This window comes from Podarcis melisellensis (genome assembly GCF_964234715.1).
Source record: "Podarcis melisellensis genome assembly, chromosome: 6".
Taxonomy (NCBI): domain Eukaryota; kingdom Metazoa; phylum Chordata; class Lepidosauria; order Squamata; family Lacertidae; genus Podarcis; species Podarcis melisellensis.
Genome location: NC_138538.1, coordinates 93,299,914 through 93,426,077, shown reverse-complemented (window position 1 = coordinate 93,426,077; position 126,164 = coordinate 93,299,914). Strand labels below are relative to the sequence as shown.

The window sequence follows — 126,164 nt, the reverse complement described above, 5'->3', positions numbered from 1 at the left end:
CAGCAGGTATAGATTTTTCCTCCAGGTGTACTCCCGAAGCCTTTCTCATGGATGAGTACAGTGGTACCTTGGGTTACAGACTCCACTAACCCAGAAATAGTACTTCAGGTTAAGAACTTTGTTTCAGGATGAGAACAGAAATCGCGCGGCGGCAGCGCAGCAGCAGCGGGAGGCCCCATTAGCTAAAGTGGTGCTTCAGGTTAAGAACAGTTTCAGGTTAAGAACGGACCTCCGGAACGAATCAAGTTCTTAACCCGAGGTACCACTGTACAGCTGCAAGGTAGTGGAAGCGTAGGATCAGAGTTTTCCTTCTCCTACACCACTGATGAAATAGTCAACTGACCACCCCAGGCAATTAAGCAGTAATTGCCTAACATATGTTGTTGTTTAGTCGTGTCCGACTCTTCGTGACCCCCTGGACCAGAGCACGCCAGGCACTCCTGTCTTCCACTGCCTCCCGCAGTTTGGTCAAACTCATGTTTGTAGCTTCAAGAACACTGTCCAACCATCTCGTCCTCCGTCATCCCCTTCTCCTTGCGCCCTCCATCTTTCCCAACATCAGGGTCTTTTCCAGGGAGTCTTTTCTTCTCATGAGATGGCCAAAGTCTTGGAGCCTCAGCTTCAGGATCTGTCCTTCCAGTGAGCACTCAAGGCTGATTTCCTTCAGAATGGAGAGGTTTGATCTTCTTGCAGTCCATGGGACTCTCAAGAGTCTCTTCCAGCACCATAATTCAAAAGCATCAATTCTTCAGTGATCAGCCTTCTTTATGGTCCAGCTTTCACTTCCATACATTGCTACTGGGAAAACCATAGCTTTAACTATATGGACCTTTGTCGGCAAGGTGATGTCATTGCCTGACATAGGAATTGTTAATCAGCCACCATAACAATATCCTTATTATGTTTAGTAAGAGTGGATGTTGTTTAGTGCAGCCTTACTGAGAAGTTCTTAAGGGCAACTAACTGTAAGGACACCTGTAGCTTCAAAAAACTGCAGCTCCTTTGGCAGGAGAAGAAAAGGTAAAGGTAAAGGGCCATTAGTTCCCGTTGTGGCCGATTCTGGGGTTGCGGCACTCATCTCGCTTTATTGGCCAAGGGAGCCGGCGTAAAGCTTCTGAGACATGTGGCCAGCATGACTAAGCCGCTTCTGGCAAATCAGACCAGTGCATGGAAATGCCGTTTACCTTCCTACCGGAGCAGTACGTATTTATCTACTTGCACTTCGTGCTTTCGAACTGCTAGGTTGACAGGAGCAGGGACCGCGCAACGGGAGCTCACCCCGTCGCGGGGATTCAAACTGCCGACCTTCTGATCGGCAAGTCCTAGGCTCAGTGGTTTAACCCACAGTGCCACCCATAAACACAATAGTAAAAAAGATAGATAAGATATAATAGTAAAAAAGGTATATAATTTTGTCTGCACATACAGCATGTAGACTGAGTCTCCAAGAACAATTAATTATAAATTCAAAGTGACAATGATCCAGCTCTACCCACCCACCCACAAAGAACATTAATATTCCCCCCCCCCCAAGCTTCTCAAGGGAAAACTTTTTCATCCCAGTCCTCAGGTCCATAACCTCTTGAGTGAAGAGCTTCCATCTGCAGCATCTCAAGGACTCTCAGTGCTGGGGAAATAATGAGAAACACAATGTTTTGTCTAGCCTTGAGAGGAGTAGAATGTTACCGGGGTCGATTGCTCAGTTGGTAGAGGATGAGGCTCTTAATCTCTGGGTTGTGGGTTAGAGCACTACGTTGGGCAAAAGATTCCTGTATTGCAGGGGGTTAAACTAGATTGCCCTCTGGGTCCCTTTCAACTCTATGATTCTGTGATCTATGATTAAGAAATCTGTTGCAGAATTAATAATAATAACTTACTTATACCCTGCCCATCTGGCTGGGTTTCCCTAGCCACTCTGGGCGGCTTCCAACAAGAGATTGAAAATACATTAAAACACCAGTCATTAAAAACTTTCCTAAACAGGGCTGCCTTCAGATGTCTTCTAAACATCAGATAGTTGTTTATTTCTTTGACATCTCATGGGAGGGCATTCCACAGGGCGGGTGCCACTACCGAGAAGGCCCTCTGCCTGGTTCCCTGTAACTTTGCTTCTCGCAGTGAAGGAATCGTCAGAAGGCCCTCGGAGCTGGACCTCAGTGTCTGGGCTGAACGATGGGGGTGGAGACGCTCCTTCAGGTATACTGGACCAAGGCGGTTTAGGGCTTTAAAGGTCAGCACCAACACTTTGAGTTGTCCTCGGAAATGTACTGGGAGCCAGTGTAGGTCTTTCAAGATGTTATATGGTCTCAGCGGCCCCTCCCAGTCACCAGTCTAGCTGCCGCATTCTGGATTAATTGCAGTTTCCAGGTCACCTTCAAAGGTAGCCCCACAGAGAGCGCATTGCAGTAGTCCAATCAAGAGATAACTAGAGCATGCATCACTCTGGCGAGACAGTCTGTGGGCAGGTAGGGTCTCAGCCTGTGTACCAGATGGAGCTGGTAGACAGCTGCCCTGGACACAAAATGTTAGCTTCTGTGCAGATATCCGCACTACATTTCTTGCAAAAGGGGTTCATGGGCCTCTGTTGTTTCCCTGTTTCATAGGAAGTATGCAGGAAGCTGCCTTCTATTGGATCAGGCCACAGGTGCATCTAGCTCAGTACTGAGTACCCTGACGGGCAGTGGACTGGCACTGCCAGTCCCAGCCCGCCCCAAAGATGCTGTGGGTGGAGGCTGACTCCTTCTGCCTGCAAAGCAGATGCTCGGTTGCTGAATCATGGCCCTTCCCTCAAACTTCAAGGGGTCCTTCCATCCAGCACCAGTGGCTGAGAATCTATCCCAGACTTCCTTCTCTAGCTGGCCTCCAGATGTTCTTCAGCTCCAGCTCCCATCGCTTGCAGCTGGACTCCAAAACATCGGGAGGGAACCAGCCTGGGGAAGCCTGAATTCTATCCCGTATTCTGCTGTTGGAAAAACCTGCAGCACTGGGTACAGCAAATGGCACAGGGTGTTGGATTGTGTGACCTGCTCAGAAAGGAATAGGATAGGGTTGCCGTATTTCAAAAAGTGAAGATCTAGACACCAAAGTTGTAAGTTGTCATGCTTTTTCTGGCATAGTTGTTGGGCTTTTTCGCAAAGTCTCCAAAAGAAATGCCTTAGGGCTGAGAGGTAAGATATAAAGTTTGAAATAAATATATCAATAATCCTTAATAATAAAAAAAGTGGGAACATGCCTGGGCCATGCCATCATGCCCTTCTTGGTGTGTGTGTGTGTGTGTGTACACATATATGGTACGTGTGTGTGTGTGTGTGTGTGTGTGTGTAATATGGAGTTTCTTTGTATCCCTCTCTTCCTCCATAGATGTCAGGACTAACAATCACAGGCTAATTTCCATTTTATCCTTGTAAGAATCTTCTGAGGTAGGTTAGGCTGAGCGATAGTAACTTGAAACTTAGCAGTTCCAGTTGTTCATTTCACTGCAGTTACTGAGCTGAAGAGCTGGGTCCTAACAGGGGGAACAGCCACATTAAGTCAAAGACTACAGCGGTACCTCGGGTTAAGTACTTAATTCGTTCCGGAGGTCCATTCTTAACCTGAAACTGTTCTTAACCCGAAGCACCACTTTAGCTAATGGGGACTTCCGCTGCCGCCACACAGCCGGAGCACGATTTCTGTTCTCATCCTGAAGCAAAGTTCTTAAGCTGAGGTACTATTTCTGGGTTAGCAGAGTCTGTAACCTGAAGTGTCTGTAACCCAAGGTACCACTGTAATCCATGTCTCTTCTTTTCCCGAAATCCATTTATCGCCTATTTAGAGCTAAACAAATGCATGATCCTCCACACTTTCAGAATTTCCCATTCTGAATATAGCGCTAAAACAAAAGGGAAGCCAAGGGAGAAGCAGGTCTAGAGGGATTTAGAATAGGATGACAATGATTGACACAAACCCTTTACCATAATTTTGACTCTAATCTGTTAACCAAACCTCTTTTCTTCTAGGCATTTTCCAGAACGCTTCGAAATTGCAAACAGTAGGCCTTCTGCAGAGAAGGAGAAGTGTTTCCCCTTCTCTCTTTTTCCCCTCCTGTGCATTTAAGAGGAAATCTAATCAAGTCACCCCCAGCCCCAACTGCAGATGGGAAAATCATTATTGGATTAGATGGCTGACCTGCAGAGGTTGATGGGTTCGGCATGTGTGGTCCAGGAAATAATCCATAATGCAAAACAAAACTTGGATGGCAAGGCATTGTGTCCTTTAAAGGGCACCTACATCAGTTTGATTAATGGCACTTGCCTGCAATGCCCTTCGTAGCTCCCTTTGTTCTTTGGCTTACTATTGGCAGCTGCTAAGGTACATTATCCTCAAAAAACAAGGGAGCTACAGAAGGGGGAACTACATTGGTTGGTTTTGCCTCCCCCTAGTATTCCCTAAGGGACGCAGGTGGTGCTGTGGGTTAAACCACAGAGCCTAGGACTTGCCGATCAGAAGGTCGGCGGTTCGAATCCCCGCAACGGGGTGAGCTCCCGTTGCTCGGTCCCTGCTCCTGCCAACCTAGCAGTTCGAAAGCACGTCAAAGTGCAAGTAGATAAATAGGTACCACTCCAGCGGGAAGATAAATGGCCTTTCCGTGCACTGCTCTGGTTTTCCCAGAAGTGGCTTAGTCATGCTGGCCACATGACCCGGAAGCTGACTGTGGACAAATGCCAGCTCCCTTGGCCTATAGAGCGAGATGAGCGCACAACCCCAGAGTCGTCTGCGACTGGACCTAATGGTCAGGGGTCCCTTAACCTTTACCTTTTAGACAGATTCATGGATATGGGCAAACTCAGGGACTGTTGTAGTTCAATGGAGAACTCATTCTCAGAGGCAGCTGTTGGCATCTGTCTGTCTCAAAAGACAATGGAGTGCACCTCTGAGGGTGAAGTCAAACCATTGGGCTAGCAGCACTGAAGTGACCACCCTTGGGCGCAAACCTGGGCAGTGTTTGGATTTGATATCCCGCTTTATCACTACCCGAAGGAGACTCAAAGCGGCTAACATTCTCCTTTCCCTTCCTCCCCCACAACAAACACTCTGTGAGGTGAGTGGGGCTGAGAGACTTGTGTGACTAGCCCATGGTCACCCAGCAGCTGCATGTGGAGGAGTGGGGAATCGAACCCGGTTCACCAGATTACGAGTCTACCACTCTTAACCACTACACCATACACAGTGTGTATGGAGATCCTGGGCTGCCGAGATGACAAGACTTGGCCTGGCTGATGTGGTCCAAAGGAAAGCAGAGCAAGACGTTTGGCACCAGCTTGGCTGCAGGAGTTGCAGGAAGGAGGCGTTCAAGGCGCCATCCAACCGACTTAGGCAGCTGCATAGCATGGGTTGGTGGTGCCCGGGGCGTAAATGTGAACAGTGGGACAAGGATGGTGGCCGCACCAGCCCAAAACCTCACCCCACCATCCAAGCTGGAGTGGTCTGACGGGAGATGGAGGAGACCAAGTGGCGTGCATGAACTCAGGTGGAACAAGGGGAGGGACAAAGAGGCTCAAAGCTGCCCCACAAGGACGGCAGACCTAAGGGCTGTGGCGCTCTGTTGGCAAAGGAGGCGGTTGCCAGAGCCTCTCCTTGGTGGGCAATAGTGGTGGCATCCCCTCCCTCCCTCCCTCTCAGTTGGGGGGGGGGAACACATGGGTTGTGCTGGTCACAAAGAGAAGGAGGGGCTACCTCTTCACTAGCCCTGAAGGCTTCCTTGCAGAACTTATCATATCTGGTATTGAGGATTGAAGATAATGTTGGTTTATAGAAGTTGGGTTTCTTGGGTGTTATCTTGAAGTAGACGTGTTGAATAATTTTCTTTTCTTTTTTAAAAAAAGTTTTTATTATTAAAATAATTCAGCATTGAAGGGAACACAGGTGGCGCTGTGGGTTAAAGCCTCAGCGCCTAGGACTTGCTGATCGAAAGGTCGGCGGTTCGAATCCCTGCTGCGGGGTGCGCTCCCGCTGCTCGGTCCCAGCGCCTGCCAACCTAGCAGTTCGAAAGCACCTCCGGGTGCAAGTAGATAAATAGGGACCGCTTACCAGCGGGAAGGTAAACGGCGTTTCCGTGTGCAGCTCTGGCTCGCCAGAGCAGCGATGTCACACTGGCCATGTGACCCGGAAGTGTCTCCGGACAGCGCTGGCCCCTGGCCTCTTAAGTGAGATGGGCGCACAACCCCAGAGTCTGTCAAGACTGGCCCGTACGGGCAGGGGTACCTTTACCTTTACCTTTTTAATTCAGCATTAATACACACATATTGCGAATATACAAGCATACAAACATACATTTCATACAATCCTTAAAAATGTTCAAACACACCTACATTCAGTCCCACAGATAATTCCTTTTCCCATCACCACCCACCACCCCTCACCCCACCTTTGTGTTAGACTTCCAATCTACTCAGCTGCAATTTCTTTCCACTTCTATTACTTTCTTTCACACACCTTTAACCTAATTTCATGCTCCTTTTTCTATTACACATTGTTATCCATCTTATCTAGTATTTCAGTATTTAAAACGGAACTTGTTTATTCTAATAGGAGTTCTGATTTTCCGATATGGTTTTGCAAGTATCCTTTAAACACCTTCCAGTCCCTGTCTATCTTCTCTTTTGAGATCCTTCCAATTTCTCCCATTGTTTTGAATATATTGTAATACTCCAATAATTTGGCAAGCCACTCTGTTTTTGTCGGTATAATACCACTTATTTGGTATTATACTGAATAATTTTCTATAGATAGCTGACAGATGAAGAATCGGAAGTTCTCTTTCTCTTTCTTGTTGATTTCTTTTTCTTTCCCTCTTTCTCCCCTTTTTCCTCTTCTTCTTCTCCTCCTCCTCTCTATTTCTGCTGTGTTTTTATTTAGCTTTTTAGTTTTGATAAAAAGATATCTGATATTTCCCCCCCAAAAAATGTCAATTTATATATATTTTTTAGAGACAGACAGATGCCAACCAATGTATATGAACTTTATTGTCTTTTGTAGGCTTACCTTGGGAGGGTTTTGCCCTGAAAGGTGCTACTGCCATACAGTAAATAAATGCAGACTTGCAAAACATGTAGAGTTGCAATCCCAGTCATAAATTACAGGGCGTGGGGTGGAAGCTCCACTGAAGGCAGTGGGATGTTGAGTAGACATGCGTGCTGTTGGAGGAGTTCGAGGGTTTAAAGGGGGGGCAGGAATAGCATGATTTATCTTTGTGTTAAAATAAAATATTTTCCTAATTAGCTATGGGAGCCTTTCAGAGCCAAACATGCTAGCATGCAAACAGTGGCGTAGCATGGGTTGTCAGCACCCGGGGCAAGGCAAGTAATTTGCACCCCCTAACCCGTGGATTTGCGCCCCCTAACCCTAACCCCCAGATGTTGCGCCCGGTGCGGCCTGCCCTCCCTGCACCCCCCACGCTACGCCACTGCATGCAAATGCCATAGCAATACAGTGGTCCCGCAGGTTAAGTACTTAATTCGTTCCAGAGGTCCGTACTTAACCTGAAACTGTTCTTAACCTGAAGCACCACTTTAGCTAATGGGGCCTCCTGCTGCCGCTGCACCGCCGGAGCACGATTTTTGTTCTCATCCTGAAGCAAAGTTCTTGACCTGAAGCACTATTTCTGGGTTAGCGGAGTCTGTAACCTGAAGCGTATGTAACCTGAAGTGTATGTAACTTGAGGTACCACTGTACTACTACTACTACCACCACCACTGTACTACTACTACTACTGTAGCTTTTCCCCTTTGTGGTCCAAGCCAAACCCCTTGGAGGTTGGGACCTGGTAAATTGTGCACACACCCCACACAGACTCCCTATTCCTGGGCTTTGCTTGCCACAGACTGGGTGTGGGGTAGGTGTCAATCATGGGCTCTGAGGATCACATGCTCAGAAAGGGTACCTGTTGTACATACTTGAAAGGAGACCGCAGCCCACAGCATTATTTTTGCAACATTCAGTTGTTTCCCCCAATGGGCAAGACGCTATCAGCCTCAGCCCCTTATGTTCCCTTCCCCACTTCTATGATCTGCAATGCATGGATAATGCTTCTGGCCTACTTTACAATACTGTTGTAGCATCATGAAGGCAAAGCCCTTTCAGCACCCTATACAGTGGTACCTCTGGTTATGTACTTAATTCATTCCGGAGGTCCGTTCTTAACCTGAAACTGTTCCTAACCTGAGGTACCACTTTAGCTAATGGGGCCTCCAGCTGCCGCCGTACAATTTCTGTTCTCATCCTGAGGTAAAGCTCTTAACCCAAGGTACTATTTCTGGGTTAGCGGAGTCTGTAACCTGAAGCGTATGTAACCTGAGGCGTATGTAACCCGAGGTACCACTGTAGACCAGAGTTTCTCTACTTCCCGATGCTCTCATTTGTTCATTCAGAAATACGCGCTTTTGTTTTGCTCTCAAGCAGAGGAGCAGGGCGCCCTCTTGTGGGCAGACCTGCACAGCCCATGTTGATGGATGGTGGCCTGACCTCCACAGGAATTTCCGTTGTGTTGCACGGCTCTGCCACCTGTGCCTCTTCGATCTGTTATATCTTTAACAGTTCAAGCTGCTTGGTACAGGTCCAAATCAAAGGACAAAAATAGGAATGGAGTCAAGTGGCTGGAGCAGAGTACAGGGAGCCTGCAAGGAAGCATGCAATCCCTGCTTTGCAGCAGAGTGCTTTTCAGCTCGCTTGATGGGTTGATCTCTGCAGAAGCTGTGTTTTGATCTCATTTTTAATACGCATTTTCACTCATTTTAAAAGCATAGGGAAGCATACAACAGTGTAGGGGGGGACTCCATTACAACGAGCAAGCTACATGTAGAGCAGTATTATGGTTACATTACGAGAATGTAGGGACGCGGGTGGCGCTGTGGCCTACACCATTGAGCCTTGGGCTTGCTGATCGGAAAGTCGGCGGTTTGAATCCCTGCAACAGGGTGAGCTCCCGTTGCTCGGTGTCTGCTCCTGCCAACCTAGCAGTTCGAAAGCACCTCAAAGTGCAAGTAGATAAATAGGTACCACTCCAGCGGGAAGGTAAATGGCATTTCCGTGCACTGCTCTGGTTTCTCCAGAAGCGGCTTAGTCATGCTGGCCACTTGACCTGGAAAAACTGTCTGCAGACAGGTTTAACTATGGAGATTTGGTCGCCCTGTCGAGAAGGAATAAAATCAACTCTAGGTGGGAGTTTCCCCGAGATCTACTCTTCAGCCTCAAAGGAAGGAAAATAAAAATAAGATCAGTAGAAGACAAAGTAAAGTGCATGTATAATTACGAAGAAGACTTGCAGAAGGGACTTGGAAAAGAGATCACCAGGTTGATGGACTATATGGAATTAGCAGAAATGACTGGCAGATTCCAAGACCAGGGAGAAGAGACGGTGGAAGAAGATTGGAAAAAGTTTAAAGACTATTTATAGAAATATTGTAAATTAATGAGTGTTAGAAAAATGTTGGAATGAAGTTATATGGCTTTAGTAGAAATGTTATAAGGAATTAAGTACAAATAGATTATTAGAGTATTAAAGGGGGAAAAAGTTAAAATATGTTAAGACAATTATATGACAGAAAATAGAGGAAGATGGAAAGGAATTGCTGAAACAATTAATAGAAATGGAAGACAAAAAGGGAGGTGTGAGGAGGTCCTTGAAACAAGTGAATGAAAGTTAAGATATTGAAATGATATGATGTGAGTTTTAAATTGTTTTTGTTAGGTTTGGTTTAGTTTATTGTGTTGTGTTGTGTTGTGTAATGTTTATATATTGTATTGTATTGTTTTTTCTTTTTCTCTTTTTTCTCTTTCCTTTTTTTGTGTTTAAAAGTAATAAATATTATTATTTTTTTAAAAAACTGTCTGCAGACAAACGTCAGCTCCCTCAGCCAGTAAAGCAAGATGAGCGCTGCAACCCCAGAGTCATTTGTGACTGGACTTAACTGTCAGGGGTCCTTTACCTTTACTAGAATGTAAAAGTTGTGTGTGTCAGCCTTTCGCAAAGTACTGGAAGTCTGGCTGTTGCTGAGAGGGTGATCCAGGCTAAGAGGTTCCCTTTACTCTTTTGTAAGTGGCAACTGTTTGTGATGATTGTAAAATAACCACTGTTGAAGTAAGTCCCCCGTGAACTCAGTGGGGAGACTGCCATTCTTAGACTGCAGTCTTAGCAGTATTTGCTGTTTCCTCTCTAAGAGGCATGCTATTTGGCAAGGGCTTTCCTCCCCATTGCAGCACTTGACTAGGAGGAGAGAACGCACATTAATCAGGTTCTCCTATCCCTTTTCCCCTGAACCTGGGAGGTTAGCAGTACCTCAAACTCCCCAGGACAAAAAGATTGCTAATTTCAAGCAGGTTGAGCCTATACAGTCATACCTCGGGTTACAGACACTTCAGGTTACGCGTTTTTGGGTTACGGATGTGCCGAAACCTGGAAGTACCGGGATGTGTTACTTCCGGGTTTTGGCGCTCACGCATGCACAGAAGCACTAAATCGCGCTTTGCGCATGTGCAGAAGCGCCAAATCACAACCTGCGCGTGCGCAGACGCGGGGTTGCAGGTTGTGAACGGGCCTCCCGCACAGACCACGTTTGCAACTCGGGGCGTCCACTGTAGTAGGGCATCACTTTGATAAGAAAATGGGAAATTAAATTTTTTTGACTTTTTGTTCATATTGTTGTATATTTATAAAATAGGACAGAAAGGTAAAAGTAAGTAAGGATGGATTAATGTCAACAGTCCATCGTCATTCATTTCCATTCCCAGCATTCTAATCTTAAGGCAGGCAGGTCTATCAATCTTCTCCTTTCTCCTTTGTTCTCCACCAGCCTCCATGGAGACCTTGGGGTTCACAGGTGGATTTAGGGGAGTGCAACTGGTTCGGAGCCTCAGGGGCACCACAGCTACGATGTAGAATGGGAGACGAGAGGCTGCTGGTGCTGAACTTTGGTGTTGCACATGATGCCGCTGAAATTTGAGACTCCAAGGTCACTGAATCTTTGCTGGGAACTCATACATGTCAACAAGGCCAAGCAAAGTTGGTTGCAATTCCAACACAGGCTCCGAGATAAAATTGTTGTCTCTCAAAACATATCCTTGGGGAAAGAGCACAAGTTTACAACTGGTTACAAAACGGCTTTCCTCTGGCTTTCTTTGGAGGCTTCAGTCCTCTGTTAAATGCAAAATACGAGGTGACATCTGCTACACATCTCCTGTGCTTTGGCTCACTCGCTGGATCATCACCTTGTTGTGGTGAATGGGCTTGCATGTTCCTGTGACCCTTGTGAGCGAAGCCATCAGGAGTCTCTTACTCCCAGAAGGGTCACCCAAGGCAGTAAGGTCAAAGGAGAGGAGCTAGACAAAGAATGATCCAATAAGTCCTCAACGAACTTTCTTCAATATCAACTTTGTTGGACAGGTCATGTTGCGTGGATGCCTGATTATCGTCCTCCAAAGCAACTACTCTATTCCAAACTTAAAAATGGAAAGCGTAATGCTGGTGGTCAACAAAAGAGGTTCAAAGACTCTCTCAAGGCAAATCTAAAAAAATGTAGTATAGACACCGACAATTGGGAAACACTGTCCTGCGAGGGCTCCAATTGGAGAACAGCCTTTACCAAAGGTGTCATGGGCTTTGAAGACACTTGAACTCAGGATGAAAGGGAGAAACGTGCTAAGAGGAAGGCACGCTTGGCAAATCCACACCGTGATCAACTCCTACCCAGAAACCTATGTTCCCACTGTGGAAGGATGTGTGGATTCAGAATTGACCTCCACAGTCACCTACAGACTCACTGTTAAGACCGTGTTTATGGAAGACAATCTTAATCGGCTACGAGTGATCGAAGAAGAAGAAGATACCTACAGGCTGATGCACTCAACTCACAGATACACATGGTCCACTCATACCATATAGGCAGGCAGGTACACGTATGCTCAAAGAGGTCAGAAAAGCACACACAGCAGAGGTTGTGAGTTCCTCTCCATTGTAATAATAATAATAATAATAATAATAATAATAATAATAATAATAATAATAATGTGTTCCTCTCTTCATGGCCCAGCATTGTGGTCTTCTCTGCTGGGTGTGTCTGCTTTTATACCCCCCCCCGCCCGCCCGCTAAAAGTGTCTTCCTGTCCATCTGTCCATCCATCTCTGTGTGCGATTTCCATGTGTCCTGTATGTATATGTGTCCTGTATGTACGGTAAACTGTGGACAATACCCAAGTGTCACTAGTAATATGTGATAACTTCCACTTTGACTTTTATTTCACACAAAGATCAAAAATATTTTTAATGCACTTCATTCATATCCTTTATTAGCTCATATTTATTTGACTAGATTTTCAGTGTTACTTAAAATGACAAATTAATTGCACTTCTTTATTTGCTGTCCAGTAGTGTTGCTAACCGATCAAAACGTAGCTGCTTTTGTGCCTTTAGCAGCAACTTGATTTGCAGAAATCAGAAGGCAAAGATTTTTATAAGATGGATGTGCTCATTGCTACAATTCAAACTTCTGTTAGGTTGGCAATGCTATTCGCAAGTGTGGCTCCTTCAGACTGCAATTCCATGTTCGACTTCAAATCAAAAATAATCTAGGTGAGTTGTTCTTGGCTTGGCAGCCAAGAACCTGAACTTGCCTTCTGAACAGAGAGACACAAAACTTGCCTTCTGATCGGAGACACAAAACAGCTGGATTCAAGCTATATGAACCTTTAAAGAAAGCAGCATGCACAGTCTTAATGATTTGTGATGGTTTTCTTTTCTACTGCAAGCGAGGAGACAAGAGTCGGGTTGTATCCAACCAAGTTACACTCACTGAAATTAATGAACTTAAGTTAGCCGTGTTCAGAAATTCCCATGGGTTACTCTGGGTATGCCTAATACTGCCCTTTGTTTCCCAGGAGACAAAGCAGGTAACAGAAGGAAAGAAAGTTTTCTATCTTATGCGTCCTTTCCTGGAAATAAGCTCCACTGAATATACTGGGACTTGCTTCTGAGTAGACATACGTAAGGTGGCACTGCAAGTGCAAACGGTGCAGATGTGAAACAATTAACGTAGCAGTTAATACAGGGATGGCATATGATTGAAATATGATTGAATGGTGGGTGCTGATGGAACTCAAGCTACGGAACCAACTGACACCTGCCATGTAACTATAGCAGGTGGTATTCAATGAACTAGTTCCATCAGCACAAGGGCTTTGGGCTGTTTGACAGAGCTTCTCTTCCCTCTCCTCATGCACCCCCTGAATCTGTTCAGGGGTCTCCCACCCACCCTCCAGAGCAGATTTTGGGAGGGGGCAGGGCACACGCAGGGAGAGAGTGGGAGAGTTCCACTGTGCAAACAGGAATTCTTGAGCTCGTGGAACAAGCGTATTGGATACTGCCCCAGGATTCTACCAAATCACCAGCAAATATCCATTAGGATTTTTAAGAAAGGAGACACTTCTTTTGGCATGAAGTTTGTTCTCTGTTACTTTGGAACAGACAGATTTGCCTTCCTGAGAGATTCTCCTACACAAAGACATAGTCCTTTAAAAAAAAAAATTCTTCCTTCTCCCGTTTGTGACTCCACTTACCATTTCTGCTTCCAGCATTTACCTCTTTCATCCAGACTAGCTTTGTCTCTAAAAAAATGTATTATTCAATGGAAATGCTATGCAGTTTCACATGGGAAAATGACAACTGCATTTATCTGCCACCTGTGGTTTCTGTGTAGCCTTGCTATACTGTCTGGGGATATGATCACCGCTAGGTTATCAAGTTAAATTGAAAAAACAACAACAACATTTCCCTCCCTAGCTACCCATGCTCTCCGCTTCTTACATACATGACTTGCTTTTCCACTCATCTCACTACCTAAGAAAGAAATTTGTGCAACTGGCTAAGGCACACCCAAGTGTAAGGTTGCATCATTCTTCAGGAGTTTCCCGATTTATTGCATTCAACTGTGTGAACCCCCGTTCCCTGAGTTTAACCTGTAATGGTCTCCCCCCATCAGTACAACAGACGTGAACCATATTGAGGCCACACCGTTTGCTTCATCTATGTATTTATAGTATTCTTTCTATGCTTTTGATTTAGTGTCAACACCAAATAAGACACACAGAATGATCCTGTGCTGATATATATTGCAGGGAACGACAGCCTTCCCTGTTTTACGGCTGGTCACAGATGTAGTATTCATTGTTTTTCCTTTGCTTGTGAAGAGTTAATAGAAGCTGCTAAACCAGGGCCTTCCAAATTTCAGGTACATGTTACAGGGTATATTCCCCACCCCTGCACATGAGGATTTAATCAATATAACGGAAAACTTAGGCACACTGCTGTATCAAAACTAACTTTTAACAAGGGCAGAGTTTGCTAAGGGCAATTTCCTGGGTCTCTGCATTCATTCTGTTTTCCTCCAGTGGCAAAAAACATTCTGGATGTGCAACGTGCAAGAGATAAATACCACCCCCCTGTCCATTAGTATTTTTTAAAAATGTCCTTTGATTGCATCACAAATGCTGAAATGGCTACAGAGGTAGCACAGTTAATATACTTCTCATTTTGTCAATCAATACCAACATCAAAATGCATTATTGATATAAAATCAGCCAGCTCCTCATTAATGCTTCTAGACCCTTGTTTGGTTCACACAGTTATGTAGGGGAAAAACAAGTTTCCTTGATTGGTGCAAATCCTTCAGAGCTTTTTGGCTTTCCTCTGAAACCCGCCTTGTTCAGCCCTGGGCTCTGGCTTGCAAAGGGCAACCAGCATCGTCTATGGCTTGTACCGGGTAGACTGGGAGGACCAGGTGAGATATGCGGCTCCACAACCCACTCAGTTTGTCCGTGTCCATGTGGTTGTAGGATGTGGAAGCCATGTCTGAGTTCGTGAACTTGGCCCAGAGGAAGTCCCGCACGTTTTCCTCCATAGTCTGCGAGCCAAGATTAGGCTCCAGGTTCTCATCCTCCAGCAAGACTGTCAAAATCAGCGCCACGTCTCTGAAAGCTGCGCTCTCGTGGTCGCAGTACTTGTAAAAGATCAAGGTGGAAGCCGCAGGCAGAGACTCAAAATGATGCACCACGGCCGCCCTCGCCCCTCTGTGGAAGCCAGAGGTGAGCTCCTCGTCGACAGCCAGCTTGGCCCTGTCGCTGCTGAGAGTGGATTTCGAGGCTCCATCCACCTGGACCATGCTGCCGCCGAGGGATGAGGAGTAGATATCTGCAATCTGGGAGCTCAGACACTTCAAGGTTGCTTTGCCTTCCTGCGCAGAGGCAAGGAGTAAGATAGCTGGCTCCGTGTGGCGGGAAGAATTGAGGTGTTTCTGTAGGACTTTCCGGACCCGGACCCACAGGTAAGGTCTCTGACCCGGGAAGCTCTCCTTCAGAGGTTCAAATCTTGACAGGAAGGCCTCCACAACTGGGTTTTTGGGCACATTCAGGGGGGGAGAAGTGAGATAGCCAGAGGCGCTGATAAAAACAGCAGCCAAAAGCACCGCAGCTCCCAGAGCAAACCCATGGGACACCAAACCTGAAGACCATGAAAGACAGAAAAAGGTGATTCAGAAAGGAGCCTGATATACCACAAAATGCCTTATCATCACTGATATTTGTAAGCCACTCAAGGAAGTCTCCCTCCCCTCTCCCCACTCCCCAGCTGAAGAGCAGGATAAAAAAAATGCTATCAATCAAATTGTTGTCTGTTGCATTGTGAAAATCAATAAAAAGCTTTATTTTAAAATCAATAAAAGTCCATCAATCCACACAGCAATAGACTCAGGGAAACACATGGTGGACGGCATAGACTAGCTTCACCTTGTACTGAAAATATTTCATACTCCAAAGGGGGGCTGCCACCTCCTGACACACACACACCAGGCTCCGTTGGCAGCAAAGTTGCCGTCAAACATCAGCTCTGCCCCATGGCCAGCTTCCCAGGGGCCACATGCAAGTGGTGTCCAGGGCCAGAGAGAAAACTGGGGAGCGGAGTCAGCAATAACATGAGCAGGGCAATCTCTGTGGCTCTTATTTTTCTAGCCCGGGGTCAGCAAACTTTTCCAGCAGTCCACTGACCCTCAGACCTTGTGGGGCGCTGGACTAACAACCCAGAGATGCATTTTAAATAAAAGGACACATTCTACTCATGTAAAAACATGCTGATTCCCAGACCATCCACAGGCTGGATTTAGAAGGTGATTGGGCTGGATCCGGCCCCCGGGCCTTAGTTTGCCTACCCATGTTCTAGCCGCATGAAAGCTCACCTGACCTCTGACCTCGGTCATGTTGCTGCTGCTTATCAGGAGGTAGAGGGAAGGAGAGAGGAGAGGTCTTGGTGAGGTGGGAATGTTGCAAACGAAACAGCCAAGCCAATCCAGGGTTTCTGTGGCCGAGTTTGCACTTTGCCAGCCTCACCTCCATCCTCCTCTCTCTCCCTCCTGGTAAGTAGCAAAGCAACTGACCAAAGGTTAGGTGAGCATGGCAGACCTACCACAGTGGCGTAGCATGGTGGGTGCAGGGGGGGCCGGTCGCACCGGTTGCAACATCTGGAGGTTAGGGTTAGGGGGCGCAAATCCACGGGTTAGGGGGCGCAAATTACTTGCCTTGCCCTGGGTGCTGACAACCCACGCTACGCCACTGACCCACCATGCCATCACTGCTGCCGCCTGGGCAGAAACACTGGGGAGGGTATAGGGCAGGGGTGATGATAATGATGATATTTATACCCCACCCATCTGGCTGGGTTTCCCCAGCCATTCTGGGCAGCTTCCAACAAAGGATTAAAATACATTAAAACATCAGTCACTAAAAACTTCCCTAAGCACGTGGCCTGGGGTCCCAAGGGCTAGAGGGAGAGAAGGGATGGGTCTGGACGATCACATTCGGCCAGTGGGACAGAGAAGCCCTACCCCTTTCTTACACAAGAAACCCTGGCTGAAAAGGAATAGACAGTTTTGGATACTAAGAACTGGAGTAACATTCCCAATACAAGCCCTTTTAATTTAATTTAATTTCCTTTTTTGTCATTTCTTAATTAAAATCCATTTGATCAGCTTTGTTGCTATGCAGATGTCAGGGAACTGCCATCGGAGCTAGAGGCGGAGGGAAGGCTCCAGAGGGATGCCGGAGAGGGTCCCAGTAGGGAGAGAGGCAGCCCATCTGCTGGGGAAGGAAATCAGCGTAACACCAGTGGAGAAGGGGGGCAGATGGGGGAATCGGAGAGGAGGCTCCAGGACTCCTCGCCGGAGACCAGCGGGGAGAGCACGGGTCCTCCGCTGCCCACAGCCTCCCTGCGCAGAAGACTTCCGCGCAGGGAGAGTAGGAGGAGACTTGGCGTCAAAGAACTTATTTGCTGGAAGAGGTTCAAGAAACGCCCACTGACGGATTCTGCCAGCGACTGAAACAGCCACGAAGTGAAGGGTTGTCCAGACAGAAAGGGTTCAACCAGGTAACCTAGCCAGGAGTGACGGCAACTTACGCACGAGCAACCCCTAGAACCATTACAGCAGAGGACAAAGGTTTTCTCACCATTACCTGGCTGCTCCATCGGCCGTTCTCTTGCGCTCTGATGGCTTGCCTCTTCTGCGCAGGGCTCAGCCTCTGCTTTGCATTCCGTGCACCCTGAAAAACACATCAGCGTTACCAGAAATAGCAGCAAGGAAGAAGGCCAGCCGGCCCAAAAGCAAGACCAGAAGAAAAAGAAATCATGTAGTGTACCAGCTAAAACGTGAAGGCGCTTGCCCCGAAAGCTCCCTTCTTATAAATGTGGTGCTGAGTCAGCTCAAATTCTTGCTCTCTGGTATTTTGGAAAATGAGACTTATGTAGGGCATAAGTTTCGTTTCCAATGTGGCAATGCTTTTCACTACACTCTCGTAGCACACCTCCCCCCCCCCTTCCCATCTTGCACTTAAATGTCATTTCTGCACCAGGTAAAGTAATTTTTAGCCCCCACAATCCCGTCCTGACCTGTTCCGTATTTTTGCCCAACCCGCCTTTTATTTTGCCCGACCAAAGGTGGCAATATGGACATGCATAACTTTCATTCGTATTTCAAAAGAGCAAGGGTTACAGTCAACATGGCACAAGCCGTATTCCACTCTCACAACAGAATTCCAGCAGAATCTGTACCAGCTGTTAAACGCTTGCTGAAAAATTTTCTATTTTGCCAGGCCTATGCAGACAATCAAGAATACAATCCCCATACAATGGGTTACTGATCTCTGTTTTTAACCTGATTGTTTTTAACTCTATGTGCTTTTATTGTATGGTTTTACCTTAATTGCTACAAACCACTTTTGATACATTTTTGTCCTATAGTTGTATATAAATATTTTTTATAAATAAGTAAGTGAGCAAGCAGAAATCTGTTCTGCAAGTGGGGTGGTCATGTTGGATATACGGTAACTCATGGATATTTTGGCCTCATGGTTGCAGACAAAAGCCTGAAGCAGGATGAATAAAAAGCAATGCTTTAAAAAAAAATGGATTTTTTTTTTCAATCAAATTTTTGTTATTTAAATTGGATTTTTAGAATAAAATGCTTTTGGAGGAAAAAAATTTCTAAAGATACTTTTCTATTTAAGTTTAAGTCCAAAAGCTATTCATCAGGAAGTATTAAGTTTTTCATGTGTGCTAAAATTCAGTCTAAGTTTTTTTATATAAAAAAATCATTTAACCACATCGGTTAACAGACATGGATACACATGCTATAATGTTATTGTTTCAGTTAAATAAATTGTTTAAATTGTTATTAAGGAAATAATTATTTTTCTCCTGCCAATAAATCACAGCAGAAAAGTTGTCCAAATATAAACAGTTAACTTATTAAACCTCACAATAATTTCATAATTATCTGTCAATTTATTTCTAATAGTATAAACAAATCAGTAATTTTTGATATAACTGTAAAAACTACTCTGAAAATTTATTATTCCAAAAATGAAACCTTCATCTGGTTGTAAATATTAAGATTATACCAGCAAGAATGAGTCTTTCTGTAAAAAAAAGAAAAAGATTTAAATCAAGTCTTACTGACTATTTAAATCAATTTGATTTAAATCAAATCCACAAAACAAGATTACCAAAAGTCAGGTTAGGAGTGGTATGTATTTCCTTCTAGTCTATTCTTCTGACTTCTAATTCTAACAGCTAACTGCCTGTTTAAAATATATGAGCTTTATCCTCTTCCACTTTAATAACAAACAAACAAACAAACAAACAAACAACACCACACCCTTCCATGCTGGAGCAACTTTTTAAAAAATAATCATGGAACAAGAATCAGTTTTATACTTTTATGTCCTTTATTCCAGGTGCTTAATTCAAACCCGCTGGTCCTGATCTGTTTCTTTAGTGCAGAATTTTAGACTGGTCTCTTTCATATGTGTATGCAGTCAAGGTTAGTTACCATGGAATAGTTCCTACAGTCTTACCTTCAGTCAAAGATCTTTCCAACCCAGGGCTTTCAGGCTTTTCAACAACTGTTTCTCTTTCCTTGTCCAACAGATTCTCTTTTGAATCATGAGGGTCCTCCAAGGAGTGCTCCCTTTGCTGGCTCTGTGAACTCACTTTTTCCTGAGGGATGGTTTCGGGCAAACTGTTCTTCTCTTCCATTGGAGAATCTTGTAGGCCAACTTGGGTTGAGCATTCAGCCCTTTCATCTGAGGAACCTACCGCATCTTCGGGTGCAAAACTGTCTGATAAACTATCTATGCCTGAGGAAGGCAATATATTACATACTGGAGGACCACCTGTCTCTATTTTCAGGAGATTTCCATCAGAATTTAAGTCCTCTGTTCTTCCCTCAGGTTGTTCCAAGGAGTGAAGGCTCTGCTGGTCCTCTGAGCTCTTTTTTTGTTCTAGAGCAGTGTTGAGCAAACTCACTTTGCTCACTTTTTCCTGAGGGATGGTTTCGGGCGAACTGTTCTTCTCTTCCATTGGAGAATCTTGTAGGCCAACTTGGATTGAACATTCAGCCCTTTCATCTGAGGAACCTACCGCATCTTCGGGTGCAAAACTGTCTGATAAACTATCTATGCCTGAGGAAGGCAATATATTACATACTGGAGGACCACCTGTCTCTATTTTCAGGAGATTTCCATCAGAATCTAAGTCCTCTGTTTTTCCCTCAGGTTGTTCCAAGGAGTGAAGGCTCTGCTGGTCCTCTGAGCTCATTTTTTGTTCTAGAGTAGTGTTGAGGAAACTCACTTTGCTCACTTTTTCCTGAGGGATGGTTTCGGGTGAACTGTTCTTCTCTTCCATTGGAGAATCTTGTAGGCCAACTTGGGTTGAACATTCAGCCCTTTCATCTGAGGAACCTACCGCATCTTCGGGTGCAAAACTGTCTGATAAACTATCTATGCCTGAGGAAGGCAATATATTACATACTGGAGGACCACCTGTCTCTATTTTCAGGAGATTTCCATCAGAATCTAAGTCCTCTGTTCTTCCCTCAGGTTGTTCCAAGGAGTGAAGGCTCTGCTGGTCTTCTGAGCTCATTTTTTGTTCTAGAGTAGTGTTGAGCAAATTGTTTTCCTCTTCTGTGAGAGAATATTGCCGGGTAACTTGGGCTACACACCCAGTCCTTTCACCTAATGGGTTTACCACATCTTTATCTTCAGAACTGCTAGATATGCTAAATGAACCTGGGGAAAGCCTTGTGTTGCATCCCGAAGGGCCACTGGGCTCCATTTTCAGCAGAACTCTTTCAGACTCCAAGGGCTTTTCCAACAAGGAATCCTCTATGGTTTCTTCCGTTTCATTTTGTAGAGCATTGGGTGAGATATCGTCCGTATTTGGGGGCTGAAGAGTCATCTTCCAGTGTGTTATCAGCTTCTCTTTTCCAGGGAAGCCTGTATGGGCCACAGAGAAAAATGACTGGCTGTTGTGCAATTATCAGGTGATTTTGAGTTACAACTTACTTAAAGCCTCACAGTGTTGTTGTGAGGACAAAACAGGGCAAAAGAGAACCATATACACCACCTTGAGCTCCCTAAAGGAAAGGTGGGACATAAATGTGATAGATAATAAAAAATAAAATAAAACCAGAGTCCCTATATATTCAAGAAGCTTTTACAGTTCCATGCAGAGGAGGTATCACACTGCACATCCAGTAGATTGCTACAAACCACAGCTTCAAACAGATTAATATTTATTGTTGTTTTATTTCTCTTGTTTTGTTATTTTTGTATGGTATGTTGGGCAGCCTTTGGCTGAAAGGTGGGCTGAAAATATCTTAAATAAACCCAACAAAATAGTAGCCAGTGGCAAAGCCAGCCCTATTGTTCACAATTTTATCCTGTCCTTCCCTCAAGGAGCTTTATTCCGTTTCACTTTCTGACTTCCCAGGATTACTCACTTCTCAGAAATGAGGTTACAGGGAACCAGGCAGAGGACCTTCTCGGTAGTGGCACCCACCCTGTGGAACACCCTCATATGTCAAGGAAATAAGCAACTATCCGACTTTTAGAAGACATCTGAAGCCAACCCTGTATCAGGAATTTTTTATTTTGATTTACCATTTTTTATGAGCTGTAAGCCGCCCAGAGTGGCTGGGGAAAAGCAGGGTATAAATAATAAAATTATTACAGTGGTACCTCGGGTTACATACGCTTCAGGTTGCATACGCTTCAGGTTACAGACTCCGCTAACACAGAAATAGTACCTCGGGTTAAGAACTTTGCTTCAGGATGAGAACAGAAATCGTGCTCCAGTGGCATGGTGGCAGCAGGAGGCCCCATTAGCTAAAGTGGTGCTTCAGGTTAAGAACAGTTTCAAGTTAAGAACGGACCTCCGGAATGAATTAAGTACTTAACCCGAGGTACCACTGTATTATGATTACCCTGTTACATTTCATGGTTTATTCCAGGTGGAATATTCCACTCACTGCAGCACATTGGCTCTGAGGGCATGGTCTTCCAGGGCGCACACTTGGTCCTTCAGGTTGAGGGGGAAGACTAGCTTGGGATGGCAAAGACCCAGGTTATGAGGAGTTGCTGATGTACCCACCCCACATTTAGTGTCTGTCCACACCCACAACTGAGTTAGAGGGCACTGCGGAGAGTACCATGAATTTGCCTGAAGCCTAGGTTCCTACTTGGGCACTTGCTATTTCCCAAACTAGGAAAAGCCCCAGTGCCTTTTAGGGCATCGCCATATGGAAGACCAACCAAGGTCGATGGACTCGATGGAATGGACTGTAAGGACTGACATACCCGAGACCAGGAAGAAGAGACGCTGGAGGAAGATTGGAAGAAAATTATTAAAAATTTATTTTGGGAATTAGTGTAAAATTCATAAGTATTAGGGAAAATGTTGGAATGAAAATATTTGGCTTTAGTAGAAATGATATAAGGAATTATGTACAAACAAATATTAAGTTTAAGCTTTAAGGTATTTTATGATAAGATAAGGTAAACTGAATGACAGAATATAGTGAAAGATGGAATGGATTTGCTGAGTTAATTAATAGGTTAGACTGTTAAGACAAACTACTCAATAAAAATTGAGAAAGATGGAAAGAATTTGCTGAAATAAATAACTAAACTAGAATTCAAAAAGGGAGGTGTGAGGAGGTCGATGAAACAAGTAAATGAAAGATAAAAATATGGAATATTGGATGTGTGTTTTTATTGTTATTGTTGTATTGGTTTTTATGTTTTTTTCTCTTTTATATGTATTGTTATGTATGCTTAGTTAATTTTTTTTCTTCTTTTTTCTTTCTCTGTAATTTTTGAAATTTCTAATAAATATCATTTTTTTAAAAAAAGGAAGACCAACCAAGGTAGGCCATTTTCCTTTCCTCGACCTGTTAAGTAGCCATTGTCCAACTCTTATTAATTACAAAATAAATAAATAAACTGAGCTCAAATCACTTTTCCTGTATATTTATTTATTTGTATAGGCCACCCAATAGCAATGCTCTCTGGGCAACTTACTAGCGACAGAACAGGGTTTGCCAAACTTGGGTCTCCAGCTGTTTTTGGACTACAACTCCCATCACCCCTGACCACTGGTCCTGGTAGCTAGGGATGATGGGAATTGTAGTCCAAAAACAGCTGGAGACCCAAGTTTGGGAAACCCTGCAATAGAAGATTAAAATATAATAAAACAATAAAAACAGCATACAAATTTGTCTGTGACCAAAGAGAATTATAATATTATTGCACTGTAACATTCCTACATTTTAGGTGGTATGTAACTAATGTTTTAATATATATTTTAAACCATAAAGTGACACCCACTGAAAACGTTATAGGGAATTTGGGTTGAGCTGCGACGGACTCACCTGCCTGAGAATTCATTGTCCCTGTCAAAACAAAACCCTACTATTCAATTCTTCAGGGCAGGTAGGGAGGGAGAAGTTGGACTTTGATTTGAGAAGAGAAGGAAGAACTGCAAAGCAAATATAGGATGCCCTTGATTGAATGACAGCTTTAAGTGGATGGTATGTAAAAAGTGAGGGAACAAGGCGGAAGCAACCACAGTGAGTTAACCAGTTAATGGCTGACAACACACGAGATATGGGATATTAGATGTTAGATGTAGGGAGGGGAGAAAATGGAAGGAAGGAGAGAGGGCAAATTGGCCTTTGCCAAGTTCTGCCAGTTTACAGTAGGCATCCTTGGGGTAGGGTGTAGGGTTGTATCCAGGAGACGTACACCCTGGATACACTAAACACTATATTTCAGGGAGAAAGAAAGGAGAAAGAACACCTTCTTCTCATCCCTACTCTCCAGAATTGCTACCCCTTCTTTTCTGCATTACAGTAGTAGTAATAATAATAATAATAATAATAATAATAAATATTATTTATACCCTGCCCATCTGGCTGGGCCTCCCCAGCCACTCTGGGCGGCTTCCATAGAAACCAAAAATACACTAAATTATCACACGTTAAAAACGTCCCTGAACAGGGCTGCCTTAAGATGTCTTCTGAATGTCAGGTAGTTGTTTATCGCTTTGACATCTGCTGGAAGGGCGTTCCACAGGGCGGGCGCCACTACCGAGAAGGCCCTCTGCCTGGTTCCCTGTAGCTTTGCTTCTCGCAATGAGGGAACCGCCAGAAGGCCCTCGGCGCTGGACCTCAGCGTCCGGGCAGAACGATGGGGGTGGAGACGCTCCTTCAGGTATACTGGAGCAAAATGCCTAGATTTGGGGCTCACAGCTTCTAACACTGTTTAGAACAATACGGAAAGTCCTACAAGTGTATGTGTACACCTGTTATTCCTCTTCCTAAATTTTTCTTGCACTTGTACCATGAAATAGTGGAGCTGACTAGGTCAGTCACCAGGGGAAGCATGTATATGTCTCTGTCTGTATCATAATGTTTGTTGTATAGCTAACTTACTGGATTTTGAAAAAAACAAGATAATTCTTGAACCAGAACAATCTGAAGGCATGATGTTAAATTTCAGAATGAAGCATTTGATGAATAACACTCTCGCAGAGCCCCAGCCCTGTCTCAATGGCAAATTATATTCCAGAATCAATGCCGGCCCAATACATTTTGGCACCTGAAGCAAAGCCCAAAATGGAGTGCCCCCCTCCCTGCCAGGAAAAAACAGGTGAGTGAAGATTGACATCAGGAACAGGAGGGGGGTGTGGAAGAAAGATTGGCAGCAGGAACTCATGCATCAGACAGAGCTTTAGCTATGGGGGTTGGGGGGCTAGCCAGGTTTTTTGCCCCGGGTCATGCCTCCAGAAGAGTGCCATTGAGACTCCCAGACTGTGCATGTGTGTACACAAATGCACGTGAGGTGGGTGCCAAACTGGGTCTTTGACCAGGGTGAAGTAAAGTTTATTTTCGCCCATGCCCTGGGTACCCTGTTGCCTGAGGTGATCACCTCATCTGACCTTATGGATGGGCCAGCCCTGTCTACAGTGTATGTAGATGGGAGGAAGTTTCCCTCCATAAAGAGTTCCTGTATTTTCCCAACAAAGTGCGCTTCATAGCGAGGCATTCCTGATCGAACCAGGGTTTAGATTTGTTGGAGTATAATGGTTGTCACGGGACGCGGGTGGCGCTGTGGGTTAAACCACAGAGTCTAGGACTTGCCGGACAGAAGTCAGCGGTTCGAATCCCCGCAAGGGGGAGCGCTCCCGTTGCTTGGTCCCTGCTCCTGCCAACCTAGCAGTTTGAAAGCATGTCAAAGTGCAAGTAGATAAGTAGGTATTGCTCTGGCGGGAAGGGAAACGGCGTTTCCATGCGCTGCTCTGGTTCGCCAGAAGCGGCTTAGTCCTGCTGGCCACATGACCCGGAAGCTGTACTCCGGCTCCCTTGGCCAATAAAGTGAGATGAGCACCGCAACCCCAGAGTTGGCCATGACTGGACCTAATGGTCAGGCATCTCTTTACATTTAATGGTTGTCGCATTGCCTTTTTTGGGGTCAAACAGGGTTGAAGAAGTGAAATCAATCCTGGAACAAGTTTATTCTAGTTTCAGGGCATGAGGAGTTTAAGAGGTTGTCTCTCCTAATGAGGAATGTATCTGAGCGTAGGCAGTGGAAGACAGGAGTGCCTGGCGTGCTCTGGTCCATGGGGTCACGAAGAGTCGGACACGACTAAATGACTAAACAACAACATCTGAGCGTAACCTCCCAGAAAAAGAGAAATATTGTTATATAAGGCAAAGGAAGATGAATTTTCCTTAAAGCGGGGAAACCAGCTTTCCTGGTTTCAACCCACGTCTATTTCCTATATCTTACGGTGGTCTCGAAACTATTGATTACTCTCCAGTCCATCCGAACACATTTCTAGCCAAGGCCAGGGGTGGAGGAACGGGGGCCGCCCAAATGCTGGACTCCAGCTCCCATCAGATCCTACCAGCTTGGTCAGACATGATGGAAACTGTAGTCCGATAACATTGGGGGGATCACAAGTTGCTCACCCGTTCAGGGCACTCGCAGAACACCCAGACCTGGGTGCTCACGCTGAGAGCCAACGTTGGCAGGCCTTTCTGCTCGCTCTGCCCGTCCGTGGAGAGGGTTCCCACCCGTTCCTTGCCTGCTTCGCGTTTTGTTATTTTCAGCGCGACAGGCTAACCAAGAGCTGCAGGGAAACTCCAAGAGCCGCAACTGCAAGAGCCGCTCCCGGCCATGCATCTGGGAGAGCCAGGGAGTGGGGAAGAAAAACGGGGCGCTCGCCTGGCGCGCCCCTATCTCCCTGAACCCAGCGAAAGGCGCGACCGAAACCCACCTTTCCAAGCGTTGGCTAATTCTTCTCTCTTTTGCGCTCCTCCTCCTCCTCCAGTCTCTGACCAGGAAGTAAAGATGAAAACAGACTTTCCTTGTAGAAAGTGACTTCAGGCAGGCCTTCCCTTTGTGTGTGTGTGTGTGTGTGTGTGTTGCTTGCAAGAAGGTGTTTTGTTTTGTTTTTGCGCAGAGAGATTACGACCCCCAGAGCCTCCCCAAACTTCCTAGCAATTCCTACTGGAAGCCCAGCAGCGCAGCGCACTCACACGCCCAGGACTTTCCATTTCTACCAACGTCAACACCATTCATCCCTAATGGCACTAGGTTCCCCCCACCCGAGGGATGCTGGGACATGTAGTTTTCTCAACCCTCCGCGTCCTATTTAGGAGAAAAAGAAACCAGGTTGACGTTTCGCGGTCGAGGAAGGAGCTGCAAGAGGACCCGGGCGATGTTCCTTCCAGCTTGGAAAAGTCCCTTTTGTTTGCGCTCTCCGACTCCTGCTGCGCTTTTGTGCTTTATCTCTTGAGAAAGAAGGAAGGGGAGGCCGTAAAACCCTGGCCGCTTTGGTTGGAAGGGCAAAGTACTCCTTTTTAACAAGAATAGAAGAAACGAGGCTCCCTCTCTCCTGTTAAAAACTCGCGCGGTGTGTGGCGCAGCAAGGCTGGAAAACAACCCGAGCGTAATAAACGGGGAGGGGAGAGATTGAATAAATTTGTGAGGTTCCCCCCCCCCCCGTGATGGCAGGCAGTGTTTGATGGGGATGGCAAAAGAGCACGACTGTCTTTTACTTTTTGTTATTACGTTGTTTACTGTTCCGAGGTTGCAAAAAAAGGGCTATAAAATTTTGAAATAAACAAAAGGACGCAATGCAATTCTAATTAAGCACCCAGTGGTTTCAATGGGAATTGTCTGGACACGGGCATAATCGTTCCAGTGAAACCTATGAACCTTTAATGAATGCATGGACAGTTCTGTGAGTGCTTACATATTATCTATACATGTACTTGCCTAAAAGAAAGCCATGAATCAGATAAACTTCACCAATACACTAATGGGTATGATCTTGCAGTGACTGACCAGGAAAGCGATCTTGGGACTGTGTTGGGTGGCTTAATTAAAGCATCACCCGAGTGTGTGGCAGGTGCGAAAAAGGCATATTCCCTGCCAGGGATCATTAGGCAAGGAATTAAAAACAGCCAGTACAGTGGTACCTTGGTTTACAACCATAACAGAACATCTGTTCTGGAGGTCCGATGGAAAACCAAAACAGGTTGTAACTCAAGGTGTGCTTTTGCCAATGGGGCCTCCAAAAAAAATTTGTTCGTAATCCCAAAAAAATGGGTTGTCATCCAAAAAAAGGTTGCAAACCGGGACACACACTTCTGGGTTTTATGTGTTTGTAATCCAAAACATATGCAAACCAAGACGTATGCAAACCAAGGTACCACTGTATAGTGATGCATTTGTACAATCTATAATGCAACTGTGCTTGGCTTGAAATACAATGTTTCCATTGCTGCTTCTTAAAAAGGATATTGTGGTTGTGGAAAAGGGTATCCAAAATGGTTGAGGGGGCTGGAACAATTCCCTTATCAGATGGTTACAATGGTTACAATGGCTTTTTTTGTTGGGGGGCAGCAAATAAGTGGGGGCATCTGGTTTGCCACCGGAGGAAAGGGGCTGCTGGGCTAGAGAGACCTTTGGTTCTGATCCAGCAGGGATATTGTTGTTATACGCCACCCCCAATCTCCATGGCAGTGCAAGACTCCAGGAGCTTTACCCAGGAAAATGGGAGACAGCAGGGACTGTGGTGTCTTTATGTTGTATGGTTTACTGACACATATATACATCTGAGCTTGCCCTGGAACGGTTCACAGCATCAGCAATGCGTGGCGAGTTCCCGCCCCCACCAGGATAAATAAAGACACCAGACACTGTACGTAAGGTTAATTGGGCGAATTAGGCCACAACTTTATTGAATTCAGGAATGAGAGGCATTGGCATAGGCATTGGTCCTAACGGCTATCCGGCTCCAGCCCATTTGCTGGAGACACGGGGAAGGGTTAACCTTATATCAGGGGAGACTCCCGCGAGGCACGTCGGCTAGGAGCTCCCCCGGGTCACCGCTCTGGGGCGTGCCTTTGGCCCACACCTCCATAGGCTTCGGACAGGGCCACGCCCCCCGGGGTCCTTTAACGGACCACCCTTCGCTCGCTGGGGGGAGGTGATGGCGTTCCTCCCCCCCCACATCGTCTTAACCCCATCTTACCAATGCCTACCGCCAATGCCGAGAAGTTGTGACGAGTTGCTACGAGGTAGGCGAAAAACCAAAAGGCCCGAAATTGCCAATTGGGAAAAATTCCTACCATGCCCCATGCGGCGACAGACTGAAGTCCATAGCAATGTCAAATGAGCGCCTAAGCCTAAACCTACTTAAAGGGAGGGAGGGTGGGAAAAGCGTGGGGGCGAGCCGGCGAAAAGAGGGCAAGCCTCCTCCGCGCCGGCTATACATAGGGCAAGCCACGCTCCCCCCCGCCGGCCAGCTGATTGGCCGGCTGGGGGGGGGGGCGGGCCAGACGGGGATTCCCCTGCTCTTGCGGGGGCTGGAGCCAGCCCCCGCTCGCGTGGGTGGGCGTGAAGCCCGCAACCCCACCTCCTGGGGCAGGCCCGGAAGTGGCTCTGCAAGAGAGTCCTGCTTTCCCATAGGCACAGCAGCATCCTTGTTCTGTTGCCCTGCTTTCCAAGTCAAATCCCAGCCTACTCTCCTCGCTATTCTAAACTCAACCTCACCTAAAACACTGCACTGGCATTGTCTTTTTTAAATAAGCTCCCAGTTGAGGCAGGGAGGAAATCCACCCATTTGCAAATACGATTTGTCCTTTCATCCTTTGTCTTGCTAACACCTCATTACCCCAGGCTCACACCTCACTGCAAGCAGGAGGCTAGTCTTGACTTAATTGGCTTTTGACACTTGCTTAATTAAAGGATTAGCAAAGTCTGGCACAAATACACACATGGAGCTAGCTAGCACCTCACACTGGAGACTAGCCTGTCTCAATAAGCTTCTAACACCCCAAGACTTAACTAAATTCTAACACTAATCATAAATGATACGCTGGATTTCTCTAGCCACTTTGGGTGACTCCCAACAGAATACTAAAAACACGATAAAACATCAAACATTTAAAACTTCCCTAAACAGGGCTGCCTTCAGATGTCTTATAAAAGTCAAAGAGTAGCTTATTTCTTTTGACATCTGATGGGAGGGCGTTCCACAGGGCGGGTGCCACTACCGATAAGGCCCTCTGCCTGGTTCTTAACAGCAACTTATCACCTTTCCTTCTGTCTGAAAGTTATCTTATGGACTTAGGACTTCTTGCTCAGCTGTGCTCACTAGATTTAAACAGGAAAAATGACATCAGGATTGCACTTTCAGCAGTTTTGATACTTCCTGAGTAGTTTATCTGTCTTTAAAAGCACTATGGTTCTATGCACTCTTACAACCTGCTGGCAATGAACTCATGACAATGTACTGGGTGTTCCTCCCTATTTCACCTTAGCAATAGTCCCCTGTGATAGGCTAATGTTACTAGGTTTACAAGGCCACCTAGTAATAAGCTTTTTTTTGCTAAGTGGGGACTTCAGCCCGGGTTTCTCCATTCCAAGTCCAGAACGACAGCCACCATACCTCACTGGCTGCTAACATGTAAGTAATTTGCTTGCTTTCAAATTTCATTAAACATTTTAGCATTTTTATTAAACATTTTAACTTGGCACGCTGCTTTGAGGGCTTTTGACCAAAGAAGAAGATGATCAACAGAGTTTACAGTGTTTGTTTGTCTGTACAACCTGGGCTCCTTTGGGAGAAGGGCCTGGATATAACTTTTGGCAAGAAAAATAAACAGGGCTTTTTTTTCAGCCGAATTCGCCTGGACTCAGTTCTGGCACCTCTCAGGTGGGCACTGTGATGGAAAAGTTTGTTTTTGCTGGGCAGGTTGGGTCAACAAGTGTTTTCTTTTTCTTTTTCCCTGCCGGCAAACGGTTAACGAACGGCAGCTTCTGATTGGCCAGGGTTCCAGGAGAGAGGTTTGAAAAGGAGAGGATTTGGAGAGACAGTTCTTTAGGTTGGGAGTCAGGTTGGGAGAGGCGAGAGAGTTGGTTCTGGGTAGAAACATCCCCTCTGAGGAATATATCACAAGCTGGAGAAAGGAGTCTCTGAGCTTAGTGTGAAGGACAGTGTGTGGTGTCCTGTGAGAGTAATAGGCCAGGAATTAACCGGGAGGCTGAGCCAGGAGAAGTAGAAACTGAGAGAATACAGTCTATTTAGGTCTCATTCCAGTCAGGAGGGGAGAGATTCTGCTCCAAAAAGAGAATAATAATAATAATAATAATAATAATAATAATAATAATAATAATTTATTTATACCCCGCCCATCTGGCTGGGTTTCCCCAGCCACTCTGGGCGGCTTCCAACAAAACACTAAAATACAATAAGAAGACTCCCAATCCAGTTAAGAGGGGTGTGGAGACGCCTTGAGTCTGTTACTTGGAGTACCTCAGGAGCAGGGTTGTCCAAGGGGTGTGTAGCTGACAGAAAATGCCACCTTGTTTAAGAACCAAAGTATTAAGCGGCAAGCAACAACCGAGACACAACTGAAGTGAAATTAACATTATAATCCGAAGTACTCTATGTTTTACCCACTTGTGTCATAAACTTCCTTTGTTTAATAAAATCTTTCTTGTTTATTTGATCAAATCCTGCCTGAGACTCCAGATTATTAAGTTTTCCCTCACACAAGTCCCCCACAAGATAATCTGGGGTAGTTTGTAGGAATTCGTGGAATTGGTCTTCTGTGAGGGGGGTACACTATATTTAAGTTAGGGCAGACCCAACGGCGCCGGGGGGGAAAGTGATCTGCCATCGCAGGTGTTAATGGTGAATTCTGGCACCTATTTTTTCTAGAAAAATAGCACTGATAATAAAAATGATGGTCTTTTTAAAATTTCTGTTTATGATTTTAAATTTTATACATTTCCATAATTTTACAATCATTTTAACATATGGAAACTCGACTTTCTTCCCCCTCTTTCTGTGGTTCCTTAAATTTATTTTTTATATTTTCTGCATATTCCAAATTAACTTTATTCATCTACTTTAAATGTGTATAAAACCGCAGGATATGCCCCTCTCAGATGACTAGCTAGGGCTGAGCTTTGCGCTTTGGCAGGTGCTTGTGAGCTGAACCATCATCAGCAAAAATGCTGCCGGTTAGAATTTGAAGAACTTAATTCCAAAAGGGGCTTAAGTCCATTTTGACAAACAAACAAACAAATTCCAATTTTCGAATTCGAGACCAAGGTGAAGAGTTGGTGGAAGAAGATTGGAGAAAATTTAAAGTTTATTTACAGAAAACATTGTAAAATTCAGGAATGTTAGAAGGATGTTGGAATGAAGTAATGCGGTATTAGCAGAAATGATATAAAAGATTAGGTAAAAATTGATTCTTTAATTGTTGAAAGACGAGAATGTAAAATTATACTACATTAGGATAAACTATTAGGATAAAAACCAAGTTGGAAAGGATTTGCTGGAATATTTAATTGAACTAGAATACAAAAAAGGGAGGTGTGAGGAGGTCAGGGAAATAAGGAAATGAAAGATAAGACATGGAAAGAGGGAAATGTTTTCAATTGCTTTTACTTTTTTGTATTTTTTGCTTTTTTCTTCTCTTTTCTTCTCATTTTTTCTTTCTCATTTTTGTGACTTTTTTGAAACTTTAATAAATATTATTATTTTAAAAATTCCAATTTTGGCCTGTAGATGTTGCCTTGAGTCCTACCCATAAAGGGGGGGACGAAGAAAATCATGTATAAATGTTGAGCCCAAGTCTTGAAAAGTCGCGTTTGCGTTTATAAAAGGGGAAAAGTCGTAGTCAGAAATAAGTTTCCTTCCAAAGGAAATGCCGGCCAAAACGGACTTTAAACGGAATTAAGCTTTTCATCTGCGAAGGGCAGCAGAAATTGGGGCAGCGGCTCCCCTCGGCAGGTGTGTGTGTGGGGGGGGAAAGGCGCCCTGTTGCTGCCAAGGAATGAACCTGCGGGGATGTCGGCCTATTCACACCGACACGTAACTTGGCTCCCGGCGTCGCCCTGCAACCCGATCCTCAGCTTCTCCCATTGTTTTATATTTACACGGCGCCGCTTTAAAAGCCTCCGCTCCCCTCCTGCCCGACCTATTTGCTCTCCCAGGCGGCGGCTGCAGCTGGGCCGGGCCTCCATCCCGCTCCCTTCATTCGCCAAGACTAAAGCGCCGTCCCTTCGCCTCGCCCGAGAGGGCAACCCTCATCTCGGCAAGGGAAACCGCTGCGAAGGAGCCGGGAGAGCGCTTGAGGCGGCGGGGCGGCCTCCTCTCTTGGGAAGCCGCTCCTTTCGCTCCGAGGCCGGAGAGGCGCCAAGGAAGAATATCCTGAGGAGGAAAGTTGTGCTCGTGTGAATGCGCGAGTTCCGGGGAGGGAAGGAGGGAGACTGGGCAAGGGACTGAGGCGGCCAAGCAGTCCACGGAGGCGAGCGTGAGGAAGGGGAGTTTGATTTATTTACTGTATTTGCACTGCGCAGCTTCTCCCCCAGTGGCTGGCTGCGTATTAGCCGGGGGTTTGAAGCCGGCCAGGCCCATATATCGTCTCGGGCTGCCCGCCAAGGGCGGCCTGCAGCGCCCGGGAGGCGATGCTAGGAGAGAGCCCGGCTGTTTCCTCAGGATCCGGCGGCGGCGGCGGCGGGGCCTTCTGTCACGTGACGCCCAGGCCGCCCCTGAGGAGAACCGCCTCTCAAGATGGCGGCGGCGGCGGCAGCATCGCCTCCACTCCCCTCAGCAGTTCCACTCCTTATTCCCGCCCGGCCGGGAGGAAGCCGCTGCTGCGGCGGGGAGTGACTTTCTCCGAGGAGGTGCTGGAGCACCCGGCCACGCCGGCGAGGAGGCTGCGGAGGAGGAGGAGGATGAGGGGAGCGGAGGAGGACGACGAGCAGGAGCAGGAGGACGACGAAGGGGAGCCGAGCGAGGAAGCGACCCTCGCCGCGCCCTACGGCCTCCGCTCGGGCGGGAGGCGCCACCCGCCGACGCCGTTCAGGAGGCCCGAGAGGGCGGAGGACAGGCAGGCCCCGCGAGAAGCCTCGGCCGCCTCCTCGGAAGGTGAGTGGGCAGGCCTGTCTGGCTCGCTTCGGTTTGGTCGAATTATTATTATTATTATTATTATTATTATTATTATTATTATTATTATTATTATTATATTTATACCCCGCTCATGGTCGAATTATTATTATTATTATTATTATTATTAATTAATTAATTTATTTATTTATTTCTACCCCGCCCATCTGGCTGAGTCTCCCCAGCCACTCTGGGCGGCTCCCAATCAAGTGTTAAAAACAGTAAAGCATTAAATATTAAAAGCTTCCCTAAACAGGGCTGCCTTCAGATGTCTTTTAAAGATAGGATAGCTGCTTATTTCCTTCACATCTGATGAGAGGGCGTTCCACAGGGCGGGCGCCACTACCGAGAAGACCCTCTGCCTGGTTCCCTGTAACTTGGCTTCTTGCAGGGAACCGCCAGAAGGCCCTCGGCGCTGGATCTCAGTGTCCGGGCTGAACGATGGGGGTGGAGACGCTCCTTCAGGTATACAGGACCGAAGCAACCCTTCCTCCCCCAGCCGACGTTGGTGGGACTACAGCGCCCATCATCCGTGACCTGTTGGTTAGGGATGATGGGCTTTGTAGTCCGGGAACCTCTCTAGGGGCGGGATGCCCAAGGTTGAGGAAGGCTGGATTTGGGGCGGTGCAGGTGGTTTGCCTACACACATGGGCAAAACCAAGGGGGCACAACATTGGGAAGATTCACAACGGGACTTTGCCCTTGCTCAGGGTGCCATATTACAAAAGGTTACCTGAAGTCTGCCTCTGCTGGATTGGAAGTCCAGTGGTTGGTGGCATCTCACGGCAGCCCCCTGATGGGGGATGATGATAATAATAATAATAATAATAAATTTATTATTTATACCCCGCCCACCTGGCTGGGTTTCCCCAGCCACTCTGGGCGGCTTCCAACAAAACACTAAAATACAATAATCTATTAAACATTAAAAGCTTTCCTAAACAGGTCTGCCTTTAGATGTCTTCTAAAAGTTTGGTAGTTATTTTTCTCTTTGACATCTGGTGGGGGGGGGGGGTTCCACAGGGTGGGCGCCACTACCGAGAAGGCCCTCTGCCTGGTTCCCTGTAACTTGGCTTCTCGCAGCGAGGGAACCGCCAGAAGGCCCTCGGCGCTGGATGAGAGACAGCGGGGATCTTTGGCCACCAGGGCGGCCCTTATGTGGCTGCCATTTTGGGGGGACAGCTGCTTTAAGATGCGAGTATTTCGGAACCTCTCGCTAAAGAAGAGATGAGGAGGACCTGCGGCTCTGCAGATGCTCTCAAAATTCCCGGCCGTGCTGGCCTTGGGACTCAAGGGCAGGGCTGGCCCAGCCTTGTTGCAAGGTGAGGCAACGGTCTCAAGCAGCAGGAACCCCTGGGGCAGCAGATCCCGAGGACAGAGATATTTATCCCCACCCTGCTTGTTCCTGAAGGATCTCTTCTCCTTTTTCCTTGGGAGTGGTGGGGCACCATTTTGTGCCTTTCCAAAATGGCTTGGGCTGGCCCAGTGAGAAATGTGGAGCTGAAGCGGCCTTGGAGTAAGCAAGCAAGTGGCCGGGGGAGCCCAGCCACTCAGTCCATCAGCCATTGCTGTTGGAAGTGGACGGACAAGGCAGGCAGGCAAGCACCATGTTGGCCTTTCTTGTGCTTGCTGTGTGCAATGCCTGCCTGGGAGCTGAGTGCCCGATGCCAAAGGGCAGCCTTTCCGCCATGCAGGCTTGGCAGGGTCTACTGCTGCCTCCCAAGGTGAGCAAGGAGCTGGCCTCACTTTCACTTTTGGCCAGCCTCTGCTGGGTTGCTAAGGCTGGGGGCATCCTCTTCCCACATTCCTGTGGGGCAGTATGAGGAGGCAACTCTCTTTGGGGCAGTTAGGGCAGCTCAGAGACCATGGGTGGGGTCTGCTGCCCGGAGGACTCCCAAGGAGAGGGGAGAGGAGACTAAGGGAGCAAGGCAGGGTGTTTGAAAAGTGGTGAGGGGCTGCCATCGCTGCAGATAAAGGGGTGATGTAACTGGGCTTCTGATGCTCAGAGCATGTTTCCCCGCAGCAGAGCCATGGAAAGAATGTCCTTAGTCAAGGCAGCCGTGGACTCAAAAAGGTTGAAAACCTCTCCTTTAAGCTATTGGATCTCTTTAATGTTTTTAGGGGTGTGTTGATCTGTAGAACTATTAACAATATTAAAAGTTGGAAAAAGGGGTGCTAGAACCAAAATAGGTTTTAAGATTTAAGATTCATTCTTCCTAAAATGATGAATCTTTCATTTCCCCTCTTTAAGTTATTTGGTCTCTCGCAAGCACTCTTTCCAGTATATTGGGAGGGATTGACTTTTGCAGTGGTTTTTGTGTATGTTTAATCACAGCTCTACTGTGTTCACTGGAGCTCCCCCCCCCCCGCCCCGGAGAATTGCCAATCAAATTATATCACTGGGCTGCAAACTCTGTATATGCTTATTTATTGAACTTGGTTGGGCTTACTGTTGAGAAGGCACAGTCAATTTTCACAAGCTGCAACAATTCTTAAGTTAGGTTTCTGTTTCCTCTTCCTCATTTTCATCTATTTTGAATGCACAGAAGGAAAGAATTGCGTAAACAATAAGTGACTAAGAAAAATGGTATGTGAGGGATGTCATGGTATGTTAATGGTTACTTTTTTCCTTTAGCTTATACAGTCATACCTTGGCTTACAGACACTTCAGGTTGTGTTTTTTTGGGTTACAGACGCGCTGAAACATGGAAGTATCGGAACGGGTTACTTCCGGGTTCTGGCAGTCGTGCATGTGCAGAAGCACTAAATTGCGCAGAAGCACCAAATTGCAACCTGCGCATGCGCTGACGTGCCGCTGCAGGTTGCAAACGTGCATCCCGCATGGATCACATTCGCATCCCGATAATCCACTGTATATTGTTAGTTTCTAGCAATATCTACATGTCTTCTTAAGGTAAGTCATAGGCCCAGTTGCATATCATTGTAAAACAATACAGTGGTACCTCTGGATGCAAACGGGATCCGTTCCGGAGCCCCGTTCACATCCAGAAGCGAACGCAACTCGTGCCTGCGTGGGTTGTGATTCGCCGCTTTTGCGCATGTGTGTGACGTCATTTTGACCGTCTGCGCATGCGTGAGTGGCGAAACCCAGAAGTAACAGAGCATGTTACTTCCTAGTCGCCGCAGCGCACAACCCGAAAATACTTATCCTGAAGCTACTTCAACCCGAGGTATGACTGTAGTTAAGTGTTGTCAGACAATGTTGCTTAATTGACATAATTATTGAAACTATTTTAATCAGATTCTGTCAATTCTTCCATGCCCCAAACATGGGGACTTTACTTGTCACATAGTCATTATTATATCTCCTTTGAAAAATGTGCTTAGCAAATAATGTTTTAATGATTCTGTGGTCATTTGGCAGGGAAAAAAATTGGCTAACCAGTAGTAGATATTTGGAGCATTTCTTCATTACATCTTCAAAAATCTGCCTTGCCTACCTATATTTTATGTTATGTCTTAGTGACAGGTGTATAAAACCTGTGAAGGCCAAATATTCAGTCTCTATTTCGGAGTCCTTAGGGTTGCATGTTCTACTTATGCTCTTAAATTGATGCCTTTTCTCCGTAATTAAGGGATATGAGTGGCTTCAGTAGCTATTTGATTATTGAATTCTTTGCATTTCTACTTTGCTTCCTTTGGTAGGGAGTAAAAACATCTTGGGAATTGCAGATGACTCTGAGCTTGTTCGACCAGCTCTTAGAAGAAGTCCAAGAAGTCCAAGGACAGGTAAAATGTCTACAGCAGTCTCGAGCAAAGTTGTGTTGCTCTATAATACTTGGATGTAATATGTTCAGTGCTTATATGTACATATTCATGGAAATTCAGAAAACTGACTGGATTCAACTGATTCTGACTCTGGCTGTTCAGATTCATGTTTTATACAGCCTGTTTGCTGCTGTGTTTGCATGAGTCTGAAAACAAGCGTGGTTCCTTGTTGCATCTGAACTGAGAAGCTATGGTTAGGATATGCTTCCAAGCAAGCCAGGATTTGGAAGTCATCGGTAAACAAATTGCTTCATATTTTTGAATGTCTGGAAATTGTTGGCTCCTTATTCAGATGCAGTGGGAAGCTATGGTCAACTGCAACTTGTTGCCCCGTTTCCACAAAGAGTGGGATAATGTGGTGTCAAAGAGGCTGTGTGCAGGTAAACAAGGCTCATGTATATCCTGGTTTATTATACCAGGATTTGATCGTCCAAACACATCCTCTGTAACAGATACCCAGCTCCTAATTTTTGTTCCTTTATTTATACCAATAAAATAAAGGAACAAAATATAACTTTGCATTTCCAAGAATTGTGGAAGCTAGAGCTGAAGTAAATGCATTTTGCCTTGTAGCATTATTTGAAATCTCACTTCAGAAATTGACGAGCTTTTTTTTTTACCTTTTATTATATTGATTACTAATGAATAATTTCTTGTCTTAACAGGGCTTCCTTATGACCAAGCCAGAGACTCTACAAGAAATAAATCAGGTTGGATCACTTTCCTTTTGAATTTCATAAAGGCAGCCATTATAATCTGGGACTTATGGCACCCTAAAGCATATTGTGGCATATGCTTTTGTGCGCCAGAACCCAAATTAATAGATGCATGAAGTGCTATCCCCACAGGGAGGTACATTCATGTCTACACATACAAATGGGTATGAAGGTATAATCTAACTGGTGGGACCCAGAGATTTGTGAAATGCAGTAGTCTGTGGTGTTGCCTACACAGAACTCAAATTTATTTATACCTCACCCTTTAGTTATAAAACATTTCCAGGTATATTGCAAAAAGGTAGTAACTAAAGAAAATAGCAATTATTCAACAGATTTCTAATGCTACCATTTTATCAAAGATTAAAATTGCACGCAAATTAAAAGGTCATTGCCTAGATCCATGATGACAATAAATTAGGAACTATAAGAACTTCTCTTAATTGAGGAGCCACCTGTTTCGTTTGAGATGGTGACAGCATTATTGATGATATTTTTATCAGCATGTTCATGTTGGAGGAGGGCCTTCTTACAGGGGGATTTAATTATTTATTAGTCATTACTGTTGGAAGTAATCAGAAGTAAATGTTCTGGCTTGCGAATGTTTTTCAAAAGCATAGAGTCCGACATGGCTTCCACAGCTTTTGATTGAGTGCAGGAAGCTCCTGCAGCCAATCAGAAGCCGCACCTTGGTTTTTGAACCGTTTCGGGAGTCAAACGGACTCCCAGAATGGATTACATTTGAGAACCAAGGTACCACTGTAAACCTATTCCTATGGTCTTCTGGAATCTAATTTCTGCATGTTCTTGGAGCTCCAGGTGGTCCTTTCAATACTTTGGTCACTTTGTGAAACGTGGAAATGACCAGAACAATTGACAATTGAACAATTGTTCCTGAGCATCCACTCCTGTGCTGTTGAGCTGGCTAGACTGCTAATATGGACCACCTATATTGAAGCAACTCTGCTCACTTCTAAGAAGTGTCTGAACTCAATTCAGTGTGGTGCTCTTTATGTGCGTATTTCTTAAAATTAAGTTCATTCTTGAAATATGCATTTAGTCCAAAGTAACTACTCATCTTAATGAATTAGTTGAAGCACATGGCTGACCAAACCTAAATCTAAAGGTGGGGTTGTAAGTAAATATGGGATTAAATAGTTTTATTCCTTTAGGCTCTGATTCAACATTTGTATCTTTTCAGAACATGAAGCAAATGAAGTGGAGAGTGAAAACAGACCTGAAATCTGGCATGATAATTTTCAGTCAGCTAGCAGATTCATAGAAGGTAGTAGCAGTTGCCTGTTTTCCTATTCCTGGCAGGGTGTCAGTTTGTTATGTGGTGCAGGATCTTTTTGTATTTTATCCACTGCAGTTTTCTGGAAATTTAGGCAGCTCATAATATAGAGCTATAATCTGTGAGGAATTCATTGCGGCACCCATAGATTGAAGTGTGCATATCCAAAAGCGGTTGTGTGCATTGCCTGAAACTCTGGTTGGATCAGAGCCTGTTCATGCAGGTAGCAGTTTGACAAGCAATATAGTGATAAAATGTAAGATGACTCTTGATGCCAAACGCCGGTATTGTCCTCATTCTGTTCTCACGGTGGCACCAACCAAATACCAACAAGAAACCTGCAGGCAGAACAGATCACAATAGCACTTCCCAGCTCATATCCCCCAGCATTTGGAGGCCATGTTGCTTCTGATCCTGGAAGTTGTATACAGCCATCAGGACCAGTTGCTATTTAGTCTAGTTCTCCATGAATTTACCTAATATTTCTAAAGCTGTACAGATTGGTAACCATCCCACAGTTTTAACTATGTGCTCTGTGAAGTAATTCCTTTTGTCTGTCTAGTATCATGAGAGAGAAAAGCTTATCTCTATTCATTTTTTCCACACCATGCCTAGCTTTATCATATCATATCATATATTCTCCTCTTGCTTTTTTTTTCTAAACTAAAAATACCTAAACATTATAACCTTTTCTCAAAAAACCTTGATCATTTTGGTGGCCCTTTTCTGGATTCCCCCCCCCCCAAAGCTCTACAATTTTTTGAGGTGCACTTACCATAACTGTTCACAGTATTCCAAGCACACCAAATCAACATTTTCACTGTGTGACCATAAGGTCTCTTTCCTGGTTTGTCCCAGCAAGTGGAGACCAAATCTGTGGCTTGGGATTTTTTGCCCCACTGTGCATCACTTTACACGTGCTTACATTGATGCTTTGCGTTGCCATTTTAATTCCCATTTCCCCAAGTTTACTTCCTTTTGAAACTCCTTGCTATCATTTTTTTGTTCTTATTCTGAACAATTTGGTGAAATCAGAAAACTTTGTAAGCTGCTAACCCTTAACCCACAGAGATTCTTACCTCACCTGTCTTCTTAACTTTATGATTGAACTATCGTCGGGGGCTCCCTGCGCCCCTAGAGCTGGGCTTCCTTGCAAGCTTGTCTTACTCTTATATCCTTAGCTAGCTTTCTCCATCTAGGGCTCCTTTTGCAGTCTTAGGATTGTGTTGGTTCCTTATATCACTAATGTGATGACGTATTTTTTTCTTGCATCCTCTTTTTTTAGATGCACATTATTTTGTTCAGAAACCACAAGGGCTTAATCAAAAGACAAAGTTAAGAGCGAGAACGCAAGGTTTGTATGGAACTTCAGTTTTTGTGTGTGGGTATTTTGCCTGCTTTTATTTTAAAACTTTCATGTTTACAGCTGTAGGTTAAATGTGTGTTCATTCCATGTTACATGATTATAGAACACTGACAGGATGATATGGTAGATCTAGTTCTGGGTTGGAAAGTAAAAGAGGAGAGATTTAAGACATTGGTTTGGCAGTGGTATATAATGAAATAAATAAAGACAGACAGACAAGAGTTCCTGTTGCTCGGTCCCTGCTCCTGCCAATCTAGCAGTTCAAAAGCACAAACCAGAAGTAGATAAATAGGTACCGCTCCGGCGGGAAGGTAAATGGCTGCTCTGGTTCGCCAGAAGCAGCTTAGTCATGCTGGCCACATGACCCAGAAGCTGTACACCAGCTCCCTCGGCGAGTAAAACGAGATGAGCACTGCAACCCCAGAGTTGTCCGCGACTGGACTTAACAGTCATGGGTCCCTTTACCTTTACCTTTACTTTAACAATGAGTCATGAAGCTGGCTTGCTTAAACTAGTCTTAGTTAGTGTTAACTAAACTTTCAGATTGGACAGCACAGGGAACTGAACTTAACAAAAAGTGGAAACAAAGTTCCTGAAACCCTCTCTACCTAAATGCATAGCTAGCCTTAGGCATTCCTGACATAAGAGCCATGACATACTGTTATGTCCAAACATGGCTATTGTATTGGGTAATTACTAATACTGCTTGGCTAAATACTTCTGAAGACTTGCAAACAGTTTGAAGAGGGATAATTGTTTGTAGTATGTACCACCTTGCCACTGTTTCCTCAAAGTGATGCAGGGTGTGTTTTTTTGTTTCATCTTTTTGGATAATGTTGACTGGAATGGAGTCTGTTTTCTTTACCTAAATAATAATAATTGCTTTTATTTATTGTAATGCTTCCTGTTTTTCCAACTGGCAAAAATATATACATTTAGTACAGTATTTTAATGATGGAACAAAGAAAGCTGTTGCATTTGTAACAATTTGAACAAAATGTAGGTACTTAAATTGTGCTATACACTATAAACTAAGGCATTTATACTCTGCTACATTTATTATGTAATAAGTTATTCAGAATATGTTTTATAGCCTTAAAACAGCAAAGCAAGTTTACAACTGAGAAAAATGCATGTTTGGGTTTTCCAGAAATTACTTGGATTCAAATATGAATTCCTGTTGTGCTGTTCTCCCGTTGCCTTATGAATATGATGAGAATATTCCTCTTTTTGTAGGAAGACAATTTGGATCATGAAGTTTATGGAATTTAATTATTTATTGAATTTTATTTGAAAATAATTGGATTGGTTTGCACTTAAATCTCTTATCTTTGGTTTGTATTCTAGCCCATGTGCCAAAGAAACAACCACATGCTGCTCCAAAAAGTAAGGTATTTTCTTCTTTCAGACTATGTGTAGTTGTTGTGGTGTCTGTTTGTACCACTGATATAATCTAGTGGTTTTTTTTACTGAAATGTGTTTGACAACCTTGCACCTCTGTAATTATGTATGCCGACTTGCTTGTCTAGAATCTAGGCTTTTAATCGGGTGGGGAACCATTTTGCCTCAATGGGCTAGATCTTTCTCCACTCCACAGGCCAAATTTCATTGAGTGGGAAAAGATTGACATGTTGGGATGTTCTGTCCATGTGTCAAAATTCTGTTGTTTAGCGCTTGGGTACGACAGCTCAAGGGGCTTTTCTAGTCTTATGCTGGACATAAGGTTGGCAAAATTGCTTTCTGCAGGGATTGGTTGCGCAGTTAGATTTCTCATAGGGAACCTGGTTGCGCAACCAATCCAGCATGCTTGAACACTCTTTCCATCAAAGGAAGAGCAGTTACTTCAACTCTGCTTCCTGCAGAGTTGTTCGAGCAGGAAAAAACGTACGATAGACATTTTCCTTTTGAATGAGGGAATAGCTTTAAAATATCTTAAAACATACCTTGTTCCTTGTAGTGTAAAAACACTACCAGGTGAGCATTATTTCTGGTGATCTATTTCTGTTGTGATGGAATAGGGAAGGGCTATAGCTCAGTGGTAAAGTACACATGCAAAAGGCCCCACGTTCAGTCCACAACAATTCCAGATAGGACTAGGAAAGATCCCTGTCTGAGACACTGGAGAGATTCTGGCAGGTGGGGATAAACTACACATTACATTGAATGTGAATTTGTGCAGTTGCACCTTTTTGTAAAAAAAGAAAAAAAAAATGCAGACATGGGTTCTCACTACAGGTGGCGTCAATTGTTACTGGGCTGCACCTGTTAAGAGGATATGTTACCCCTTTCCCTCCCTAAGTCATATTTAGGAGGAAATCTCCCCCCACCCCTGCAACTATGAGGCAGATCCCACTTGGCTATGAACAGGAGGTTGTTTCCTTCCAGCAATCTTATCTGCAGATGGTCACAATCCACAAGTTGGTTGGGGAGAATACTTATTTCACTCACCTTAGCAGACAAATCTATTGGTTGAGACTGGAGAATTTTGACATAAAGATGTATTTTTTTCCAGCAGAAACAAGCTTGCAATGAACAATAATGGAGAAGCCATAAATACTGCCAAATACTGACTTTAAGAATGCCCGCTTGTGCCATGTGTGAGATTTTCAGTCCCAATATTTCATTTATGAACATTTTTCAAAAAGCAAGCTTGAATTTGAACTTGTTAAAGTTAACACTTTAGGGACATTTGCTTTTTGCTGTTTTTCTGGGGGAGTCCAATTCTTTTGAATTGTCAATAGTGTGCCTTCCAATCTGCCTGAAATGGTGATGAAATTAGCCAGAATAATAAAAGCAACTTCTAAAATGAAACTCAGATGTATGTATTTTTTCTCATCCTTTGTTTTGTGTATATGTGTGCACTAGGTTCTAAACAGTCTAATCGGGGACACGCATTTGCATGGATTCTGCCACTTATAGTAGTAGTAGTAGTAGTTTGCCTTGCTGGTGGTGGATGGTATGTGCTTCAGTATTCATCGTATCATAGTTTGGAAAATAACCTGCGAACTGAAGCCCTGAAAGCATTTCAGAAACAAATGAGAGATCTCATGAGCAGCTACCCAAGTCAAGACAAAAAGTTGTGGAAGGGAATCCAAGTCATCTTGGAGAAACGCCTCAACTCTTCTCAACCGTTTTTGCAACCAGCTGTTTTATTGTTCGCTGCTGCAAAAGAAGCGGAAGATGCCCTGAAATGTTTAAGCAACCAGCTTGCTGATGCTTTCTCATCCTCGCAGCACGCTTCTACAATAAAAATTGATGGGGCCAGCAAAGCCACTCTAGACAGTGATGATGTCAAACTCCTTGTGGACGAAGAGTTGAGTTCTGGGTTCAAGGGAGGCAGGAAGGTGGCAGTAGTGCATCGATTTGAGTCGCTGCCTGCTGGTTCCACCCTGATATTTTACAAGTACTGTGACCATGAGAATGCAGCTTTTAAGGATGTTGCCCTACTTTTAACTGTTCTTCTGGATGAGGAAACTCTAAGAAAGGACCTTAGCCCACTGCAAGTTGAGGAGAAAGTGAGGGACTTCCTCTGGGCTAAATTTACCAACTCAGACATGCCAGGTTCCTATAAGCACATGGACACAGACAAACTGAGTGGGCTGTGGAGCCGCATATCGCACCTGGTCTTACCTGTGTGGCCTGAAAATGTCCTTCCTCAGGAAAACTGTTTGCAGGTGAAATAATATTTTTGTAAGAGAGAATGAAAATAATACAGCATGTGTACATCTATTAATGGCTGGATAGGGTATGTATTTCCAGCTTGGTAATCAGAACTGACTCTTAGGTGTGTGCTTCAAAATTTTAAATCTGATTTATTCCTTTCCAAATAAGCTGGAAATTCACATATTAAGAACTTGTAGAGCATAACATAGTTCTGTTTATGTGACACTCCTGTAATTCTTAGAGTTCAGGACCTTGCATCTCAAAAGAATATGGATTGCTAGAACTCCTTAACAATTTGAAGTCCTTTCAGAGAATACTGCAAATGGGAGCAACAAGTTAATGAATAGTAATAAGCACATGGTTCTGTCTTCTTTGTACTTGAAGTGTATTAGAATAAAATGCAAACTCAAAGGTGTCACTAATACTTCGTATATCCAGTAACAACTCTTGTCATCCATTTACCAAAATCTCGGATGGACTAACTCTCCTATAATTGCAGGCTCTTGGAGTTTGCTTTAGCCACATCCTGTTGTTGGGTTTGATTGACATAATGATGCAATTCGAATTTCTAGTCAGGAGTGGCAGGCCTTTACATACAAACACAAATGCCCTGTCCAGATTCTAACTTTGGGATTGTCTTCACAATGCCAGTATTTTTAATCCAGAACTACAAGGCTTGTCAGACTCTGTTGATCCACTGCCAGACTGACCATTATGAATTTCCTTTTGCATATGGGAGTCCCAGGTGGACAAGATGCAGCCTTTGTAAACACACATTTTTGCACTTGTCCCAAAAGGAGTGAAGGAATCACTGATATAGATTAACCCATAGTTCAATCAAGATTTTTAAAAGTGTTGTACTGGTGTGCTTCAAGGTCCTTCCTTTCTCAAAATAATTCACTCTTCTGAAACTTATGAATATTAAATATGAAATATTATTTTAGATAAGCAGAGGTTTAAATGGTGCCTTTGCGCTGGGCAGAACTTATTTATTGCAGAAATGAAGACTAAAGTCCCCCCCCCCCCCAGGTTTGGATTCCTGCCCCACAGGAAGATGGAACTTTCCATGTAAAATTTGAATCTGACAACTGGTAAAGTGTGACAGCCCACATATTTTGAATGCTTCATTCCAGACAGCCTTCAGTTTATGTCAGGCTATACATCTTAATTGTATATGAATGTATGTACTTGAATGTAAATGGTAATGTGCAAACCTCAGGACTTTGATACTTACTGATTCTTATATAATTGAGCCACTTGGATTTTACTGTGTTTGAGAAACTTGCAAAACCTGCATTTTCGAAATATGTTCTCAGCACAATTGTCGCCCTTGCTTTTTGAAGATTCACCAGAGTGCCATTTTTTGTCCCCAAGTGTATCTACAGTAAGTGGATTTTAACCGCGGAAACTATGGCCGCCTCTGGAAGTGCTAGAAAAGCCCCTGGCCATGTTCGGTAGAATGTTTTTTTCTTCATTTGGGAGCTTTTGCACATGATGCAGCTACACATTCCTTCCTGACTCAAGGTCAGAAATGCTTTAGCGGCTTAAATTAAAACTGGCTGTCATACCTTGAAGTGAAGATCCCTGGGGTCTAACACTGAATACACCATTTTTTTTTGAGTGTGGAACACAAGCAGCAGCCCAGGGTCTGGAAGTTTTCTAGGCCAGGAACTCATAACTTGTAGAGCTCAGGTCACCTGCGCCTCCCAAAGTGCCATGTGGTGTGGGAGGTATGCCCTTCTGAGCAATGGTGTTGGGAAGCTGCTACTGGAACAGGGATTTGCTCAAAACTGGGTAGAGGTTCACCTTTGTACCATTCCCCCAAGAGTGTCTCACCCCCCTCTCCATCCCATATTATTCAGAAGGGCCCAGTCCTTCAGAAAGGGGAAATCTCCCTTCCATTTACTTGTTAACCTGGGATCTAGTTGCACTGTATATAGTTATGTTTAAATAATTTTAAAACATGTAAATTCCTATTTGTTGGCCACTCAGCTGTTTCTTAGTGCTACTATAATTATATAAGAGATTTCATACATCCTGCCAGCACAATTATTAAATGAATGAGTGGACAGAAAATCTTTGAGGAGTGGCTATAACAGTTGTCTTCTCTATTAAGTGTACGCCGAACATTTCGTGTAGGACTTTTTGGTAGTGGCTCCTGGAGCATCAATACTACTTTGCACTGTTCATGAACTGAGCTTCCTAACAATCAGCAAATCAACTCAGTGTGGATCGGATGCTTTTGAAATACAATAGCTTTAAATTCCTGGAGATCAACCAATAGGACAGATAAATATAATATAAACTTACTGTCAGCTTTTCAATACTATAGTATTTATTTTCAATACCCTTTTGAAAAAAGATTGTTTCTCTGTTGTGTTTTTTAAGAATTAATTGTACACACGATCAACATATAGAAACAGACATTAATTTGATAGCTTTTGGCTGTGTTACAGAAGGGCAGTATCAATAAAAGTAGTGATTCCAAATCTGGGATGGAGTTCTATTAATGCTCTGCTTTATTAAGATTCATTTACAGCACCACAGCTCAAAGAAGTAGTATTAAAACTATAGAGCTGGAGACAGCTAAGAGGAATAGAAAGTTTGCCTTGTAAAAGGAAGAATGTACACGCATTATTTTTGGCACCAGTTTTCATTTCGCAGCTTCCTCCAGTTCTATCCAATTTCAAACCACGATAGTAGAATATGGATTTTTCTGAGTGTGGCCAATTCTCATCCTGGCCTCAACAGGTGGAGGGCAGCCCTTCCCAAAATACCAGCAGGCTTCCTTTAACGCCGTTCATGGATCATCTTTGGTTTCAGTTGCAGCACCCAGCTGCCACTTTCTATTTTTAGGAGGGGTGTGCAAGAGCACTGTGGAGTGGAAAACTTTCCATCGCCCCTGTTTTACAGTCACAATAATCTGACTGATGTAAAATGATAGCAGGCTTCTTTACATACAGCCCTCCTCTCTTTCCCTGCCAGCATTTAGATTGCCCAGCTACGATTTACTTACTTTGTGAACTTGGTAGCAGTTCACACGAAAGAGCTTTAAAATGCAAGTTCTCTTGGTTCTTCCCTTACTTGCCATCTGTGCTGCTTTCCAGCAGGTAAAAGCTTTGTTGCGTTTCTTAAAATGCTAATTATTTTCTCAAAAAGGGTCACGTTAATTTATGGAATTATGGTGATTCCCTGCCAAAGGTACATTTCTGAAAATTACTTATAGAAACTGGCTTCCAGTTTAACAGCATAACTAATAAACAAACCATGCAATGTTCAAAACTGTAATGGTGCCCTATTAATCTTATTTAAAGTAGCCTTTTGCAGCAATCGGAATGGGAGTAATCAGCCTTTGCCAGGGATTTTGTATTGGGGTGTAAGCTAACAAGTGCCCTTTTTGCATGTGTCCACCACTTTTATCTCATTTTTAAAAAAAACATATATATTCTGTACTAAGATATAGGATGTAGACTGCAGGGGAAACCGTGTGTACTTTGGCTGCATTTATACCCTTGGCTGCTTTTGTCAACTTCTATGGAACTCAATGGGATGGATTTATGCTTGTGTAGATCAATATTACTAGTAGATAGCATACTGACTAAACCATGGCTTAGTTTTCATGATAGTGCCTCTGTCTTCTTGTTGGATACTCTCCTCCATTTATTTGTTTGGGAAATGAGTTTGTGGTTATGTTTGAATCAGGAATATAATGGCCTACTACTAACCGTCATTTAGAATTCTAACTATAGTTTGAAGTGCACTTCCAGTCCGGCATTGGAGGGAAGGTATGGTTTATGCTTACTGTAGCCTGTGTACTTTGACTTTCATAGCAAACTATGGTTTGCTTAACCTCCAAAGGGAGGCAGTTGGAACGTGCAAGGGGAAGAGGCATGGTTGGGGTAGTCAAAGAATGGTCCGATCAAGTATGGGCTGGCTCTGCCATTACCAGGCAGAGTAAAGCGGCAGCTTTAGGCGTTTGATTTCAGGCAGGGTAGCAAATTCTTTATATTTTCTAATTTGTTGCATTTTTACTACCAAGGAAGGGGAGAAATGCCTCCTGCAATTTTTGCCTTAGCTGCAAAAATGACTGCCGCACTGTTCCCTTTGCCGTACTGTACTTGGTCCAGTTACAGCCATGCTTACATGTATGCAAGTCTGACGAATGTCACTGGATCTCAAGGTGCTGCTTAGAAGTGCAGATATTTTGCAGTCACAATAATCTGACTGATATAGCAGGCTTCTTTACATACAGCCCTCCTCTCTTTCCCTGCCAGCATTTAGATTGCACAGCTATGATTTACTTGCTCTGTGAACTTGGTAGCAGTTCACACGAAAGAGCTTTAAAATGCAAGTTCTCTTGGTTCTTCCCTTACTTGCCATCTGTGCTGCTTTCCAGCAGGTAAAAGCTTTGTTGCGTTTCTTAAAATGCTAATTATTTTCTCAAAAAGGGTCACGTTAAAAATGGAAAATGACTTTCCCACAAAGGACCAGGGTTGTCTTGTGTCTTCTGCTGCTGCAGACCTGTAGGTTTTAACGGGGAAACACTGAATGAAGCAAAATCTGTGGCAAGTGGAGTGTCTATTTCTTTTGGTTTCACTCACTAGTAAAGCAAAAGCAAATCTTGAGTGGGTTTTAAAAACTATTTAGAAGGGGGAAGTAGAAATCACTGTGAGTAGGGAATTATGGTGATTCCCCCCCCCCCAAGGTACATTTCTGAAAATTACTTATAGAAACTGGCTTCTAGTTTATCAGAATAAGTAATAAATTAAACAAGCCATACAATGTTCAAAACTGTAATGGTGCCCTATTAATCTTATTTAAAGTAGCCTTTTGCAGCAATTGGAATCGGAGTAATCAGCCTTTGCCAGGGATTTTGTATTGGGGTGTATGCTTACAAGTGCCCTTTTTGCATGTGTCCACCACTTTTATCTCCTTTAAAAAAATATATATATTCTGTACTAAGATATAGGATGTAGACTGCAGGGGAAATCGTGTGTACTTTGGCTGCAAGTAAACCCTTGGCTGCTTTTGTGAACTGTGGAACTCAATGGGATGGATTTATGCTTGTGTAGATCAATATTACTAGTAAATAGCAGATTGATTAAACGTGCCTCTGTCTTGTTGGACCTCCCCCCCCCCCCATTTATTTGCTTGGGAAATGAGTTTGTGGTTGTTTGAATCAGGACTTTAACGGCCTACTGCTAACAGTCATTTAGAATTCTAACTACAGTTTGAAGATCACTTCCAGTCCGGCATCGGAGGGGAAGGTATGGTTAATGCTTACTGTAACCTGTGTACTGTGACTTTCATAGCAAATCGGTTTCCTTAACCTTCAAGTGGAGGAATTTGGAACATGTAAGGGGAAGAGGCATAGTTGGGGAAGTCAATGAATGGTCCGATCAAAGCAAGTATGATTACTGTACTAGGCAGAGTGAAGCGGCAGCTTTAGGGATTTGATTTCAGGCAGGGTAGCAAATTCTTCTTTATATTTTCTAATTTGTTGCATTTTTACTACCAAGGAAGGGGAGAAGTGCCTCCTGCAATTTCTGCCTTGGCTGCAAAAATGGCTTGGCTTTGTATGCTGCGCACCTTGATACGTGTTTATGTGAGGGGTTGTCATTTGAGGGTTTACTGCTTTTAAGAGCCAGCTGACAGCACCGCAAGTGCTTCCTTGTTTAGTTCTTTGCCACCTTGATAAATACGTCAGTTACATGGAGAAGGCAAACAGTCATTTCGTCCCCTCAAGGAACCAAGTCAGTGGTCTCACTGTGAGGTTCTTGATGCCTACATTTTACTATCGCAGCTTGCCAGCATTGATACACTAATGTTTGAATTAGTCCTAAGGTAATGACCCTTGAACTCTTAAAAAAAGTTCCGTCCCTGAGTAAGACCAGTTACAACCATGCTGACAGTGTATGCATGTCTGGCAAATGTCACTGGATCTTTAGTAATCTCAAGGTGCTGCTTAGAAGTGCAAATACTTTTAGTTATTTCAGGCAGGTACCTTTTAGCAGCACTGGGACCAGGTGCTATTATTGAACAGGCACGTCCAACTCCCGAGAGACTGCGATCTACTATAAAAAAATGCAGTTTTTTCATTGGACGGAGGAGGACCGAGGGTGGGTGGGAGGGGAGGATTGCACAGAGTTGTTGAGTTGGGGGGGGGGGGAGTAATGACCAGAATTGTTTAGCTTTGAACGTGCCTGCTATAGACTACCAGCCTCTTCCGGCTCTTCCCAACCGCCTCGCGAAGTGGGCGGGGCCAGCCGCTCAACGTCCGGAGAAGGGCGTGGCGTGGCGGGCCGGAACCGCCGCCATGTTTAGAAGGTCTCTGCCACTTCCCTCCCTCTCCTCCCCCCCCCCGCTTTCTGACATCTCGCGAGGCTTCCGGAGGTCGGCTCCCGCCCTGCCGCGCGCCTTCGCCGCCGCCGCCGCCGCCGCCGCCTCTCCTCCTCCCCCCTCCCTGTGTGTCAGTTGCTGGCCGGTAATGGCGCCGGGCTGGCGGCGGCGTTGCCGCTGAAGCCGCCACTGGGCCCGCCGCCGCCGCCGCCCCTCAGCGCCGCCCCGTTCCCGGAGGCTGACGAGATGAACCGGCTACCTCACCCGCCCCGCCGGGAAGCGGGTGGGAAGAACCGAGACGGCGGCAGAGCAGGTGAGGGGAGGAGGAGGCCTCCCGAGGGCTGACCGGCCCACCGGCCTCCACCCTGGGACCGGCCCGGAGGCCGGAGCCCCAAGCGGGGCGCTGGGCTTTATGAAGGGAGGGCGAGCGGGGCGGGGGTCCCTTCCTCGGCCGGCTGTGGTGGCCCCCCTGTGGGGTCGGTGGGGGTTTTCTAGTAGCGGGGGGTTCCGCGGGCGAACCTCCCGTGCCTCGCTTCCCCTCTCCTCGCCGCCCTGTTTCTCTCTCTGAGCTTCGGCCAGGGCTGTCATTGCTGCTTCCTGGTTTAAAGGGACAAGTTCTGCCTTCGGGTTTCCTGTTGGCTGGCCCTGTTTTCACAAGCGCTGCCCTTTAATTTCAGGGAGCCCGTCGTAGATTGTTTTTGTTACTACTACTACTGTTGTTGTTGTTTGTTAGTTACGTGTCTCGGCCGTTGTGGGGAATTCAGTTGTGGGGAAACTCAGCCAGACGGGCGGGGTATAAATAACAAATTATTATTATTATTATTATTATTATTATTATTATTATTATTATTATTTATTCAAAGTGCCTGTTGACGAACGTGAAATGTTGGAGTTACAGATAGGTAGCCGTGTTGGTCTGCCATAGTCAAAACAAAACTAAATCCTTCCAGTAGCACCTTAAAGACCAACTAAGTTAGTTCTTGGTATGAGCTTTCGTGTGCATGCACACTTCTTGAGTGTATCTGAAGAAGTGTGCATGCACACGAAAGCTCATACCAAGAACTAACTTAGTTGGTCTTTAAGGTGCTACTGGAAGGATTATTTTTTGTTGTGAAATGTTGGGACTGGGAAGGAGAAGAAATACATGTGGGCTCAGAAGTTTGTGCAGACCTGATGCCGTTTCTAACTTTGGGATTCGGATTGCAAATTGCCATTTAAGCCACAGGGAGGATGCATAAGGCTGTGTTTGTGCGCGGGCAGGTACCCCAGGCACGCATGTTTGCCTGTGCGCTTTTAAAAAGTAAGATGAGAGAGAAAGAAATGGCAGGTCTCTGCCACCAAGAAATGTAAAGTCTAAGGGCTCGATATAAGCCATTCACTTCTAAGGCTGCAGTTGCATGTACACATCAGGCCCATTGGTCTAAAATACTTCTGAGTAAACACGGATTTGGATCCGTTTGTGTCTCCGTTCATCTCTCTTGTAAGAAGTGTTCTGCTGCATCAGATTAAAAAAAATCCAGTCCAGCACCCATGTCACCCATTTCTCACCATGTTCAACCAGATGCCCCAATAACCCAACAGAGTTTGAAGGCAACAAACTTTCTCTTGCTGTCTAGCAAATGGTAGTCAGCAGTAGCATATTGCTTTCTGAATGCAGAGGTTCTATTTAGCTGTCATGCCAAAACACCTATATACCTTATGCATTCGTCTAATCTTTTAAAGCTGCCTAAGCCAGTGGCCATCACTGTATACTGTGGCAGTGAATTCCATAGACCATGTATTGTGCAAAGTAGTGCTTTCTCTTATCTGCCCTCAGCTGTCAGTTTCATTGGGTGACTTGAGTTTTAATATTCTAGGAAGTGGAGAAAAAGTTATGTCTCCACACCATTCATAATTTTATAAGCCTCTATCATGCCTCTTAATGGACGGTTATCTGAAACAAAAAAAATTGCAAACACTTTTCATAATTTTAGCTGTCCTTTTCTGGACCTTTTCTAATTCTACAGTGTCCTTTTTGAGGTTGAGCATCCAGGACTGCACATAATATTCCAGATGTGGCTGTGTCTTGAATTCATCCACACTATTACACTGCCAGACTTAAGAAATTGATTGAATGTGACTGCTAGCATTGAATTCATGGTTTTATTTTATGCTGCACGCTGACTTTTTTGAGCTTTGCCTCAAGATTGATTTCCTAGTTAGTCACTTTTGGTTCTGACCCCATCATGAATGTCAGCAGTGGGGAAGCTTTTTCAGCCTTAGGACTACATTCTCTGGTGAGTAACCTTCCGGGCAGTGGATAGGGCCAGAGCCAAAAGTGGGCAAGACCAAAGCCACATCTATCTACCCATATCCCATTCACACACATCTGTACACACACACACACACACACCCTGATTTGGACAATTCTATTTAGAGAAGAAGATTCCCTTTCTCAGTGCTCTGCATAGGGACACAGAGAGTTGCTGATGTGGAAAGAGATTGTGCTCTTTCTCCATTGGCTGTTTGCTGCATTTCTGTGATGGGTGCTGAGAAGCAGGCTTCGCTTTTTCAGCATGCAGCACAGAAACACAGTCAGCTGCCAATGGAGGAAGAGAGCGATCTTTTTCCATAAGCAGCAGGATTCTACAGCCACACACCCCTTCCCTGCTTCTCAGCTGCCAAACCTCACCTCCACCCCCCACTCCAAATCTCCCACAACCACAGCAGCTACTCAGCAGCCACAGCTGAGCTGAAGAGGAGAGAAGGAAGCCTGGGAAGAGGGCTAACATATCAGATGGGGAGGCCCTGTGGGTCTCATCTAGCTCATAGGCAGGCTTGGCACCCCTGATGCATGTGAAGTTTGGATTTCTTTGCCCCATTTTGCATCACTTTTTCATTGTTGATCTTTTTAGTGTCTTTTTAGTGGGTTTTAGTGTCTGTTCACCCAGTTTGGATAAATTCTTTTGATACTTGGGATTTCACCATCTGACTAACCTGGTGTCATTTATATAACTGGCTTCCTCACTTCTCATCCCTGACCCCAGATCATTTATGAAAAAAAGTTAGTTAATACTGTATCAAAAAACAGATACATGTTTTTGTAGTGTAGCAACACTGGAAAGCACCAAAACCATGATATTTTTGGTTCCATCAATGGAGGCAGGTGATATGTGGTGTGATGGGGTTGCGGGGAGGTAGTTTGAAAAAATATATAATTTATGCAAGTTTGACTGGAAGTGACTTTGTCTTTGAAACTCCATTTTACTGATTCGTATGACACTCTACTTTCTCACCTATGGTCACTCCAATTTCCACCTCCCAATCTTTCAGATGAATCCCTCCCCCCCCCCTTTCCTTCTGGCCCCTCACTGTTGCTCTGCTTTCTGTTCAGCTGCTCAGGTGCCATGTGAGCCCTGGGAAGTGCATGATGCTAAAAGAGGAACAGAGTGTCACTCTTGAAACTTCCTTCATCAAGTCTATATGCTTATTTCAAAGGGAGAGTGGGAAGATAACCATCCTCACCACTTCATGACAAAGGGGGCCGTGAATGGCAGTGTGTGTGTGTGGGTGTTTCAGAGGCTTCACAAGCAGAAGGGAAAATCCTCAAGAGTACCATTGTGCCCATGGGGTGCACATAGGCAACTCCTGGTTTAATGATTATGTATGCTTAATCATTCTGTCTTTATGATTCCATAATCTACCAGGAACTGATGGTGACCTGTAAATTCTTGAATCTCCCCACATCCCTATTTATAAAATTGATGTCATGTTGACTGCTTTGTCCCCCTTATTAGAGGTTTGGATTTTAGTAACAAGTTGCCTTTCCCTAGTCAATCAGGAGTTTCGTATCTGAATTCCTTAGGACCTCTAAAGGTATATTCTCCTCAAACCCTGTCACTTGTTAAAAGTTAGCGTCAATTAAAAATTGTTTCCCAGGAGGCATACCCAATATCTACAATGATGTTCTTTTGGTGACACATGAATACCTTTATCCAAGAATTGTTATTGGAATTGATACTGTTATTCTTGTCTGCTGTTCTATGCGTTGTTGTGGCTTTATTGTTTTTATTATGTTGTTGTATTTTCGATTTTTGTTCTAAGCTGCATTGGAAAAAATTATTGAAGGATGGTTTAGGAACCCACTCAATAAGAGGGCTCCTCTTTAAGGTGCCCTCCCCCAGACTATTTCTGTGGATTTTGCTGCTTCACTTTCATATTGGTCTTTGTTTTAACTTCCTTCATTGGCTTCATTAAAATCAGTGGAACTTAGTGCTATCCTGTGTATGTTTATTAAAGATAATTCCTGCTGAGTGTCTTGAAGCTTATCCCTTGTGTAGAATTTCAGCTGAGCAGCATAATCATATTTACTTAGAAATAACTTCTACTAAGTTATTTTAAAAATTCAGTAAAATACTACAGATGCAACAAAAATCTCACTTTAAGTTTAGGACGGAAACACGTACTCTGAACTACAGAAAGTGAACATGGTGTTATCCTTATGTTTCATAGACAGGTGATGTGAGTTTGAGAGAATAGTTGCTTGCTATGGACAAAGTGAGAGTTCAGCTAGGGGTGAGGTCCTGGCTCGCAGCTCACATTCTTATTCATGTGACAACCCTATATTGGTTGTCAGCAGTGCAAATGAACAAATACCTATGGCTCTGATAGGAAATAGCTTAGTATCTGTAAAGCTTCCCTACAGTTAAACTGGTATAACAAATATTAATCTGGACACTGTATGTTTGTTTGTTTTAAAGTATTTATTTGCTGCTTTTCATCAGCAAAGATCACAGGATGGCTTATCCATTTTGGAAGGAGTCATAACTATTTTTCCCAACAATATTCCTGTTACTGTATAAAACTTGAGGCGTATGCCTTCAATTGTATCTCATTTTGCTTCCTCTTGCCTTATAAATGGACACAAAGCTTCACAGTTACACTTTCCAGCTGACAGAGTTACTCTGTGCCAAACTAAAAGAAGGCACCAAATAGAGCTCTGATTCGGTTCTATGCTCTGCATGGCAGTGGCATCCTAAGGGCACAGAAGTGAAGCGTATGCCTGATTCAGTGTGTTCTCTTCTGCCTTCTATCCCAATATTGTTGTGGGTATATTCATAGTATTTATGAATACAAGGGAGTGGGTAGCGCTGTGGTCTAAACCACTGAGCCTCTTGGGCTTGCTGGTCAGCTGTTCAAATCCACATGGTGAAGTGAGCTCCTGTTGCCCTGTCCCAGCTTCTGCCAACCTAGCAGTTCGAAAGCACGCCAAAAAGTGCAACTAGATTAATAGGTACCGCAGCGGTGGGAAGGTAAACAGTGCTTCTGTGCGCTCTGGCACTTGTCATGGTGCTCCGTTGTGGTATGATGGCTACATGACCTGGAAAGCTGTCTGTGTGCAAACGCCAGCTCCCTCAGCCTGAAAGCAAGATGAGCGCTGCAATTCCGTAGTCACCTTTGAATGGACAAAGCTACGCAGGGGTCCCTTACCCCCCCCGCCCCATTATTTAGACAACTGGTGGAGTCACTTTGGCTGGTAGCCAAGTAGGTCGTACTCAGCATAGACCCACTGCAAAATGTTTTGAGGGTTTTTTCTTATAATTAAGCAGTATGTGTATACAGTGGTACCTCGGTTTACAAATTTAATCTCTTTCGGAAGTCCATTCTTAAACCGAAACTGTACTTAAACTGAGGCACACTTTCCCTAATGGGGACTCCCACCGCCAGTGCCCTTCCACCATTCGGATTCCATTCTTAGACCGAGGTAAACCTGGACACTACTTTCGGTTTTGCTGAGTTCATAAACCGAATCGTTCGTAAACAGGACTGTTCTTAAACCGAGGTACCACTGTATATGAAATAAGTTATTCATAGCTTACTTAAGATATTGATTTAATTGGGTCTACTCTGAGTATGACTCAGTCAGATACCACCCTAAGAGTGGAACTGAGAAGTCCACAATTAAATCTTACTTCAACAAAAGAAAATTAAAAACCCCCAACTCTTACCATCAGAAAGTTCTTCCTGATGTTTAGCCAGAATCTGCTTTCCTGTAACTTGACGCCAAAGCTTGCAAAGCAGGAGAAAACAAACTTGCTCCATCTGCCATATGACAGCACTTTAGATGTTTGAAGATGACTATCATATGTCTTCTCAGTCTCCTCTTATTCAGGCTAAACATACCCAACTCCTTCAACTGTTCCTCATTAAGCTTGGTTTCCAGGCCCTTGATAATCTTGGTTGCCCTTCTCTGCACACATTCTAGCTTGCCAATATCCTTCTTAAATTGTGGTGCCCAGAACTGGACACAGTAGTTGAGATGTCTTTTGACCAAGGCAGAATAGAGTGGTACTATTACTTCCCTTCATTGGGACACCATATTTCAGTTGACGCAGCCTAGGATAGCATTAGCTGTTTTTGCTGCTACATCATACAGTTGACTCATGCCAAACTTGTGGTTTAACAGGACACCAAGATCCTTTTCACATGTACTGCAGGCAAGCCAGGTGTCTCCCATCTTACACTTGTGCAGCTGGTTATTTCTGCCCAGAATGTTGAACCTTGCATTTGTCCCTACTGAAAATCATTTTGTTAGTTTGTGCCCAGTTCTGCAATCTCTTAAGGTCACATTGAATCCCAGTTCTGTCTTCTGCAGCATTAACTACCCCCCCCCCCCAGTTTGGTGTCACCTGCAAATTTGATGAGCATCCCCTCAATTCCTTCATCCAGGTTTATAAAGATGTTGAACACCAATGGGCCTGGGACAGAACCCTGAGGCAGCATCCCACTTGCCACTTTTTCCAGGATGATGAAAAACCATTAGTTGTGCATGGTGTTCACTTTACTTTTTGTATGCACTTGTGATTTTGTTTTATTTGATTTCTTAGTGAATATTTGTTTGTGTTTTAGGTGAATTGACACGATGCGGAGGAACGAGTTGAATGATGTGCCTTTACAAAATCCAAGGTCGTTCAAGAGTCGAATCCCCGTCAAAGGTTCGGATTTCTTTTGTTGCCTAAGTTTGAAAGCAGTTTTGCCAGACTGTCTCTTAAATTTTGGCAGTGTGTGCCTGTGTTGTGCAGTTTGCCATGCAAGACATAATGGCTTCTAGATCTGCTTTGAAATACTGTTTCTGGGAAAGTGGTCAGATGATGTTGGCTTCCTTTCTTTACTCCCAGCTTCTGTTAATACACATTCAGGTTGCCACTTTCAAACTTTGCAGTAAAAAATGCATTAAAGAGTGTTGAAACCACAATTGTGACAGCTTTTAAGGAAAGCTGCATTTTCTCTGACTAAAAATCCTCTTAAAGCTGTTTGCATATGTCCTATAACTAGTTGAAAATAAGCTGTTCAAAGTAAAGGAATCATAGGTATAAAAAGGCAGCAGAAGCAAATTATTTTGACTACCCAATTAAGTCCTTTTTCTTAGCATTTCTCTTAATAAGCCAGTGCTACTGCAGTTTTGGGTTTGAAGGACTTCTTCTTCACATGTTATCTAATTTCTGTGCAGTTATCCTATGCACTTGGTATCACTGCAATAAGTTACAAAAATTATCACATAAATTAAAAGGTAAAGGATGAGCTTCTGAATGTTTCTCTCTCCCAAAGGGAGAGAATGATAATGTCAAGCAATTATGCATGCAAGCAAAAAATTCCTACTATAACTGAGTTATACTCATTTTACAATATTATTGAAACATGCAAAATATTTGCCATTGAATCAGTGTTCGAAACCCACATTGTTCTTAGGCGCATTTTGTGACAGGGAATTTCATTAGCATGAACAGTTTCTGAGTTCTGGGCGCAGTACTGTGCCTAAGATGTCAGTTTAAAAAACTGCAGAGTGGAAAGAAAAGAGGACCCCCCCCCCCACTTCCAGCTACTCTCTGAAGACTGGAGAAGAGGCCCTCTTGAGAATATTGGGGGGGGGGGCAGGGGAAGGACTAGACCATGTGAAAAATGAACATCATAATTTAGCTGCAGTTCATTCATTTTCAGCTTTGTATTCTTGTTACTGTATAAAAAAGTGTGCCTAGACATTCTATTGTTGCACCCATAACCTAGGCTTAAGGTGCCATTTAGCTCCTAGCTTTCATATTTCAGTTTCTAACACTGCATTGAAGCTATCATGAAACTAACAAACTTGCTTTCATTTCTTTGTGCAGTCTTAACCAGAGCACGGGATGCTTTTTCACAGACTAATGCAACAGTAAGTATTATTTTAGCAGTGAAAGAGGAAAAGGCCTGTGAAAATAGTGTATGCACCAGTTTTCCATAGTTCTAAACATATTAAATGAAAATTGAAAAATTTTGTGTGTGACTTGGAACTGGTAGGTGGTTGTGGAAGATACATATTCCCGCCCCCCTTTCAGCAATATAAGCCGCATTTGGATGGTCACATACTTAAGAAGCCAAAGAGGTTAATATGCCTTTTGCCTGCATGCATGGTCCCATTTCTCTTCCATTTGCAGTGCAAGCAATCAAACAAAGAGGTCTTTAGTTAACCGTAGTAGACCAGGATATGAAACCACATTTTGAAATGTGCAGGCAGAAGGTCTGCCATAATCATTATCTTAGCCAGATCACTGTGTTATAGAAAATTTGCCTCAAATCCCAAGTTTTGTAAATTACAGGTAACATATACCATGAAATGATAAGCCAAATATAATATCACACACAGGACTTTTTTTTAGCCAGAACTCACTGGAACTCAGTTCCAGCACCACTCAGGTGGGTGCAATTGCCATTATAAGAGAAGAACGGAGGCATTCATAGTGAGTTCCAGCACCTCTTCTGCTAGAAAAATGGCCACTGGCTCATTCATCCGCATGTGGTGGGAATGCCCCAATTTTTATTTTTATTTTTGGAAAAAGGTATATCATGAAGCAGGCCTTATCACAAAACAGGATATCCTTTTGGATCCTAAAATAGCACTATCACCATATTAATCAGAAACTGCTCAACAAATTTCCCACAAAGATCTCATTACTCACCTGACAACTGCTGCACGGCTTATAATGTTGCAAACCATTGAAAGACTCTAAATTCATAAAGACTCTAAATTCATTAAAGATAATAAATTATTTCAATATGCTACTGCAGCAGCGAGAATACTCGTGGCTCAAAAATGGAAACTACAGGAGATTCCCACGGTAATGGAATGGCAGGCTAAATTTTTTGAATATACAGAATTAGCTAAAATGACATATAGAATAAGAGACCAAAAAGGGACAAAGTTTGATGAAGAATGGGGTAAATTTATGGCTGTAGAAGCTTAAAAACTATGACAGGGTTAACATAATTCCTGTGATGTGCATAGAATGGGAATAAGAATCTACAGGAGGGGATATATCTCAAGAAAACCGAAGCAGGGAAGGAAGGAAGCCGAGGCGTGAGGACACACAGTGTAAATATGATGACTTAAAATGTTGATTGTAAAAGATTGCTTTATTTTCTTGTTGTTTGTGTGTGGAAAACCCAATAAAAAAGAAAAGAAAGAAAGAAAGACTCTAAATTCAGACCTGTTTGAGATCTGGATCTCAGAACTTTGGGATGTAATGGACAAACTGACAACTCATGGCTGAGAGAGTCAAACAAACAAGAAAATCACCACCTTTCAATCATCTTGACATAGTTTTAGTACCTATGCAACATCAGTAGAACATGGCTACATGCCTCCAAGAAGTCATGGCGATTTGTGGAATGACAGTTTTGTTTAAAAACCAAAATGGGTTAAAAGTTAAACGTAATTATATAGACGTATGGTTCATCTGTGAGGTGGAAGTAGTGTGTGTGTGTGTGTGTGTGTGTGTGTGTGTATTCTGTGTATAAATCACTGTTTATCATTGATATATATTGCAAGTAAAGAAAAACACAATGGAAAGAAAGAAAGAAAGAGAAAGAAAGAAAGGGCTTTGCATTAGCTGCAGCTGTGTAAACCACTCTTGCAGTCCCTGAAACTGTTTTTAAAAGGTGGGCTATTTAGCCTTTCCCCCCTCTTCCAAGTTGAGCAGCCAGATGAACAGGATCCTCTAAACAATGTCCTGTCCTGTACGTACTTCATCTAGACTAGAGTCTAAAACTACTGTACAAGTTTCATTCCTAGTGCATATATTTCAACATGGGCAAATATTAAAATATATTTGTCTTATTCATCTTTGGAAAATGCCACTTATGTCTTCAATGAAACCTACTTTGAACTCAACTTCATAATCTAACATGGGCTCCACATTAGATGAGACTAATGATGGTACAAAGTTACAAACTGAACTCCATTCTACTTTGATTGGTAGGCATTTCAGCCTTTTATAAATCTATCCAATCTGTACAGCTTTGGCTTCTCTGCCTTTTTGTGAATGTGAGAAGTGATCTAAATATTTAATTTCTAATACACATATTTCTTATATATCAACATCCTAGTTGCAACACATTGAGAACAAATTGGAAGTAGCTCCTAACAGCACAGCTGTGTTGGAGCCTGTCATGGACAGCAAGAAGCCAACCGCAAGTACTACCAGGAAAATAAGTCGGAAAGGTATGTATTTGATGAGAAGAGTCATTCCACAAATAAGCTTGTAGGTGGTTCACGCTCCAGTTTGGGATGCCCATCTGACACAACACGCCTTTGGCAAATTGGAAGACTAAAAGATTAGGCACAGGAGGCAAACCTGTGATATATAATGGTAAATGGTAGGTGCTCTCAACTCCTGCAATAAGAAGCTACCTCTTCTAGGAAGTACTTTTTCTTAAATTTTTGTTTGGGCACTACCATTGTTGACTGATGCTTAAAAGTACCATAAAGAACAAAAATAAAGATATCATGTGGGGCAGTTTTTAGTACTCATTAACCAGGTGTGTTCTTTCTCAAAACTTGTAACAGCACAGCATTTTATTTTCTGCCACGATTTTGGCATGCTTTAACACTAAACAAACTTCTGTTTTGCTCAGGTTGGGGGTTGCTGATCTATGTAACTATCCCTTGGTTATTAAAATGTAGTGCAATGTTACTATGGTGTTCTGCACCTCTTGCCTCAGTTTTTGTGTATCTGTGTCCATTGGACTTTTTATTTATTTAACAGCTTGTTAAATCCTATCTTTCCAGTTAAATCATCCAAGATGGCTTTTACATCTATAAAATAGCAACTTATTCTTTAGCCCAAAATCTTGAAATATGCCTCTGTTATGACATTATCAGCACACATGTAGGCTTGGTAATAGTATGCTTGGAATGTTAAAGGTAGAGTATCTTGGCAACAGTGTCTGCGTTGTCATGATAGATTGGTGATCACAGCTTTTCCATTCTGACATCAGAGTCTATGTAAAACTAAGGTCCATTTGAGCATTTGTGTTAGATGGTTGAAGTCGTTTGGCTGGAGTCTGTCTCATATCTTTACTCATCAGCTGGATGAGTATTACCTTGGTAATGGACTGGATGAGAGCCAATAAACTGAAGCTCAGTCCCGATAAGACTGAAGCTCTTAGTGGGTGGTTCCCTAGACCAGATGGATGGGAGATGGTCTGCTCTTGATGGAGTTACACTCCATCTGAAGGAGCGGGTACTTAGCTTGGGCATTCTTCTGGATCTAATCCTGTCACTTGAGGCTCAGGTGGCCTTGGTGGCGCAGCGTGCCTTCCAACAGTTTGGGCTGGTGGCTCAGCTGTCCCCCTGTCTGGAGAGCTTAACTTCTGTTGTCTACACTCTGGCAATCTTTAGATCTTGAGCATATAATTCATCTTGAGCATATAATGACAGTCCTTGCCCTCCTTCACTGGCTGCCAATTAATTTCTGGTCCCAATTCAAAGGGCTAGTTTAACCTATAAAGCCTTCTGTGGCTTAGGACCGCAATGCTTCAAGGACCACCTTTCCCCATATAAACTGACCTAGATCCTGTGATCATCATCTGTGGCTCTTCTTCATGTGCCTCCTCCAGGCAAGTTCTGAAGGGGGAAAACATAAGAACAGGCCTTTTCTGCAGTGATTCCCCATTCATAGAATGCTGTCCCCAGGGAGGCTCGTCTGGCAGCAGTGTTGCATATCTTTAGGGGTCAGGTGAAAACTTTACTCTTCAACCCGACCTTCAGCTGTTAATCAATGTATGGCATTCTTAAGTGTGTGTGTGTGGGGGGGGGGTAATTGCCCTTTTTTCTTTTTCTTTTTTTACTGTTATTACATTATGTATTTTGTGTTTTATGCTGTAAACCACCCTGTGGTCTTTTGATGAAGGGTGGTATATAAATTTAATAAATCATTATCATCATCATGCCTTGGGGAGTGTATCATAGGACTTTGAGAAAGGCAGAGCTGGAAGGTATGCAGAAAGAACAGCAGGTGCTGGTCTTTTCCCTGCTTGGAACCAGATCTCATAAGTAGTTCACTGGCACAATAGTTAAGGCCTTTCAGTTAATGGCTCACAGGGCTGTGGCTGCTTCCCCACACAATTCATTTTTAGTGCTTTAACTGTTCCCTTTGCCTCAGCATTGAGGCCATGGAAGATGGATGTTCGGTAGGAGGCCTCATTGAAAATACTTTGAGATTGGAAGCTAAAGCTAATTTTAAAATAATACAATGTAATCCATGTAATATGATTCCCTCTTCCCTCTGGGAATGATGGATGTTCTGCTACCATTTAGACAAATAGCATAAAATCTGTAAAAATTCTGGCTCATAAACTTTCCAGCGAGGGGGGAAAACGTGGACATTATTGTTGAATTTTATCTGTTGACTAGGAAGTGAGTTCACCAAGCTGTCCTTTAAGTGTTCTTTTGAAATACAGGCAACCCCCGAAATGCAGGCTTTTAATATATTTTACAAAGTTTTAAAATAAGTTTGTTACTTCGCTCCAGTTCCTTACCATTTATTTCTGAGCGCCTGAAACTACGTTCTAGAGACTCTGAGGATTATTTAATGTACTCCTGAGTGCTAATTGAGCACACACACACACCCCCGCAAGATGCATAGAGGATTCCTTGGTTTCTTCTTCAGCTTCCAGGTCTTCCAGCCAGAAGGAGAGGTCCCTTCGCTGCCCCCTTCGTACCACCACTTTGGATAGCAATGTTGGAAAGAATGGACATGTTGAATTTCATGAACCCCTTGTGGCTTCTTTCAGGTCAGTATGAAATAAGAGGAAAGTTTGCTAACTCATGGAATCAAACCATCAGCAAAGAACCTGCCGCTTTTTAAGGAACGAATATTTATTAACTTCCTATCCCACCTTTCAATCCAAGCAGGTTTTTGTGAGCTGGACGTTGCACAGACTGTTTGTTGAAGATGTCAGTTAAATGAGGGGTGAGGGAATGGAGTGGGGAAAGGGAATTGGCATACTAACTGTGTTGTCTGTTAGAGTAGACTGTTAGGAGTGCTTGTATTCCCTCTCCTGTATCCAGGATGCAACAAAGATTTTGAGGGCTCTTCCTCACTTCATAGAGAAAATTCATGGTGCAGGGGAGATTAGTATTGAAGGAAAACCACCACCTCTAGTTTTGAATAATTCTGAGCTATGAAGGAGCAGAATCTCTAAAACCTAAACCACCCTGGAAAAAGGACTGAAGTTTGGGTTTTCAGATGCATAAAGTGAGACAAAAAAAAAATCTGGTTCCAGTCCCTCACTGCCTAAGACTTCCATGCAGGAAAAAATAAATATATACCCCCACTGCACTGTTAATGTTCAGTGTGCAGTTGTAGACTGCTGAGGCTCAGCACTACATAAGCCTGAAAGTATTTGTCTAGCCCTAGAGAGCAGCAATCTTGTACATTGGGAAACATTCTGGTTTCAGTTGATGCTTGATGGAGAGGCGTAGAGCCCAAGCAGCTCAGTCTTGCAGGGAAAAAAGATTATAAAGTGGAAACTAAATTTCTTGCACATTCTGTTGTTTTACCTTCAGAACTGCATTATAAGAAATTCAACAAAAATAAGAATAATTTGTTAATTGGACACTTGCCCTGTAATAGCGATTCTGCTTGCAAAAGTCTTGTTAGATCTTTTGTTTTGTATTTACTATATGTTTTTAGAGCTGATTCTCAGGTTTTTTTTTCTATGTTTACTTCTTTTAGGGGCCCTCCATGGTCCCCACCTTATAAAACATCTTACCAACCGGAGGCTAGATGTTTAAAGCGTAAAGAAGCGGGGAATAAGACTGAAAAAATGAAACATTTTACCTTTGAAAAAAGTGAATCAGATTTCCAAAGCCCATCTTTTGCCGATGAAACTGTTGTCAGATATTTAAATGACCGACCAGCAATTGATGCCTTACAAAATTCTGAGGTTTTCTTCAAATCTGTATCAGAGGAGGAAAAGGCTGAGAAATCTAGAGATGAATATAGCAAAACTTCTCAGAGTACCACAACCCAGGATGCTGACCTTAAAGAATTGCAGCTGGCAGAATCCTCAGCTTCTTCTACCAATACATCCAGTGCACACAGATTAGATATTTTAAAGCAGCATCGGCGTGAGGCTAAACTGGAAAAACTGAAGGAACGGATTAGGAAGCAAATGGCGCGCCCAGAAGAGCTGAGCAGCAGAGGAAATCATCTGGGATATGATGACCATCCTATACCTGCTGCAGCTGTAACTCCAAAAGTCAGAAAAGTTGCAGCTGCGCCTCCTGCTCCTTCATATAAAGGTACATAGCTTGTAAATTGAATCTGTGTGAGAAGAAATATATTTATTTGGTTTGCGAAACCAAGAATGTGGTTTCTGTTGCAACTCTGGGATAGGTGCACCCTACCTTAGATAGGAACACATTAAAGGCAAAGGATTGTTTGAATTCTTATTATTTATTACCTTCCAAACATTACCTGCATTTCCATCCATGAAGATGTTTTTGTTCAGATGCACTGTATACATATAGAGTTAAATTCACAAACATTGGATTGTGACTAACTGTAGGAATTAATTGCTTTTATTTCGTTAGTTTCCTTGTCATTGGTGCTAACTATCACAGCTGCCGCCTGTCACGGTCGCACAAGAGATTTTTCTCATACAGCTTGTAGGAAACCACTGGCTGTACATGCACAGCAGTCACAGTACAGTCTTTGCATTTTAGCAGTTCTGTAGGCATCAGTCAGTCATGTGTATAAACTATTCTGAAGTGTACTTGACCCCTCATTGCAATTTTTTTTATTTTTCTGTTACGTAATAATTCTGTACAGAAATTTCTCGTTTAATCTATTTTATGCTACATGGATTTGGAATCTGAGTTTCTTTATTTCCAGTAACAAATGTATTAGATGTTTAAAACAGATAAATTATGTCCACATTATGCATTGGTCACCTTTATGTTAACCAATTGTTTTAAGGCAAAGTCAGCTAAATATAGGTATACTACTTTTGTTAGGATTCAATCCATCAGAAGCCAAGATCCGTACACCTGATGGAAAGGTGTGGCGTGAAGAGGAATTTATTAATCTCAGTAGAGAGTTAGGTCCTGACTTAGAACTGCAATTAGCAGGTAAGTAGAAAACATTATTCTTATTCTTATTTACATAGCTATACCATCCTTCAAAGGATCACAGAATGGTTTACAGTATAAAAGCACAAAACATCTTATTAATAGCCACATGGAAAGCAAAGAACAACTACACATCCTACATAATTAACCTGTAAATTAACAAAAACTTATAGCCCTACTTCCCAGACTTCTTAGATTAAAGAAAAAACAAAAATGAAAGACTATGAAGTCTATCTTGAAAGCCTGATGTTGTGTATTTAAATTCTGATAGGCTAGAGACTAGCTAAGAAGGCAAGCTGCTACAGTTCTGATACAGTGGTGCCCCGCAAGACGAACGCCTCGCAAAACGAAAAACTCGCAAGACGAAAGAGTTTTCCGTTTTTGAGTCGTTCCGCAAGACGAATTTCCCTATGGGCTTGCTTCGCAAGAAGAAAGCCCATAGGGAAATCTCCGGGGACCTCTTTTAAATGCTGGCGGTGGGGAGCAAAGCCTTTCGCCCCCCTCCGGCCTTCAGAAGAGGTCCAGGAAGGCCGGCGGGGGGCCGAAAGGCTTTGCTCCCGACGGCCAGCATTTTAAAAGCGGTCCGGGATAGCAGGGAATTGCGCTGCGCTTTCCCGCTATCTCGGACCGCTTTTAAAATGCTGGCCGTCGGGAGCAAAGACTTTCGCCCACCGCCAGTCTTCAGAAGAGGTCCTGGACCTCTTCTGAAGGCCAACGGGGGGCGAAAGTCTTTGCTCCCCCCCCCCGCCTGCCTTCCCGGGATAGTGGAGAAGTCTGTCCCGGGGCGATCTTAAAATGCTGGCGGGGGGCAGCGAAGCCTCCACTGTCCCGGGGCGATCTTAAAATGCTGGGGGTTGGCAGCAAACGCTTCGCTGCCGCCCGCCAGCATTTTAAAATTGCCCCGGGACAGCGGAGGCTTCGCTGCCGCCCGCCAGCATTTTAAAATCCGCTGTCCCGGGGGCTTTTAAAATGCTGGCGGTCGATAGCAAAGCCCTCCTGTCCCCGGAGCTTGCGGAGCGGGAGGTGGGGAGAAGGGCTTTTCTTCCCACCGCCAGCCTTCAGAACAGCCTTCTGAAGGCTGGCGGTGGGGGAAAAAGCCCTTGTCCCCCCCCCCCAGCCTTCAGAAGAGGTCGGGGGACAGACTGTCCCCGGACCTGGTCTGAAGGCGGTTTCCACAGGAACACATTGATTGATTTTGAATGCATTCCTATGGGAAACCGTGCTTCGCAAGACGAAAAACTCGCAAGACGAAAAAACTTGCGGAACGAATTAATTTCGTCTTGCGAGGCACCACTGTACATGTCTTTGTGTGTTCTTTTAGTTGTGGCAATGATTCTCTCACACTGTTTTTCAGAAGACAATTTGACTGTGAAAGAGACACCTGCTGGAAAAGCCAAGGGGAAAAAGGCAACCAGACCAGTGCGCAAAATCCAGAAAGTGGCCCAACTTTCAAGTCCCGATGCCAAACCAGGTCAATTCAAGTTAGCTTTTAAACACAAGCTTTGGCTTGCACTCTTTAAACATTGTTCAGTTTTTTCTTCTTTTGATCTAGACACCGCCCTCCACCACTGGTGCTACCCCTCCTTTTTTGCAATCTTTGCGGTGTCCTGAAGTTTATATTGCTAATGAAGCACTGGAAAATTACTCCGTATGTCCTTCTTGGTTCTTTGTTTTAGGTAGTACCAGTGTAATATGTACATCATCCTGGCGGGAGGGACTGAGACTTGCAAAGAAGATACTGGGTCCAGCACCTAAAGTAGGGCAGCAGGACCAACAGCCATTATCCATTGACAGAGCCGGCAAGGATAAGCCCACTAAATCTGGTAAGCTAAGCTTTGTGTACCAGGTATGGGGCAGATAATAATATGGCTGCGGAGCAGCAATCATGCTGTCGATGGTTACCTGACATTTGTGGCCTTTCAAATTTGGTGCCAAACACAAGCCCCTCTGGAATTGGTTCTGCACTTGGGGGTGCATGTTTGGGAATGGGATGCTGCGGTTTTGCAAATATTGGCCACCCCTGATTTGCACCGGGGTCGTGTTCTGGGTCATCGAGCGCAACAAAGACCGCTCCCTATCTGATTTGCTCTTGCTGTGCTGTAGAAAAGACATTACGCATTTGACGAAGAACTGTCAACTGGGAAAGGAATCAATAGTGCACATTTGCATTGTCTGCAATAGGGGTGTTGTTGAATGACAGCTCCATCCATCTCAGCCATCATTGTCAATGGTCAGGATGAGTATAGTCTAACATAAATGGAGGACCACAGATTCTCCATCTCTGGTCTGAGGAGCTTTCCACCATATATTTAGTTTTCTGCGATCTCCTGAGGCTTTGGGTGACACCAGTGTAGCTCTTAACTGAACCATTACCTTGGAAATTGGTTCTGGTTTGGCTATCTTGAAGGATCTTGTTTTCTCTCCTAGCTGACACCTTTGTTGTCACTGTCTATTTACTTTTCCTCTTCTCTTCTGCCAGAACTGTAGGAAAGTTAGGAAGGGCAGATGGTAATACCCCAGCATCTTTGACAACTTGAACATTAGACTAGTGACAGTTTGGTAACTTCCCCATCCAGTATCAGATGAGATGTGTGACTGTGATTGAAACAGAAAAATGGACTTGGGACCCAGCTGGTTTCAAGTTGTTTATTGCATTTTCAATAAGTGAAATGGCCTACGGCCATGAGCCACTAGAATTAAATAGCCTTGTTTACCTCCTACCCAAGGGACTATCAAAGAGATAAAAATAACTACTCTCTTGAGATATTGGGGCTTAAATGATATTGCATTGCTCAAATCCAATCAGTTTAATTTTCACCTTCCTTGGCTGTGACTTGAGCTCCTCAGTATTATTGAGTTGCTGTTGTATACGGTCTCAGCCATTAATCCCTTCTTGGCATTCCACTGTCAATGTCTTTTCCCACAAGAACTGTTGAGATTTCTGACTGCTGATCCAGCTTCTATACACTTTATCAGATGTCTTCAGATTTGCCTTAAAAAAATTGCCACAGCTGAAGTTTTTTTTATAATATAAACGCCCTTCAATGCTTGATTGAGCCAATTTTACTCTAGAAATGCTGAAAATCTATGTGGAAGTTGTTTTAAGCAGCACATGCATGGTGGTCCATGGGGTGCTGGTGCATAAGAGGAACTTTTCTGTGGTGGACCCCAGATTCTGGAATGCCTTCTCCTTTGAATGGTTTCTAGCCTTGTCATTATATACATTTCAACATTGGGTCAAGATGCTTCATTTTGCATGGTTTAATTGTATTGAGCTGCATATTACCTGCCCTGGGACCACATTTTGGCAGGTTGACTATATATGCCTATTAAAGAAGTAAAGTAATATTGGAAACTCTTATAATCTTGGCACCGGTGCTTGGTGACATTTTAAATTAACCTAAGTGGTTTTTTCCCACTGCAGAAGTTGCTCTAATTCTTTACCAGTGAATAAACTGATATCCTTATCAGAACTATGATCCAACATGTTTACCCAAAGGATCTTAAGATGCTTTGCATAGATATAGGGCCAAGCTTCCAGATTAGAATTCGTAGAAGCTACTACTACTTGGTGTGTGTGTGTGTGTGTGTGTGTGTGTGTGTGTTTGCTTGTATGTGTTCTATAAGGAACCATGTTCACACAGTGTCCCATCAGTATGGCCATTTCTAGTGAAAATCTGAGAAGAATATCAAAGACAGTAGCCCACTTGGCAAAATGTGCATTGCATTCTGGCTTCAGTACAGGATGAAATTTGACAGTGTCCATTCACAAGTGGAACATTTGACCCTGGTGAGGCGTTCCCCTTTTCTGCTGTAGAACTTTCCAAAACTGCTCCAGAAGGTTTGGGCACTACAGAGCAGACAGGGAGGTGCAGGATGAAAGAGAGGAAGGAGTAATTCTGCTTGCACGAGCTGAAGTCCAGCGTCAACCACGCTTGCAGCCTATTTCTGTTTTTGATGTGTTCAGGTTTTTGCAGCTCATTTCTTGTAGCCCTTGCTAGAATGTCTCATGGTTTCTTTTCTTTCTAAAGTGCTTAAGTGGACAGGCTTTTAACACTTAACAAAAAGCTGCCACATGAGAGGCAGATCCACCTTGCCTTACGAGAGTGTCTAACACTACTTTTCCCCCCTATCCCCACCCCAGTTTTCCACAGTGAAAAGACTGACACTAATTTCAAGCTGGATGTGACCATAGAAACCCGATCAAGAAATTCTGAAAGATCACAAAGTAAAGTCAGAGTGGAGAATAACACGAAGAAAAAAGAATCGACTCTTCCCAATTCAAAACGGAGAGAAGACCATGTAAACAAGGACTTCTTGCCCGTGGAGATCCGTGGAATGCTTGATGACCTGCAGCTAGACTCTGTATCTCAGGGTGCAGAACAAATGAGGGATGAAGGAAGACAGGATCAAAAATCACCACCTTTTGCATTTATTAGGAGCCACAGTCCAACCAAAAGAAAGCCAGATAAGCTTTCTGCCAATGAAGAGCCTCAAGTCACTTCTAAGAAACGCTATTATGATACAGATGAAGTTCGCCAGTATATTGCTAGACAAAAAGAGGAAAGGAAAAAGAGGCAGAATGAAGAGAAGAAAGCTCAGAAAGTGGCAACAGAACAAAAGAACAAAAGACTTCAAGAACTTTACAAGAAACAGAAAGAAGCTTTTGCTAATAAGACCAAGGAAACATTGGCTCCTGAATTAGCCACCAAACAACTACAAGAAACATACTCAAAACTGTTTCTGGACCAAACCTTACTGGAGGAATCCCTGGTCCCTGGACAGGAGGTACAGGGATAGCTATTTTGCAAGATTTGCTTGGGTTTTTTCTTGCAGTTTGAAAGTTTGTATTAATGTCATTTTTTTAAAGAAAAGATTTGTAAAGTATTAGCAGCAGTAAAAGATAGGCATTAGGTTTGCACATGCCAAATAATGCTCAAACTGAGGTTTTGTTTGCGCCTGCAGTGTGGAGCTCTGGTAGGAGCAAGAAACATGCCCAGAATTAAAAATGGCTGCAGCTATAGCTCACAGCATTTGTCATGGCATAGAGTAAGAATCCAGACGTTGGGCAGCATGTTGATCAATTTAACTACCCAGCTCGTATTCTGAAGAAGCATTGATGAGGGGAAGGCAGGAAGCTCAGGCGCACCAAGGGGCAAATTATGTAATGTGTGTGTGGCAGCTCCTGTGAAGGGTGTAGACCTCGGCATCCAGTTGTGCCTGATTTAGCACAATTTCCCTTCCTCCCACACCAGCCCCCCGTCCTGCTGTATCCCGCTTTGTTCAGGAGGGTCTCCTGACTGCCCAGGAAGGCTTTTTGGAAAGGACTGTTTTGATGTCCCCTTGTGAGACCTTCCTTTTCCTTTTTCCCCCCTTTTTTGCCGTAGTTAGGATTAAAGCCATCATATATTCTAATAAAGGGGTGCGGGTGGCGCTGTGGGTTAAACCACAGAGCCTAGGACTTGCCGATCAGAAGGTTGGCAATTCGAACCCCTGTGATGGAGTGAGCTCCTGTTGCTCGGTCCCTGCTCCTGCCAACCTAGCAGTTCGAAAGTACGTCAAAGTGCAAGTAGATAAATAGGTACTGCTCCAGCGGGAAGGTAAACGGCGTTTCCGTGTGCTGCTCTGGTTCGCCAGAAGCGGCTTAGTCCTGCTGGCCACATGACCCGGAAGCTGTACGCCGGCTCCCTCGGCCAATAAAGCGAGATGAGCGCTGCAGCCCCAGAGTCGGTCACAACTGGACCTAATGGTCAGGGGTCCCTTTACCTTTATATTCTAATAGTGATCTTGAATCACTGATTGCCAGTCACATGTAGCCAAAATTACAACATTCACACCCCACCAAGGGATTTATTGACAGCCTTCGGAGAACCCCATCGTTTGCAGAAGTAGAAAAAATACTGACTTAAATATAAGGCGTTCTTGCCAAAGGACCAGCTAATATGGCTAATATGTTGTTACTTTTGTCTAGTGCAGAAGACAAATGTCAGCTGTTTGCTTGGTCACTTGGGACTTCTGACGTGTTTAACTTTTTTTATTTGGATTAATTCTAACAGAATTTCATGTTTCAAAAATATCTCCATTTTTCTTCCCAGGCCAAACCTGGATATCAACCGTCTGGAGAATCTGATAAAGAAAACAAAGCGCAGGAGCGCCCACCCAGTGCATCTTCCAGTAGCGATATGTCTCTCTCTGAAGCTGCTCCTCCTCCTCTTATTAGGTAAGAAAGCAGGACTATCTTTAAGGCAACTTGTAAGTATTTTAATAGAAAATTAAACACTATTTTTGTGTGAAAAATCACTGTTGCGACCTGAGAAACGTGGTACAGTATAGTAGAAAATGGTCTTAAGATGACTTAGCAATATGCCCTGTGTAAGCAGCAGCAGGTGGCGCTGTGGGTTAAAGCCTCAGCGCCTAGGACTTGCCGATCGAAAGGTCGGCGGTTCGAATCCCTGCGGCGGGGTGCGCTCCCGCTGCTCGGTCCCAGCACCTGCCAACCTAGCAGTTCGAAAGCAAGTAGACAAATAGGGACCGCTTACCAGCGGGAAGGTAAACGGCGTTTCCGTGTGCGGCTCTGGCTCGCCAGAGCAGCGATGTCACGCTGGCCACGTGACCCGGAAGTGTCTCCGGACAGCGCTGGCCCCTGGCCTCTTAAGTGAGATGGGCGCACAACCCCAGAGTCTGTCAAGACTGGCCCGTACGGGCAGGGGTACCTTTACCTTTAAGCAGCAGCAAGATTGGAGGACTTTTCCTGCAAACATAAGTGACATTTTAAAATTCAGCACTTTAGATTCTGTAAGATTCCGCATTATAAGAATGACATGGCCCTGCGTGAAATACAGGTTGAAAAAGCAATCGTCTTCTTTATGCGTAGTCACTGCTCTGTGTGTGATGAGATTCTATGACACTGCATAAAAAATACATAAATATTTTGGGATAAAGAACTTTCCTTAATACAAAATGCCCTTATTGTTACAACAGTATTCTTGAAAGCTTATGGGCAATGCCTACTGAAACTTCAGAAGCCCAAGTGGTGACTGGGCAGATTTCCAGTGGCTGAGGTTCCTGTTAGTATCTTTTTCCTCCTCTGTGACTAGAAAATCAAGAGAAATTATTTTGAAAAACAAGTTGAGCATGATTGAGTTAATAGAAATTTGCTGAGTTGAAAGGTGCTGTAGATTTCAGTTCTCTTGCTTTTTTTAAAAAAATATATATTTTATTTTCCAACATTATACATACATATCTAATCCAAATTGACATTGTTTGACTTCCACCCACCCACCCCTGGTTTCCAATTTTTTCCCTTTTCTTCTCCTTGCATATAATTATTTTTCTCCAATTACTTTCAGCTTCTTTTTCCAGTCCTAATTCTATTGTTACTTCATAAATGTTACATCAATCCTGCTAATGTTTTAGCGCATTTACAGTGTTCTTTAAAGTAATCTATAATTTTTTTCCATTCTTGGTTAATTTTTTTCTCATCTTGGTGCCTGATCTTCATGGTCAATTTTGGCATAGTCCGTCACCTTAGTTATCCATTCTTCCTTCTTTGGGACGTTTTCTTCCTTCCACTTCTGGGCAAGTAGCATTCTGGCTGCTGTAGTAGCATACATAAGTAGTCTCTTTAAATTCTCTGGCACTTCTTCTCCTGTTATTCCCAGTAAAAGAGCCTCCTTTTTTTTTTAGAAAATGTTAATAGATTTCAGTCCTCTTGGTGCAGGATTTGGGAAGCTTGAATGCTAGGTTCCTTACAGTTGAGCATTTTTGCAACAAAAGTTTAATCAGTTTGTAATTATTATCTGAATAATCTGTACTTTTAATATAGCAGATATAAATTTATGATGAACCATTTTATGCACAATGCTTTTTATGTTCCTAAAGTAACAAAGTGGCTTTCAGTATATAAAGAAAAATAATGCATTTGTTCAGCTTTCCCCCCCAAAAAATCTCCTTCCAGATCTCACGCCCTGGAAAAAACACATCCCCTACCCCACAGCTTCAAATTTTACACCTTTACACTGCTCCCACAATGTGTATGGGGGGGATCGGGGAAAATCTAATCTGGGCTAAGAAGTCTAGTTTTAAAAATGATTTCCAATACGTTGACATATGTTCGCATTTAATAGTCAAACATTGTTCAGTCTTCATTATTCCAAGTTTATGAGAATTCAACTTTTTTGTTTATAGGAATAACCCTTTATGGATTCAGCCAGATAGGCTGACTTCAGAAGCCCAGCTTTCTTCGCAACAACCTTCAATGGTCTTGACTGGAGGATTTGTCTCCCAGCTTTTGGCCCTAGATCACACACATGTCTTGCAAAACGACTTTGACTCTGCATTACCAAGCAGAAGGAGTTACAGTGCAGCTGTGGGATCAATGCCTTTGGCATCTCAGCCATTTATGGCATCTGCTGTACAGCCTACCATTAATCAGTATAAAAGTAAACTGAACCGCATTGAAGCCCTGAAGGCAACAGCAGCCTCTTTGTCGAGCCGAATTGAAAGCGAAGCCAAGAAGTTAGCCGGGGCCAGCATTAACTATGGTGAGGTGTGGAATTCTGAGCGTGACTTGTTGCAAGGAGATCAGGGCGATGGCCGTTGGGCAAAGGCCAGCAGCCCCCCTGTTGAAGAAAGCGATGTCTTTTCAGCCAGGCTCCAGAAGATGTTGGGTGCTTGCACCCCACATGCAAGTTTTGATGATAACCTTCCCGGTGTTGGAAACCTTGGTGAGTTTAAAAGGCTCCCAGAGACCCTCGGCCCTCGGGCTGCAGCTATCAGCCTTCCAGGTAACTACAGAGCTGAAGGAATGCTAGGAGATCTGTCCAAAAAACAAGCATGCTCCCCAGGGGCTGAAAGTAAAGTTGTAGCTCCGCGTGATGGTAGCATAGAGTCAATAAGTGAGGGGCCAATCAGTGATGGTCTTGCATCTGAGGAGGAAGGAGAAAGGCATGAGCATCCAACTTTGAAGACTGTGGAAGTGTTAAAGGAAAAAGAATTCTGTGCTGCAGATTTAGCTGGCTATGAGCCCATAAAAGACGTTCAGAAGGAGGCAGAGAAGTGTTTACTCATTTTTAGACATATAAGGAGTACTTGGGAAGAACTGATAAAGGGGAGTCCCCATAGTGCCATCAACGTCTTTACAAAACATTACCAGCAGAGTGGGAAAGGTAAGGCAATGAGAGACTTATTGCTGCCTCTGGTGTTTCGTTGGTGTAATTGTCAAAATGACTGCACTTCCATGACAGTTGAAATCCTGAGCTCTTTAAGTTACGTTATAAACCTGTAGCTCGGATTTTGTGTTGTTTTTTTTGCTGATACCAATATTTGCTGATAAGCAAGAAGTTTTCAGTCCTTTTTGAAAATTTTGGCAACTACTTCTTTGCTATGAAATCACTTAACTGTCTTCAGATTATAATTGAACGTTGTTGCATATAAAGGAAATTTTCCAGAGCTGCTCTTAATGGGCTTTGGATCTCTGTCAGCAAGATTATTTGGCATGCTTCTGAAATACAGATTACTTTCTTTTTGCATTTGCACCTCTTGCAGGAATTGAGCAGTGGTCAGAGCAAGCACCACCAACTCGGGAACCTTTCCTTCCAGTCATGAGTCCCCCAGCTAGCATTGTTTCATATGAAGATGATTTCATTTCCTCACAGGAAAGTGTAACCATTGCAGATAAAAGAGCTACTCTTGAGCGCAGGTACTTAATGAGTTCACAAATGGCAGCGAAGATCAATGAAAAACCATGTTCATTAAATAAAGAACTATTACGGAGTTGTTTTTCATCCCTGAATGGGAAGGGAACACTTCCTTGTTATAGAGTATGGTAAATCTGAGTTTTGGCACAGAGCAGAGTAAATGAATACATCTATTTAAAACAGCTTTCAAGTCATAACCTGGTACTTTTTTATGGCACAAATGACACTCAGCTCAACTGTTTTTGAAAATCCTGAATTATCAACCTGAAAATTATTTAAGTAAATTCCCTTTGCTGGTGTTTCGAATCAGGATTGACATCTATTTAATCTGTTTAAGAGACCTAGAGAAAGTAACTAACTTAATTTATTAATTCAGTTGATTTTTCAATATAGATATTTCAATATCCTTAAGGGTGTTGGAGAATAGGAACTCAGTTTTGAACACAAACATTATGGCATTGTTAACAGGAAAGGTGTCTGTAATAGTTTACATGCAGGTCCCACTATCCATCCACTGGATACCCACCAGTTCACTTATCCAAACATAAAGAATTACAGTGGTGCCCCGCAAGACGAATGGCTCGCAAGACGGAAAACTCGCTAGACGAAAGAGTTTTCCGTTTTGGAGGTGCTTCGCAAAATGAATTTCCTATGGGCTTGCTTCGCAAGACGAAAATGTCTTGCGAGTTCCTGCGGGGTTTCCCCCCCCCTTTTTCTAAGCCGCTAAACCGCTTATCCGATAAGCCGCTAAAAGCCGCTAATAGCGCTAATCCGCTAATCCGTCAATGGGCTTGCCTCGCAAGACGAAAAAACCGCTAGACGAAGAGACTCGCAGAACGGATTCTTTTCGTCTTGCGAGGCACCACTGTTTACACTCCACAGAGTCGGATATCTGAACAGCTGGTGCTTGCCCACTTTGTGCTTTGCTTGTCAGCGGCATTCATTCTGGGGCTGAAACCACGGAGAGAGGAAGAGGGAGATAGAGCAGACCAATCAAGAGGGCAGGACAAATCAGTTTTTCTGTCTCTCTTTCGCTGGCTGGCTACAGCCATTTTAGGCAGAAACAATGTTGGGAAGAGGAATGCATTGTGGGCAGATGGCTGGTCCTGCGTGTAATTCCTGATTGCCACAACATCTACTTATATATATATATATATATATGTTTTTAAGATTCAGCCCAAATATTAATGGGCTAAACCATAATTCAACTATACATTAAAGCTTGCAGGTCTAGCCCATGTGCCTATCTTAAGCTATATGCAAAGTTGTCTAAAATTCAGCTGCTTTTAAAAGTAAATAGAAGTCCTGCTCTTGTGCCTTGTAAAGCTTTATTAAATAATTTAAAATGCTCATTACACAAGTAGTATAAATGTAACTGAGAAAGTCCAGCAATATTTTACTTCCGTGTCTATATTGACAGTGGCAGCAGCCCCAGCCTCAAAGAAGAGTTTGCGACCAGAAAGTCATTGTACGAGCAGCCAGCTGTAGACTTTACCCACCATTCCTCAGGAACACTTTCTGCAGGTTCTTCCAACTCGTCTGCATCGTCTAAAAAAAGAGTGAAAAAGGAAAGTAAGTGCTGTTTACTACGCTCCCAAATCTGGGTTGAAACCTTTGGCAAAGTTTTAAAATCTGAAAATGTCAAGTGTACTCGTCAAGTGGGGGAATGTGTATATTTATTTTATATTTAAATCGCTTTTTGCCAAAATATGTGTTACAGAGTCAGAATCTTTCAGCACAGTTTCAAGTGCCTCTCTGAGGGAGGAAAACAAAATGTTGCCAGGGTCAGAGTATGGATCACAACAGGTGAAGAATGCATCACCTAATAATGGAATATCTCATAGAGAAGAGAAGAGCCCAGATTCTGACAGCACTTTAGAAGAACTTTCTGATCACTCCTTGATGAGGTAAAGTGAACCACTTCATTTAGTTGCATATTACCAAACCATAGCCACATTCAGATAATGGTATATTGGCTTAATACTGAGTGATGTCAGTGTGTCTTTTCCCTATGACTTATTGCTTGTGCAATGAAGCAAAGAGCCATATTTAACAGCTTTGGAACAAACCAGGTTTTTAAACCACAGTTTGAAATTGATCTAATAACCTAATCTGTTCCGAAGCTAGTAACCAGAATGTCCTGGTTTAGATGAAATAGGAAATTATGATTGATTAGAGATTGCCTCATTTGATTATATCACAAAGGGAAGAGCGAGGGTGGATGCTTATATGGGCAAAACAGTAATTTAAGATCTCTGTTTTAAAACCGAGGTATGATAATATGAACTATACCAATGTTTTTGAAGTAACATATAAGCTCTTCAAATAGTTGGAAGACTGTATTTTGTGTGTGTAAATCTCAATTATTGCCAGAGCTTTTTTTCCTGGGGTACTCAGTGTGGGCAGTACTGCCACGTTTTTTTCCAAGAAGAAAGGTTAAAAGTGTGGCACATACTGATGAGTATCGGGACAATTTTTTCTAGAAGAAAACCACTGGCTATTACTCTTTTCTTTGTGTACTGATGGAAATATATGATACTTTTCAAACTGGTTTTGCTGTGTGACTACTCTTTCTTGAAAGAATAAAGACTTGCTTCAATTTTTGTTTAACTTTTCTGTTAGTCTCCCAGATAAGATAAAGTCTCCGAGGACACCAGGATCTCCTCATTCTCCAAGCTTACAGAAACCATTGGATCCTGCAGTAAATACAGCAGAAAAAAATAGCCCCCTGTCAAACTCTCCAGGGACTATAACTTCTGGACCCAAGGCAAACCATGCCTTCTCTGATATGAACCTTGGAACCAACAGGCCTGGAGCAGGTAACATGAATGGTGAGCTGGCAAAAAATAGATGGCTCATGATGCTGCTTACTCTTCCTATGTTTCTAAAAAGTGTGATTTACACGAAGACGTAGGTGTTTAGTATTTCATATTTACCTTACAGGTACCATGCGCTTCTCACCTGCTGGTCTCCAACATCGTATGTCAGCAGAACTTAATTATTTAAGTGCAATTGAGGAGTCTGTTCGCCAGATCTCTGATGTTGAACGGGTCCGAGGTATATCACTTGCCCAGCAGGAAAGTGTTTCACTGGCTCAGATTCTAAAGGTAACCGTAGGCGTACTTATCTCTGCCTTATTTGCTGTATGCACTCCTCTGAAGTATCTCAGTCAAAGATAAGAGTGGTTGCGATCAGATGAATATTGTTATATTTCCATTAAAGCTACAAAACTAGTAGGTTCTTGTTCGAAAATTAACAAAATCTGTGGTTCCTGAAAATGATAACCACATTTGTCATAAGTAGCTATGTGCAATTTCAATACTTCATACCACAAGTTTTGTTTATTGCAGTATTATTGTATAGGGTGGAAGTTGTGAACTTTGTAAAATAGGCAATGAAAGTCCTGAGATACACTAAAAGTATAAGTGCTAATCATTAATGAAATATTTAGGATTCAGTGACAGGAGCATTAATATCCTTACGGAAATATATTTTAAGTGTAAGGTACTTTGAATTACATTGTATGCAAAAAGGCAGGATATAAGTTAATAAACTAAAACTAAACTAAACTAAACTAAACTTAATCCGTAGGCACAGCAGCAACGACATGAGCACGACTTGGCTCTTCTGAAGCTCAAGGCAGAGCAAGAAGCTCTGGAAAGTCAGAGGCAACTAGAAGAGGCGATGAAGAAAGCAGCTCAGGTAACGAGGTCTTTCAAACAGTATGTAAAACTTAAAAGTAGAATTCTTTTCCTGTGGAGAAATTGGTGCGATTGGATGCTAATCCAAATCTCACAAATAGTAGGCAACAAGAAATCGGGTCATCTCAATGTACTTCAGAAAAAGATCTTGTTCTAGAAGTGCAAGATTTTAGAAGCTGCAACATTAGAGGGTCGGGGGCACTATGGGTTTCAGACACAAAATAGCTACCATGTGGGCCACGACATATCACAAAATGGCTGCCATGTGTTAATCTGGAGATCTAGTCAAAGCCAGGGCACACCATGCCACATACTGACACTTCCTAAGCCAGGGAAATGACAGGAAGTGAGGTCTTTGGACCTAGCAGATCACACAGACAGGATGTCTCATTAAAAAAATAATACTGTACTGAATAACACATATTGTATTCAGAACTCAAAAGCATCAGTTCACATTGATCAGTTCATGCCCAGCACTTCCACTTCTGCCTGACACTCTCCCTACACTCAACAAAATTTAAACTGTGTTGTTGCAAAATGTGTCTCAATGAGGACTGTGCCCTAATAGTAAAGGTGCTGGGCATGTCATAATAATTTATAATTTATACCCCACCCATTTATACCCAGCCACTCTGGATGGCTCACAATAGAATATTAAAAACATGATAAGACATCAAACATTAAAAACTTCCTAAACAGGGTTGCCTTCAGATGTCTTCTAAAAGTCAGATAGTTGTTTATTTCCTTGACATCGGATGGGAGGACATTCCACAGGGTAGGTGCCACTACTGAGAAGGCCCTCTGCCTGGTTCCCTATAACCTCATGTATCGCAATGAGGGAACTGCCAGAAGGCCTTCGGAGCTGGACCTCAGTGTCCGGGCTGAACGATGGGGGTGGAGATGCTCCTTCAGGTATACTGGTATATCAGGTTTGTCTGGCCAAGGCAAGTCTACATTTTCTATGAAAGCAAATAGTCCAGGTTCCAGATGCTGTATTATGGTGTGTCAATCACATTTTCATCATTTTTATATCTCCATTTCAATGGAGCTGATTTTAGTATGATTCTGGTGGATACAGCCCCACATAACCTCTGCTCTAACGAGCTCACATTTGCCACAACGTACATTTTGTTGGAAGAAAAGAATGAAAAGCCAAAATAGTTGATCTATGCCACTTTTGTGTGCACAAGTTTAAATAAAATTGTTTATTTCTTTTATGTCCTAATCATTTACCATGAGTTTCAAGCATTTATTATTGCCTGAACAGATTTTTTTCTGCTTTGACAGTCACAGAAATGTTAGTGCCAAGTATCTCATCCAGTTTTTGCTTCTGTGCGTAAAACCAACAAAAATACGTTTGGCATACTAAAATTCCAGTTTGGCCCCTTTGGCACCTGAACTAAAGTAGAACTTTTTTTTTAATACATAGGGCCATGCAGAATCTATCCAGCAGCTGGTACAGTCACAACAGGAGAAAGCAGATGCTTTACAGGAAACCACTTGCAAAATTGCAGCTCAGCAGGCGGAGACTGCTCTGCTCACCACAGAAGCTGCTAGCCAGATACGTGAGGTTAGATTCTGCTCTGAAATCCTTGGCAAGCTTGGCCTCGTGCAGAATGGTTGCTAAAGCTAGCTTGCTGATTGTAACTAAGAGCTCTTCAGCAGACTACTTTGGGAAAGGAAAGCACGCTGCCTATTTGAAGGATGGGAGGGAGAGGATGTGTGTGTGTGCTTAATTTATCAAATATTAACTTACGAAAAGTACATCTGACTGTGCTTCTTTATTCAGATGACAGAGCTTGCAAGAGTCCAGATCTCTGATGCCATTGGTGCCCCTGCAGCCCCAATTACCACACTGTTTGACCAAGAGCGGAAGCAACATTCAGCATTCATAAAGAAGCTAAAATCTCATAATACAAGCAGGTATTTTAGATGACATTTTTGTTCTTAGAATAGATTGTGAGCAGTGTTTCAACAGAGGCATGAAGGCAGACTCCAGAGAACACCCACCACCACTGATATGCATAGGTGAGGGAGGGGAATATGATGTCCGCATGAGTACCAGTCAACTCCCCAAGGCTGCTCTTTACTTTCTTTTCCCTGTCTCATCAATAAAGAGTAGTCCCCCCTCTTCCTTTCAGCCCTTGTGACCTTTTATTGTTTGATTTTCTACACTAGCAGCCAATACTGTAACTAGGCAGGTCATTTGGCTCCAGCATTAGAGTATAGAAGGGAATTCTTAAGGAAAGGGAATACAGTCAAACCTGGGTTCCTGAACGGCTTAGTTGCCAAATGTTTCAGCTCCCTAACGTCGAAAACCCAGAAACGATTTTCGGAGGTCGACTGTCTGTCGCAGCAGACAAGCGGCTTCCGACCGGCTCTTCCATTTGCAAGAGCCAGTCAGAAGCTGCACCTTGGAAGTCGAACGTTTTGGAAGTCGGACATCCTTCTGGAACGGATTATGTTCGACTTCCGAGGTTTGACCGTATGTGCATTTGTACTTATTGGGTTTACTTGATAGTCCCTTGATTGACTTATTGTAGGCATCAGGGAAGACTTTGTGCATAGGGCTATCACACCAGTTTGCACATCCTGTCCATTTCTTCCCATTGGGGAATGGAAGAATGGTAGGTTCCTGCCTTCCATATTGAAATCCATGATCAGAGGCCAAAGCCTCTGATGTTGGCTGCTCCACACACCTTTTATTTCCCCTCAAACTCCTGGAGTTAGAAGACTGAGACTTCTACTTTCTGCCTGCCAAATCAGAGGCCTGTTTCACATGCCACTTGGCAGGAGAGTCTTCCTTCCCTGTCAGGTGACTCATCCTGAGTGGGAAGAAGTCCCTGCCAATTTATATTGGGTGCTCCAGAGTGACAAGTGTCAGGAAGCGTCACCTGCTCTCCATTTGTTCTGTACACAAGAGAAACTAGGCCTAGTTTGGAAACACACAAAGCTCTTTTTATGCAGAGCTAAATACATTTCCTGTCTCAATTTTCATTACTGATACTTAATTGGATGTTTCTCATTCATTTATTTCACTATAATCATTTTGTCTTGCAAGGCTTTTTTCCAGCTACTTATGACAATCAGCTTGAACTTTCTTTTTTTGTTTTCAGGATAACTGAAACTTGCTTATTTTCTTTAATAGGAAAGCAGAATTTACACCTTCACAAAGTAAAGAGGAGCTAGATGACTCAAAAATCCTTTATTCCTCATTTGAAAGTTATTCAGAATCGTCGAGATCAAAGGCACATGATCAGAGGTAAGAAGCATAACTTATACAGTTACTGTCAGCTATAATGGTAGTTAGCAGAGGAAGACTTTGAGCAGTACTTGTTGTCTAGTGTTTCTTCTTCTAGTCCAGACCTGCAAATCTTTTGAGCCCCCAAACTCACATGGGATCAATAAAATAGGGTAGAACATAGTATATAGCTAGCTGTTGGATCACAAGTCATGCAGGCCTATCCAAGGACCATTGCATTAGCCGAGTTGCTATATTTTGGAGTGGCGTTTAATGCTAATCTGATACCCCATGACGTGAATATGAACTGAATTCTTCTTCATGGTTTCTGTGCAGTCACATAATTTTTGCACTTACGCAGAGCCTCGTTCAGAAACGATCTAAAACTAAACTAGAGTTGTTGTTTTTTAATGTGCAGCAGCACACTGTTGGTATTATTATTATTATTATGCATTTATTTATTTATTCTGAGACCTGTTTTACAACCCTAATTCAAGATTCACTTCTGTGCTTTTATTATACCTTTTTATAAAACAGCAGCAGCAGCAGTTGCCCCGGAAGTCCATCTGTTTCACCTTCCAAGGGGACCAAGAAACTTTCCCGTCGTGAAAAGTCTGGCAGCTCCATTGAAGAGCAGGCTGCTATGGCTATGAATGATTCTTTAATGAATAATAGTATTCCATCCATTGCAGATGAGAGAGGTGGGTCCTTGGACGAGTACTTAAAGTTCTTCAGTGTTTACTCCTAGTTCTGTTCCCATCTACTTGATGCTTGCTCTATTGATTGTTCTGCTGGTGGAGTCACATAGAAGAAATATAAAATGGTGAAATATTTACCAGGCTGTTGCATGCAGCACTCTTTCCCCATCACAGGCAATCCACAATTACTTTTATATGTCATTTTCTGGTTAGCCAGCCCCTTGAGCTGCTGGGGAATCTGCAGTCTGATAATGACACCAGGATAGCCACATTGAATCCTGGCTAGCTGTTGCTTCCAGCCTCCATTGTTCTGGGAGCCACTGACTGAGTGTTCCTCCTTCCTTTGTTCTGGGAATCACTGAGGTTGGTTTTTTTTTTAAGTCACGAGTCTTTACATCAGTGTGTGTACTTGTTTACAAGTGAGTGTTACGCAAGATGCAATTTCCTGAGCTTGATTTCTGTTACACAAACATATCTTAAGTGATGGAATGTCAGATGGGGCTTGGTTATTATTGGCTGACAGCATGTTTTATGGAGCAAAAAAAACTATTGCAATTTGAAGTTCTTTTGTGGGAGGAAACATGAACCTCCAGGAAGCATATTTAGCTCCCGTGCTGACATTGCTACTTATTGATATCCTTTTAGTCTTTGACCCCATACTTTTTGACATTGGTTGTAAGCGGGGAAAGTGCTGCAGATTGGAGATAATATCTACTCCATCATCCCAACTCTTGAGTGTCCTGAATACCATTGAAAGGGCATGTTGCCAATCAGAAGGTTGGTGTTTCGAATCCTCACGACGGGATGAGCTCCCGTTGCTCTGTCCCAGCTCCTGCCAACCTAGCAGTTTGAAAGCATTTCAAAGTGCAAGTAGATAAATAGGTACCGCTCAGGCGGGAAGGTTAACGGCGTTTCCATGCGCTGCTCTGGCTTCGCCAGAAGCGGCTTAGTCATGTTGGCCACATGACCTGGAAGCTGTCTGCGGACAAACGCCAGCTCCCTCGGCCAGTAAAACTAGATGAGCGCTGCAACCCCAGAGTCGTTCACGACTGGACTTAACCGTCAGGGGTCCCTTTACCTATGTGCAATATATAGACCCGTCTGTCATATGGACAGATGTTTTGCTAGTTTATTTATTTATTTATTAATTTATACATACATACATACATACATACATACCCTGCCCATCTGATGGGGTATAATTCACAGTCATCGACGATACTGATCATTCAGTCAGTTTTCATTTACCTGTATTGCTCACTTCGTTAAGCCATACGTTCCACCTACTACATGAAACTACTTCATACATTACTCGTTCTGTAATGCAAACTTTCCCTTAATTAAATATTTGGGGGGGGGGGTTTCTTCAGACTCAGCCTCTGTAGCAACAGAATATTCTCTTAAATTTGATGAGTCCATGACGGAGGATGAGATTGAAGAAAAGTCATTCCGGTCCTTGCTACCTTCTGAAAGTCACCGCCGGATCAATTTGAAGAAACGAGTTCACCAGGATTATTCTGATGAGGAGGCTTTCTCTGGAAAGACTAGCATGTCACCTGTTAAAGTAAGTTTTCAATACTCTGCAGCCACATGTTTGTTGAGGCTCCTCTAGTTGCTTTCAGAACCTTTCAGTAAATTTTAGTGAGGATGTCCTGCACATAAATGAACACCATAACTGTATAGTATCTGCACACTTGGAAAAACGATGGGCATGGTATATCTTGTGAAATTCTGCAGGGTACAGGAACCTCCTTTTGTGAGCAAAAGGGGTCCAGGGAAACAAACTGCATAATACAGTTGTAAGTGCATGTGCATTTTCAAAGCACTTGCATACTTATTCATGGCCTGAACTTAGTTTTTTAAACCAGCTATTCATTCCATGGAAGGATGCTTGATCAAAGAGGTGGCGTCCTCTTTAGTGATGCTTCTTACCTTAGCAAAAGTACTTACCCTGTTATACAAACATTTACATTTGGCAAATGTATGTTTTAAATTTGTTTTCTTGTAATTAGGAGCTAAGCCTGCCATTCTCTGGAGGGCAAGATAGCTTTTCTAAATTTACCATGGAAATGGTGCGGCAGTACATGAAGGAGGAAGAAGTGCGGTCAGCTCACCAGTCGTCCCTGCTTAGGCTACGTGAAAAAGCACTGAAAGAGAAGGCAAGGGCTGAGCTAGCCTGGCTGGAACACCAGAAAAAGTAAGAGTGTTCAGAAAACATAATGCTTTGTGCATTTGCCTGCACCCCATAGTCCCCTTTGACTAGACTTGACCATCCAGGTGTCTTTTACCTTTACCTGTGCATTTGCTAACCAAAATAAAACTGTATAACCAATACTTAAATGAAAATGAAAATCCATAACTACCCAAACAGAATTGCAATGCAGAAGTGAGAGAAACTGAACTTTCCTTGCCTTGATTCTCACAGGCGTTTACGAGACAAAGGAGAGGACGACAAAATGCCTCCTATCCGAAAGAAACAGCGTGGTCTACTTCTGAAGTTGCAGCAGGAAAAGGTAAAAATTAATTTTAAATCCACCTGTGCTGAGTTTCTCCTTAATCACTGAATTTTGATCTGTTGTATAGGGCTGGGCGATATCTGGTTTTCAACATAGTGCTATATCACCACCTAAACCTTGTGATATACTGATACTGATCACAATATCTGAAATAAGGTTGGAGCTATGCAGAGGCATCGTGATAACAGCTTTTCAACATCGCTGCATATCGCCAGCCAAACATCGCAGTCTGGTGACATGCCACGATGTTGAAAACACAAGCTGCATTGGCCTCAGCCTGCAAGACATCGGGTATAATTGCCACAGTGCCCAGCGGGGTGGGACATGGCAGCTTGTTTGTACGGCTCAGCTGGGGCGCAGGAGGGCTCCCCAGCAGAGCCTTCCCTGGTGCCCCCCCTGATTGTGTGGGAGCCACTGCTGGACTGGGGAATCCTTTAAATGCTTGAAGGGGAGCAGCAGCTGCGCACTCCTTAGCTGAGCAGTTGAAAGATGTAGAGGGAGGAACAAGCTGTATTGGAGCCTCGCCAATGAAGCTTTTTTCTCCCTCTGTGCAGTATGGGGGCAGAGTGGGATGTCGGTTTCACTCAGCGATATACCGCTGAGTGAAGCCGACATCACTGTCTGCTGCTCATACCAGTCCTGGGTGATATATTGATATATCGCCCAGGCCTATTGTAAACTCCTTTGGGAATTTATTTTCGGCTAAAAAATTGGGAGACGGGGAATGTTTTAGACAGTTCCATATAAAAAACATTGCCCATACTTTAAATCTTTGAATCTGAAGCAGACATGATGTATGAGGAAAGTGAGAGCGGATGAATGGAGAAAATGAGTATTGGAGGTGAGGTACTGAATTCAGAAAGGGGCAGAGGGGAGGAACAAAAACCATGGGAGAATATGTAAATTTCAACCAGTGCATTATAGAAAACACACTGGAATAGGACATTGCAGAGAGAAGGTAGGTCTATTTCAAGAGGGTTGGAGCCAGTGAAGCAAAGGACGTGGGAAGGAATATTGATTGACAGAAGAGAAGATGAGAAGATTAGCAGAAAAGTTGAGAAAGCTAATTATTAGAATAAAAAGCTTGTAATTAAAGCAGGAAGTATAAAGTAGTGATAGGGGAGAGAGATGTGGTCCAAACTACAGGTTAAGACAAACATACCAAACAGCATAATGAGGAGCAGAAGTGAAAGGCTGAAGATAAGAGAGAAGCCTGCAAAAACATTACTGCTCTTTTTTTGTTTTGCTTTATTCTTCTGAACTCATAAAGGCAGAAATCAAGCGTCTTAAGGAAGCCAATAAGGCAGCCAGAAAGGAGAGGCAACTGATCCTTAAGCAGCAGGAAGAGATAGAGCGAATACGGCAAACCACTATGAAACTGCAGGAAAAACTGAAGTCTGTAGGGGAAAATAAACAGGTAAGCAAGAGCTGGAAACATGCACCTGAGAGTTAGCCTGTTATTTTTATTTGTAGCACTGCAGTTCTCAGATTGAATGAAAAATAATTGAGACAAAAAAGAGGAGTATAAGTTTTTAAAATAAATAAGCTGGTCCTGAATACTTTATTGCTAACATTTAGGCTTGAAAAAGGCCAATCACACAACAGTGACTTCTAAAATAATAAGATCTGTTTTTGTTGCTGGAACTGCAGATTGCGCTCATAGGTCTAGAGTTTCTCAGTATAATTTCTGTCCCACCCTTCCTCCCCACGGAGCTCAAGGTGGCAGACAGGTCCACAACTTAAAAATGAAAAAAGCAAAAACATACTGAAGCAGTTAAAACATTCTAAAAACAATTGCATCTAAAAGCATTTACAGTTAAAAATATTTGCATCTAGTGATATTGGAGTTACCGGTATATTAAGATGCTGATCAAAGCGTATATAAAATTGATAGAGGAAAATATTCCGTAAAAAATGCAAGGTACATGGATATAGAAAGAGAGAGATTATAGCTAGAGAAATATGTATAGATAATAGAAAATAGCTTTTTACATGTTGAATATCTATTTGGTTTTTTTTTGTTTTTGGTCGTAGGAGCATTTTAGTGAGGACGATGTAAAGCGAGCACGTTCTTCAACCCCGCTGCCATCAGATGCAGAAACATGGAGCCTATCCTCTGTTTCCGGCTCTGAGACCAGTAGCATTATGCAGAAACTAAAGAAAATGCGCAGCCACATGGATGAAAAGTAACTATTGGTGGTTTTTTATTGATGAGATCAGTAACTGGTTATAAGGTTGGCTCCTTCTTTGGGGTTTACTTTTGCTTCCTATAGCTGTAGTGTCATTTCAGTTTAGCTAGCCTCACTGGTGGCTTGGCATTGTACATTGGACATATGAATGAATGTGAATATACAAAGTTGCCTTGCCATTTCGTCAAGTATCGCCTATTCCAGGGATAGCCAACATGGTGCTCTACTGACGTTGCTGAATTCCAACTCCCATAATCCTTTACCATTGGCAGCGCTGGGGCAGATGGGAGTTGTTGTTACTTTGTTTGTTCATTTTATATCCTGCCCTTCTTCCCGCAGGAACCTGGAGTGGCAGACACAGCATTAATAAGATACTAAAAACACACACAAATAAACTCACAGTTTTAAAACATTCTTTAAAAAAAATCCAGTTTAAAACATTCTCAATGAGTGATCTCAGGGTTTCCAGGAACAGTGTATTCTGATCAAATGCCTGGGTAAACGCAAATATTTTTACATTTCCCCTGAAAGTCAGTAATGAGGGAGACAGACCTACCTATCACAGAAAAAGCCCTGTCATGGGTCACCACCAGCTGAGCAGTCCCCAGTCTCCGCAGAACCAACAGGTCCTCACAATTGTAGGATCTAAGATGGTTGATACTGAGGAAGGGGCTCTTTTGGAGACTTGGTCCCCAAGCCATTTATGGCTTTAGTACTGACACCATGAATTTGACCTGGTTAGCTCACTGGCAGCCTGGTGACACATTGTTCCATTGGGTTGCCCCACTTCCCAGCCTAGCCACTGGATTCTTCACTAGCTGCAACCTCCAGATCATCTTCAGGGACAGCCCCACAGTACAGTTGCCCAGACAGAAGTTCACCAGAGCGTGGACAACTGAGTCCTAGGCACTCCTAGCCACTTGAGATTCCAGTGACAAGTTGAAATCCAGGAGTACTCCCAGCCTATGAGCCTGTTCCTTCAGGAGGAGTGCAACCCATCCCAGGACAGTTTAGACACCTAATCTCCAAACAAAAGAACCACCCGCCTATAGCACTTCAATTTTGTTATCAGGATTCAGCATCAGTTTATTAGCCTGCATCCAGCCCTTCGCTGCTTCCCACACACCAGTCCAACCAACACCTTCACACTCTCTCCTGATTTAGATGGAATGGAGAGAGAGAAAAAATTGTGTGTCATCAGCATATTGATGGCACCATGCTCCATTTCCCAAGATGGCAGCTCTCAGTAATTTTATATGATGTTAAATAGCAAAAGAGACAAAATAAACCCTTTTGGGACCCCATAGCCCAAAAGTCATGGAGCTAAGCAACATTCTCCTGGTACTACTATCTGATCATCAAGCTGCAGATAGGAGCGGAACCACTATAACAGTTTTTCCACCTCTCTGAGTCGCTGCAGAAGAACACATGGTCCACCACTGAGGGGCTAAGGTGAACCAACAGGGTTGCATTCCCCCTGTCTCTCTCAGTCTGGGTGACTAAGGCTGTTTTAGTGCCAAATCCTGGCCTCAAACCAGACTGGAATGGATCTAGATAATCTGCGTCCTCTGACAACATCTGGAGTCCAACAACGTCTGCAGGGCAACGCGTTAGCAATTGCTGGTCTGTTCTGATAGGTAACAAGAGACTGTCTAAAGTCCTGGGCAGGAAAATCTCTCTGACATCCCTTTTTGATTGAACTTGGGACCTCTTGCATGCAAGATGCATGCTCTCCCACTGAGTTATACAAAGCATCCTCTATTGTTGAGCGTACACATCTTCTGCAGGGCTGTAGCTGTATAGATACATTATAGAGCAAGCATTACACATTAAAGTAATGTGATATCTATCTCAATGCAGCTTGTACAGAGGTGGTCTTTCTCTTCAGCTTTTGCTACCTCCAAACCGAATGTGATCTTTGAAGCTTAACCTCGAAGGCTCAAATTCATCAGGAGAACAATTCATGAAATAAGATGGTGCAGCTTGAGGTTGTGTGTTGGATTGAGTACTTGCATTAAAATATATATATATATTTCTGTCGTATGTAGTATTAGGCATCTTCCCACTGGTGAGGACTTTAAACTGAAATACTGCCTTTCAGTCACAGTAAAATTTGTTTTTGTTAGTTCTATGCAGGATTTAAATTCCCATGGGGGGCTTTGGGTGGGTGGGGCAGGTGCCAGGGTTTCCATAAATGCACTGGGGTTTGCCCTCATTGCTGCCTTCAAAAAGATGCCCCTGAACGTCAGGATGTTGCCTGGCACCAGAGCCAGCAATAAGACATGGCAGTTTGGAACTCTCCCTAAGACACACACTCTGAGAGCTTTCGACGACCCCCGCCCCGGCTCTATTAGGGTCTGCTGTCCATGGAAAAAAGATGTTGGTTTCCAAAATGATGGAGGCACAGCGTGTTTCTTTTATGTTTAAAAGAAACATATATATGGTAAATTTCAAACCATTGCATTTTTTACATGTGCTTAATGGGAGAGTTCTTTAATAAAATATTCTGCTAAATTACATAGAGGCTTATAGCATGCTTACGGCAACAGGCAGCTTAGCCTCCTGTTTCATGTCTGGAATTGGCAAGTCTGTATGGAAAAGCAGAATATTTTGTAAATTGTCAAAGGTGCCGACAAATTGGAGAATGGTGCTCTTGGGTTTTCTGCAAAACTAGGTTTTATCTGACAGTTTGTAGGATTCCTCCCCTAAGGAATTATCAGGATCTAAGTTTGGTTAGAGGACAAATAAAAGACTTTGTCTGTAGTTTGCATGTGAACAGGAGCATGCTCTGTCAAAGAATTAACCCCTTGTGATCCCGGCATATTCAGCCCCTTGACACGGAGCCTTCCCAAACACAAGTGATACTTCATGTTGCTGTACCTTAGTGAGTTCTTACTGTGCATGTATAACTGATTAGCGCCTATGAATAGCATGACTTTTACCATTTACCAACTTTCTCAGCCAGCGCCTTGTTTGGCTTTAACATTTTTGCCATGTAGACATTTTAGTAGAGATGATGTCCTGTTGCAGAGCAGTATTTGAAAAGGAAAGTGTGTGAAGTGTGAAATCCGAAGAATAAAACCAACTTCTAGTGGAAAATGGCAGCATATGAACTCTTCAACTGACAGTTTTCCACATCGTTTTGAAGTTTTGCACCAGGAGGTTCTGTGCATTGAAGTTGCACCTTTTTTCCTTTTTATTTGGCGTTCATTTGCTTAGCTTAGGGCAGTTCATTAGAGTTCTCATTAGTAGGAATGTGTCTACTAGCTAGAACATGGCTTGAAACCTTTGTTCAAATGATCAGAATAGCAAGCCTTTCAAAATTCAGTACTGAAATGGATAGATGGAATCCCTTCCTCTTATAAACAATGGGGGTGGGAATCCTGAAATGCAGCAAGAGTAAGATATATTTTGTAGTGTAGAAAGTGGCTGGCTTTTGACAGGGAACGAAGGGTTGTAGGTAATGCATGGTTACGTTCTGTTGCCTTTAGAGTCTTCTACTTGTGGAAAGACGATGTGTTTGACATTTAAGACCCATTTGTGCAAGATGCTCTCCTGCTCTCATTTTTCTGTCTGTTTCTTGCTATCTTGGCTTAAAACTCTTCCTCCTTATTTTGTAGACACTGCTCTCCTGTTCACTACTTCTTCTCTGTCTTTACGTCTCACCACTGGGCTTCTCTCAGTGTCTGTTTCCCCAACCTCCACCCCAAATTCCAGCTGTATATCTACAACCAATTGGTCAGGTAACGTTCTACCTTTTTAAGCGGTAGACTCTTTGATCGAGCATGCTCTGTTCAGTTTTACATGACTGGGAAGCTCTTCATGAATTGGATGGATTTTTCACAGCCCTTACCTGGTAATTCTGTAGATGTGACTGGCAGTCTCCTGCCTCTCTTAGTTACCCAATGCATAATTTAGTGTTAGAGAACAATGGTTTAGGCACAGATTCTGAGATTGAATTTGTCTTTTAGCACCTACCTATCAGCTGAGATCACCAGTTTTGAGATTTTTAACTGTATATAAATAAAAGATTCTTCAGTTCAATTATTTACTTTCATTAAGCTGTTCAGACTGATTTGAAAGTAATGTTGGTGCCTTGTGTATGGCCACATTGGTTGAAATTTATCCTGCTCAAACTAAATTGCTCATAAATGAGCCCAAATCAGAGTTAGGAATAATGATGCAATCTAACCAAATGTGTTTCTGTTTCCAGAAATTGCAGCTTCCACCAAATAATTTGGGGCATTTTCATGGTGGCCTGATTTTTAAAAGGCATGGATACTAGGATTAGCAGAGGGAGGTACAGCAAGCAAAGGTTGTTGACTTGCAAAAGCCATGTGGGAAACAGAGACACAATATAGTTCTGGACTCGTTATTTCCTTGACACATGATGACTGCTTTGCCTAGCTCCTGTTCTTAGAGGGTTTTTAACCTTCACAGGATCCTTGCTGTTTCCAGTAATTTCTCTCTAATTATGAGGTTCAGACTTACTATTTTTAAAAAATAAAATTAATGCGTCTTAGGTTTTTACTTAGCACAAGACTTTAAATTCATTGCTTTCTCGGTTGAAAGACATCAAAATGGAGAAAGGATGTTCCCTGGCACCAGATCCTCCTCCTGCTTCTAGCTTGGAGAATAGAGACCAGAGGGATCATGAAATTTCCAGTGTAACAGAATGGAAAAAATCAAATGATCAGAAGCAATCATCACCCCACTGTCTGTTGGGTTCTGACTTGCTGACCTAAGCCTTTGGCATGTGGAACAACAAGCTTCCAATTAAAGCTTTGTCTGAACATCTCTATTTTAACAGCAGGAGAACCCAAACCTAGACAACAGCGTAGGGCAATTGTTTAGGTATGCTTTTTTAGCTCCCATGGAAAGTGTGGCTTCCATAAGTGGCTACCTGGCAATTGACACTGCTGTGGTTTTAGGTTATCTGACTTCTACCCATAGGAGCCCAATTCCTAGGGACCTAGGTCCCTTTGCCCCCCCCCCCATGAAATATTTGAGGGGGCATTGCCATTCAAATGGTGTGCATGTGCCACGTCTTGTGATCGATTATGCCCCAATAATTTATTCGCATTGGCATCCGTGCATATACCTGAGCATTTGGTTCTCCTTTGTCAAATTTCCTTATTCTGCTAAGGAAAATTAGTGAATAGTCTCCTTAGGAGGAGATCCCCCCTTGTCCCAGTCTTCTGCTTCCTTTTGTAGTCTATGAAACTTGAATATTTTGGTTTTGTTGCTTAGAACTTTCAAGAATTGCTAGGAAAGAAGTTCTGGAAATATAATTGATATAGCTTTGTGTCAAGGTTCATTGGAAAGTCACAGTAATAATTACCTTTTAAATATCTACTTCTCAGCTTTCTAGATCAGGTTTTTGCAATCTTCATTTTGTGCCCCATTTATCAGAGGATGATGTGGTCTGTCTCCAGGGGGCACCATTTATGCTACCATTAAACAGCAATTATTTATACATACATACATACATACATACATACCACCATAGGGAGGCACTATTCAATTTTTTTTCTGCCACCAGGATTTGGCTACTTTTGTGTTCACTATTTGTATTTCTTAAAGCCCTGTTCTCATGGTTGACAGTATTTCAGAAGAACTACCGTATTTTTCGCACCATAGGACGCACTTTTTCCCCTCCAAAAATGAAGGGGAAATGTGTGTGCGTCCTATGGTGCGAATGCAGGCTTTCGCTGAAGCCTGGAGAGTGAGAGGGGTCGGTGTGCACCGACCCCTCACGCTCTCCAGGCTTCGCGGACCTCTTCGCAAGGAGCGGGAGCACTCCGGCTCCTTGCGGAGAGTTGCCAGCATGCCGAAGCCTGCGCGCGCTGAGCTCAGCGCGCCCAGGCTTCGCGGACCTCTCCGCAAGGAGCCGGAGCGCTCCGGCTCCTTGTGGAGAGTTGCCAGCATGCCAAAGCCTGCGCGCGCTGAGCTCAGCGCGCCCAGGCTTCGCGGACCTCTCCGCAAGGAGCCGGAGCGCTCCGGCTCCTTGCGGAGAGTTGCCAGCATGGCGAAGCCTGCGCGCGCTGAGCTCAGCGCGCCCAGGCTTCGCGGACCTCTCCGCAAGGAGCCGGAGCGCTCCGGCTCCTTGCGGAGAGTTGCCAGCATGGCGAAGCCTGCGCGCGCTGAGCTCAGCGCGCCCAGGCTTCGCGGACCTCTCCGCAAGGAGCCGGAGCGCTCCGGCTCCTTGCGGAGAGTTGCCAGCATGGCGAAGCCTGCGCGCGCTGAGCTCAGCGCGCCCAGGCTTCGCGGACCTCTCCGCAAGGAGCCGGAGCGCTCCGGCTCCTTGCGGAGAGTTGCCAGCATGGCGAAGCCTGCGCGCGCTGAGCTCAGCGCGCCCAGGCTTCGCGGACCTCTCCGCAAGGAGCCGGAGCGCTCCCACGGCTTGCAGAGAGCTGCCTGTTTGCGGGCTGGGGTCGGGGGAAGCTCGAGCTTCCCCCGCCCCAGCCCCGCGCCTGGGGGGGGGAAATAATTTTTTCCCCTTTATTTCCCCCCCAAAAAATGGGTGCGCCCTATGGTCCGGTGCGCCCTATGGTGCGAAAAATACGGTATTTGTTTCTTCAATCTCTTGTAACTTGGGGCAGTAGGAAAATGTATGGCTTGGGGGAGATGTGTGCATTCCATCCCAACAACTTCTTTCTGAAGGATTACATTGATGTTCTGGGCAATAGAGTCTACTGCAATTCCTGACACAGTTTGTTGATGAGATAGAAATCCTGAATTCTATAATTGTTTGCAAATCATCCAGATATGGAGGTGAATTGCTATATTGCTAGCAATGCAGTTATATTAAATTGTAAGCCTAGACTTAAAATTATCTGTTACTTCAAATAATCTAGAAATTATCTGTTACTTCAAATAATCTAGAATTTAAATTCTGTGCAGCTCACTCTTTGTTCTGTTGAAAGATCAACCTGGATGGGAACTCCTCCCCGCCCCTTATTTTTTAGGGCAGGTTGTGAAGTGACACGTATTAACTTCTGTTGCCTCTTCTTACTTTTTCATGTATTCTTGTTGTACTGAATTAGCAACCATGATACTAATTGAAATATTGATATTAAATTATGTACCTTAAGCCAGGTCAAGTACCTTGTCTCCTACACTTTGTGGCACTTGTAACCAATTTCTCACTGTTTTGTTTGCCAGGTTCTTGACAAAGCGAGAGCAAAAATTGATGAAGCGTCGCCAGCATGCTGAAGAGCTGCTGGAATGGAAACGCCGCTTAGATGCAGAGGAAGAAGAGATACGTCAAATAGAGAAGCAAGCCCTGGCTGCCTGGGACATGGAGCTGCTTAAAGCAAAAGTAAACAGAAAGGGAGCAGGAGACCAGAAATCTGATGCAAAAGGTACAAAAATGAGAGGGTGCTTTTGAGAAAGACCTTGATTGGGTTCTGATCATGGAGGAAAGACTCATGCAGTTGGCCCAAGTCACAGGAGCAAGATGATCCTTTCCTTCAACATGGAATTGCACCACAGTGGAGCAGCTCTCACATCTTCCAGGGATAGATAGTCAGATCAAAGGGTTAGATCAAAGGGTTATGCCCTTCACATGATTATTAGACAGCTTCTTCTTCTTCTTCCTCTTCTTCTTCTTCTTTTTATAGCAGCCACCACTCAAAGGGAGGAGATCATCAGTTAAGCATTGGTTTAGCTGCTGTGCGACGGTTCTTGGTAGTTGTGTTTTTTTCCTGGAGGGAGAAGAATACTTGGTGCACTTGATATAGCCTTCTGTGTGGGTGGCGTTGTGGGTTAAACCACAGAGCCTAGGGCTTGCTGATCAGAAGGTCGGAGGTTCGAATCCCCGCAACGGGGTGAGCTCCCGTTGTTCGGTCCCAGCTTCTGCCAACCTACCAGTTCGAAAGCACGTCAAGTGCAAGTAGATAAATAGGTACCGCCCCAGCGGGGAGGTGAACGGCGTTTCCGTGCGCTTCTCTGGTTCACCAGAAGCGGCTTAGTCATGCTGCCCACATGACCTGGAAGCTGTACGCCGGCTCCTTCAGCCAATAAAGCGAGATAAGCACTGCAACCGCAGAGTTGTCTGCAACTGGACCTAATGGTCAGGGGTCCCTTTACCTTTACCTTTTCTTGAATGGTTGATCTTGTCTGGAACTATTCCAGTTCGTTGCATTTGGTGAAGAACTAATGTCAGTGCTTTGATCTGGCAGGATAAAGATGGTAACAATGACTTTTCTTCAACCACCTTTTCCGTTAAAAGAAATTGGGGGAAATTGAAATTGGACTCTGTGTGAAAAATGAAACATTAAAATTCCAGTATCAGTCTCTATGGCCCCAAATGTAGTGAAAATTCATGATTAGCAGTACAGGAACTTTGTTTATTCAGTATTTGAAGGAAGGAGGTATATAACTATACCTTACTCTATTTTATAAAAAAAAATTCATTGGTTTTACATTTTAGTTTTACATTCAGACACAAAATAAATAATAAAGTGTAGAATTCTTTGAATTCTGAGACTTCCTTCCCTCTGTGGAATCTGCAAATAATCACTTTCCACTGCATATCATATTGTCATCTATTTGTCCATAAATACTCAACTTTATCCAAAGTTCTTTTTCACATTGCAAGTGTTCTTGCAATCCTGCTAATATTTTTAATTGTTTACAGTGTTCTCTCAAATAAGTTACAAATTCCCCACAGTCTTTATTAAAGTTTTTATCATCCTGGTTTCCGATTTCCCCCCAAACATTTTAGCCATTTTGGCATAGTCCATCAATTTTGTTATCTCTTCCTCTCTTCTTGGAATCTTCTCTTCCTTCCATCTCTGGAATAAGAGTATCCAGGCTACCGTAACTATTCCCTAGTCTTACCTCTTTTTCCTTTGGCTGACATCTCCAAGGAAAATAAATATGCATGAGTGGGATATCTGGGGCCTTTGCTTTTTGTCACTGTGGTTGTTGCATACTTCACATAACATCACTTTATAGTGATGACCCTAGGGCTATCGAAAGCAACAATAAAATATTTGTAACATTTAACTGAATCATTGCCAGATACATCTCACTGGACAGCAATACCTCAAGCATCACCTCTCCCCATATGAACCAACCCAGACCCTGCAATCATTATCTGAAGCGCTTCTTTGTGTGCCTCCTCCGCAAAAGTTTCAGAGGGTGGCAACACAAGAACAGAGGGTTTTTTTTTCTGTGGTGGCTCTCTGCTTGTGAAATGCGTTCCCCAGGGAGGCTCACCTGGTGCCATTATTACACACCAGGCAAAAACATTCCTTTCCTCCCATGACTTCAGCTAATTTAATAATCTATGGTCGTTTAAAGTGGGGGGTGGGTATTGTTTTTGTCTGTTACTATGGTATATATTTTGTGCTTTTATATTGTAAATAGCCCCATAATCCTCAGATGAAGGGTGGTGTAGAGATGGTGGTGATGATGATGATAAATTACTAATTACAATTGCTTGTTGTTCAATTGTGCCTCTGATCTTTCTGTGAGGATTCATTAATTTTGTGTGTGTCCCTCACCTCAATAAAGGGGAATTAAATTTGTAGTCAGAACATTTGTATCATCTCTGTATGTGAAGGTGGTGGTAGTTATTGTTCTACTGACTCTACTCCACTATCTTTCCCCAGAAATAGCCAGTGAAGATGAGTCTTCAGTGCCACCAAGTTCTCACCTGAATAATGAAAGTTCTGTCCCTGAAGAACTGGGCAGTGTCACTGCTGAGAATTGCCTATCAAAGATCTCCGAGGACCAAGAGCAGTTGGAAAGCCTGGATCACAAACTTACTGAAGAAATGGTTTATAAACAGGTTAGTGAACTTGTTTATCACTGTACTAAAACCATGTTGCACCGTGACTAAATATTGCATATAGTTTATTTTCTTCTTGGAAGAAAAAATAGCATTAATATTTTGATTTCAGCAACTTGTAGTATATCTAATTACAGCTGTGGATGGAATTCTCCTAAAAGTTCACAGATGCTTAGCAGTTTGCTGTAACTAAAGAACTATGACCAGAGAATGTTTTCCATCCTTGTAACTGGTCTGTTGAAAATGATTATCATGATGTATGTCTCCCACCCACCTCCCATGTGAATTTTACAAGCAGATTACTTTCTTCCCTCTTTGAATAGTCTCCACCCAAAAGCAGCACATCCCTGTCAAAGCAAGAATCTAGCAAAGGAACCCACAGAACTGCGGAGCAGCTCAACTTATCTACAATATCCCAAGATGTATCTTACTGTTGGTCCGATGAATCTTTTTCCATGACTCAGTCAGGTACGTATTAGAGCTTCGGGATTACTATCTTGTATTTCAAGCATAAGTCACACTCAACATTTAGGCATTAATATTTCTTTCTTGCTGGGGAAAGTACATATTGATTGTTTCCATTTAGGAAGCTTGTTCACTAGAGTAAGTGTCAATGTCAGTTCTCAACACTCCCCTCCCCCTTGGGGCTTTTTGGGCTGAATCTTTAAAAAATAGGTGTGAAGGTACATAAGCTTGAAAAAGCTCGGAGTTCTACCAAAAATCCATTGATGAAATCAACATTACCTGGGTGCCTAACTGCACTTAGCTTCATTGATATATGAACAGGTTTGTGAAGATTGCTACATTAAATATTAGCTTACTCATGCATCACCTTCAAACTAGGTGAAACTTAATAGCATGAGCAAACAAGAGAAGGCCCTGACTCAAAAATCATATGATCAATCAATTAGTAAAGCAGTAAAAAAAGCAGTACTGCGCATTTGTCTCTGAAATTATGAAAACTTTCCTTATCAGAAACTGCATCTGATCAAAGTGATGTTGAAGGCCGGATTCAGGCTCTGAAGGATAAGTTACGGAAGAGAAAGTCTGTTGTTTACCAGCTGAAAAAGGAGCGGAAGAAGAGGTACAAGGAGAGACTGAGAGCCCAAGAGGCTAGTTTGATCAAGCAGTTAGAGGTAAGGATAACTTGAAAGTGGTGTTTTAAATAGTCATGGAATCTATAAGAAAAATCATTCTCTCCTCCAGCTTGGTAGCATGGTGCCACTATTTCCATGTTTCCTTTTAAAATGCACAATTTTAAAATAGTAATCACAGCTTAAAGGTTGCAGTTTTCAAAGATTCTATAGTCTTAGTGGTGCTGACAAATAGGGAAGAATAATGCTCTTCTGAGGTACAGTTTAGTTAATATACAAAAGCTATTTGTAAAAAATAAATTATTTTCAGTTATAGCATGCTGTATTGGCATATGTTCAGTAAGACTGTCAAGGTAAACTTAAATTAAAATGGAGCAAAGAGAATTTTCACAAGAATCTCATCCTCTGTTTCTATTTGTTCACTGATTTTCAAAGTAAGAATTAAAGTTCTCAGACTTTCCTCACCTATTCTCAGACTTACGATGAATTCATCAAGAAGACTGAAGCAGAATTGAGTAGGGATCTGGAGGCAACGTCTACTGCAAAGCCTCAAATCAAAACCCCGTCTTCACCTACTGAGAAACCAAAGATCAAGTCATCTTCACTGACTAGGTAATATAGTTGTCTTTCTAAGTGTATGCCATTGTATATCTCAAAAAAAGTTTATACCTCTTCCAGATACCAAAGTTAAATTTGTTTGTTGTATCACACTGAGTTCGAGATTAAAACTTATGGGGAGATCGATTTATTTTTTTAAAAAATGCCCTAGCCTAGATAGCAAGTTTTGGCCACTTTTTTTTTTTACCATGTTTCTTTAGTGACTCTAGCATATCGCACTTTCACATACCATAATGGCTGCTGGTTTCCCTTTTTTTTTTTTAAGGTCAGAACCAACAAAAAGTTGGAAATCGATAACTGATTCTGAACGTCCCAGAGGGTCCTTGGAGTCCATTGCAGAGCATGTTGGTACGTAGTTTAAAAAACAAATGCTTGCTGATGTTGTCTCTGCCGAAACCTTCCTGGATATTTACAATATGCAAACTGCATGATGGGTGTTGTGGGTAAACTATATCCAAGATAAATGATTCTTCCTTCTATGGGGCTATAGTTTTTGAAAGTAACGTCAGTTCAATCAACACTTCCCCCAGTAATTAATTGTAACAGTTTCTTGACTACAGCCTTGGAACAAGGAGGTACAATTTCGGGAACTGTTTCATGCCGAAAGTATGAATTTCAGAAATATAGATTATATTGGTATCAAAGTACTGCACATATTTCCTAGTGTTTTTCACCCCTTATCTGTTACTCTGTGTCTTTTCATTTTTCTGTACTTCTTTAAAGTTATTTTGTAAGGAAGTTGGGATGTACATTTTTAAAATAAATGAAAAACTACTTGACTGCACAGTTATTTAGCCTGGCTATCAAGGATTACACTTTTTCATTAGAACACAAGCATTATTGACTTAACTGCTTTAATAAGGTTAAATTACAAATGTTATACAAAATGATGTTAAGCCATTCATGTCTTTATTCCCACCCCCACCTCCCAGATGCCGCTTCTCATGAGAAATCTGTGTCTGCGTACACCAAAAAATTCATTGAAGCAGAAATTCAGACCGAGGAGCACTCCCGAACACTACAGTCATTTGTACAGTCCCCAAGAATATCTAGAGCAGAACCTGGTGGTTCGTTGGACAGCTTGGCTTCATCATCTCTCTTCAAAGACTTAGGAGACTTAAGCAAAACATCCCATGTGTCACAGGACAGGTTTGAAGATGCAGAAAGTTATGATTCTATTGTTTCCACTATTAGATCTGTGATACAAGAGGAAATTGAATCTGTAAAATCAGAAGAATCAGAGGCAGAGGTTTCTCAGAAGGTTTCTGAAATATGTGATGCTTATAAATTTAACAAAGAGCTGAAGAGTTCACCTCCGGCTTCTCTAAAGACAGATGTATGTCCTGAGGCTGAGCTGTTGGAAAATAATCAGATTGAGTTGGCTTTTGTAGGTGTTGAGAGAAAAACTGAGATGCCAAAGGAAACTAACAAGGATGATAAAAGTGCCTTATCGATCAAATCCTCTCCTACGTTGAGCAAGGAGCTGCTGAAAGGAGATGCCTTGGTTTCAGAAAAGATTTCCATTTGCAAAGAGCCAGCATATTCAAATGATTTTGAAGTGTCTTCCTCAGGAACAGAGATGTCAAAAGATGAGACATCTCTTACTGAATATTATAAGGATGATTTTGACACATTTACATTGTCCCCTGAAAAAGACTCTAGGTCACAGGGGGAGAAATCTTGCTATACAAAAACTCCTAGGAGTAGTATTGAAAGTGACGACGAAGTAAGTGAATGTCTCAGTGACAAGTCTTCGTCTGTTGCTGGCAGTGTTCATTCAGAGAGATTATTAGAACTGAAGTCACCCACAGAATTTATGAAAAGTAGGGAACGCAGTGATGTGGAAGAGGAACCTTCTCATGTTGATTCATCACTTTGGGTTTCCATTTCCAAGACAGAAGAAGAAAGCATTTTGAGAGGTTTCAACATTGGTGACAGAGTTCTTGTGAGTAATATCCAGCCAGGTACACTGAGATTCAAGGGCTTGACAGAGTTTGCTAACGGCTTTTGGGCTGGTGTAGAGTTGGACAAGCCTGAAGGAAATAATAATGGCACTTACAATGGCGTTCAGTATTTTAATTGTAAGGAAAAACATGGTATTTTTGCTCCCCCACAAAAAATTTCTCGTATTTTGGAAAGTTCCAATAATTTCATGGACACAGCTGAAAACTCTTTATGCAAACAAGAGCTAAATCACCACAAAGTGGATCAAAATGAAAAAGAGAATCTTGAAGAGGAGAGTGCAGGAAGAAACCTAAGTAAGAAATGTCCCCAGAATAGTTCTCCAAGAGATGCATCTGCCTTAGAGGACTCACCTGCAGCCGAAGATTGTATAACGTTTGCCTCTCCGCTCCTGGACTTGCTGACGAAAGAAAGAAGCCAATTAGAAGCACAACTTAGAGTCCCATCCCAAAAGGAGGAAGAACAGATAGAGCAAAAGAAAAAGGTTGGCTTGCTGGCCGATAGCCTCCTGCAGGCTTTTGTGAAGGACACAGTTCATGAACTGCAGCAAATTGGGAAGGTCAAGAATGAGAAAATCCAGTCTAGCAATCAAGACCTCTGTTCTGTCCAAGAGAAAAGATTGGAAGCTAATGACCTGCAGAGCACTTTAATTTCTGAACTGGATGATGGCGACGAAGTTTATTCCCCAGATATGTATCCCAGGGCTGTAAGTACAGTCAATCTCTATTGGGGGTGGGGGGAAGACTTCTGCAGAGAGCTCTGCAAAACTCTTTCCAAACCTTTACACCTTTCATTTCAAGCTCTGGTTGTGGAGCAGACTTTTGAAGCATATGTGATTTTGTCAAAAGGATGGGGCAACCCAGCTATCAATCATGTGGCATCATAGTGACATAATATGATAGGTGGATTACCTGTCGAAGTATGCCCCTGGGCTCCAGCCCCTGGAGCTAAAAAAGGTCCTCTACTTCCAGTCTAACCATTAAATCTTATGACTGTTGAATGGAATGGGGCTTATCTGGGGCTGATGCCTACTAATTCCACTGTGTATCAAAATGTGGCATCCACTATAGGTGAAAACCACAACTGTTCTGACTAGCAACCACTTTCTTTTTATTCTACAGGAAAGCCCTGTGTGTTGTGCCAGTGGTCAGGAAGAGCTTGCCAAGAGGCTGGCAGAACTGGAGCTTAGCCGGGAGTTCCTGGATTTATCGGACGATGAGCAAGATTGGTTTGAAGAAGACTTTGGCTTGAGTTCTCAAAAACTCGTTCAGAAGGAAGCAGAGGACTTGGCTGTGCTGCCTGAAACACAGCCCCCAAAAGTACCTTCCAAGCCATGTGTAGAGCTATTGGCTGTCCCACACACTGCAGAAGAGGTGGAGGAGCTGGTGCATGCAGCAGCTGAAGAATTATGGAAGTGCAAAAAGCTGGGGCACGAGATTCAGGCTTTCAGGCTCCCCAGAGACCTGAGCGATTCCCCCAGAGATGATGACATTGAGGCTGTTAGTGAACAGATCTATAAACAGGTACATCAAGGGAGACAGTTGGGATTGTTGCTCTCAGATCCATGTGAAAAATTTCTTAGGAATCCTTTGGAAAAGAAGGAATGTGCTCTTTTGGCCTCCAGCTTTATTTATTTAGTTAGTTAGTTAGTTAGTTAGTTAGTTAGTTAGTTAGTTAGTTGGTTAATACATCTATCTCACCTCTCCTCTAAGAAGTTCCAGGCAGCTTCTCCTTCCTGCCCCAATTTTATATTTACAACAACCTGTGATTAAGGTGAAAGGTAGGAAGTAGCCGAAGGTCACCCCCAGAGCTTATATGACCTAGTGGAGATTTGAATACAGCTCTTCTGGGCCTTAAAGGTAAAGGTAAAGGTACCCCTGCCCGTACGGGCCAGTCTTGACAGACTCTGGGGTTGTGCGCCCATCTCACTCAAGAGGCCAGGGGCCAGCGCTGTCCGCAGACACTTCCGGGTCACATGGCCAGTGTGACATCGCTGCTCTGGTGAGCCAGAGCTGCACACGGAAACGCCGTTTACCTTCCCGCTGGTAAGCGGTCCCTATTTATCTACTTGCACCCGGAGGTGCTTTCGAACTGCTAGGTTGGCAGGCGCTGGGACCGAGCAGCAGGAGCGCACCCCGCAGCAGGGATTCGAACCGCCGACCTTTCGATCGGCAAGTCCTAGGCGCTGAGGCTTTAACCCACAGCGCCACCTGTGTCCCCTCTTCTGGGCCTTAGTCCAACACAAAGTTAGGGGGTGCATGCAGGGGGTTTGTGTAGGTGTGCAACAGGAGGGGGACCATTAGAAAGTAATTCTAGAAGTTGTACCTCATCAGGAAGATTCATCTTCCACATTGAGAGACATGCACCAGAATAGCTGTGGTCACTATGCAGGTGTAATTATAAACCACAGACTGCATATTGATAGTCCTGGAGAATACACCATCTGAAGCTTATTTTTATTCTACATTCTTATGTTTACCAAGGCTGTGTTTGACTTAACAAGAGAGATCTTTGAAGACATCTTTGCAGAGGATCCCAGTATTAACCAACCCATTTGGATGAAATCCTGCAGAATTATTACTGGTTATTTCCATCGAGTAAAAGATCCAAATGATCTAGAGGAGATCAAGGTAAGAATGAAGATGTTAACTTCATTTAGGGACTTGGCACACTTCATCTGTAAGCCAAAAAAAGTTGTATAGAAATAACTTATAATTTTGTCTAGAATTTTTAAAAGCAAGCCATGACCCATACAATGCTTATTATCTTTTAGTTATCGCAAGAAGACTTAAGCTCTGCCATGAATACATGACTGCTCTGGGATGTAAAACTGATGAGCTTTGTGGTTCACAAATAAGTTTATAATAGTTACTGCTGTAGTTAGGTATCAAGTTGCTTTCTTGTAATTGAACTAGCACAATTCTGAGAGTCCTTCCTGGATAGTATGTTAAATTCACTGCATTTTAGTTTCTGAGGAAGAATATATTCTTGTCACCTCTTAAGATGACTATTCATAGTGAATAGGATTTTACTGTGTTTAACTACAATATAAACCGACAACACATTTTCAGAATTTTCACAAGAACGACCAAGGAAACATGTTATATCTTCTATTGTACATCCCATACCCAACAGTACAAAATTCTTCAATGGATATCTTCCACCTATGAATTGTGTTGGTAGAGAGGATTCTGTGAATAGGATATATTTCTTTCAAATATATTTAGCTCATTCTTATATACTTTGCCCTAGTGTTTCTTAACAACGGAGGTGCTAAGGCTCTTAAATTTAAAGAAGGAGCCGAACCACAAAACGGACTGGCAGAAAATGATGAAATTTGGACGGAAGAAACGTGACAGAGTGGATCATATACTGGTCAGTAGTTATTTTTAAAATTAGTTGCTGAAACATTTACTGGATAGCTATCAAAGGACAGGGAGTTCATCTGCTCATCAATAAAATAATTTGCCCTTTTGTTCTTATACTGAAACTCATGGACATGCTCCAACCAAAACGGAGCACATTAAAAACCCATTAGACATAATGGAATCTACTAACTCCAGACCAGAGCATTTGCTTTGTATTAACGTCCTGAGTAGCAAGGACCCAGTGTTTGCCATTTGGGGCTGCCTTGCTAAACCAAGCCAAAAATGGTTGTCATCAGCTTTGTCTTCCTTCCATCCTGCCTTGATGGAGACAAGCACTTTCATTCAATAGCAGCCAAGGAAAACACACACACACACACACACACACACACACACACACACACACACTTCTATTTCCTGCAGGAAAAAGAGGTGGGGAATACACCAGATTCACCAGATGCTTGATGGCAGTGTTCAGAACACCCATCACTGTGCAAAAGCCAACAAAATCACAGCCACCCTTTCCTGCTCCAAAATAGAAAAGTGTTGGGGGTTTGGGCCCTACATGTTTAAAATGATCCAGGTGTCTTCGCCACAAAGCCACCAAGCTACTTTCAGCCTTCCTTTCAAGGAAGGGGGAAGAGACAGGATTCCCATGCAGCTCTTGGGACAATTCTCAACCATCTCTTAACTTTGGTGTTAGAAGGAAGGCACTCTGTTCAGCGTAAATACTGAAGCCTGGCAGGGAATTTTATTTGAATTGTGAGAGTAGAATGGGTGTTGGTGGTGATGCAAGAGTTTGGAATTTTACTTCATCTTAAATGGGTATATACAGTATATACTCAGTCATGCTGTCATTTCATTGTATTGCACAGTATGGGTGGAGCTTAAAATCACTGCCAGTTGTCAAGGCAGACGTAACAGTGGAGATTGGGGTATAACACTACAACTGGTCTGAAGCCCTAGTGTGGAGTGAGTGTAGTCACTGGCAAGCCCAGGTTATTGCAGTATTTCCAAGTTTGCTTTTAAGCTGTTATATAAATGATGACTATATTATGTTGTTCATAATAAAACACTTGGGTTGGTTTCCTGAAGCCTGTTCTAAGGTGGGAGGAAGCAAAGGTAGCTGCAGGCTTTTACAAGAACGTGCTTATTCTAAATATGTATACAGATTTGTATTTAATAGTAGGAACTTTCTCTCCCTCTGCCCCCTCTAAATTCTAAGACACAGGAGTTGCATGAGGAAGAAGCTCAATGGGTGAACTATGATGAAGATGAGCTGCAGGTGAAGATGCAACTGGCAGATGGAATTTTTGATGCCTTACTTAAAGACACTGTTGATGTCCTTCACCTGATTAATGAAAAACACCAGAAGCTGCTGCCTGTCTGACACAGAATATTTTTTTCCGTAGCAATATGGTTTTACATCTCCTCCTCTAATAAATTGGAGTTATTAAAATGAAGAACCATGTTTACTATTTAATTTCTGTTGCTGGATGTCTCGTGCTCTAACCCAGTTAGCACCTCCCTGAGTGGTTCCCCAAAAACCACTCTCAGAGGTGCTAACTGGGTTAGAGCACAAAACACCCATCAGAGGAAACTAAATAGTAAGCATTGTTCTTCATTTTAATAACTCCAATTTATTAAAAGGGGGTTATGTAAAACCATATCGTACTCCAGTGACAGAAGCTATATTTTACTTGGATATACTGAGCTGAGCTGCAGAACCAGTTTGACACGCTTATTTGCACAGACACGTACACACACGCTTTCTATCTGATATGTACGTGTCTGTAAATAACCCTGTCAGACTGCTTCCCAGGCCAATTTCTGCTACCGATCACACCTGCAGCTCAGCAGATTATAATTGCGACCTTAACACTCTGTAAACTGTAAGATATCCAGGGTAGTCCCTGTGTATACCAGTGTAAATATCTTTGTTAATTTGAGATGTACTTTAAGAGAATAAAAACTGTAAATAAACTGGTTTATAAATTATCCAAAAAAAAATTCTCTTTTTGAAACGTGATCCTAATTCTCTCTCTGTATATGTGTATCTTACTCTACTCCATTAAAAAAGAATTAATATATACACACACACATATACATACACACACACACACACACACACACACACGTGCACACATATTTTTTTTTGTGTGTGTACATTTCTGTGCCATTCATATTCACATCTAAAAACGATCTTTAAAAATTCACAGTAACCTCCCAGGGCTTCTGAGGTGACTTTAAAGGAAGACAATTTTAATTTGTGTTCAGCCTGAGACACAAATCTGAGAAAAATGAGGGGTTGAGGGAGCCACGAAATGGAAACACTTTCCCCCACCCTGCCCCTCTACTGTGAGGCCTGTACGTGAAAGTAACAGCCCTCTCCCACGTACGGCTACTTGGAAGGAAGCTACACTGCATTCAGCCAAGAGACAGGCCCAGAACCACCACAAACCTTTCCAGGGCAGTCACCTCAAGTGGCACTCTGGGAGGAGCGGCAGATGTGCACCTGGCGTCTGCTCCTGCCTCCATGCCTCCTCACTTGTGGCGGTGATCCCTCTTCCCTGGACCAGTTTCTCCAAGGATGCAGGAAAGCTTTCCCTCCCTGTTCTTTTCCTTTAACATTTCACACTCTCCCCCCCCCCCCCGCTTGCTTCACCGCAGCACTTCTCCCCATTTTACAGCATTGTACCTTCCCTTTCTTTTCGCACCTCCACCCAAACTGCTGACCCACAAATTCCATCCCACGCTGCATGCGCAGCTGCCGGGCAGGTTGCCAGTTTTGGAGGAGAGCGGCTTCCATCTCTAGCCAGCAAACCATGGTGCAAAAGCGAGAGAGGGGTCAGCCAGCAAAATGGAAAGCAGAGGTGTGTTTGGGGGGTTGACGAGGAAGTGGATGAGATGAGCAGTTTCCCACCACATGACCTTCCTTCCTCCAAAGACACATTTCAGTCGGTCAAAATCAAGGAAGGAGCAAAGCAGAACTGGAGGCCTGAGAGAGAAGCCTGAAGGCTTTCGTTTGTTCCCTGAGCCTTACATTCCCTATCCATGCTCTAACCCTTTGTTGTTGTTGTTGTTTAGTCGTTTAGTCGTGTCCGACTCTTCGTGACCGCCTGGACCAGAGCACGCCAGGCACTCCTGTCTTCCACTGCCTCCCGCAGTTTGGTCAGACTCATGCTGGTAGCTTCAAGAACACTGTCCAACCATCTCGTCCTCCGTCATCCCCTTCTCCTTGTGCCCTCCATCTTTCCCAACATCAGGGTCTTTTCCAGGGAGTCTTCTCTTCTCATGAGGTGGCCAAAGTCTTGGAGCCTCAGCTTCAGGATCTGTCCTTCCAGTGAGCACTCAGGGCTGATTGCCTTCAGAATGGAGAGGTTTGATCTTCTTTCAGTCCATGGGACTCTCAAGAGTCTCCTCCAGCACCAGAATTCAAAAGCATCAATTCTTCGGCAATCAGCCTTCTTTATGGTCCAGCTCTCACTTCCATACATCACTACTGGGAAAACCATAGCTTTAACCTGGTACCCTTAAAGAACTGCAATTCCCAAGGGGAGTGCCATTTTCTGGTTCACCTCAGGCAGCAAAAAGTCTAACCAGAGACGATTGGCAGGGGTGGCACATGTGCTTTCTGGGAGTTTGGGACCCAGCAATCATAACCCACAGCCACCATGGCCAGTAGTCAGGGATGGTGGCTGTTGTAGTTTACAACATTTGAAAGTATCACACTGGCTATTCCTGGGATTAAGGGCTCTTCCACACTTCTGGTAACCCCGGTACTTTCCCCCCGGGAAACCTGCTATTTACCACTGAATCAGAGTGAATGGTGATTGGGTTTTCTCCAGATTGACGTTAGCTCCGATTTAGCGCTTAAGAGCAGGTTTTCCAGGGGAACATGGCGGTGCAAAGGCAGAACGGCTTGGACCCGTGCTTTCTAGACATGGGATAAGCGTAAGTGTGGACAAGACCCAAGACTGGGTGGATTCAGGTTAAAATTGACACTGAGCTATGCAACTCGCTGGGTGACTTCCCACCCAACTTTGAAACTTTGTCCCCCTTGCCATCTCCCAGTCTAAGCTACGTGACAATTTTAAAGTTATCAAAAGCAGCAGAATTTTAAAACGGGTATACTGACAATTTATGCACATGTCTGGGTAGCTTTGCTGAAACAAGATCATTTTTAGCATGCATTTAGAACATCCTGCCAAATATTAAGAGAAGAGTTTCAGAGCACAGGTGCTGCCACAGTGAAACGCTGGACTCCTCACAGATGCACCTCGCATGATATTTGCAAGAGTGCACGTTCTGTAGATCGAAGCAATTGAGTAGGTGCATAGAGGGCCAGTGATCTAAGCATACTAAGACCTTGATCATGACTTGGTAGCAAATCAGCAACCAGTTCAGGTCTTTAAACAGGTGTAAATATGGTGGTGGACTTTTCGACGGATTCAAGAGGAGACTTCCTGTGCTTTTACATAAATTCCAATACAGCAGAACAAACATAAGTGTTTGATAGTCACAGAGACTTTTCCACTTGTTTCCAGCTCTCTCCTCAAGGGGAGGCCAAAGAGGCTTGCTGAACTCCAAGCAGAGAGCCCAAATAGAGAGACAAAACACATTTTATGGGGGAAGTTTTCAGCAAAAGGCTTTGGCTGGTCCCCTTGCGGGCTGCGATGCCAAGAGAGATCAAGTTGCCACTGGCTGCAAATATGCATGGAGATGCAACAGCTGCCACCAGTGTTTCCACCTGCCGTGGAACGTGTCCTGGGTGGAAACCATCTTCTGATTCCATCTGGGTTGGAATTCTGCATTGGGGTTTTACTCGGTTTTACTCTATTGTCAAATCACATCAACAGCGCTATGGTAGTATAGCTAGACCCTCTTTGAAAACGTAGCACACAGCAAGCCTCTCCTCCAACAAAACTCACAAGGAATTGGCAGATCAACACCCATCCTAATCTGTCTTGACATTTAATTTCTAGAATAAGAGCTGGCAAGAATATGGGCAAATGGTTCTTAGAAGCAGAAGAGGATATTTAGGAGAAATCTGGCTCAACTGCTTGGGTCACCTCCCTGTTTCAGAGACTGGCCAGATTTTCCCAGATAGGGAGAAACTCTTTGAGAGCCATCAGGAATCTGTCCTCTCAAGGTGGAACCATTTTAATGGGTTTTTCCACCTTAGCAGCAGTTCAGGATGGTTAGAAAGGCTAAACCCTGTATTGTTCCTTGTGTCATGAAGCAACACTGGAAACTGTTGTTAAATTCAGTTGTATGACTCCATTCTGTTGCTAGCCACACCTCTTTCAATATATCTCTTGTTCCTTCTAGCCCATCTCTTAAAGGAGCCCTGTCCTCAGGTTTATGTGACCTCTGCAATAGATTCACATTGGATTCACCTACCCGCAGATCACACTCTTTTTGCCCAGTACGAAACACCATACCCATGGTCTGCTAGATGTACTGGATACTAGATTCCATTTGAGAGACTTGTAGTTGTCATGGAGGCCATGAACTCCATGGCTCTTCTGCATCTCATGTATTGCTTGCGGACATCTCACAGGCTTTTGGTTGGCCACAGTGAGAACAGATGGGCCTTTGGCATAGGGTCAACGAACTTGTCCTCTGCCCTATACTGCTGAACCCCAAAGTTTTCTGACAAGCACATGCAACACTCATTTCCCAAAAGAAAAAGGTGTGATGTCAAGAGCTAGAAGCTGAGCTCTACTCCTTTACACACCTATGTGGCAGGAGGAGGAACTGGCCACTGAAGCTGCACTTGGCTCGATGCTTGGCCCGAGTTTTTTTAACATGGAGGGCGGCCCCACTCCCCAAAATATTCAGAGGAGCAAAGGGTTGTATCCCCAGGCACTGGTGCCCTGCACATAAACTCCACAGCCTGTAAAATCCTTGTACTACGTTTGATGTCTGTAAAGCTTAGGTTCCCTCTTGCTGGCCTCCAAATCCCATCTGTTACCATAACCATTGATCAGGGATGATGGGAGTTGTAGTCCATTGACACCTGGAGGGCGGCAGGTCTCCCTGATTTAGTTTTTTTTTTCTTTTTGCTCTCCGGGTGATTTTTTTTTAGCTTTTTGTTGCTCACGGAGGCAGTGGTGGCCAGTCATGTTTTGCCACCTGAGGCAAAATGGAAAGGTGTTGCCCTGTGTGCCCCCTGCCCCTCTTTGCTGCCCCTGCCACCACCAACCCATTACCTCAGTAGCATGGCTTCCAGGTTCTGGCGTGAGCCCTTCTAAACTGATTATGAGGGGCTCTTATAATCTCTCACCGGAACACAGAAGCCACTGCAGCCACTTCTCGCTTTGGCGCCCTTTGGATTCTGCCACCTGAGGCGGCTGCCTCAGTCTGCTTTGTGAATGGGCCGGCCCTGTACTTTTGAAATAAATTAAGTAATTGGCTCAGCAGGGCTCCAGAGCTCCCGCGTGAGTAAATAGTTCACTTCAGTGTCAAGGCGATGCCTGCCCAGAGCTTTCACCAACACAGAAGCAAATGAGGAAACCTTCCTTGACTTTCGGGAACTCCCAAGTGTGTCAAAAGCTGCTGTGTCAGGAGCAGTGTTAGGGCAAGAGGGTGGCACCCCTCTAATCTGCATGGTTACTCATCCCCTGTCTCTTGGAATACCAGTTCCATTTCTCTCTGCCAATGGCTCCTTCCTAAACCAGTATCCTTCACCTTGTTGAAACCAGTGGCGTAGCGTGGGTTGTCAGCACCCGGGGCAAGGCAAGTAATTTGCACCCCCTAACCCGTGGATTTGCACCCCCTAACCCTAACCCCAGATGTTGCGCCCGGTGCGGCCGCCCCCCCCCTGCACCCCCCACGCTACGTCACTGGTTGAAACACAGTGCCTTAAAGCACGCAAATCTCAAGATTCTGCAGAAAGCGGAACTCCTGCTCTACAGTAAAGCACGTGGATTGATATAAAACCAATGTACGCTTCTGAGCGTTACACATCCCTTGTCCAGAAGCTTAATTTTTTGGCCCTCTGATCAGGCTGCTGTGCTGCTGCTGTTCCTTTTTTGCACTGACTTTAGTATGCAGTCCTTTCCTGGCCTCAACTGAACTCTTGGCTGTCGCCTTCCTCATGGTTCTATAGCAGAAGAGATCCTGGAATGATTATACCGTGTTCCAAGTTCCTCGCCACTTCATCTCTGGGAATAGTCCATCCTTTTTATGCTGTTGTGTAACTCAGGAATGCCCCAGAGGCACCAGGAGTGCAGCCGTACTTTTCAGCCACTTAGTTTTGGTAGAGCAGCTCCTGCCACAGCCAGCTGCGGGAGGCATTAGTTTTGGCTTAGCCCCTCGGTGGCTTTTGGAATTCTAATTGCCGTGTAAAAATTCTGCCTTCCTCCAGCAAACAGAACCTGTCCGCACTGACTGGCTGGGTGGAGCCCTGGGAGGTTAATAGGCCTAGCAAATAAACAAAGCCATAACAAGCTGTGTTAACAACAGTTAAGAAGTCCCAGGAACTCATTGGCTGGGAGGAGCTGAATGCTGAAGGACTGATCAGGGAGCTCACTTGGTCTGTGACCCAGAGCTTCATTGCTGCTCATGGTCTTCCAGTGCTTCAGAGAGCCAGTGTGGTGTAGTGGTTAAGAGCGGTGGACTCGTAATCTGGGGAACCGGGTTCGCGTCTCCGCTCCTCCACATGCAGCTGCTGGGTGACCTTGGGCTAGTCACACTTCTCTGAAGTCTCTCAGCCCCACTCACCTCACAGAGTGTTTGTTGTGGGGGAGGAAGGGAAAGGAGAATGTTCGCCGCTTTGAGACTCCTTAGGGTAGTGATAAAGCGGGATATCAAATCTAAACTCTTCTTCATCTTCAACAACAGAGAGTGTGCAACATGAGGTGTTCTGGTTGGAGGGTTTATGGCCCAGCCAAGTGAACGTGTATGTGAGTTGGCACATGTTCCAGTGGGTGAGGGTTGCAATGCGGGAGAGATCAGGACCAGGGAGGGTACTGCTGACAGATCTAGAAATATGCAGTGACTAAATTTAGCCAATTGTATGTCACAACCTTAGTCCTGGGTGCTCCTTAAAAAAACAACACACATGCTGCAAAGGTGATGAAAATATAGCATAATGGATGTTTTGTGTATGTGTGTATGTTATTAGGGGAGTGCAGATAAACGCAGTGAGAATGCATGTGTCAAGAGGAGTGTCTTTGCAGGGAAATATTTTAGAGGTGGATCAAATGTTTTGATGAGAGCTGGAATTTATCCCAAGTGCTACTCAAGAATAAGAAGTCAAAGGAACTTCTACCTCACCATCAGAAAATTCCTAAAGAAGTGGATGTTTCTCTTGGAAGATTTACCACCAAAGGACACTGAGCTGTAATTGGCCCGTGGAAAAGATGGAGAACACCTGCAATCTATTATTTAGGCAACTTAAATGTTTTCTTATCTTGAAGCACATTTTCAGGCTAGCCGTGACTGAAGAGAAGAAGAAGAGTTTGGATTTGATATCCCGCTTTATCACTACCCGGAGGAGTCTCAAAGTGGCTAACAATCTTCTTTCCCTTCCTCCCCCACAACAAACACTCTGTGAGGTGAGTGGGGCTGAGAGACTTCAGAGAAGTGTGACTGGCCCAAGGTCACCCAGCAGCTGCATGTGGAGGAGCTGGGAATCAAACCCGGTTCATCAGATTACAAGTCTATCGCTCTTAGCCACTACACCACACTGGCTCTCTCTCTGAAGCAGGACACTGCAGTGCATGCTATGTGATTCCATGTTGTCTGTAGGGCTGGACTATCTCTGATTCAAACTGGACATCTGTTAATCCAAATCCTCTCTTGGTCTCCACAGGAGCCTTTGCTCCATGATGATCTCCCTTCCTTCAATCTCAAGACACGAGGCAAGAATCTTCCTTGGTGTCTTCCGCATAGAAATGAGCACCTTAGGAGAGCTAATCAGATCCTCCTGTCCAGAGGATGGAATAGGGCAGAAGTTCAATTCAGTTCACATTTAACAGTGAGCTTACCCAATGCACTTTCTGAGGGAGCACGCAAACTGAAACACAGCAATCTTTCGAAATTTGCACTTCTCTGAATTTTGCAATGTTTTCCAGTAAAGTAATGTGCTAAATAATGCATATAACTTATGGTTACCAGATGTCCCCGTTTCCCAGGGACATTCCCCGGATTTACAAATCTGTCCCCGGACAAAATCCGTCCCTGGAATGTCCCCAGATTTCATTTAATGTCCCCGGATTTATATTTTAAGTGTTGTAGATTTATTAGTAGGGAATGAATGTTGCATGATTGGTTCAATGGCACAAGACACATCATATGGGGATGTCCTGTGAGGAAAAATGGCGGGCGCCATGGCAGCGAGCAGCTCCTGAAGCCAGCCAGAGCCAACTGCGCTACCAGGCTGGCTCCAGGCTGCTGAGACTGCTGCTGCCACTGCCAAGGGGGACCCCATGACCCAAATCAAGCCGGGAGCGAGAGGATCCGGCCGACTGCCCAGCAGTGCTCGGGGGCCAGGAAAACCTCGGAGCCCAGGCCCGACCCAAGCCTACTCCACGGTGGCGAGCGCTTCAAGAGAGCAGACCGGGGCCCAGAGGAAGGCCGCGTGACAGAGGAGACCACAGAAGAGAAGATATGAGTTCTTTAAAAAACAAAAACAAAACTTTTTTAAATAACTTTTTCCCCCTCTTTTTTTTTTTTAAGTGTCCCCAGATTCCTTGAAAAAAATATGGTAACCTTAATATAACTAGTTGAAAGTGTGCCTTAGAAATATTAGTGCAAATCACATGCAGATTAGTGCAAATAGCTTGTGTTATCATTATCTTCACCCTCCTCAGTCTTTGCAGGCTGAGTAAATATTTCTGTGGACTGAAAAATGAAGTGGGGGGGGGAATTGTACGGATGCCAAAGTTTGAACCTGGCTGGGATCCAGTGCAGAACTATTAACTGATCTGCCACAAGCATTCAACATCCTCATTACCAGTGGTCACTGAGGTCCTCAGACTTTACTCCTCCTCTCCCTGCCCTCCCAAGGTGTCACAGGCGAATGAGGGAAAATTCCCACAAGCACAAACTCGACCCTGTGGGATAGATTTGTAATTGGACCCCTTGAAATATTCTCCCAGAATGTAGCACAGGAACGAGGAAAGGAAAGAACCACCATCACAAATGGGAACTTCTGAAATTACGTGGACAATAATTACAACAATTAGCTGTAACAGAACTAGAAATAATTACTCTGGGGAATGAAGCATTGCTGACAAAGACGATGCAATATATTAATTCAGAATTATGTAATAATTGGGTTCATCCAACCCAGATTTAGTTATGCTGAAACCCATTCGCTTCAATGGGTTGACGTGTGCCTAATTCTCTATTGGATACCAATCATTTTAACACCCCAAAGCTAAGAAATGCAATAGTCAACTCATATTGACACTGCTAACCTTTTATTACCCATTAGACACGCTCCCCCAATGAGGAATTGCATACAGAAGTACCAGTATGCTTAAATACGAGGGTCATCTCATCATAGTGTTCAAACTGTAATCTGTCTGCCACCAACTCCTTCTCCGTCCCCCAATCTTTTTCCTTGCCTCATTTGTCTCCTTGTCGTTCTGTCTCCTTGTCCAAGAACATTTCTTCAGCCGCTTTAGAATGGAACTTGTCTTTGAGATGAGGAAGTTTTTGGCATTAATGTTGCAGTATGGTGTAGTGGTTAAGAGCGGTGGACTCGTAATCTGGTGAACCGGATTCGATTCCCTGCTCCTCCACATGCAGCTGCTGGGTGACCTTGGGCCAGTCACACTTCTCTGAAGTCTCTCAGCCCCACTCACCTCACAGAGTGTTTGTTGTGGGGAAGGAAGGGAAAGGAGAATGTTAGCCGCTTTGAGACTCCTTAGGGTAGTGATAAAGCGGGATATCAAATCCAAACTCTTCTTCTTCTCTTCTAAAGCATCTGTAGTCTTTGATCACATTGACTGTGGAATAACAATGGCTTTTTTTGAGGACCCTTTGCTAAATCATAGAGGGAAGGAGGGTGACCCAGGATCTATTACAGACATGGATGGGGAACCAGTGGTCCTCCAGACATTGTTGGGGGTCAACACTCATCGGCCTCAGTAACCGTAGACAAGGATCAGGAATGATGGGAGTTGCTGGTAAACAACATCTAAAGGGCCACAAATGACCTATCCCTGTGTTACAGAACGATGGACCAGGGAGACCAGGGTTTGAATCCCCACTCAGCCATGAAGACATGACCCCACTCAGACATGACCTTGGCCCAGTCACAGTCTCTCAGCCCCATCTACCTCACAGGGTTGCGGTGAGGATGAAATGGGGAAGAGAACCACGTGACCATCTTCAGCTCCTTGGGAGGAAAGGTGGTATACTATAAATGTAATAAATAAAAATAAACTCACCGAAGGACCCCTCTTCTGTCCAGTCCTCTACAAAGGACAGTTATCTGGTTCAGAATGCTTGGAGGTTAAATGGAAACTTAATAAATTGACTGTCCACATTTGGTTGGTGACCTTTAGCAAAGGCCTCGACTGCATGGAAAGAACCACTGTGCCCAATTCACAGAAGCACCAGCCCCTTGTCAGTCTGGTGACCCTACTTACTTTGAATCATTCCTTCCTGCTAAGCAGGCCTCCTTTCTGCACCTTTCTTCCTTGAACTCCCTGCAGCCTGGGCCATAGTTAAACTTCTTTGTATAGATAATTTGGAGGTGGCATCTCTCTGCAACTCCAGCTGATAGCCCCACGCCCCCCACCTCCTTCTGAAACATAGGCTAATGCACAAAACTGGGAAACACGCTAAGGTAAGGTTACCAGATTTATTTCAAAGAATCCGGGGACACTTTTTTTTTAAAGAGAAAAAAAAAGTTATTAAAAAAAGTTATGTGGTTTTTTTTTTAAAGAACTCATATCTTCTCTTCTGTGGTCTCCTCTGTTGCGCAGCCTTTCTCTGCGCCCCGGCCTGCTCTCTTGGAGTAGGCTCGGATCGGGCCTGGGCTCGGCCACGTGTCCTTGCCCTCCCGGTGCTCTCCTACCTCTCCTCCTCAGCGGCAGCGCAGCAAGGTCAGGGCTCCCCTCTTTTTTCTCCTTCCTCTTTCTCTCTCCCTTCTCCTCTCCTCCTTCTCCCTGTGTCAGCTCCAGGGTTTTTACTGTCCCCGGAGCGCCGCTGGGCAGTCAGCCGGGTGGCTGGGTGGCCAGGCACTCTCACTCATGACTTGATTTGGGTCCCAGCAGGGGCGGGGGGTCAGAGGTTCCCCCAGTTGACATGCCGGCCATCACTGGTTCCTCCTTGGCTGCGGCAGCGGCGGCAGTCTCAGCAGCCTGGAGCCAGCCTGGTAGCGCAGTTGGCTCTGGCTGGCTTCAGGAGCTGTTCGCTGCTGTGGCGCCCGCCATTTTCCCTCACTGGACGTCCCCATATGATGTGTCTTGTGCCGTTGAACCAATCACGCAACATTCATTCCCTACTAAGAAATCTACAACACTTAAAATATAAATCCGGGGACATTAAATGAAATCTGGGGACATCTGTCCGGGGACAGATTTGTTAATCCAGGAACTGTCCCTGGGAAACCGGGACATCTGGTAACCATAAGTTATATGCATTTTTGAGCACATTACTTGGCTGGAAAACTGCATTGCGAAATTCGGAGAAGTGCAAATTTCGAAAGATTGCTGTGTTTCAGTTTGCCTGGGAAACGGGGACATCTGGTAACCATAAGTTATAGGCATATGGTAACCATACGCTAAGGATTTGGGAAGGTGCAGGCAAGGCACCACAAGCCCAGCAAGTTATAAGCCACACCAAATACAGTAGTGCTCTTTCCACCACCGTAGACTGAGCCTTTGCCTATGACTCAGAAGCACCTTGGGTGGCTCCCTGGATCTTTGTTTCCACATTCAGCACAGAAGAGAGTAAGGTCACCACCCTCCGAGTAAAGGGTGGCTGAAGCATACTGAGAAAATGTGCTTCGTGACGGGAACACATTAATCATAAAGCTACTGATACCAGGTAGCAAAGTCTTTTAGTGAACAGTCAAAATTAACAAATGGTAGGTTTTTTTATTATTTGGGATATGAAAGGGGGGAAACAGCTGCAGGGAAATTCTTGGGCTAGCCTATGGCAAAAGGACCTGGCCAAGTTAGGACCATTAATGAACAATGCAGGGCCACTGAGGGCCATCGCAATGCAACAGTGGCGTAGCGTGGGGGGTTCAGGGGGGCCTGGCCGCACCGGGCGCAACATCTGGGGGTTAGGGTTAGGGGGCGCAAATCCACGGGTTAGGGGGCGCAAATTACTTGCCTTGCCCCGGGTGCTGACAACCCACGCTACGCCACTGCAATGCAAGGGAGCTGTCCTTCCCCACTGGCCTGAGGTGAAGACAGAAACAGGGGGTTTGGGTGTGATGTCACAAGAAGAGTTTGGGGTGTGGAATGGCTGAGAAAAGAGCAAAAAGTTATTAGTTGGCTGGCTGAAGGCAGAAGTGGTCTGGATTCCAGCACTGCGCTGCTGTAGGGAACAAGCCCCTCTTGAGATGACCATGCTGTAAGAACTGGACTCCTTCTATATAGACTAAAGCTGTAAAGGTAAAGGGACCCCTGACCGTTAGGTCCAGTCGCACACAACTCTGAGGTTGCGTGCTCATCTCGCTTTAGTGGCCGAGGGAGCCGGCATACAGCTTCTGGGTCATGTGGCCAGCATGACTAAGCCACTTCTGGTGAACCAGAGCAGTGCACAGAAACGCTGTTTACCTTCCCGCTGGGGCGGTCCCTATTTATCTACTTGCACTTGATGTGCTTTCGAACTGCTAGGTTGGCAGGAGCTGGGACTGAACAATGGGAGCTCACCCAGTCACGGGGAATCGAACCTCCGACCTTCTCATTGGCAAGCCCTAGACTCTGTGGTTCAACCCACAGCGCCACCCGCACAGAAGGCTGTATCAAGTGCACCAAGTCTTCTTCCCCCAGTTTCATTTTAATGTAATATAATATTATACACACACACACAAGAAAGCTCAATTTTTTGGTTTTGATACAATAAGATCGATATATATCAATCCATATATATGTCTGTGTGTATATATATAGTATTAAAATGAAACTGGATACAAGAAAGCTCCATTTTTTGGTTTTGATACAATAAGATCGAGGTCTGATATATATATCAATCAGATGTTCTCCCTACAATTTGCAAAGGGCGTAGGAGTAGAACATGACCCAGCCAGAAGTGAGCAAGGGATCCCATGGATTTAGTTCTCCCATCGAAATGAAAGTGATCAGAAACTGCTTGCATCCTTACTTTTTAAGAGTCAGGCCCTTTGATTCTTAATGCTTTGGTAAAAGTGGCCGTAATTTTCTTGCGAGGTGTCCTTGGCCTCAATTGCTCACCGTCGATGCGCTGGCTGTCGTCTTCATTCTTATTCACATGTTCCATCGCTTTTCAGTCTTGCATTCATTAGCAGTGATTTGTCTTATGTAAAAAAAAAAAAATTCTTTGCCTCCGGCATAAGTGGTGGGAAATAATCTTTTTTTAAATTATTATTGCTCCATTGATGTGTGTCTCATCTGCATTTTGGGGAAAACATTGCCTCCTGTAAAGGAAGTAATCATGCACTGGAGACAGACAGGTACAATTTGCCGTCTTCCTTCTGGGAATTTACTTTATTAGCTTCCTTGAGCTGCTCTTTACCCTTTTGGCCTGGTCATGTGCTGCCTCACAGATCCCAGTTGCTTGTTGATACAGTTCCCAAACTGAATACACTCATACCTCGGGTTACAGCACTTCATGTTGCATTTTTTCGGGTTATGGACCGCCGAAACCCAGAAGTACCGGAATGGGTTACTTCCGGGTTTCGGGGCTCACAGTAAATCGCGCTTTGTGCATGCACAGAAGCACCGAATTGCAACCCGCGCATGCACAGACGCGCTGCTGCGGGTTGCGAACGTGCATCCCGCATGGATCACGTTCGCGACCCGAGCGTCCACTGTAGTCAATCCTTCTTTCCAGGGAACCCTGGGATTTGTAGTTCTGTGAGGGGAATAGAGGGTCCCCTAACAACCCTCAACACCAGGCATAGGCAAATTCGGCCCTCCAGATGTTTTGGGACTACAACTCCCATCATCCCTGACCACTGGTCCTGCTAGCTAGGGATGATGGGAGTTGTAGTCCCAAAACATCTGGAGGGCTGAGTTTGCCTATGGCTGCTCAACACCTTTAAGAAACTACATTTCCCAAGAGTCTTTGGGGGGGGAAGTCATGACTATTTCAGGTAGCATGCTACTGCTTGAAATGTTTAGCAAAGATATGGCCCAAGGCTGTATGCATACTATACATTTAAGGCACGTTCTTTCCCTCAAATAATTCTGAGTACCGTTGTTTACTCCTCAGTTATGATTCCCAGCATCCCTTAATGTGCTGAGAATCCTCTGAGGGGGGAAATATGCTTCAAATGCGCTTTAAAAATATAGTGCGCACACGTCTAAAGAATGTAGGAACCCTCAAGGACCATGCGATGGTTACTATTATCAATATTATTATTCATTAAATTGGTATTCTGCCCTTCATCCGAAGATCTCAAGGGGGAAGACAGCAAAAAAATGCAAAATAAAAACACAAAATACATAATAAAAACAAGGACAAACCAAACCAATAACCTCCCTCTCCCACAAACCCATTTAAAAGGACATAGGATATCTTTTTAAAAAAATATTTATTAAGATTTCAGAAAAAAGGTTACAAAAGTAATAAAAAGAAAAGAAAAAGAAAAGAAAAAACCAAAGATACAAAATACAGAAAAAATGAAGACAATTAAAAATAAATCCCTCTTTCTATGTCTTACTTTTCATTTACTTGTTTCCTGACCTCCTCACACCTCCCTTTTTTTGTATTCCAGTTCTAATGGTTAATTCAGCAAATCCTTTCCCTCTTTGTTTTTATCTTATTTCTTTATCTTAACATATTATAGCCTTATTTTTTCATCTATCATCAATCCATTTTTACATATTCCTTTTTAACATTATTGTTAAAACCGCTTCATTTCATTCCAACATCATTTTAACACTCATTAATTTTACAATGTTTCTGTAGCTGGTCTTTAAATTTCTTCCAATCTTCTTCCACCAACTCTTCTCCCTGGTCTCGGGTTCTGCCAGTCATTTCTGCCAGTCCCATATTGTCCATCAACTTCATCTGCCATTCTTCCCGGGTGGGTAGATCCTGTGTCTTCCAATACTTCGCGATGAGTATTCTTGCTGCTGTTGTCGCATACATAAAAAAAATTCTATCCTTCTTTAACACCAATTGGCCGACCATGCCCAGGAGAAGGCCTCTGGTTTCTTCAGGAAGGTATATTTAAATACCTTTTTCATCTCATTATATATCATCTCCCAGAAAGCCTTAATCCTTGGGCATGTCCACCAAAGGCGAAAGAATGTACCCTCAGTCTCATTACATTTCCAACATTTATTATCGGGCAAATGGTAAATTTTTGCAAGCTTGACATAGGATATCAATCAGCCAAAGGTCTGGTCGAAGAATGCTTTGCCTGGTGACTAAAGGTGTATCATGAAAGTGCTTGCTGAACCTCCCTGGGGAGAGCATTTCACAAATAGGAGGCCACCGCAGAAAAGGCCCATTCTTATGTTGCCATCCTCTCGGCCTCTTGTGGAGGAGGCACACAAAGAAGGGTCTCAGATGATTACCTCAGGTCCCAGATCTGTTTCTATGGGGAGAGGTGTTCCTTGAGGTATTGCGCCCCCTGAGCCCTTTAAGGCTTTATAGGTCAAACCTAGACAGCATCTTAAAAAGCAGAGACATCACCTTACCAACAAAGGTCCGTATAGTACAAGCTTTGGTTTTCCCAGTAGTGATGTATGGAAGTGAGAGCTGGACCATCAAGAAGGTTGATCGCCGAAGAATTGATGCTTTTGAATTATGGTGCTGGAGGAGACCCTTGAGAGTCCCATGGACTGCAAGAAGATCAAACCTCTCCATTCTGAAGGAAATCAGCCCTGAGTGCTCACTGGAAGGACAGATCCTGAAGCTGAGGTTCCAAGACTTGGGCCACCTCATGAGAAGAGAAGACTCCCTGGAAAAGACCCCGATGTTGGGAAAGATGGAGGGCACAAGGAGAAGGGGACAACGGAGGATAAGGTGGTTGGACAGTGTTCTCGAAGCTACCAACATGAGTTTGACCAAACTGCGGGAGGCAGTGGAAGACAGGAGTGCCTGGCCTCATGGGGTCACGAAGAGGCGGACATGACTAAACAAATCAACAACAACAAGAACGTCAAATCAACACTTCGAATTGGGCCTAGAAATGTGCTCAAACCATCTTGCCCGGGGGTGGGGTGGGGGGAGCAAACTGGTCTAGAGGATACGCAGTGAGTGATTTCTTCAGATTCTGTTCATTTCATACGGGGATGGAGGAATTTGACCCTCCAGATGTTTCTAAACTCCAACTCCCATCATCCCCGACCATCTGTTGATGGAAGCTGGAATTGCAGCAACATCTGGAGGGCCACAGGTTTCCTTCTTCTGATACAAGGCAATTTGGAAGCAACCTTTAAACAACAAGCACTCTCTGGAAGTAAAGCTTGTCTTTGGGGTGAGGTTGGAGCAGGGACAGACTTGGACCTTTCAAATTCCAGCGGCCAAAATTTGGGGCCCTCTGGTCTCTTGCCTTCCATTCTGTGCATCCCCATAGTTGTGGTGCCCTGCGACAACCCCCTCAGCTTGACACCCTGTGTGGGGGAACCAGTCACACTGCCCTAAATGCACCTCTGGCTGGAGTGTGGTGTAGTGGTTAAGAGAAGTGGACTCGTAATCTGGTGAACCGGGTTCGCTTCCCCGCTCCTCCACATGCAGCTGCTGGGTGACCTAGGGCTAGTCACACTTCTCTGAAGTCTCTCAGCCTCACTCACCTCACAGGGTATTTGTTGTGGGGGAGGAAGGGAAAGGAGAATGTTGGCCGCTTTGAGACTCCTTAGGGCAGTGATAAAGCGGGATATCAAATCCAAACTGAATAAAGGTAAAGGTAAAGGTACCCCTGCCCGTACGGGCCAGTCGTGTCCGACTCTAGGGTTGCGTGCTCATCTCGCTCTAGAGGCCGTGAGCCGGCGCCGTCCGAAGACACTTCCGGGTCACGTGGCCAGCGTGACGAAGCTGCTCTGGCGAGCCAGCACCAGCGCAGCACACGGAAACGCCGTTTACCTTCCCGCTTTCGAACTGCTAGGTGGGCAGGAGCTGGGACCAAACGACGGGAGCTCACCCCGCCGCGGGAATTCAAACCGCCTACCATGAGATTGGCAAGTCCTAGGCACTGAGGTTTTACCCACAGCGCCACCCACGTCCCTCTAACCGAATACATTCTTCTAATGTACTCAGGTGAGCAAAGCTTATTTTAAATATAACATGGAGTTCTGTGCCCACTGTGTTTTGTTTCACTCTGAAAAACATAAAGTCTCTGGTACTGCTGTCAGCTAGATTGTTGCATGGGCATGGCCGGCTGCAATGGGAAAGTAAAAAACTTTAACTGTCCATCTGGAATGTTGCCCAGGTGTGCTGCAGACTGCCATGAAGTGGATTATGGGCAGCAGATGCTGCGGGCAGCAGAAGCCAACGAGAAACAGCAGTTGCCTTTAAAGCGGTCTTTGAATGAGTAAACCCAGTCATGAGTCTTTTTCGTGCTTCAGTCCAAAATAATAATAATGCTTAGCACTGATATAGTCCATATACAGTGGTACCTTGGGTTACATATGCTTCAGGTTACAGACGCTTCAGGTTACAGACTCCACTAACCCAGAAATAGTACTTTGGGTTAAGAACTTTACCTCAGGATGAGAGCAGAAATTGCACGGCAGCAGTGGGAGGCCCCATTAGCTAAAGTGGTACCTCAGGTTAGGAACAGTTTCAGGTTAAGAACGGACCTCCGGAACGAATTAAGTACATAACCAGAGGTACCACTGTATAGAGTGCTGAAAGGGCTTCGCCTTCGTGATGCTACAACAGTATTGTAAAGTAGGCTAGAAGCATTATCCATGCATTGCAGATCATAGAAGTGGGGAAGGGAACATAAGGGGCTGAGGCTGATAGCGTCTTGCCCAAGGGGGGAAACGACTGAATGTTGCAAAAATAATGCTGTGGGCAGAGGTCTCCTTTCAAGTATGTACAACAGGTACCTTTTCTGAGCATGTGATCCTCAGAGCCCATGATTGACACCTACCCCACACCCAGTCTGTGGCAAGCAAAGCCCAGGAATAGGGAGTGTGTGGGGGTGTGTGTGCACAATTTACCAGGTCCCAACCTCCAAGGGGTTTGGCTTGGACCACAAAGGGGAAAAACTATAGTAGTAGTAGTTGTACAGTGGTACCTCAGGTTACATACACTTCAGCTTACATACGCTTCAGGTTACAGACTCCGCTAACCCAGAAATAGTGCTTCAGGTTAAGAACTTTGCTTCAGGATGAGAACAGAAATTGTGCTCTGGCGGTGCGGCAGCAGCAGGAGGCCCCATTAGCTAAACTGGTGCTTCAGGTTAAGAACAGTTTCAGGTTAAGTACGGACCTCCGGAACGAATTAAGTACTTAACCTGAGGTACCACTGTACAGTCATACCTTGGGATAAATATGCTTCAGGATAAGTATTTTCGGGTTGTGCTCCGCGGTGACCTGGAAGTAACGGAGTGTGTTACTTCCAGGTTTCGCCCCTCGAGCATGAGCTCAAAATGACATCACGCGCATGCGCGGAAGTAGCAAAACGCAACCTGCACACACACAGTCACGTCTTACGTTCTGTTCAGGATGCGAACGGGGCTCTGGAACGGATCCCGTTCGCATCCCGAAGTACCACTGTAGTAGTAATAATAATACAGTGGAACCTCGGCTTATGTACTGTCCTCCCTACGAATGTTTTGGGTAACGAGCTCTGCTAACCTGGAAGTAGATGCTCCTGGTTGCGAACTTTGCCCCAGGATGAAACGGACGTTGCGTGCCAGCGGTGTGGCGGCAGCAGGAGGCCCCATTAGCGAAAGCGGGCCTCATGTTAAGAATGGTTTGGGGTTAAGAACGGACCTCCAGAATGAATTAAGTTCGTAACCGGAGGTACCACTGTAAGAATAATAACAATAAATTATTCTGGGCGGCTTCCAACAAAATATTAAAAATACAACAAAACATCAAACATTAAAAACCTCCCTAAACAGGGCTGCCTTCAGATGTCTTCTAAAAGTCAGATAGTTGCTTATTTCCTTGACATCAGATCGGAGGGGCGGGCACCACTACCGAGAAGGCCCTCTTCCTTACACTGTAGCTTGTGTCTGGGGATGTTTATTCAAAGGATTTCCCTGTATCTGTGTTCTTGTGGGGAGGGTGTCTCCAGCGACATTTGTAAGAGTCAATCAGAAGAATACAAGCAACATACAGTGGTACCTTCGTTTGCAACCATTTTGGATTACAACATATTTGGATTACAACCACGTCAAACCCTGAAGTGTGTGTCCCCTTTTTTTGGATTACAACCCATTTTATTTTTATTTTTGAAGCCCCATTGGCGAAAGCGCGCCTTGGGTTACAACCTGTTTTGGTTTATAACTGGACCTCCGGAACGTATTATGGTTGTAAACCAAGGTATCACTGTACTGCAAAATAAGCCCTGGCGCTCCCCTGGAAGAAAGAGGAAGAAAGTATTTGCACAGGGAAACTCGCTTGACAGGCAAGAAAGAAGCGTTGCTCAGCCATGAGACTAGACAGGACGGCTCTCAGACCAGGTGTGACTTCCCAGAAAGGAGCTCCTCTCTCTCTCTCTCCAGAATAATTCTAAGGGTGATTGTGGGAACCCAGGGCAGTTGCTTCCTCCATGTGTTTCAGGCCCTCTACTGATTATTCCTCAGGACCTTGGGCCCTCCAGATGTTCACAGAATTGTAGAGTTGCAAGGGACCTCAAGGGTCATCCAGTCCAACCCCCTGCAATGCGGGAATATTTCAAGGAATGTGGGGCTCAAACCCACAACCGTGAGATTAAGAGTCGCACTCTCTGCCAACTGAGCTAGCCTGGGCAGTGGCTGAACAACAACTCCCACCAGCCCTACAGAGAACAATCAAGGGCCAAGGCTGATGGGAGTTGTAGTTCAGTAACATCTGGGGGCCCAAGTTTCCCTACATCTGTTAGGTAAGGAAAGTACTGGATAAATCTACTGCTGGGGCAAAAAGTATATCATGCTCTGCAGAGAGGGAAGCACTGTGATGTACTTTAAACTATGCAGTTGGATTCTGTCCTGTGTATATTCCCATGGGAGGGATAA

The 126,164-nt window shown here is 43.9% G+C and overlaps 3 protein-coding genes across 12 annotated transcripts; 2 read left to right on the top strand and 1 right to left on the bottom strand.

Moving 5' to 3' along the window:
* Window positions 1-12,242: 12,242 nt before the first annotated feature.
* TOR1AIP2 (torsin 1A interacting protein 2) lies at window positions 12,243-19,753 on the bottom strand. The gene is made up of 4 exons (XM_081915150.1): window positions 19,426-19,753; window positions 17,521-17,613; window positions 13,610-15,526; window positions 12,243-13,564 (listed from the first exon to the last, which is right to left on the bottom strand). Exons 1-3 carry the CDS (start codon window positions 19,604-19,606, stop codon window positions 14,733-14,735), a joined length of 1,068 nt encoding a protein of 355 aa, XP_081771276.1. The 5' UTR covers window positions 19,607-19,753; the 3' UTR covers window positions 12,243-13,564; window positions 13,610-14,732.
* A 13,123-nt stretch (window positions 19,754-32,876) lies between these two features.
* Window positions 32,877-44,638, top strand: LOC309371963 (uncharacterized protein). Its single transcript, XM_081915116.1, has 7 exons — window positions 32,877-33,370; window positions 37,055-37,138; window positions 37,843-37,887; window positions 39,095-39,178; window positions 40,473-40,541; window positions 41,901-41,939; window positions 43,419-44,638. Exons 1-7 carry the CDS (start codon window positions 32,908-32,910, stop codon window positions 44,234-44,236), a joined length of 1,602 nt encoding a protein of 533 aa, XP_081771242.1. The 5' UTR covers window positions 32,877-32,907; the 3' UTR covers window positions 44,237-44,638.
* Window positions 44,639-48,475: 3,837 nt separating this feature from the next.
* CEP350 (centrosomal protein 350) lies at window positions 48,476-106,873 on the top strand. 10 transcript variants are annotated; one of them, XM_081914983.1, is made up of 39 exons: window positions 48,476-48,615; window positions 57,444-57,529; window positions 58,700-58,743; window positions 60,954-61,068; window positions 63,518-63,641; window positions 64,586-65,154; window positions 65,869-65,982; window positions 67,337-67,453; window positions 67,659-67,805; window positions 70,127-70,770; window positions 72,078-72,202; window positions 74,170-75,149; window positions 75,529-75,682; window positions 77,101-77,252; window positions 77,401-77,587; window positions 78,303-78,511; window positions 78,624-78,787; window positions 79,272-79,382; window positions 80,811-80,951; window positions 81,171-81,304; window positions 82,530-82,643; window positions 83,160-83,323; window positions 84,691-84,884; window positions 85,333-85,517; window positions 85,746-85,833; window positions 87,107-87,253; window positions 87,871-88,022; window positions 91,646-91,768; window positions 95,190-95,389; window positions 97,646-97,824; window positions 98,148-98,292; window positions 98,800-98,960; window positions 99,394-99,530; window positions 99,802-99,884; window positions 100,469-102,204; window positions 102,620-103,021; window positions 103,982-104,128; window positions 104,751-104,873; window positions 106,089-106,873. In XM_081914983.1, exons 2-39 carry the CDS (start codon window positions 57,457-57,459, stop codon window positions 106,251-106,253), a joined length of 8,949 nt encoding a protein of 2,982 aa, XP_081771109.1. In that variant the 5' UTR covers window positions 48,476-48,615; window positions 57,444-57,456; the 3' UTR covers window positions 106,254-106,873. The 10 variants fall into 10 exon arrangements, with proteins under 10 accessions (XP_081771109.1, XP_081771113.1, XP_081771111.1 ...); XM_081914985.1 differs by lacking the exon at window positions 48,476-48,615 and adding an exon at window positions 50,703-50,868 and having other exon boundaries at window positions 78,303-78,499; XM_081914984.1 differs by lacking the exon at window positions 48,476-48,615 and adding an exon at window positions 50,703-50,868 and having other exon boundaries at window positions 106,095-106,873.
* Window positions 106,874-126,164: the final 19,291 nt, after the last annotated feature.

What these genes read in the sequence shown, in the direction of transcription:
- LOC309371963 (XM_081915116.1), top strand. Translation starts at nt 32,908, where the DNA reads ATGCTAGGAGAGAGCCCGGCTGTTTCCTCAGGATCCGGCGGCGGCGGC. An exon ending in CTCTACAAGAAATAAATCAG is followed by an intron (nt 37,888 to 39,094) that starts GTTGGATCACTT and finishes GTATCTTTTCAG; the next exon opens with AACATGAAGCAAATGAAGTG. An exon ending in ACCACATGCTGCTCCAAAAA is followed by an intron (nt 41,940 to 43,418) that starts GTAAGGTATTTT and finishes TGTGTGCACTAG; the next exon opens with GTTCTAAACAGTCTAATCGG.
- TOR1AIP2 (XM_081915150.1), bottom strand. Translation starts at nt 19,606, where the DNA reads ATGGAAGAGAAGAACAGTTTGCCCGAAACCATCCCTCAGGAAAAAGTG. An exon ending in GGAAAGATCTTTGACTGAAG is followed by an intron (nt 17,614 to 19,425) that starts GTAAGACTGTAG and finishes TGTGTTTTTCAG; the next exon opens with GGTGCACGGAATGCAAAGCA. An exon ending in GATGGAGCAGCCAGGTAATG is followed by an intron (nt 15,527 to 17,520) that starts GTGAGAAAACCT and finishes CATGGTCTTCAG; the next exon opens with GTTTGGTGTCCCATGGGTTT.
- CEP350 (XM_081914983.1), top strand. Translation starts at nt 57,457, where the DNA reads ATGCGGAGGAACGAGTTGAATGATGTGCCTTTACAAAATCCAAGGTCG. An exon ending in AAAAAGAGTGAAAAAGGAAA is followed by an intron (nt 77,253 to 77,400) that starts GTAAGTGCTGTT and finishes TATGTGTTACAG; the next exon opens with AGTCAGAATCTTTCAGCACA. An exon ending in GTGAACAGATCTATAAACAG is followed by an intron (nt 103,022 to 103,981) that starts GTACATCAAGGG and finishes ATGTTTACCAAG; the next exon opens with GCTGTGTTTGACTTAACAAG.